General features: G+C 56.4%; 1 protein-coding gene and 1 long non-coding RNA gene across 16 annotated transcripts; one reads left to right on the forward strand and one right to left on the reverse strand.

The window, feature by feature from the left end:
* Positions 1–3,770: 3,770 nt before the first annotated feature.
* On the reverse strand, positions 3,771–60,573 carry CTDP1 (CTD phosphatase subunit 1). Of its 9 annotated transcripts, none has more exons than XM_064577967.1 (13): positions 59,908–60,527; positions 48,236–48,319; positions 47,545–47,638; positions 45,707–45,835; positions 43,213–43,363; positions 40,745–40,835; positions 38,770–38,936; positions 36,929–37,918; positions 35,132–35,273; positions 34,309–34,512; positions 24,519–24,678; positions 13,434–13,579; positions 3,771–5,342 (listed from the first exon to the last, which is right to left on the reverse strand). In XM_064577967.1, exons 1-13 carry the CDS (start codon positions 60,210–60,212, stop codon positions 5,201–5,203), a joined length of 2,805 nt encoding a protein of 934 aa, XP_064434037.1. In that variant the 5' UTR covers positions 60,213–60,527; the 3' UTR covers positions 3,771–5,200. The 9 variants fall into 9 exon arrangements, 8 of the variants coding, with proteins under 8 accessions (XP_064434037.1, XP_064434039.1, XP_064434036.1 ...); XM_064577969.1 differs by lacking the exons at positions 3,771–5,342; positions 59,908–60,527 and adding exons at positions 11,704–12,984; positions 60,555–60,573; XM_064577966.1 differs by lacking the exon at positions 3,771–5,342 and adding an exon at positions 11,704–12,984 and having other exon boundaries at positions 59,908–60,531.
* A 779-nt stretch (positions 60,574–61,352) lies between these two features.
* Positions 61,353–81,951, forward strand: LOC123852483 (uncharacterized). 7 transcript variants are annotated; one of them, XR_008506978.2, is made up of 4 exons: positions 61,353–63,633; positions 65,357–65,459; positions 73,194–73,337; positions 79,007–81,951. It is a non-coding gene; the product is annotated as an uncharacterized LOC123852483 (long non-coding RNA). The 7 variants fall into 7 exon arrangements; XR_006792882.3 differs by lacking the exon at positions 79,007–81,951 and adding an exon at positions 74,614–78,966; XR_006792881.3 differs by lacking the exon at positions 79,007–81,951 and adding an exon at positions 74,614–78,966 and having other exon boundaries at positions 73,265–73,337.
* Positions 81,952–140,993: the final 59,042 nt, after the last annotated feature.

Genomic DNA, 140,993 nt, shown 5'->3' on the forward strand with positions numbered 1-140,993 from the left:
CATTTTGCAGGGGAGAAGCAGCTTGCTCAGAGAGCAGAAAAGAGGACGTCTGAGCCTCCGAGCTTGCAGGTCGGGGGTTGGCTCTTGCTGCAAACACGGGGTAGTGATACCGTCCCAAACCACCGTGCTCTGAGCACGAACAGACCGCTCTTCCTCTGAGAATGAACGCACTTCTAGAAATCTTAATGTGGGGGAGGGGTTTGAAAAATACGGAGTAAGAGAAACTATCTTTTACAAAATTATAAAACGTAAGAACCCGAAGGAAACTTCAGAAGAGCCTGGTGTTCTAACAGGATGCAACAAACAGGACATGGAGGCGGGAGGTTCTGGAGCGCAGGTGCAGGTCGCCAGGCAGATGCCGACAAGGGGACAAGTGCAGTGGGGAGAAGCTGCAGGGCAGCTCCCGCGGCCCCAGGACTGAGGAGTAAGAGGAGCTGGCCCTCTCGAGAACCGGACTGGAGGCCTCAGGATGCTACACATACTAACTCATCCTCTTCAGACGTGCAAGAGAGAAACCAGAACTGACATTGCAAGAACCATGAAGTTGTGGTTAAAAAAGGCAAGAGGGTCTCAGTTTGGAGCCAAATTGGGGCAGATTTTGTGGCTGGGGGCCACGGCTCCACCCACGGGAAAGTGGTCCTCACACGTTTGTGTGGAGGCTCTTCTTTGCAAATGACCACCGAAAACATGCCACTTCATTCTGCTCTTCCCTACAAATGAACCCAAATCCTCCCTGGAAAGATGGCCGGGACGCGCCCATGTGCTTGCTGCCTCCTGGCGAGGAGCTGGCCTCATTCTGTGCATCTGACTGCACTGCATCTGGCTGTCTGTCCAGGGACATTTCAGACACATGCCGAAGGCAGACCTCGGCTTCACCACCGATGAACCCGGACAGCGTTCTCATCGGGACCTCCACCTGTCCCCGCTGTCTCTGTCATTTTGAGGCAAATCCCAGACCTCGCATTCCAGGTTTCTAACAAACAGGGACTCTCAAAAAAGCACATCCTCTAAAACAAGTGACAAATAGTCACCAGCATCCATGTCTACGCCAGGCTAAAAGCTGCCAGGCTGCCCATGCGCCCCCTTCCAGGTCGCTTGATTTCCGACCCAGGCAAGCCCCACACCGGGAGCTGCTGACACACTTCTTGGCTTGTTAACCACTAGGTTCCCCTCCATTTCTTTTTCTTAGAAATTATGTTTTGAAGAAACCACGTTGTCTGTCTTAAGGAACTTCCGAGTCTGGGTTCTGGTGCTGGAAAGACACAGAGGCACTTTGAGTGCGTGTCCCCACGTGGAGACAACCGGTCTGGGCCGGCCTGCGGAGCTGCTGCCGGGAGCCCTGGGAAAGGCAACACTGGGGGGACAGAAGGACCTCGGTGGTTGTCGGGGGGCGGCATAGGAGGGAGGGAGGGACAGCACAGTATTTTTAGGGCAGCGAAACTACTCTGGTGGATTCATGACATCATACATTTGTCTGGACCCACAGAACGTACACCACCTCGTTACTCAATGCAAACCATGACTTTGGTTGACTAGGACTTGTCAGTGTGGGCTCATCAACAGTGACAAATACACGACTCTGCTGGGGGTTATGGATAATGGGGAGGCCGTGCATGTGTGGGGGCTGGAAGGCTATGGGAAATCTCCATACCTTCCCAATTCTGCTAAAAAAAAAAAGTCTATTAAAATAATATGCGTAAGTGGACTAAACAGCATGTCGAAATGTTAATGTGGTTAAATTAGGTGGCAGGATTCTAGCAATTTTTCTTCATCTTTGATTTGTATATGTTAAAGGCCACAATTTGATTAATTTTAAAAAGCAAGGGAAACGATTGTAGCCAAGTGCAGAAAAGGCCATTATGCGATCATGAGCCTCGGGTGGCGTGATGAGTGTGTCTTCTGTTTCCGTTTCGGGACTTGAAAGGTTTTCCACCTGGGTGGTACCTTCGAAAAAGAAAGCCTTACTTAAAAACCAGGCTGCAGCCTTGAACGCGAGCACACACGTGTGCAAACCCAGGCCAGCACGCAGCGGCCAGGCACTGGATGGCTGGGCTTTATGGAGACGTGATTCCCACGCCGCAAAGTGTGCCCTTCACGTGTACAACCGCGTGAGTCCCAGTGCGTCCAGCGTGTACAATCCCCCACAGCCTCCGCTGCTGCCGTGCAGGGACCAGGAGCCCAGGGGTCCCCACCCGGACACGTCCACAGCCGCCTGGCCCTGACTCCATGCCCCCTGCCGGACAGGGCCTGCAGACCGGCTAGGGGCACGGTTGTTCTGAAAACATGAAAAACTCAGGACATGGGATCCACTCATATTCACACAAAGTTTCAACATTCTCTTTCCCAAGGAAGAAACAAAAATTCCATTAAATTTCCAGGTTCAGGTTTTTCAGTGTTTGTAAATAAATGGCCTAAGTTATTACCTACTTGTACAGAGATTTCTTGTGGATTTGAGGAGTTCTCTCTTCAAATTCCCGATCACGTGTTTCCTTACAGCCCTTTTACGGACCGCGGAGCTCTCAGACTTGACGTGCAGAGAAGCAAGTCCGAGTCTCCTGTTAAAGCTTCTTATGGAGATGCACAGAAGACTCAAGACTAGTGTCTCCTGACCAGGCTGCACGGTCAGCGTCACCACCTGCAGCCCCCACTGCCCCTCTGCAGCAGGAGTGAGGGCCCCAAGCCCGACGGCTCTGCCCCGCACACTCCCCAGGGAGGGGCACTGGAGTCTGTTTAAAAGGTAGTTTTTGTGCATTTAGGGCACAGACACATGGTTAACAGTGACAAGAACACCAAAGGCCAGATGACCAGGGGCAGGCCATTGTGCGCACCACAGGCCCCGTTCCTGCCCAGCTGTCCCACAGGGCAGAGCCCCACTGCAGACGGCCATGCCCCACATGGACGCACCTGCTCCCGGGAATGCTGCCGGCCAAGGCAAGTCCCGGCGTCCAGAGGAAACCACCACCTGGCAGAAAATTAAGCAACCTGGGGCTGCTGGAGAATCCTGACCAGCATCATGGCTCCTGGCATGTTCTGTTCCTAGCAGCTGAACTCAAGACACCAGCTTTCTTCGGGACGGCAACTTGTAGACCCACGTGCTTTCCTGCTCAGTTGAGCTTCGTTGGGCCCCTGGTCTTCCCTTGCCAGACCACCTCCTTGTGTTTCCGAGGCCTTGGCCTTTCTTTCCTGCTAACACTGGTCCGGGTCTTTTCTTCAAATTCAACCACTCTCATTTTCCCGATGCTTACTGGGGCACTCGGGACACCGGGGCATCTGAGCACTGAGGAGCGGTCTCCCCGTCTCCCTCTGGGACCCACAGGAAAGGGCCCAACCAGCTGAGATGGACACAGCTTCTGTCCCCACCCTCCTGGGTGTGCAGAGCCCCCACAATGTCGTCCAGATGTGACAGCAACCAGCAGCCCAGGATCAGCCCGCCTTAGTTCAAACGCTTTTCACTGACAGTGAGCAATGCTGCAAGATATGGAATTAGCACTGAGGCCTTTTAGAAACGTGGCCTGAGGCATTTAAGGAGGAAATCTCCAGCTTCTTCCAATTCACAGCTGTGCTGGCTCCATTTCTGTGCTAACAGAGCGACCATCAGGGTCCTCCCCTTCTGAGCCCAGCTCCTGGAGACTTCTGTTATTGCTGCTGTAGAGCAGCAAATCTACGTAGCTACACTTACCTTCTGGAAAAGAACAAGGCAAGGGTGGTGCTTTGATTGTTGGACATCTGCCTTCCCGCCCACCCACCCCCACCTTCTCCCTCCCTGCCTGTCATCGGAAGTACGGATGGGATCTGAGCATCATGCCCCATTGTGTGAAGACCTACTGAGTACAACCAGGAGAGAAACAGCCCAAACTCCTGGAGGAGGATTCAGGTTCTTGATGATGCCTGAGTATCCAGTGAAAACCTAGAACCAGCCATACCTGAAGCTCCATCCATTGCTTCTCAGACAAGTGAGTAACACAGCAAGATAACCCCAGGGGAGCCGTGATTCTGTTACTTGCACTCAAAGAACATGCATAGCACACAGCCTTAACCTAACACATTACCTCTAATTCAGTAAGTAGTCTGGAAAACGGGGAGGAGAAAAGACTTGTGGGGCTACAGATCTACACTGAAAAAGGTATGCTAAACCAATGATGTCTTTAAGTAACACCTCAAACTGTTCTAGAGGCTCACAAACACATCCTGGGTCACCCACAACCCAAAGCCCAGCCGCCACCAACAGGAAGGGGCCGTCTCAGAGGGGCCATCAAGATGAATTTACCCATGGATGGCATGGACCAAGGGTTGCGCCCAGAGATCTCTGGACAAGGGAACTCGGAAACAGAGGCCCCTGGCCTCTCTACCAGCTCTCACCGGAGCTGCACGAACGCAAGGGGCCTGTGGGTCAGACCCGGGACCCCAGCGACAGGGATGATGCACGATCAAGCTGTCTGGGGGACAAGCTGTGTGATGAATCTTGTTCTCCAGCTTGTCAGCCAGGATCAGAGCTGCCTTGTTTTCTGGGGTATCTTGGATCCAATGCTCATCACCTGATAGCCACAAGTAACAGTGATCCTCTGCGTTCTTAATGCTTTGGTACAAGCTTCTGAGAAGCTCTCCACAAGTAATAAAAAGCCCAACCTCCACGGAACGGCCTAGAAGAGGAAGTTAGGTCTGTTTGCCCGGCGATGGGCCCGGAGCGCAGTGTTCTCTGGCCCACAGGCTGCTGGGCAGGCAGGGCACTCGGGGCGGGGGCTGCTCCTGCCACAGCACACCACGGAACGGGCTTACAAAAAGGAGTTTTATTAAATGAAAGAGAAATCTGCTCGGTGGGTCAAATGCGAAATAGATATACAAAAACTTTACATCTGTGTCCTGGAGGAGAGCCCCGCACGCACGCCCGCCCGCTGCCCGGCCCCCATCGGGCTGCCCCGGCTGCCGCCCCGCGTCCTGCACGCCCGCTCCGAACCAGGCTGCGCAGGGCGCAGCGACATCTTTGGCACTCCGCCTCCCGGGACACTGTCCCTTAGAAAAGTAGACTTTCCGTAGTAAAACCTCTAAAAACACCTATTTCTGCAAAATTATGTGTTTCTGTATGTGGAGCTCTGCAAATATACACATCTTTCTGGAAAAAAGGAAACATCCGAGGGCCCGCGTGGCCTGGAGCCCTCCGGGGACAGAGCGCCAAGCACACGTCGGCCCTGCGCCCTGCAGGTCACATGAGGTCGTTGAGCTCCGCCTCGAGCGCTGCGGCCATCTCGTCCGCCTCCGAGCTGCTGCCCTCCTCGTCCTCCCCGCTCGACTCCCCGCTGGACGCACTGCCGGCGTCCTCCTCGGGCAGCTTCCGCTTGTGGCCCCTGCGAGACAGACGCAGACCGTGAGACGCACGCGCCGGGAGCGGGCACGCACGGGCACCAGCACCAGCCTCCACGCGCCCCAGCATGCACACACATATGCACCCCGCAGGAATGCACCGGCACGCATGGCACCAGCATGCACACACCCCCAGCACCAGCCTCCACACGCCCCAGCACGCACATGTGCCTGCACCGTAGGCTGCAAGCACCCAGTGGCACGCACACGCGCAGTGCATCCCTGTCCTTTGCCAAACACCACTGCAAGACGCTGTCCTAGTTTCAGTGCGAGAACCAGTCGGAGCCGATGGTCCAAGACCACAGGGCCAGCTGACCCCGGAGCATGGCACTCGCTCTCTACGCCCCGTGCCGCCAGGCCCCGCATTCAGAAGCGGCCTCGCAGCGACAGTCGGTTGGTTGTACACGAGGGCGTCAAGGGCAGGTGACAGAACACCTATCACCCTAGAGGACACGGGGAGAGGACAAGGGCTGGATGCCATGAGCGCGGAAGGTGTGACTGAGGACCGATGGGGGACCGGAGGGCACGCTCCTGCCTTCTTCCTGGAGCTCCAAGAACCACCAGACGTGAACCAACATGCAGAGCGCCAACAGAGAGCCTGGTCTGTCAGAGGAACCACTATGCCACCTCAAGATGAGGAAGCCAAGGCACATCCCAAGTGATCACACGGGGCCAGGGCACGGTCCACTGCCTCCAAACTCCCCTTTCCCGAGGCGGCATCAACACAAATTACCCTGATCACAGGCTGAAGCGCATGAGAAGTCTTTGTTTGGCAAAGTCACAAACATGAGGTCGGAAGACTATCTGCAAGACTAGGACACATGTGACCTAAGACCTGTAAGACAGAAAAGCTTTGCAAACTGGTAAGACAATAAATAACCTGTGAGAAACACTCCCAAATCAGAAAACAGCAACTGACAGAAGAATAAACTCAAAATGGACGGAAACCCTGAAAAGGACGAAGGAAATACAAGTGAGGCATCCGTGTGACGGCTCAGGCTGGCGACAGTGTGAGGGGCTCAGCTTCCGTGGCCGCGGTGCAGGGCTACATGGCAGGTGCCAGGTGTCCATCTGCAGGACTGGAACCCCTGGTCGGGCCCAAACCAGGCACACGTGCAGCCTGAGGACACACTGTCAGGTAACTCAGCAAAGGCTTAATTTTGGATTTGCAAGATATCCTGAAACAAAAGATTTTTTAAAGAGGATTTTATTGATTTTAGAGTGTGCATGTGCACGTGCAAGCCAGGGGGAGAGAGAGGGACAAGCCAACTCTGCGTGGAGTCTGAACCAGGGCTCGATCCCACGGCCCCGAGATCACGACGTGAGCCGAAATCAAGAGTCAGTTGCCCAAGCACCCCAAAACAAAAGCTATTTTTAAGCACAGTTACTAGGAGGCCACTCAGATGACTGTCCATTTGTTGAGTGGTGAAGAAGCTGTATTTAGAAATGACACACAAACACAACAGTTAATCTGCTTACGTAAAAACGACAAGTGCCCATCTAATTACCGTAAGAGGGTGTTTTTATTGTTCATACTACTGATAACAACCCCAGTAAAAACAGCGTCCCATGGTGCACTGCCCAGGAAAGTGTGTGTGGGCCCCAGGCCCCCAGACCTACAGTGTAGGAACACGGCTTAGCTGCTGCTGAGTGGCAGAGGTTTATCAAAAATGCCAGTGATTTTGAGAAAACCTGAGAAAACACTGGCTGTACCCTGTCCTCTGGGCACCCGGCCTCAGGCCTGTAGCTGAAGCGCACGCAGGGGGAACGTGAAGGCTCGCACTGTGTGCACACACTGTCAAAGCCGTTCTGGGGTGCCCTCTGGTTTGCACAGTGGCCCGGTGTCAGGAAGTGACAAACACCACCAACCTCCCTTGCCTCCTCCTACAAATGGTCTGCTCTTCTTGGAGAGCCCGGCCCCCATCCAGATTCCCTTTCATCCTTGTGAGAGCCAGAGGCAAAAAAGCAAAGACAGACAGTTCCTGTGGTCGGGGACGAAGGCCCCCAAGTCCAGGAAAAAGCCAAACCCACTGCTGTGAGGACGCGGATCAGGAACCTGCGGAAGCGCCTCGGACAACCCCCCAGGCAGAGGCAGGGGGTGTGTGCTGGTGGGGACCTGGGGTAGCAGAGATAGAGGTCAGGGGACAGCAGGGACCCTCGAGGGCAAGACCAGGCCAGGGGAAAGCTACAGACTGCTCGAAGAGTTATCTTTCAAAACAGTCATCTTACAACGATGATTATTTGTGATAAAATCTTTTGTGAAAACTTTTTTTTTTTTTAAAGATTTTATTTGAGAGTGAGACAGCGAGAGAGAGAGAGAGAGAGAGAGAGAAAGAGAAAGAGAGCACACGCGTATAAGCAGAGGGAGGGGCAGGGGAAGAGGGAGAAGCAGGCTCCCCGCAGAGCAGGGAGCCCGATGCAGGGCTTGATCCCAGGACCCTGGGACCATGACCTGAGCCGAAGGCAGACGCTTCTCGGACTAAGTGAGCCCCCAAGGTGTCCCCTGTGAACCTTTCACCTGCACTTGGGAGAACGTCTAGGGCAGAGGCGCCCAGTCCTGTTGCTTGTGTATGGCCCACACCTGGCTAGGGCTCGCTGCACAGATGCCCTTCGTATTCCCAGACAACGGGTGATAATGCTGTTCTGGGTCCTGGCTGCATGGGGCGAGGTGTCTTGTAATCTTCATAAAAAGCCCGTGGGGGAGGGTGTCATTGTTCCCGTCTATAGCTGAGGAGACCACGAACCAGACAGAGGCAAGCTGACAGCCACATCCTTGGGGGGCTGGACCCCACACTGTCCCACGCAGGGTGGTGCTGTGTGCCTCTTAGAAATGACTGACTTGACTGCAACAGGGTCGTCTCGTGTGCGAAAGGGACAGAAGGAGAGACGACATGGCGTGAGCAGCCCCATGTCGGGGTGGTCGTGCCAGGCACTCCCACGGGAGCCAAGTGCATGGCTCAAGATCAGGGAGAAACGGCCGGTGGCCCAGGGGGCAATGCCACGTGCTGAGCCTTTCCGAGACAAAGTATAAAAAGAGAGGGACTAAGAAGGGCAAACCTTTTGGTTAAATAACGTGTGGAAGATAATATTTCTATACACAGCATGACTGGATTGTAGTAATTAAAAATTATCTCGGGGCACCTGGGGGGCTGGGTTGAGTGACTGACTCTTGATTTCGGGGCAGTTTGTGATCTCAGGGTCGTGGGACTGAGCCCCAGGTCGGGCTCTGTGCTCAGCGGGGAGTGTGCTGGAGGTTCTCCCTCTCCCTCTGCGCCTACCGCCCCCTCTAAAAAATTATCTCAAATATTGGGACCAGGCCTGCAGGTCATGGTTAATAAAAGCCTGTCAATGATACCAACCTCATCCCCCTGAGCACAACACACACAGTATTTGTATTTTGTTGTTACAACCAATGCACAGCTGCACAGAAATGCTCACGGACTTAAATCTGGAGGAAATGTAAAGCTTGGAAAACCCTCTAAGAGCGTGGAATCCAGCAAGAACATGACAGCAGCATCAGTATGTGTACGTTTCCTCCTCGATGGTGCAGCTTCTGAACGCACTGCTGTTCCCACGTAGGCGCCTCAAGGGTGCGGCCCACTGCGCACACGACGGTTTCTACGTCTAACCAACGACCGTCCGACAGTCTCCACAAAGCATGTGTTTTCAACTGGCCGCTTAAAGCAGCTTGTTTCTTGGCAGAGACCAAGCAGCTGCACTTGGCGAGGTCACCGTCTCGGCTAACAAACCTGGCTGGTGCACGTGCGTGCGCGTGTGCGGGCCGGCCAGGTCTGGCTTCTGCAGGGACGGCCACGCCCGACGCAGCTCCCTTCTCAGACACGCGCACGGCGTGAAGTAAGCGTGGGCACGGTGGGCGTCTTCTCTTCCATGAGGATTTCGAGCCCACGACCACCACCCTGATGCCGGAGCCGCACTGCCCAGGACCAGGAGGAGGGAGTCCTCCCGAGCTGCTCCTTCTCACGACGGTGTGGGCCGTTGTGGGCGGGCCGGCGTGCCCCACAGGCGTGGGGGGGGACCGAGTGGCCGTCTGTCCGCCTCCTGCCTCTCGGCCCTTGCCATGACTGACGGCGGGCGTCCAGCCTCCAAGTGCCGCTGAGCCGCCGCCTCCCTTCCCGCTGCTCACCCTTAAGAAGCACGAAGGCTGTCTGCCCTTGGACTGCCCAACCCGCTCACACTGGTCATGCTCGAGGGTCGTGCGGTTTCGACCCCGTTCGTCTTCACTGCCTCCTTCTGCACTCAGCGGGCCGACCCACCGAGACGCTGCAGGACGGGCTCCGGGACTTCCTTCCCCAGTGGCTGCCGCGGGCTCCTCACACGGACCCACGTCACGCCGTCAGGATGGATGGCGGACTGACCCGGGTCTCCCCTGGTCAGAAACAGGTACGGACCCGTCCGTCCGCTCAGGGCCTGCCTTTCCTTCCCGCGCTTCTGTCACTCGTGGTGTTATCTACACATGCCACTCGCCGTTAGAACCCGGGATCTTCTCTCTCACACAGGAGCTGACGGAAGGGAAGAAAACGCGCACACTTACAACGCGTCACGCGAACCTTCTCATTTACCGCTTCTTCCGAAGTATCTCGTGCCTACTGCCTGTGTGATCACTGGCAACACCCAGCTGTCCCTACCACAGGCCCCAGAGACAACACGTCATCTTCTACACCTACTCCTGATACCAGTTAAACGAAGAGATAAGACTAAATTCACGCTGCCCGATAATTACACAGCGCTCTTTGCATGACTCTGGTCTCTGGGTCCCTGGCTTTCGGACCGAAGAGCTCCCTTCAGGATTTCTCGTTTCTGACAGGGTTCTGCCTGGTTGAGGCTTTTTCCTCCAACACCTGGGCATGCCGCGGCCTCGGACAAGAAGCTGGCTGCCGGTCCTGCAGGCGCTCTTGGCAGTGCCGTCCAGTTGTCCGCATGTGCTCTGTCTCTGGCTGTCAGCACTTTTACCACAACGTGTCTGGGCACGGATCTCTGCTGACCCTGCTTGGAGTCTGTCGGGCTCGGGACGCGTGAGAAGGCCTTCCATCCATCTGGGGGGATTTCGGCCCTTCCCCTCCATGCCCCCCGCCGGCTCCCACTGTGGGCACGCGCTGCTCTGCTAGTTCTTTCTTCCGAGGCTGAGCTCGACCCTCGGGCCCCTGGAGAACGTTCATTTCCCTGCTGCACTTGGCCACGCCGTCCACCTACTTGCTCTCGCCCCCCCGCGCAGCTCTCTCGGTGCCGGGGGCGCACTCACGGTGGCCGCGCTCACCGGCAGCTTCTCTGGCCCGTGTCTTCCCTGTGAGTGGAAGCAGGCGTTGTGGCTCCTGTCCTGTGGCGGCTGGGTCTGGCCTCTCCCCCAGCCAGAGTGGCTGCCGCATGCCGTGACCGGCCGGGCTGTTCGGGCACGTGAAGAGCCTGCCGAGCACTCTGGCTACGCAGACACTCGTGTGGAAAGCGGGCCCTGCATTCCCACTGTCGCTCACTTCCACGTCTAGTCCCCGTGAACAAGAACAAAATACAACCAGAAACGCACATCTGCCAGTTTCTCTGGTACAGAAAGAAGCGAGGTCTGCAAACCTAAGTCACCCGCCTTGGCTGACAGGGAACCATGTGCCTGACTCTGCTGCAGTCAAGGGTCACAGCCGTGGGGCACACCCAGAAACCCCGAGCTCCCGCCACGGCCACACGTACGAAGTTCAGGAGAAGCAGATGAAGGCAGGTGGGAAGGAGCCCTGTGAGTGTTCCAGGCTCAGAGACGAGTGGAAGCCGGCTCGTAGGAGGTGAGAGAGTGCGTCCCACACAGAAAGCGGAGTCTGAGCAAAGTCTGGGAATGCCGGGTTCTCACGGTCAGAGGTGTGGCTCCCAGAACGGCGGGCGCCTGTTGGGGGCTCAGCCCCCAACCCCCACCGTCACACGTTGGAGGATTTCAAGCTTGTTTGCCATGTTCAGATGCTCTCCACGGGACCAGGAGAAACTTCCAAGCTGGAAGTTGGACTTCTACTCCCTGTGCCGGCTGACCACGGAGACGCAGGAAACCTAGCGCGCTAGGACTAAAACCACGTTGCCCCACGGGCCTCCAGTGCAGAAGGCCGGCACCCAAACCACATCAAAGCAAAGTCTCTTTCCAACAAGCCCTGGTGCCTGTCGTTTGTGGGCACGCGAACCAGCAAAAACGAAAAAACAAAACAGGATGTGCACTCTGGGGCTCGGTGGTGCACGGGGCTCAGTATATGCTGAGCGCCTGCAGCCCCCGCCCCTTGAGGAGAGGACGCTCCCGGTGGGCTCCGGCCAGGCCTGAATCTTCGTGAAAAATGCCTCAATTTCTTTTTTACTCGACAGAAAAAACAAGAGCAGGATCAGAGCATGCTACAAATCAGCAAGAAGACGTCATGAACCATGGGCACCAGCCGGCACCTCCACACTTGGGTTCTCAGAGCGGGTGAGAGGCTGGCTCCTCAGAGACCCCAGTGGGACCCCTGCACAGAGACGAAGACACAGCCCAGCACAGCGATCGTACAAGGCTTATCATCACCCAACGCGGAATTTTAAAACAACCAGTTCCTAAAACAACCGAACAGCGTTTCACACTCCGCTCCGCTGCATGCCTTGATGGGCGGGACAGCGAGAGCACCGTGAGAAGTGGCTCCGTCTTCCCGCAGCGCAGCCCGGCTGCAGGTCCGTTTCCCTTCTCGGAGTAAACTACACGCGGAACCACCAATCTCTGCGCCCTCTCTCCGGTCGCTGCTAGAATTTCTGGCCCAATCCTGTTTTGTAACTGGACTGTTCACGTAAACTCTTTTGAGCTGTTTATTCACCTACAGAATGTCTTAGGGTCGGACCAGATGGGGTGTGAACAGACTCAGTGGGTAAGGAAAAGAGCCCCCACATGGAGGGAGATCCCAGTTACAAGGCGAGCACACGCGTGTGTGGTCCGTACCGGCCCCGATTCACTGGCTGACCTGCAGCGACCCTGAGGTGGCGCCACCAACACCATTTCAGAAGAGGAAACTGAGGCACGGGAGGTTCGAGGGTTTGCCCACTGCTGTGTGGCTGGAAGGAGGCTCTTGGGGCGTGTGTCTGCTCGCTTCTCATCACGGGGGGTCGGCAGGGGCTGGGGTGGTCCTGCTGAAGAACCCCTGGCCTCGCGTGAGCAGCGGGCTCTGACGCACAGCGCGCAAACACTGCACGGCTCAGGGCCGGATGGAGACGGCGGGACAGCGGGAAGCAGGGGAGAGCGGCCCTGCCCACGGCAGACAGCCCGCACCACCGCCAACACTGCGTGCAGAGCTGGAGCAACACTGGAGCAACGCTGTCTGAATTCCGAGGGCCACGGTGCCCTCCCGGACCACTGATTCCCCTCCGCTGTCCAGCCAGCGTGGGCAAAGCCAAGAAGGCAGTTCCTGATGTGCAAAGTCTGTCTGCCTTCCACACACGTTGTCCCAGGAAGCTTCTGGAAGATGCACCCACTCCACCAAATGAGAGAACAAACATGGTGCTGGAGCCGTGGAGCAGTGAGCCAGTCCCGGCAGGCAGCAGGGCCGGACGGGGAGGCTCAGGGACGCTCGGGGACAGCAGCTCTGGCTTTGGGCCACACTGAACTGAGGTGCTGGGGTGGGAAGACTTGGAAAGAGGCAGAAAAGAAGGAAGTTGAGCAAAGAGCACATGAGGTGGTAAGCGAATCCGAGTGAGGCAAGAAGATGCTTCAGAGGAGACTCCTAGCACACCCCTCGGTCCAGCCCAGGACTCGGTCACACCGTCAGCGCTGGCCGGGAGGCTGCCGTGGCCAGAGTGCACACCACCCACCGACGGGCCGCGGAGCAAGGGCCGGGCTCGCGGAAAGGCGGGAGCTGACCACAACGCGCTGGCCACGGTGCCGCCTGCTCTCTGCCGCCCCCTGCTGGCGACCGCCGGTCCTGCAGGTGTTCCTACCAACCACACACAGGAAGCACTTTCCCAAGGGGAGGAAATGAGATCTCCACCAGGCGTAACTGAAACCACAAAGACTGTTCTGTGATTGCATCTCACCTACAGACTCCATGGGGCCTGCCCCCCGCCCCAGCCCACCTCACCTGGGCCCCCGGCTGCCTGCGGTGGTCCTCCCGCTGCACGGCGTGGCCTCCAGCGTGGCCTCCGGCGTGGCCTGGGGCTCCCGGGGTGGGGGCCTCTTCTTCTCGCTGTCGCTGTCGTCACTGCCCTCTCCTAGGATGTCGTCCACCTGGCAGAGGGTGAGAGTCAGTGTGGGAACGCATCCACCTCCCATCCCAAGTCCCTTGGCCCCCGCCCACACCCAGCCACACACACACACACACGCTTTTGGTGGACGGGCTGCACGTCCAGCCCCACGCTGGGCTGAGTCCCTGGGTCTGCAGATGCACAGCACCAAGGGGCACCGAGCAGGTGCACGAGGAGGGCGAGGGAAAGCTGAGAAGGCCCAGGCCGCCCCTCCTGGGATCCCAGGACCCCATGTGTGACCCTGGTGCAGGTCATGGGGACATCCGGGCAGTCATCTCTTGGCGGCATGATTCTAACGGGCGTTTTCTCGCTAGTGCGTGAATGAACTTTACGGTGAAGAATTAGAGGATTCTGTTCAAATGCTCATGATCAATGAGCCACACAGAACGACTGCTTTCCAGGAAGCGCTCTGGAGTCTTGGGGTGGGGGCAGCTGCTGCCGGTGGGGTCCCCAGCTGTGCCCGGGGGCGCTTGCTCTCTCCCACAGGCCCCAGGCCAAACCATTCACGGACATGCCAAGTGAGGGTGATGGGAACTCATAGGCAAGGGCCCTAGAATCGGCCCTCGCTGCTCCCTTAGAGCCCGGGGCAGGTCTGCTTCCAGACGCCAGGCCCCCAGGGACGCCCGACAGGGGAGGCTCCAGTGGCTCTCCCACCAGCATGGCTTGGCCGGGCTGCCCAGGCCAAGGGGGATGAAGGCTGCCTCCTAACACCTGTTCAGTCAGAAGGAGCTGTTCCGTCAGATTTGGGGTGGGCCTGGAGACAGAAGACAGGGTGAGGGTCGGCCTTCCACCTGTCTGACCTCGGTCTCCATGCCTTTCTCTCAAATTCTCCCTGGTCTTCTAACAAAGACACTGGATAATGAAAGAGATCAGGTGGAAAGGAGAAAATAAGGAACAGGAGGTTACCCACTGCACCAGGACAGAACTGTCCCGCCAACTGCTTTGGATTTCTGAGCACCTCCAATGACATTTTTGGAACACTGCTGCTTTCTCAAGAGGTCAACTGAAATTGTAATCTTTCTTTGTTCTGACTTGCTATGTGACGGAAACACTGTATGGCCCCCATCGGCGGGTGGGCTGGGGGCCCCGCAGGGCTGCAGAGCCAGCCCTTCCTGGGGGCGTGGGTGGTCAGGGTGGCCAAGCCCGGAGGGCAGACAGACGTTCACAGAGTAACTCCCAGGCTCAGAAGTTCGGCTTCAAGGCCTCTGTAACTTCCCCAAATGTATGCACGCCTGAGAAGTGCCAACACGTTTCAGGATGTTAACATCAACTTATTAAAAAAGGTGCAAAGTGGAATGCAAAGATGACCACTCTAACAAGTGCATCGCTTGAGTCCCAGGGACCACACTTCAGAGCTGAAGGTGCTTTTTCCCCTCAAAACATATATACAAAAAAGCAAACAATGATGTCAAAAATCCTGTAAGTCAACATAGTTACGTCTTTATGACCTCAAAGTGGATCATTACGTAACAAGGTTATCTGATGTATAAAACAGTAAGAAATGTATTTATTGGTCTCTGTCCCTCTGTCCTGACACGGAGCTCCTGAGCCCCTTGCACTTTCCAGACAGACAGCGGCATCTCTTTTTCTAATGAGGCAACTCTAGGTGGGCTCTGGACGGGGCTGGTCACCGGAGACCGGCCAGAGTGAAGCCTGGAGCCTGCAGCCCCACCCCCACCCTCCAGGCCTCGGGGAGCTTCCACATCCTGGCAGGTGGCCCACCCCAACTCCACGGGGACAGCAGCCCCTACACTCGGGACCCTGTGCACCGCACCCTGTGTGGCTCTTCGCCTGGCTGTTCATCTGCGTCTGTCATGCTCTTCATTACGTAATAAGCCGCTAAAAAGTGCGGGAGCAGCTCTGGCAAAGGATGGAGCCCCAGGAGCGGGCTGTGGGAACCCCGAGTCTCAGCTGGTTGGTCACCCGTGGGGGTGCCAAGCCCGCACCGCCCCCCCCCCCCCCCCGTGTGACTGGCATCTGACGAGGGGGAGCGTGTGGAGGCTGGCGGTGTCAGCGCTGCTCGCTGTGACCCCTACACATCTGGGCGAGAACAGATGCGTGTGTCGACCCATTTCCCAACACGAACTTAAGACAACAGCCACCAGGTGTGAGGGCACCGTTTTCCCAACTGCCAGGCCACGCTCTGCGGGGAAGCCGGGCCGGCTGCAGCCAAGGTGAAAGCTGTCTGTGGGAACCCTGCTCACAGCGGCTTTCAGGCGTTTTGAACTTGGAACTACAGGGATATTATGGCTATTTAAATGTTAGATTTAGAAAATCCATTAGTTCAGAAAGACCAGGTTTTCAGCTTATTCCAGAAAACACAAAAAGGAAGAAAGGCAGTCAGATGTACTTAACTCACAAAAACGGACTTCTTCCCATGGACAACTGGGTGGTGTCCCCTAAGGAAGCTCCCGGCAAGGCTGGCCAGCTGCAGCCCCTCCCTACAACGGGCCAAGTGCATGCCCTCCTGCCCCGCCCCGCCAGCCCCTCAGCGCATTCAGGGACAGGGACGCGCACTCCTCGCCTCCCCAGCATCGGGCACCTCCACGGGGCCCATGAGCTTCTCTGCATGGACCGCGAGGGCTCTGATGGATTAAGGGGAGGTCCTAACCCAGAGCAGCTTCAACCCGAGACCATCAGTCGCTGCCACACTGACCTCAGTGAGAATATGGAAACGGCGACAGCTATGTCAATAAACCAATCATCATGTCACTATAAAATCTTTACACACAGGGTTTGCTCCTAAGCTAAATACATTTAATAGAAAGCACAGAGTTAATTCTAAGAATTTAGCGCATTCACACTTCACCATTATGTTTAATTGATTGTATTTACTCTATGTTGATGAGCAAACCTCCTATTAGAATATTCTATTAAATTTTCCTCTAAAAATACTTCAGGCCTTTAACTCTGCATCACGCCTTTTCAAGAGAAAAAAAAAGAATTAAAAAAATCAGTTATTTTAAACGTAACGACCAAAGTACACAATCACAGCCTCTCGGAGACCGCGAAGTGACCCGTTAAGTGTTGGCACTGTCTCCGAGTAGGAGCCCGGTCGCTTCTCGAGTCGGCGGACAGCTAACCCAAGTGCGTGTTCATTCTGCCAGCTGATTGGAAGATTCAGAAAAACACTGTGCGCAGCCCAACTAAAATCGTGACTACACATTAAAATCTGGCCGTATCTAAATTATGCTTACACTTGCTCTTCCTCATTCTGCTTTACTCATATAAAAGGATCTGTTTCAGAACAAAAGACATCTTTCCAGGGCTTTCTTTTACACAAAGGTAACTGGGCTTTTTAAAAAACAGTAACATGTAACGAACTATTTATTTCATAAATACTATTTAAAAGATGCTAGGGTAAAAACTTTAGAATCTTAAAAATCTAAAAGCAAGTATATGAAGAGAAAAACAAAATTCATTTTATACTGAATTAACGACTGAACTCTCAAAGGGCCAACACGGATTACACTGAATGCACTGGAAAACATTCCCATCCCTCACTCGGAAGACGCAGGACCACGGGGATTACGGACTCCTCACGGCCTGTCTGCAGAGAAATAAGGCAGCCAAGCGGAGAGTCGTGAGAGAGGGAACAGAAACATGTCCCGGGCTGGAAAAGCAAACTTCCCAGTCACTCCCTATAACAGGCGACCTTCTCTCTTGATAAAACTGGAAATGTGTTTAGACACTTTAGAGATTACTTTCTCCAAGGAGGATGCAGAAAAAAGGGGACCGAGGCGGTGCTGCCCAAGTCCACCTGGACCTGTAAACTCGAAACAGACAAGGCTGAGAGAAAACCTGCCGTTCCCTCTGCCACAGCGTCCTGGAAGCCTGCAGGCAGCAAGAAACGCCCGGGCAACACTGGTGGCCGTGGCTTCAGGCCATCGGCGGGCTCGCCACAGTTCCTTCAGCCGTGGCCCCCTGTACAGACTGACCTGGCCGAGCCTGCAGGACAGACACTCCAGGAAACGAGAAATAAATTCGGACATGTGTCCCCATGTCACTCTCCTACTATTAAAATGCTGTTTTCCACAAATTATCTTCAATCTCAAGTGATTTTTCTAAAGGCTAATATATGTTAGTCGTCTCACGATATCCGGAAAGTTCATGACCTTGTTTACGGAGCTGCCTGCTTCCTGATGCAACACAACACCGTGCTAAGACACAAGAATTCTCACGGTGGCTTTTTGGTGAAATAACTTTGGGAAGCCTGCTGACCCATGTAAATCCCTGAATGTCACAAACGTATCTGTTGGTCCACGAGTACCTGCTCCAAACAGAAGCGTATGAACAGAAGGGTCACTTGGCAAAGTTACAGAGGCGTCCCTGCCCAATGTCCGTGCCTGATTCCAGTCCAAGGAAGAAAGTCCACTTGGCGAGACCACGAGGCTGCTCAGGCTGGACACATATAAATGAGATTGCACGGCAAGCCTGACCGCTGAAAGGGCTGAAGACACAAAGGAAAACATTCAGGCTGCCATGAAAACAAGCAATTAAACCTTTGCAAGCGCTTACTGCTCATAAAATGTGCACAGAACGCCTAGGATTAGAGACTTCTGTGACCTAGCCTCAAATAATTCTCTGAACGATCTCCAGCCATCTCTTCTGTGCACGTGCCTGCCAATGAACACCGAGTCCTGCCATGCGCGCTGTCCCTGCGTCCCTGACTGGGAGGCGTCCTCTCTGAGCACACACACAAGGGCTCCCGGCGCTCTGTGGGGCCCTCCTCAAATGCAAGCCTTCTCCACACAGCCTGCTGTGGGGCCAAGAGGAGACACAGGACATGGACAACGTCACTCTGCTTTACAAAATTCTACGACTGGCCAGACTGGTCTGTAGCATCAGAAACCAGTAAATTTATGCCTTTGACCAAGTTCTGGGGGTTTTCAGCCATCATTCCTCCAAGTATCTGTCCCACACCAATGTCCTCCCCATCTTGGGAATTCCGACGACACACATGTGATGGCTCTGACAGTGACCGGACGTCCCGCCGCTCTGACCACCGCCCCCGATCTGTTTTCCGGCTTGTCTTCAGGGTGGTTTCGGCAGCCCTGTTCGTGGGCTCTTTCCTCTTCGCCTCCACTCGATCAGGGGCGTGTCCGGCGAGCGTCAGGGACTTTGCTTAGCACGTGCCTTTCTCAGTTCTGAAATTCCCGTTGCTTGTTCTCCATCGCGTGTGTTCCCCACAAGGCTGCGTGCCTCTGCCCAGGGAGCACGGCGCCGAGCCTCTCTGCAAGGGCTGGTCTCAGAACCCCGATGTCCGGGCTGGCTGGGGTGGGCGTCTGCTGCCGCTCACTCAGACTGGGCCTGGACAGCTCCAACAGGACATCCTCTTAGAGTCTCTGGAGAACACGGGTCTGTGTTAACAGGCGACCAGCCTGGTGAGGGAGGGTAAGACAGAGTTCTGCCTCCTTCTGTGGACTGCGACGTGAATTTTATGCCTTTGTGATGCTGTTCCGTGGCCTCTTTGGATCTCACTGGGAGGTGAGCCTGGGGCTCGGTCAGCTCCTACACAGAATTGGGGTGCTCCTCTCAGCCTCTGAGCTGTTGCACAGTATGGAATGGCCGGGGCTACCCACGGGGCAAACAGGTAGAGGAAGGTGCCTCCATACTCTCTGGGCCACAGACTCCTGTCCCCAGACCCTCTGCATTTGGTGCCTGCCCTAGAGCGGAGCTGGGGGAGAGATGCCCCTGCCTCCAAATCAGGGCAAGAGCTGGGGACACAGGAGGAAAAATGCCACAACACCCACTACCATGCTTGCTCTTCCCTGCTGCACCCATGCTGGCTTTCAGGAACCTCTTTGCTCCTTCTTGCTTTCTGAAATTTCAATTTTTGGTCCCCCCTTAAAGCAAGCTCTAGGCCCAACATGGCGCTCGGACTCCCCACCCTGATCAAGAACTGCATGCTCTACGGTCCGAGTGGGCCTCCTTTCTGTGTTCCATGGACTTCGGCTGCAGGTACAGGGGAGGCTGGGGGAGGCCATGGCGGGGGTTACCCACCTGGGCCAGCACGGGGGCTAGCGGTGGTTTGCTCTTCCTCCATCCGTGATGCTTCCCTGCACTTCTTCAGTGAGTGTGAGCAGCACCGCTCACTGGTTCTCTTCATTACTTACGGCTAACGCTTCACCTACTGACCTGACTCTACGCAAATCTTCTCTGAACACATTAAACCCTTCGCTTTCGGAACAGACTTGCATGTTTCGACTTGACGGGTGGCCTTCACTTTGGAGCCAGGACCCCCGCATCCCCCCACAAAAGTGCTCATCAGCCTCTGAACAAACACACTGAGAATTCCGTTCTGCACTGTTCTTGTGTCTGCCTACAATGGAGACACGCGTGCATAAACCTGATCCACGAGAACACCTCACTACAACAAAACAGACAACCTCTGACAAGTGACACCTTGTGAAAAACCACACACAAGGTCGAAGACTCCATTACTCCCAAGGATCATAATTTGGGCAAAGCATTACGAACATGTTAACAACAGTAACAACCCTGACCCATGAACACAAACTAAAACAGTGCCACAGACACACCTGTGTGCGCCCCCCCCCCCCCCCAAGCTGCGGTCCGTGTAGCTTCTGGAAGAAGCTTGCTTCGTCTCAACACGTTGAAGCCAAAAGAAAAGGTGCCTGTTTTATTCCGAATATAACTGCAAAACGGTATTTGCTGCCAGATGGGGCAGACCTGCCATCCGGGGTGGGAAAAGCAACTCTGTGAAGATTCTCCTGATGCACGAGTCCCGCACCGAGTGCAGCTTCGAAGCAAAAGGGAAAACGTGGGGGTGTGCGGCACCAGGCTGACATCACCCCCAGGCAGCTCCCCAGCATCGTGCGAGTCCTCCGAGAGCCAATCAAATGGATGAAACCCTGCGCGTGGACACTGGTGCGTGTGCATTTTGTGGACACTTCGGTCAGCTCGTGTGGGACCGCAGCTCTCCAGACAACAGCAGGCCCATGACGGAGCCCCACCTCCTCTCAAGAAAGGCATCACCGTACACAAGCAGGAACGAGGCGTGAGCTCACTATGCTTACACATGGTGCTCACTCGTCAGAAGCAAGCCTACAAACTCAACAAAACCAAAGCATCCGTACTACAAAATGAGGCTCGCCATCTCGTGCATGACAGAACCCGCCACTGAGCTCAAACTGCCCACGGTGTCACCACTTGTGTTTGAACCACAGCAAAGGGTGACCGCGGTCACGGAGTCTTGGCAAAAAGCTCTGCTTTGTGTGAATGACAAGACACAAAGTCAACTGGCACCAACAGGACTAAAAACAGAAATAATCACACTAGACGGCATATACAGCAGTCCCTCCCTATGCACGGGGTACGCTGCAGGACCCCAGGGGCTGCCTGAACCCTATACATACGTGTCTAGGATAAAGCTGAATCGACAGGGAAAGGTTACCAGTAACTAGCGGTGAAACACAACGTCACAGCGACACGTTGCTGGTAAGACGTGTGTGAACGTGGTCTCTCTCAGAGCACCGCACCTCCTCTCACCTCGCTGCTCCCGCTCTTCCTCCTCTGGGGGAGACACGAAGGGGGCGAAGGACGTCAGGCCACTACTGACCATCTGACCACGCGCCCAGAGGAGGACCCCCAGCCTCTGGAGCATGGCCTGCTGCAGGTACCCGAGCCTGCAGCAAGTGATCCCCTGGATAAGGGGGGCCACGCTGGCATTAGAACTCTTTGGAAACAGTCCACAGAAGATTCTGTCTCAGACCGTGGTTTGCAAGGATGGTCTGAGATGCCGGCACGATGCCTGGTGCATGACAAGGACGGAGAAGCCAGGGGCAGGCCCTGCAGTACCCAGAGTACCTCGTCACCAGTGAGACGCGCCTCCAGGGACTTGAGCTGAGCTGCGTTTACAGAGAACTCTGGCAGCAGGACAAAGCAGGGACAGAAACGAAGGGGACTGCGGCTGCTGGGGGCTGGGAGAGGCGTCCGGTCCCAGACAAAGGGCCTCTGACAGACACACTGTGGGACACCCTGTGGGACACCCTGGCTGTGGAGCACCTGTCGATGCGGACTGCAGCCCGTCGGAAGAGCCCCCCCTGGCGGATTCAATACAACTACAGGAGGCCTGGAGTGACTGCAGAGGTGAGCACAGGGGGCATCAGGACAGGGCAGAGGTGAGCACAGGGGGCATCAGGACAGGGCAGAGGTGAGCACAGGGGGCATCAGGACAGGGCAGAGGTGAGCACAGGGGGCATCAGGACAGGGCAGAGGTGAGCACTGGGGGGAATCAGGACAGGGCAGAGGTGGGTATGGGGACCTCCTGACATGACAAAGGTGAGTAATCTCACATTTCTCAATCCTATTTCCCAGGACCCTCCAACTACTGAACTGAGTGAGAGAACTGCCTGATACGTATACAGAATTATGCCAGGGGGCCTGTGGCAGATCCCACAATTCCTAGAACCTAACTGTATTAAAAACAAATGTTTTTGGCAGACAGACCACTGAAGGAACTCATACAAAACAGATTTTGTTATTCATTTGGATGTTCTTGATAAATCCAAGAAAAAAATGCAAAAAGCAGGCCACCTAAGTCAGGTCGCCAATCTGTACAAATTTCTACAGAAACCAGGACAACTCTGGAAAAGCAATCCACCCTGAATTATCTCAAAAGAACGAGGGCTGTTAGAAAATAAAACCAGTCCGACAATGTTGCTGGTGGAAACATGACCCTTTCTATCACAACCCACTCCAGTTTTTAGGAAGCTTCCTGGGATTCTCTCCAAAGCTTTCAGAATTTCCTGCAAGCCTCACCCTCCCTTCTACTCTAATGAAAGACCTCGGGGTCACTGCCTCGCAGACTAGGGTGCTCTCTGAAGCACGACTGTCGCACAGCTCCTCATCTCACAGTGTCTGCTCTCTCCTCCTGACCCAGAGCCGTGTGTGAGTGTGGCACGCCACGTGAGACTCAGCGAAGCAGACGCAGGACTGAGTGTCACTTCTCCAAGCTCGCGGAGCAAGGGCCCAAGACCAGTGTCCACTGAGGCAGCACGTCTGCTCTCCAGCAGTGCTCAGCGAGGCCGACGTGCGTCTCCCGCCACTTGGACAACGGTGCTTTAGGACCCTCTCTGGGCGTGGGCGTTTCAGAAGGGGACCGGGTGGCGACAGCATCTTCTGACACCTGGGTGTCCCTCCTGTCAGGGGCACACTCGGTTCAGGACATCCCCATGTGACCTGGCACGAAGCCGCTCTGAGACCACCCGCGGCCGCCGCGCCACCCGCTGACCACACGTAGCAGCCGGGGGCCCGGGACTGTCCCTCCAGTCTCAGCTGCTTGCGGTGGCTCTTGGGGACCTTTTCTGCTCCGGATGGAACTGCAGACAAGAGGGACCCCGTCGTACATGGGCTGGGCTGTGCACATTCGTTTCCCTGCTTCTCGGCTTCCGATTTCTAAACCGTGCAGTCTGTGGCCCACCGTGCTTCCCAAGAACTGGGAATCCAGTTAGAGAAGCAGGCGTAGAGGCTCGGCTCCGGCCGCCACCGGCCAGGGCGCCCAGCGTCAGTGCCCAAACGCAGCTGTGGTCTCCCTGGCAGGGCGCATGGGACTGGACCTCTGTTCTTGCCCCACTTACAGCACAGCCCAGTGCTTGCCGGTCTGAAGTCCAAGACTGCTCTTGCCCTCCACACCTCCTGCTGCCGAGGAGCCAGATGTAAGGCTTGAAGGCTAATTTTTATTTCTCAGAGTGACGGAAGGTGAGCACTTTTATTCTGCGGTAAGATTCCCACCCCTCTGACACGGAGTGAGTGCCACAATCACGTTGCCACCCAGCACTGGAGTGTCGCTGGGCGGCCAGGGGGACGGGGGAGGCAGGTGCCGGCGGACCCTCGGGGGTCAGCAACTCCCTTAGAGATAAACAAGTAGCACTGAGGAAATTTTCTTGGAGAAAACATTTTTATGAAACAAAAAACAGCACATATACCAGCTAATGTTCAAAAAAATGGCAAAGAGAGGAATTCAGCACATCTGCAAACAAAGTGTAACCGTCATCAGGTAAACCAGCATGTGAAGATGATAATCTGAGTTGCTGGTGAGATTCTGTGCTGAGCGTAACATTTTCCTGCTGCGGATGAAAATGAACTAAGAAACGTTTTGCTGGGTACGCATCTTCCCAGTGGTCGCCATGAACACAGAGCGTGGCGTGGTGCCGGAGCAGAGAGTGAGGCCGCCGAGGGGCTGGCCGGGAGTGCCAAGAAGGGGCCACGTGCACTTGGATGCGTGATGTGGTTTTCTGCACGGAAGCTGCACAACCACCTACAAATAAACGGAGACCCCCACAGGCAGGTGGGACCCTCTCTCAAGGGCGCTGGCCTAGGGCAGGGCGTGAGGGCCACAGGGCCTGGGGGCCGGCGGGACTCAGGATGGGCTGACGTGTGAACGTCGGTCATTTCTGAAGACGACCCAGGAGACAGACAACAGACTTACAAAATTATCTTAGTGCTGTTTGGTTCCGAAAGAAAAGCCCTACCATATCCAGTCTCCAGTTCAAAATAGACTCAGGCTCTATTACCCTTATTCCCACAATTAAGCATCTGAAAAAACAAAAACCCCACCGATGTGGCCTAAATCTATTTAGTGGTGTAACGGTAAGATCCTACAATGAATTGCTGGCCGTGACCCAGGCAGGTGGTCAGCAAGGGTCTCCCGCTGGGCCCTGCAGGCCACCAGCAGCCCCACCCGCCCGAGGCCGGGCCCTCGTCAACGACGGGGGCAAGCATTCGCCCGTCGGCCCCACCGGTGGGTCGCAGCCGGGCTTTCCAGCGTTGCCGATGCCCTGACGCGTCACTCAAGGCCGCTGCACATCTCTCGGTGGAAGCGTCCCTGGGAAACCAAGGGTGGTGCGTGAGCGCGGTCCGCGCCCTGCCCCCGGCGCGCTGGCGCCCGCGGGCCTCACCTCTTTGTCCATACTCTCTAAGTCCTCCTTACAGAGCGTGTACAGCGGCATTGTCTCTGACATGCTGGGCTGTCGCTTCCGTCCACTGGGGCCGGGCTGCTCTCCGGGTCGGTTATCTGGCAGCTCTTGAGCAAGCATCTGCCGCGGCGGCTGAACCACTCTGAAATGAATGTCACAGGTCCCACGTGAGGAACGGCACTTTGAAGGACTCCTGGCTCTTGGAGCAGGTACATAAATACATACAAACAGAGAGCATTTCAGTCACGAAAACCCACCATGTCTCTCAACAGCACCTACTTATGCCTTCTCAGAGCTGACACCCTAAATCCGACTGACGCCTCCTCCGGCTGGAAGCCAACACCTACCTTCTTGTGCCAACACAACACCGCTGCATCGGGTTCCCTCGTTTTAGAACAAAGGGCAAAATGTGAAGAGCTACCGAACAATTTCCTAGAAACCAGCGGGAAATGTTATTTATTCTCAAATACAGTCAAGCAAGTCACAAGACTCCTGAAACAACAAAGCCGACAAACCGTTTCTATCCGTTTCTATCCGTATTCTCTGGAACAGAAAGAGTGCGCAGCGCTAGGAAGCAGGTGCACGGGGCTGAAGTCAGCCGTCCACCGAAGGGCAGGGGAGGCAATTCGGGACGACGAGTGCACAGTTCTCTTAGACAGTCAAATATTAACACAAAAAACCAGCGAGTGCTGCGGCAATGCTCTTCCCTGGGGCCCGTCCCAGGCCGGCCGGGTAGTTTCTCCCAGCGCCTTCCGCGCTCACGTCTGTCTCCGCGCCAGACCCAAGCACACGCTCTCGCATGTCATGACCTCCAGAGAGGAGGGGCTCGTGCATGGCTGGCGGGTCCGCCCCGAGTGGCTGCTCTAGGGGCTGCTCACTGGGGCCGGAGCCTGCACGAGGACGCCTCGGGCCCCACGGCCACCGCCAGCCACATGCTCCCTCCCTGAGACGCTGATGCAGTAAAACCTCAGGATTCTGAGGAAAAACGGGGTGCTACGTCCAAACCCCGTAAGTGAAGAGAAGCAGCTGTGTTAGGAAGTGAGACTTCTCCTCGATGAACATAAAGCGCCACCACACCGCGCCGCCCTCTTCTTCCTCAAACGTCAGAGCACACGCCTCACCAGCGTGTCCACGCAGCTCCCCGCCTTGGCACCAGGACACCGCCACCCCCACTGACCGGCGGCCCCAACTCGGGAAGACAGCAAAGTACCTTAAAAACAGGTACATTACAGTCTCCCTTCAGAAAAGTGGTTTCAGCTTTAACCAAAACCTGAAATGTGCAGGGGGTGACCCCCACCCCCCCGAGGGGCCGCCGGTCAGGGTGCGTGGGCCGGCCAAGCCGCATCTGCATGGACGCTGCCCTCGAAAAGGCACGATTCTCCTCACCTCACAGGGCACTGGACTGGCCACCAAACCACGGGCCCCCGAGTCTCCCTTCAGCAACAACACCCCACACCGGAGGCGGCAGAACTTGGTCCTGTGTTTCCACCAAAGGGCAGCTCCCAGCAGGTGGGCACAGAGGCAGAAGGCAAGCACCGTCCTTAGCCAGAGCCACAAAAACACAAACAAGCCGCTCTTCTCCTTACGCTTATCTGTTGGCAAATGGCTATGTTGTTAAAAACGCGATACTATGTTAACACGCGATGGCTTACTGTTACTCTGAAATGCGAGAATGAGTGTCTCCCAGAAGGCTCAGTTCCTATGTCTGACATGGTCAGCTCTGGGGGACAAAACGCCCAGGACAAAGAGCTCCCTGTTCCTGACACCATGCTGCTCGCACAGCTCCCTCCAAACAGGACGACAAGTGCAAGAGAAAATAAAACACGAAGGGATTCACTGCAAGCTGACCTCCAGTCCCAGGCAGGCAGGTGGGCCTCTGCCACCCTCCTGGGAGCTCAACCTGAGACCTGGGCCTCTAGGGGACCACAGAGGATGGACGGAGGAGGAGGACCAGGAGCGGGCGACGTGAAACACCAACAGGCAGACACAGAGCCCCAGGAGCAGGCTGCTCTCTGCAGGGGAAGCTCAGAGAGAGGCTGCCTCGTAGGACCGGAATGCCTGAGAGAGGCACTACTCTACCGCGGGCCACCACCACCAGCTGTGTCCCCGCCAGTAGTCTCCGGGAAGGCTGAGTGGGGAGCCAGGACCCTTCCTCCCACCCAGCCTGTAACAAGCACCCCACCACCATGCCATGCCCGTGGAGACCACGGTAGGCAGGAGCCTGGACAAGCACCCCACCCTGCAGGTAATAAGGCCCCCAGTCCAGGCTGGGAGGTGTCAAGGTCAGATGTTCATCTTCACCTAGTGGTAACAGCAGTGACCCCGGGGGATAGCCGGAGCCCCCACGGCCTGGCGGCAGCAATGACCACCCCCACGCAGCTCCCAAACGAGGCCAGTGCACACCTGGACTTCTCCCCGCCGGGCACAGGTGAGGCGTTGCATCCACCTGGGCGGCTGGTGAATAGCCGGGCAGAGACAGCCAAGCACAAGGTCTGAATAAGGTCCCGATGCTCACAACGTGATGTGAAGCTGTCCAGGCTTCGGTCGAAAACCACTCGTCCTACCAAGAGCCAGGAAGGTCTCAAGCTGAATAAACGTCAACTCTGAGATGGCAGAGGTGACAGAAGTCCTGACACGGATGTTAGAGCATCGTGGGAAAAGATGCCGCCACAAGAACTCCAGGCCCACGAAACGTTAACGTGAGAAAACCCGGCAAAGAAGCAGAAGACACAAAGAGCCGAGCAGAAGCTTGAGAATGAAAACATTGCAGCAGGCACAATTTTTAAAAATGCAGGGGATGGGCTCAACCTCACAAGGAAGGGGCAGAAACCGCAAAATCAGTGAACCTGAGGAGTAATAGAAATTGCTCAGTCTGAACAATAGGGAGAAAAGAGACTGTTCAGAACACGCAAGAGGACAACGAGATCCAGTATTCGCGTCCCCGATCCCAGGAGGAGGAGAAACACGGCAGAGCTGGAAAAGTCCTCAAAGAACAAGGGCTGGAAATGTCCTAAATTTGGCGAAAGACATTAAACTTTCTGACTCAAAAAGCTGAGTGAATCCAAAAAGGATAAACCGCTAAATCCACATTAGGACACATCCTCATCAAACTTACTATTCAAGACGAGGAAAAAAGTCTTGAAAGCAGCGAGAGAAATATAATTCGAATGACAGGCCAAAGAAGAAAAACCATGTTATCATATCACTATCGCTAAAGCACCTGAAAAATTTAAAACCCATTCAGGATAAAAACTCACAGGAACTTGGGAAGAAGGAGGGGGAACTGCCCCAACTTGGTAAAGAGCATCTATAGAAAACCTAGAGCCAACATCATACTTAAAGGTGAAAAACGGAATGCTTTCACCTTAAGATCAAGAAGAGCAAGAACGTCCGCGGATCAAGGGAACAGGTGGGAACCCAGAAATGACCCAAACAGATGGACCCCCCACACCTGACACGGCACCAAAGCAACGGATGGAAGACGCCTCTTCAGCTAACAGTGCGGGAGCAAAACCGACCCCCAGCTGAAAATCTCACACCTTGTGTAAAAACTCAAAATGGATCATGGCCTTCAATATAAAACATAAAAGCTATGAAACTTTGAGACTAAGACATAAGAGAAAACCTTTAGGGTCTAGGACCACACAGAGAGTTCACAGACTTGACACCAAATGCGTAATTCACGAAAAGAAAACTGACACACAGCACCTGATTCATCAAAATGAAACACTTTGGCTTTGCCCAACTCTGTGAAGATGAAAAGCTACAGAGAAGAAAATACCTTCCAGCCACACCGCTCACAAATAATACCTAAAATACACAAACAACGATCAAACTCAGCAGTCACACAACCATCCGGTTGGAAAACAGGTGAAGACACACAGATGCTTCACGGAGGAGGATGCTCAGGAGGCAGCGTGTCCCCCCGGGGCGCACACACACCCGACAGAGCGGCTACCGTCAAGAGCGGTGTCTACCCCAGACGCGGGTGGGGTGCAGGGAGGACCGCACCTGCTGGCGGGAATGCGCAATGGTGGTTCCTCCAGAGGAAAACTGCACACCACTCAGCACACAGTGCAGCAGGTACACCGCCGGGGCAGCGGTCCCGCAGAAATGGACGCAGACACAAGGCTCAGAGCAGCCCTCTGGGGGGGGCCAGGGCTGGATACACCCAGGAGGCTGCTCGGCCGTGGGACGAGAACGTGCGAGCACGTGTGAGCAACAGTGCAGCTGGCCCCGGGCCTAGTGCGAGAGCCTGCGTGCACGGCAGTCCTGGACTGACCGAAGGACGGGGAGCAGCTGGGTCGGCAGTCGCTGGGGGGTTACGGGAGGGGGGGAGGGAGGTGGGCAGCGGGGGGCCCCGGGGGTGGTGGCGGTTCTGTGTCCCCGACACCCTGGTGGTGAGACTGGGCTGCAGGTTTGCAAGATGCTACCGCGGGCAAACCAGGGCGAGGGCACATGGGATCTCTCTCACTTCCTACACCTGCCTGTGGGTCTACAGTGACCTCCAAATAAAACTTAAAAAAAAAAAAAAACCAACCCCAAAATGTTTACAACTAACAGCACATAATAATGATGGGTAAAAAAAGAAATTCAGAATTCTGGACGCTGTGCTTGCAGGGGAGTAAGTTTAGACTGATTGCGAGGTGAGCGCCTGTGGTCCTGGCTGCACCCCCCGCCCCGCGGACCAGGCCTCTCACCTTCCCCTCCAGGCACGTCCTGGGGTCGCTGCCTGCGGAAGCCCTTCGACCCTGCCTCGGGCGAGGTGGGCAGAACCTGGCAACACGTAAGCAACAGCAGGAGAGCCCCAAGGAGCTCCGACCCCAAGTCCCCAGGGGAGCCGGCGCCCCAGCCCAGAACCACAACCATCCAAGGAGGACAGACACAGACCTCCGGGCCTCGGTCACACAAGCACACAGAACGGCGTCAGCGCACCCTGTCACAGTGGGGTCTGCGCGGGGTTCCAGGTTCAGAATGGGGTGGAGCCACCCCTCCCGGCGCTCTCCTTCCTGCAGCCCTCGACACACAGGGACGGGGGACCAGAGCCTTGAAGGGGCAGGCGGCTGGTGCAGGCCTCGCAGCCCGGACACCTTGCATCTCTGAGGGCTGACAGTGCCCACGGAGACGCCCTGCAGGTGCCTGGGTAGCCGTGCATGGACGGGGGACTAAGGACACAGGCGTGTGTGGGTACAACGAGACATCAAAGAAACGGGGAGCTCTAGCTCTACGTAGAAAGGACGCCCTTACTCTATGCCGCAACGATGAATGGCGTGGGGCCTCTCCCTCTACACAAGCGCCTGTGGGAGTGGGACCCAGGCCTGCCTGGTCCTCTTGCCTCCGGCTTCTGGACTGGTGCCAAGACAGGGGCCGCCCCTCGTGCAGAAATGGGTCATTTCCTTCCTCAGTTTTACAACGTATAGTGTCCTACACACGAGTAAGGAGAGAGAGACAATTACTACAGTGAAGGCGACAGTTTCCACCAGCACACGCACGGGACTGACGTGCGTTCGTCAGCACTGCTACCATCCTGCGGCACACCGACACCATTCCGTGAACAACGGGCGGGAAATCACACCTCCAAGCTCGAGAGAGAAAACTTCATCAGAGCCACCTCCAGATACGCTATCCCGCAGTGTGCGTCCTTCCTCCAGGAAGACGAGGCCGAACGGTTCTTCCGTGCTCTCAAGCCAAAGTGCCGCTGTTCACAGAAATTACACGCATTTCAGAACAAATAGGTGGTTATCTGTTGCCTGATTGTTAGTGTTCTATGTAAAACAGCGGCACTCGGCTGTATTCAAGTTCAGCTTGCCATCTGCAAGTGTTTTCAGACAACATTTAATTACTTCTCCCACACCTCGGAGGTTCCTGGCCCACTGCCACTTACTGCGAGCCAGCCTGAATAATCCCCAAACCATCTCTGAACCCCACTTCTAAACATTCCAGACATTTGTTCTGTACGCTTTAGAGAATTAACTCAAAAGGTTCGTGATCTAATTTCCAACAAGATGAAAACAAGATTCTAAAAACCAGGACTCGCTCAAGGAAATATCAGCACAGCACGGACTCTGGGACGGCTTCCGACGACGTAAGAGGACTGTAAGCTGCGAGGCAGGTGCTGGTTTGTGATCCGTGCTTTTAACACACACCCTGTCCTGTCCTCCACACCTACGGATGCGGACCGTAACTCCCTGCACGATGTCACCCGCGGAAAGAATCTGAACCACACAACCGTCCAGGCAGCAATGCAGCGCCTCCTCGAGGAGGGAGTTCTAGATCCTTGTGACAGAAGCCCCCGCCACCACTGTCATAAATCATGATATTGTTCGGCTCTCAGTGCTCATTTGTCTGGGTCAGTCTGGGCGATGGGCCCGGGAGGCTGTCAACTCGAGTCAACGAGGAGAGACACGAACGGAAGGCTGTCTGCCGCAGGACTTCTGGAAGGCGGGAGACACTCTCACCTTTGTGGCTGGGCCTTCGGTCCCGGTAGGTGCAGATCCACTGTAGCCCCCACCCCAACCCACAGTCCGTGTTCCTCCTAAACCACCATCCATCGGCCCAGGGCGCAGGGACAGCACATGACCTTGGCTGAGTCCGGTGCTTGGGATATCTACGTACAGGCCACAGCACTGCCCACGTGAAAGGACAAGAAATCAGGGGAACCCCCCCAGCCCAACTGTATAAACACCTGTGAAGTGAGAACCGTGAAGTGAGGAAAGAAGCCAGTGTGGCACCCCACGTCCCCAAAGACTCCAGCACAGGGTGCAGATGTCCACCTTCCTGCACCTCTTCCCGGCGTCCACGAGTCTCCTGCACAAGCAGAACACCCGGTGTTGGCACCTGCGTTGAGCAAGTGTCCCTGAGCCAAGACTCAGGAGGTGCCCAGCAGCGTTCCCACATGCGCACCAGGGTCTCTGCAAGCCCATCCCCTGGCGTCAGGGTCACAGAGGCTCTGCCCAGGACACCACTGAGGAAGCCGAGCTGCCTGTGCTCATAATACAACCAGCTCCACAAAGCAACTCTCTTGGCAGGAGAGAAGTGCAGGCCCACCGCACGAGCACCCAGCTTCTGCCTGGCTCGGCACCTCGTCTCTGCTCCCTCTGGCCTGTACCGTCTGCAGCTACGCGGGCTTTCTCAAGCTCTGCCACGGCGAAGCAGCTGTCCCCGTGCACCTGCCAGCACCCGAGAAGTCACCTCTCAAGTGGAGGCCCTGCCACCTGACCCGCTGGGACCCTCTTGCCTCCCTCCTCCTCCCTTCTCTCCACGGCTCACATCCCACTAGGAGACCCGGGCCCTGCTCACCCCTCCTGTGCACGCACACCATCCACACGGCACCCACTGCTGCCTCTCGATGTTAATCTCTGTCCACAGCCCGAGTGGTATCAAACGCCTAGTCTCTTTCTCAGACGATTCTGTTAATGTTCGAAGTTTACTAACCCTGTTGTACTTGTGGCAATTAAGACAAACTGCTTTTGTCTTTCTGCTGTGTATAAACACTCGCATTTAAGATGTAAAATTGACCTGTTATGTAAGTATACATGTTAGGTAATGCTGTGTAACGTTTAGGAGCATTTTAATCGTATCCCATTCACACCAGTGTCACTATTAAGGGTTAACGGCACAGAATGTTTACTCTTACACTGTACGTATAAAACGTATACTCTTCTCGTTTTTGCTTTAATTCTTTGTTTTTAAGTAATCTCTACACTCAACGTGGAGCTCAAATTCACGACCAGGGGTCAAGAGTCCTGACGGCCTATCTCGTTTTCTTTTATCTAGCTTGTGTCACAACTTATGGGATCTGAGGATTTGTTTCTCCCTAGCTCGGGGCAATCTGCAGAGATTAAGTCCCCACATTGACCTGCCCCAGCTGCCCCGGCTTGTTCCCATTCTTCTCTGCTGCTTCCAGTGTGCATGGTATCTACGTAGGCCATCTTCCAGTTAACTTTAGACTGCGACTTTCCAGTTCTGGAACATGCTTCTGCTTTCTTTTTTTTTTTTTTAAGATTTTTATTTATTTATTTGAGAGAGAGAATGAGAGAGAGCATGAGAGGGGGGAGGGTCAGAGAGAGAAGCAGACTCCCCGCCGAGCAGGGAACCCGATGCGGGACTCGATCCCGGGACTCCAGGATCATGACCTGAGCCGAAGGCAGTCGCTTAACCGACTGAGCCACCCAGGCGCCCCTGCTTCTGCTTTCTGTATTGGCTACAAGTCTGGCTGACATTCTCCACCTTTCACCTGTTTTGCCTGTCCTACTTCAACGAGCACAGCAACACTGTTACTTGAAAGGCTCTGTCCCCCTCTCTCTGGGACTCTGTCCCAAATCCCAGCTGTGCCGACCCCTTCAACCCCAAGCTCGGTCCCCAGAGCCCGTGTGCTTGGCTTCGCTCCACACAAGCTGAGCCGAGTGCCTCCCAACCACAGCTTTTCTGGTTATTCATCTCTGGCAAGAGCAGGTTAGTCTGATGAAAGGCATGCCATGCGCCACAGCCACACCCCAGGGGCACATTCCCAGGGGGAGGGCTGGTCGAGGGGGTGCGGAACCATGCACACTCCTCGAGCAGGATGAGTGCCCTCCGTCCTGGGCCCTGGCGGTCGGCACTGAGATCACCAGCTGTAAGCAGCTCACCGGCCGACCTGCATTAAGTCGCGCCGTTCCACCCAGCTCTCCCCTCCTGGGAGCATCTATTCACACCTGTCTCCACCTGGAACACAGCTCAGGTGCTGGAGTGAGGCGAGTCTCCCCTCACACTGCCCCGGCCACAGAGAGCCCCGAGAAGCCGGCTGTCCGCCCCCAACAGCTCTGGAGCTGCACGTTCCTCCTGCTGTCACTCGGGCCTCCCGCTGGGGCCAGAGTCCCTCTGACGGCCTCCCGACAGGCACTTTGTCAGAAGCGCCTCTAGAATCTCCACTAACTGTGACCTTGTCGCTACCCCAGACCTCACAGGAGTGGCTCCCCTGACCTGCACCCACACAGACTGGTCCAACACCTCACGCCTCAGAGCAGGGAGATCAGCATGTCCCTCAGGACCCCCAGGACAGTGCCCTGCCATCCTGCACACCCGTGGATTCCCTCCAAATGCAGGAGCCTCAAAACTGGGGTGAGCTCACATCTCAGGGAACATTTCAGCCATAAAAATGAACACTCACAACATACAGGACAAGGGAACGGACACAGAGTGTGTCCTGAATGAAATCAACGTCTACACCTCTTTAGAGCTCAGAAGGGAGAAGGCAGAACTGACCCGGCAAGGACTCTTTCCCTTACGTTCCTGTTGCTACCCCCTCCCTCGGTCTGATCTGGGCAAGGGAGTGGGACGGGACGCCAGGGGAGGCCCAGAGCTGGCTTGTCTTCTGGCCCTCCCACCCCACGCCGCTGCCTTCCACCCTGCAGAAGGGACAGACCAGGGGGCACTGGCACAGAGGGTTTCCTGCTGGGGGGACGTGGGCCGATATCAGGGTGCAGGTCTGGTCTGTAGATGGAACAGCTTGTTGGAGACAGCCTGAGCCAACGTGAGAGCGTGTCTGGCACACGCAAGACATCTCACAGGCTAGACCCCAGCCCTATCTGTTCCAGTGCTGGAGACCAGGACAGGACAGAACATGCAAGAGGCCCAATGCCTCAGTGGGGAAGCCCAGCCCTAGCTCAGGATGCAGCAAACCCCCAACTGCACGTCCCACCAGCACCGCTTTTGGTCAGCTCTCAGTGAGCGTGGTAGTCCAGGGCGCTCAGAGGCACCCTGATGCTGCAAGACAGCTCCCAGGCCCATGTACCTGAAGGAGGAGTGCTCCGTGTGGACCGCCAGGGAGCCAGGGGGCCCGGGGCCCATAGCACCTTTCCGGATGAGCTTGCCCGTGTTGGCGTCATAGATGCGAACTTCTGGCCCAGGCTGGGCCCTGGGGTGGACGGGCGTCGGGTGGAACAAGGCAGTCGGAAGCGCACCCTGCCTGTCAGGAAAGGCTGCTGGGCCATCCTCCCTGCGGGACCAGAACAAGGGCCGTGAGAAAGCGCTGGAACAGGCTCAGGCCCAGATGCAGCTGAAGGCCCGTCCAGGTGAAGACGAGAAGAGTGCGTGCCCTGTGGCCTGCCTGGGGCCTCAGCTGGAGTCTGCGATCACCGTCCCTCTGACGCCTGTTCCAGAACTTTACCCCTAAACACAACGGCCAAAGTCTGACAAAGAACAGGAAGCATTTTTCTCAAGCTGTTCTCAGCAGAACAGACCGTCCCCCACAAACATACAGAACCACCTTGACCCACCAGGTTCCCAACCATCCCTCGCTCTGGTCACTGTCACCCTGGCCACTGAGACTCCAAGAAGCCTCAACATCTTCCAGGACGCTGCCCCCAGGCCAGGAAGGAAGCGCAGGCAAGCCGAGCCTCCCTGCTGGTGTTGGGAGAAAAAGCAACTGACTTTTCGAGATGGCGATGGAGTTTTAGACAGTCTGTGCTCTGCAGGGCTGGGAGGGCCAGTGGGGAGGACCTGGCCCTGGTGGCCGCGGGGACCACGGGGACAGCGGGGACGGAAGCTCGTGTCCTCGGGCCGGCGCCCCGTGCTGAGGGTGGGGAGTGGGAGGCAGGTGCAGGTGTGGTGCTTACCTCTGCACTCTGCCGTAGTCGTCCCTGAGCGGGAAGAGCTGCTCCTCTACCCGGTCCCAGCGCTCCAGGCAGCTCCACAGCCAGTCGGGGTTGACCACATGCAGCTGCCCGCACTCCTGGGCCTGGCGCACCTTCTCTGTGCCTGCAGGGAGACCACCTCAGTCAGCGCAGCCCGGGCTGCAGGCGCGTGGCAGCCTCGAATCACTCACTTGGGCCCTGAACCCTGCCTGGCACACACTATGTGTCTGGAATCTAGGACTTCACTGTCCAACCAGTGCTGCCTGCCCCCGGCCCGCCCCATAGAACGGTGACCTGCCGTGGAGTCTCACTGGACCCACTGGCAGGCCCGCAGGGAGGGCAGGGATCTGAAGGACCCCACCACAACAGCCAGAGGCACCCATCCATTTTCATGGGAAGTCTCCCACTGCCTCTGTGACCTGCAGCCAACTGCCTAACATCTCTTTCCCAGGACCACGGGCTCGGCACTGGCAAAGGCCCCGCCACTGCTGTGGGCTCAGAGCCCCACCCGGCCCCCTCTGCCAAGGTCACCTGTTACTGCAGCCAGTTCAGCCCCCTGAAGGGCAACGGCCACAGCGGCTGGGGTATGAGCAGGCCAAGCAGAGGACGGGGGGACGTGTGGGTGTGTCCCTGACGCGCACATGTCTGCGTCGTCGGAAAGGTTCTTTGGTAGTTGGCAAGGACGCCCGTCCTGCCCACCGCAGGCTTGGACCACACTGTGCTGTGACCACGGGGGCAGAGACCAGGCCAGCCACCGGCACGGTCAGCCATCACGCGTCTCCGAGTGAACAAGCAGTGACTTTGGGATCGGGGAGGGAGGACAAGGGCGCTGGGCACCCAGGCAGGAGTGAGCCAGGTGCCTCCTTCCCTGTGCCCCTGGGCTCAGTGCACGAGTGGGATGCTTGAGGGCTGCAACAAGCCTGCCCCCGCCTCCCAGTGAGGATCCTCCCACATCTCACACCAGGATGTGCCACACACGGGCACAGGGCTCAGCCCTCCCGGGAAAGCTGGCCCCACGAGGAGGCGGTGACCTGGAAACCCTAGCTCAGCAGGTGTGGGCAGGGAAGGAGCAGTGCCCGGAGCGCCAGGCACAGTCTTTGTTCAGAAAACCCTGCACCATCGCTTGTGAGAACCACTTAAAAAAAAAAAATCGTTCGTTTTTATTTTTGTCTTTTTTTAGCAACCATGTGTGTTTCTTCCTGATTTGCCCGTTACCGAGGGGCTGTTTTCTTGGCTGAAATCCCTGGAGTCTGCCTGAGGGGGATGTTCCTACAGTGATTTTCAGCCCCAATCCCTTAGGATGGACGTGGCTCCAGCTGGAACCTTTGTGCTCAGTCTTCTCAGAGGCTTAGCTGCCCGCTCCCCGCTGAACTGTGTGCTGACGGACGACCATGTAACTGGGCTCCATCATCAACTCCCCACCCCCCTTCTCCACCCGAGGGGCGTGCACCCCTCACTCCAGGCGGAGGAGCCTGACGACACGGAGCACGCAGCGGCAGCGGGCCAGGAAACACGAGGTGCTGCCCCCTGGCTTGGCAGCGCCCGCGGACAGCACACACGCACAGAAGCAGACACAGAAACTCCGACACGGACGTATGATCATGAGTGAACGCGCACGAGGCACTGATTCAGGACAAGGCTTCTGAAAGCTCAGCACGGAACAAGCAGCCGTGCGGGGCCAGTGCAGACGGACCCGGCCCTGGGAGCACCCCGGGGGGTCTTCTGTCCGCCCCCTCCCCCAGCAGGACGGCAGGAGGCGGGCCGGCATGGCGCACGTACCTGCCCTCGCTGCGATCAGGTGCGTGGCCCTGTCGGGGTTGTCTGGGTCCAGCACCAGCTGCGTGAGGATCTTGGCTCCAAGGGCTGTGGCGTGGTAGTGCTCCCGCGTCTTCTCGATGGGGAAATTCGTCGGGTGCAGCCCACTAAATATTATGGCAACATCCGCAAGCACTCTGCTCTTGAGCTCTGGGACGATCTTCCGTATGTCGGGGGCTTCCTGGCTGTCCCCGCACAGGTACCGATCGTACTTGGCATAGTAGTCAGAGTGCACTCGGGCAAGGATCTCCTCCAGGTAGACCAGGTGGTCGTCCTCATCCCCGTCTTCCTCCTCCTCCTCCTCCTCCTCCACACTCTGGTCCAGGGACTCGCCCGCCGTGATGCCCGACTGCTCGCTGTTCTGGGACTCGGTCTCGGCCTCCTTCCTATCCGCAGAGCCACCGCCCAGCCCGCAGAGGCCGTCCCGCTCACCCTCCTCCTGCACATCCGGATGCAAGCCTGGGGCAGACTCTCCGCATGGACTCACTCCTGTGGGCCTCTCCCCTCCTGGGGCAGGGGGGCCGCCCCGCTGTGCCACTTTTCCTGCATCTCGTGCTCCCTGAGGCCTTTCCAGGCTCCTCCTCTCCCCACTTTCACCATCAGAGGATGACTGGGCGTCTGACTCGCTATCGCTGGAAAGGTCAAAGTCCAGGTCACCGCCTGCCGGGCCCTGAGCTGACCGCTTTTCCGGCAATGTCCGATCATGCTGCTGAGCACATGCTGGGGGGCCCTTGCCATCAGCCAAGGGGCCACGGGCAGTAGGCCGGCTGCCTCTCTCCTCCTCCTGCCCAGGCAGGGGCCAGTCCCCCCGTGGAGAGGCACCCCCGTTGAGCTCCCTCGTGGGCTTCCCAAGGCCATTACTTTGCTCAACCCCAGAAACCTGCCGTCCTTCCTCAGTCTCCCTGACGGACGGAGCTTGTTCTGGGACGTCGGCACCTTTCGGAGACTGATTTACTATAGGTATGCACAAAAGAAAAGGGGTGACTGTTATTTAACATCCAACGTGAAAGCTCTTGTTAAAGCAACGGTGGTTCCCCCCACCGCCCCCCCGTCTGGCTCTAACCGTGCCCTAGACCTGGGCTCGGCAAAGTCCGGCTGTTAAGGGCAAATTTTTAGGTTTCTGGCCACAGATGGTCACTTTGTCTTGGTTTTTACAATGCGTTAGAAACGAAGAGAACACTCTAGGCTTCCACGTTGCGGGTGGGGCCTCCCAGCCCTGCTCTGGCTGCCCTGAGAAGTGTGTCTCCCTCAGGCCCACTGCCCCAGCCTGGGCCTCCAGCTCTGACTGTAGCACTCCCCGCAGGCCTCACACAGTGTGTTTACACACTAGAGATCACCAGACACACTTCACACCAAAACCTCCAATTTTCTTCAGACAGACTCTGGCTTCGTGCTCGCCCGACAGGTTAAGCCATGTGGCTCCCTGCAGGCTCCAGGCCCAGCGCCAACCACCAACAAGCTGGAGCTGCTATGCCCCCAGCTCGCTCTTTCCAAGGACTGCGATGGCCAAATTCCCGCTGTCCTGCTTGCCTTTTCAGAGAGACCAGGACAACAGGCAGGATTCAGACACAATGAATTAAGCAAATTCTTCAACCTCCATTCAACTGAGAAAATGTTTAAGTTAGTACTATTCAGAAAAAAAAAAAAAAAAAAAAAACCAAAGCAGAAACCAAACGTTACGCGTTTCATTCTTATAAACAAACACGCCCAGGCCTGAGGTACAAAGAAACAGAAACAAAGCAGCCACAAAAGAGCTGGGAAGCACTGCCCACTACTCCTTTGCTGCCCAGAAGGTCCTCACCCACCTTTCCTTCTTGCCTGCAACTCCCGAGACCCAGATGGGGCGTTGATGTCCCCTATGCCCTGGAAGTAGACGTATTTCTTCACGGTGATCAGATTGGGGGCAAACTTCCAGACGTCTTCTCGGTCATCAATAATGCAAACCATTGAGTCTCCACAGGGAAAGAGATTTCTAGAAGTAAAAACACCAAAACTAGCACACTTTACAAAAAATAATCAACTAAAAGTCACAATAATCTTGTACAGGTGGCCAGCAGATCACGGATTAGTCAGAAACAGACGGAAACTACACTCTAGGACTTTTGTTTAGCTCACGTTTAAACTCTCAAAGTTTCCAGACAAAATAATATTAACATAGTTAGGCTTTCTCCACTGTGTCTGATGCTCCTTACGGGCCCGCAGCACAGAGTCCAGCGTTTGGGGGCCGCGTCCCCGTCCTGGGAAGCTGACGAACGACCACACCCCAGTAGGTTTACAAATATGGGTGACGAGCTGTGGGCCAGTCTGCAGGTGCCTGCCTCACAGCGAAGGGCTTTCCAGGTAAAGGCGTGCATCTCAGCCCTCCGAAATAAACAACGGTTTCCTGCAGTGTACCTGTGCGTCTCTTTCAAGCCCAAAAACGTTATTAGAATGTACAGGGTCAGCAAATATGTTAGCAAGGGCTCGCCACCTGACAGAGGGAGGCACACTCTGCTACTCTCACACGGTCTTGTGAAATTCTATTTCTGTCTGCAATTCTGGGATTCAGATAGGCTCGTAGCATTCAAAATTCAAAGCGGATTTCATCTCGGATCTAGAAATAAACTCGGAAAGACAGCCTGCCACTGCTCAGTCCTATAGTTGCTAATGGCTACAACTACCCAGAAAAACACGTTCATGAGTCCAGAATTAATACTATTTCCTGAGTCCGTTTCCCACAGGTAAAGCAGCAGCTAAACTAACTTACATGGTCCATGCTTTCCGGCACGTTTAACTCCAGGTGGGGGAGATAAAAACTGGGAAAAGAGCCCCCACTGCCTGTACCTACACGAGCCATGGGCCGGTCACCTGCGCCCGCTGGGGAGCACGCTGCTCCCCCCCAGCGTTGTCCCTGTGGGTAGCTACGCCTGAATCCATTGCTGCCAACACCCCCCACTTCCCTTTGTCTTCATCAATGTGCTCACTCTGACACTAACCAGCAAACACGAAGCAAGGACTTTCAGATTCTCCTCTTGGTTCCTCTGGCCTCGAACAGGTCCCTGTGTGTGGGGACACCCTAAATCTGAAACATGCAATGCAGCACGAGGATGGCCAACACCAGTGGAAGGCCAGAGGCCACAGCTATCCCCAAGAACCAATGTGCACGAAAACACGTCACAGCTGACAGAGTACTGTGTGGGAGAGTGACTACCTCTCGGTGCAGAAATGGGGAGATTCCTTGTGCAGAGTGGACATGTGCAAGAACCTTTGGACTGGGGGGTGGGGGTGCCCCACTGTAAAAGCACAGAGGGCAGGATGGGCAGGGGACATGGTGATGGGAGGGAACGCAACCAGGAGCAGATGGGACTGGGACTCTGGATCTGGGAATGAACTAAACAGGGTCAAGAGCAGGCCAGCTCCTATGGAAATACAACGGTGCAACACCACCTTCTTTCAAGTTGTTCTGTACTCGCAGGAGCTCTGGGTCCCTCTGCTTGTCACCTCCTGTCCCCCCCGGCCCCAGCACTGCTCCTGTTCCCTCTCCCCAGACTCTTGGCCTCTGGGGAGGGTCTGGCCTGAGTGCCCCGGAGCCCACCAGGGAGCCCACCAGGGAGCCCACCACGGCCTGGACACTCGGGGAGCTGGGGGAGGAAGGAGCCTGGCTAGAAGACAGCAGGGCTTCTGAGTGCTGTGAAGATAAAGCCGGAACTGGGGAGAAAAAACACAGAACTGCTGGTCTGACGTGTTTTCCACTGGACACTGAACAGTGAACCTCCTCGATGAACACAGCCAGGTACGTACCTGAGGTTCCCTGTTTTAGAAAACGGGTCAATACATTCGTCCCGTGATAATATTCGATGAGAAAAAAGCTTCTTCTCTGGGTCTAAAAAACCTTTGAAAAGAAGACAGAACAAGGTCACACGTGTGACTGGCTAATGTCCTCCTCTGTGTATGGCGCAGCCCCTTCTGTTTACGACACCAGGACACTAAGCACCCTACTCTGGCACCAGACGCTCTCATCTCTCTTGGTAGGACGGTGACTCACTTACTGTTCCTTTTAACATGTTTAAGGGCATCTGTCCATTAACCATCTGCTCAATTTAACACGACCTGGAATTTGGCTGAGAACAGAAGACAAGGACCAAACAAAGCTCAGTATTACTCCCCCGGGGAGCGTGGAGTCTGCGGGGGCGATAAACACGGGAACACGTAATTTCCACCCAGCACGCTACGCACAGATGAGGGCTGGGACCAAGAATTCTGGTTCTGCCACCGTTCAGTTTCCCTGTGCCTCCGGCTGTTTGCAAAGTGAAGTGGCGAACGAGGCGCCCGGCAGCCTCGCACACTTACTCTGACAAGTCCACCGTGTGCTCTGGAGATCTTTTTAGGGTGCATCCCATCGGTGCGTAGACGTGACACGGTGGCCCACCTCTGAAGCCCACTGCCGTCAGACAGCACGTTGAGCAGGCCAGCCTCCCGTCCACCTCCCCAGCAGGACCCAGAGACCACACATGTGACTCACACATCCTGTCAGAGGCGTCCCAGTGCTCTGGTGTCTGCACATGGGGCCCGCCACGCCGCAGGGGAGGGCTGCCACTTCCAGCTGTTTACATCTGTGGGATCCCCATGCCATCCGCGTTTACTAACAGCGCTCACTCCGACGGGAAATGTTACAAACACGCATCCTTACTAAATAAAGAACGTGCAAATTCTCTACGGACACTGATGCCACTTGGTGGCTAAACCTGAAGCTTACTCACAGAAGTCTTAGTCTCTACAATGAAATAAATGAAATGCACCCCAAGCTCTTAATCGTTCCAACAAAACAGGTCTCTCCTAATTATACTAAAAATATACATCCTGTGAAAATGGTAACTCAAAATTAAAAGTTGACAGGATGAGGAAGCTATAGAAACTGTGGTTGTTAAAAACCATGGCAGGGCCTCCAACTGTCTTCTGTCAACGAGCAAATCCACCCACCTGACACCAAGCTCAACTCCCCCAGCCCCAGCGCCTTTCCGTGCCAGCGACCTGCCCTCCGAAGGCCCAACCACCTCAAAGCCACGTGGGGCACGCGTCCCACGGGCTTCCTCCCAAATCCTCTTGTGTGCGTGACGCTGTTGCCGATGCTGGAGGCGGCTGCCCAGCCGCGGTGGCTCTCCTGGCCTGTGGCAAGGGGTACTTCCTGTGACGTGTCTGCATGTGCTGGGATGTGGGAATTCTAAGGTACAGAGCACAGCCTGACACAGGGAAGAGGCAGACTGCCCCAAGGGCCCCGGGAATGTCCTCTCAGCCTCCAGGGCGCACCACCCCCCAGGCGCTTCTACCTAACTCAGTGTCATCTTCACTACCCCTCTGTGGACCCTGCTGACGGAGATCCGGGGAGACGCCACAGCTCCAGAGGTGAAGGCCCAAGTCATCCTGTGGCCAGGAGACAAAGCCCAAACGGGGCACCTGAGGACCTGACCGCTCTTTCGGCTTGGGGTGCTGTCAGTCGACTGCCCACACCACCGGTGTGCAGGTCCCATGGAGTGGGAACACCAGGCGGCCACTCAACAAAGGCAAACACAAGATGACGGACTTCAACACACGGCCGCTGTGCTCAGGATGAAAATTACAAAGCTGCCATATGTTGAAGGGGAATTCGGAAGTCATTCCCCCACCAACAAAGGCCAAGACCAACCAGTAAAAACACTTCAACGTAGAGTACTTCACGTGGCCACCCTGGAATGAACGTAAACATGGTGTCGTGGCCAGCGTCCACGGACGGTCAGAGCGGACTGGAGCCCTGCCGTCCCCAGGCAGAGCTGCCCCGGCTGCCACACCTCGCCGCCAGGGAGGCCTGTGCATACACTGCCCAAGCGCAGCACCAACACTAAACCAGCGCGTCACTCACGTGCAATGAGACAGCCACAGCCAGGCTGCCTGCGCTCCAGGGCTCAAGGACAGACGGACACCAGCAACGTGGCTCCGGGGGGTTTCCAAACCACTCAATGGAACAACCTCAAGTATGCTCACACAGGAGGGTTCTCCTCTCCTACCTACCTGCAGTCCTGAGCAACTTCCAAGCTGGCCCGCTGCGTGCCCCTGACCGCAGCGCGAGCAGCCCACGCATCTGGGGAAGCAACGGCTAGCTCTGGGACTGAACCAAGTTTGGGGGAGCTGGATTTTCCCCCTCCATCTTTAAGGGCGTCACTGGAAGTAACACTGTGGACAACGTTCACGCAATGCTCGACGAATACAGGGCGACCGAGGGCTGAGCCACCCACCTGCGATGGTGTGGGCATACAGCCGGCTCCCGAACGTGAAGACGTGCAGCTCGTAGAGCCTGGCAATCTTCTCCAGGAACTCCCTGCAGTGAGGACGCACACGGGTGTGCAGCATCGGCTCGCCCCGGCCCAGCTGGAAGTGAAAGATGCCCTGGAAAAACACACACGCCCGTGAGAAGGCAGGAGCCGCCCGGGACGGCACCTCCAGACTGCGCCCGCCCCCCCCCCCCCCGCCCGTGGTAGCCACCCACGACCAGCACCCACGGTAACTATGCAGGGGACTGTGCCTTCTTAGTTGCTGAAGGACAACTGAGGTAACCACCCTGTTACCACGGGCTTCAGCGATGTCGCCAGATCCTTACGCTAACCATTTTGTCCGCGGTCTTTTTCTGATGAGGGGTAAAGCAAGTGTCCCTGAGTGACAGCGTGCGTGTCTGGTTCCTAAAGCACAAACTCCTGCTGAGTAGCTGAACCACAGCAGGTCACCCAGAACAGGTGTCCAGGGACCCACCGACAGCGTCCCCGGGGCAGGGACAGGAGTAAACCACGTGATTTAGTCTAGCTCCCCGACTGTTCCAACATGCAGGTTTAACTCACAAATACAGCACAAAAGCTGACGTGGTATTCCAAACCCCCTTCAGTAGACACGTAAAATTAGTAATAGCAATCTGCTTACACGTCATTAACAAACAAGTAAGTTTACTTTCCTAAGGAAGCTAAACTTTGATCTTTTTAATCCTGTTTATCATTAATTTCCTCAGTAAAAATATGCTGAACTGAAAAAAAAAGGTAAGTGACCCTGGTCCTTAGTAACTTTTGGCTAGCTCTAAACTAGTCAGCCCTCTCACGACGCAGCTGTTCCGTGGAAACACGTGGAAGTGTGGCATTCTAGAATCTCGGTCCCCCTGCTCCACAAGTGCAGTGGAAATGTCCTTAAAAACACAAGTTTGGCTCTCCAGAGTTCAGAATGCAACACATCTTTCTAGCTGTGGTGAGCGGCTGCCGGAGTGCCTGGCAGGGGCAGAGGTGAGAACGGAACCCACCACGGCCAGCCGGAGCCGAGGCCTGTCCACGCGGACGGAGGAGGCCTTCAGCTTGTACATCACGCAAGCGAGGAACACGCTTGCCACAGCGAGTGCACACTTTTATGGAACAAATTAAAAGAGCCAACTTCAAAGGCACAATAAACCCCCAGCCAGGTGGGGCAACAAACACGGAACACACGCGCGGCAGGCACTTGTCTACACCAAGTCCCCCAGCTCTTGAACACATTCACACACGGGAACACACGCGCAGCAGGCACTTGTCTACACCAAGTCCCCCGGCTCTTGAACACACTCGCAAAGCAGGGTAGTTGTCATAAATGAAATAACCTCGAAGGACTTCCAAACACTTCACGTCACACACACAAACATACACCCACACGGGATCTCTCGATACACAGAGACGGCTGAGGCAGCTCAGCAGCACACGCTGCTTCACGGGAGACGGGACTGAACCCAAGTGAGAAGAACTCCACTGCTCACAACTGTCAGGACAACCCCGCACCGTCCGCAGCGTGCGGTAAGGAGGCAGAACCCCACTGCGTGTGGGACTGATGGAGACGGTCCCCACGGACGCTGCTATCACTGCGTCTGTTTACGAAGCCAAACTTCTTTCAGGCCAAGTTTGTAACAAAACCCTGATGACACGCAGCTGTCACTGAATGCTGTGACCAAACCTCTCCTGTCCCTCCACCCCCAGCTGCCGGCCTGGCCTCAGCACTCCTGTCAGAGGCCTTCCCACGGGGCTCAGCCACCATCAGAAACCACTATCTGCAGATGCTGACGACCTGACGTCTAATATAGAGTCTATGCATCGACTGCCCAACGGCAAAGAATTCTAAAAATGACTGTTTCTGTGTTGGTGGGGCCTCATTCATTAATGACAGTATAAGCTGGTCTCACCCTTCAGAGAGCCAGCTGTAACAGGAATTTGTAAATGCCTTCTGAAGGGGCCAGAAGAAAGTCAGCTTCTCAGGGTCCATACCAAGGAAAAGAGGTGGAATGTGGGAAGAGTTTTAATGTGGACTTAAATAGGGTTCTGTCCTTGACCCTTTACTTTTCTCTGAAAAATTAATTTCCCCGGAGAATCCCACCCTGTATCTGCAGTCTCTCGAGTACAGACCCAGGACCCATCTGTACCCCTACCCCCAATATTTCAGATACTCCTGGAAGTATCCAACACCAGCTCATCGTCCCCACCAAGGCTGTTCCTCCTTTGCTGTCCACCCCGCTGTCTGCCCCCGGGACTCAGGTCTTCCAGGTCCCGAACCCTCAACCCTCCCAACTAACTCGGCCACGTGTGGACCTGGCAATAGTGGGGCCGAGTGAGCCAGGAGGTGGGAGTGTGCTCCGTGCCTCCCAGTGAGGACCAGCCTCGGGGACACAACCCCAGCAGCATGGGCCTTGGGATCCTGTCCCTGCCAGCCTGCCCAGCCCCAAGAAGCGCTCACTTTGTTGGACATCTGCTGGCAGTGTTGTTCCGTCGTGTGGATCAGCGTCTGGTCCAAGTCCACCATGAGCACCAGCTTTCTGTTTCGATGCAGCCGCTGCTGGTCTTCCCGTCCCAGCTTCTCAGCTTGCTAAAGTTAAAGGAAAAAGGAAAACCATGAAATAAGTGTATCTGGATCCAAAACCAAATCCAAATTTGTCAGGAAAAACAGAAGGCATCGGAGAGGTGTTCTTTGCTGGTCTCCGCACCAGCACGAGGGCAGCCCCACCGTGTGCTAATACAGCACCCGGGGGCCACACGGCCTGCACCCCCCCCACCTCCCGAGCCACTTCCGTTTGGTCCTGTGGCTGCTGAGGACACGAGGATTTCTGATCGTAATTCTGTAACTTAACGTGTTAACCAATGAAAGAGGAGGCGAAAGAAAGCAGCTGAGTTCGTCAAGTTTGTTTGAACGCAATGAGCTGCAGAATGAAAGGAAGAGGCAGGAAGCTGAGGTTGGAGGAAAACGGCCAACTGTGAAGCAACAGGCAGGCGGCAGGGGTGTGGCGGCACCGTCTCAGCCCCCCAGGGATGCCACTTCACCTCAGCAGAGACCCAGGTGGGTCTTGGAGACGGTGTGGCACACCGTGGCCTATGGGGCCAGCGTGGGACTCTCCTCTGGGAAGGGGCCCCGGCCAGCAGCCCGTGTTTCGGGGTGCGCATCACTTCTGCCTCCTCACTTCAGCTCCCGTTGCTACAGACAGGCGCCTGTCTTGCTCAAGTCAGCCACGAGAATGCTGCGTCTGCCGCCGAGAGGGGCTACGGACACAGACCAGCGGTAATCCTGTCACCGCAGGAACAATGGGGGACCCTTTCTTCTCTTCTTATCCCCCAACTTCCCAGGTCTGTGTCTCCGTCTCTCTCACTCAGATACTCTTCTGTATTTACATTTGGTTAAAGTCCAGTAATTCAGGAAAATCAGAATCCTGTATCGGCATTTTGTCTTTCCCACAGAAAAATAAAGCGGGTATGTATCATTCAAAAGCACAAATCTGACAGAATTACAACACTGAGAAACATCTCCCCATTTACAAAAACGGGCAGCTCTGAAACTGCCTCACAGGAAGACAAGAGCCCAGCTTCCACATCACTCGTGGGAGGCTCCGTCCTGGTGCCTGCGCCCCCGCCCCCCGCATCCCTAGCCCATGAAAACGAGGTGTCAGGACGCCTCTGACCAACACTGCCCGCAAGACTCTTAAAATGCATGAGAATTGAAGACTGCTCTGAGCACACACACCTGCCGCCCCACGGATGCCGCTCTGCGTGCTTTCCTGCGAGGACTTGTGCAGCACGTCCCCCCCTGCCCCCTCACCCCACCAGCTCTGCCAGTGGCAAGTGCCTCTCAAACCCGACACTTGCCCCTCGTGCACAGCCGGCCGCTCCCACCTGCTCTCAGCCCTACCACTCTTCTTACAGGGCATCGATGCCCTCCCCTCATCCCCACCCCTGCAGCTTCCAGTGGCTTCCCGCCTTCCCGTCTGTCAGCCTCCCGCTCTGCGCCAGGGGACCACGAGCCACAGCCCCCCACAGAGCTCCCGACTCAGGGGCAGTGGGGCCAGCATCTCCCCAGGAGGCAAACCCCTTTGGGAAAGAAAGAAACACGTGCAGCCTTCTGTACCACAGGCAGAAAGCATGTGCCACACAAACCGCCCGTCTCCCCAGGGGCTGTCTCAGAAGCCATCATGCTGACAGGCCCGGTACATTCCCCAGCCGCCCTCTGCACAGTGAGAGAGACCCACAGAGACTCCCTGCTGTTCTCAGGAAATTTCAGACTTGGCCTCTGCCAGACGCAGGCCTTACCTCGGAGCTCACCATCAGCTCTGGGACACTGTGCACCATCGACACCGTGGCCGTGGACAGAGGCACCTGCTGCTGCCCGTTCTTACTCTGCAGCCTGCACACGAGAGAAGGCACACTGAGATGAACATCTGGAACTGACCAAGTACGCACAGAATGCGAGCAGGACTGCGGGGTAAGATTCTCATCTACGCTTCAGGTGATGCTCGACCTCACTCTGCTGGCAGCTGCTGTCTGAAAGCAGACAGGAAAGCTCTCACCAAGAGCTCACGAGGATCTCCCGGAAATGAACTGTGATGGCCACGCTGGAACAAGAAAATACAGGACAGTCCACACTGCTCTGCACATCTAATGAGGGTGACCGCCTGCTGCTGGTGGTAAAGGAGCCCAGGCAGCGAGGTGGGGGGCCGGGGCGGACCTGGGAGCCGTGAGGTGCAGGCCAACCGCGGATGCACAGTTTGCTTGGCTGCAAGGGAAAAGCAAACCCACTACGCCTGGGTGCGCATCAGACACACCCCAGCGCTTTCAGAACTTAACCAGAAAGGACACCTCCCTGGGAGACAGACCTGAGTTGCCAGATAAGGAGGGTGCCTGCCATCTGCTGCCGGAGGTGGATGCCCCTTCGAATCTGTAGGTGACCCCCTCTCAAGCACCCAGAGGTACCACCTTTCACCCGAGAGCTGCCAGTACTTACTGGGTTAGGTCTTGGCCACACTCAGCACACAAGCCTTTCATGACAACCGGGTGGCTACATCCTTCCAGACGCACCAGAACCACCCTAGAAACAGAGATGAAAATGGTCCCAAATTAGGAAGGTAAGAAGTACGATCCCTTGGTTTACCACATGACCATAGGGGATATACAGAGCCCGAGGTCCGGTACCGATTCTGCTAGCGACTTCCACCCAGCTCCCGGCAGGTCACACCCCCCTACAGGGCTCCGCCTCCCCGGGGCCTCTCTCATGCAAACAGGGCTGGAAGAGCCAGGGATGTCCTGTCAGGAGAGGAGACCCGGGAGATTATTAAGACTTGGGATACGTTCTGATAACAATTCATAAACACGGAAGCTTCTGTTCATACGGCAAGGAGCAACCTGGTGGAATCCCTACAAACGATAAACGCTGTCTCCCATATGTCACTCCCGGCCTACAGAGAAGCTACGCTGCGCTGAAATTGTTCAGAACTACTATTGCATTTCTGTTTTACCAACGCAGAAACGGCAACTTCCTGCGTGCGCTAGTACCAAGCTCCCGTCCGAAGGGGGGCAACGGGCACACCCCCCGCAAGGCTGTGTGGCCAGAGCACCACCGCCGAGCCAGAGCTCTGGGGAAATAGCTCGGTACCACGGGAGTCTGCGGATCCCACTGAGCCTCACCTAGACCCGGGAGCCCAGGCACCTTCAGGCCAGCGTCTGCGAAGAGGGGCCCTTCTGGGTGCTTCCTCACAACGGCCACAGACCAGAGAGACACTGTGAGGTCCGAGAGCTGGCCCCACACTTCTCCCTCCTCACCCATACCGCCACAGAGGACCTTCATGGGCTCACAGAGGTACCACACGGGTACCCGGCACCAGGGGCAGCACCCCCTCTTCCACAACCAGGCTTGCTGCCCCGTGTGTCCACAGCCCGGCAGCATGCTCGACCCCAAACCTCGGTGCTGGCATTCTTCAGGGAGGTGCTCTCCCATCTTTAGCACCCTTTAAACCGCTAGCTAGAATCTGCCCACCTCCCCAGTCTTCAACCAAGCTGCCCCTGCAGCGGACCACACCGCTCCTCAGAACCTTCCCCATCTGTATGGCACCTGCTCAAAGAGGTCTTCTTGCTCCAGGTTCCTGTCCGTCTGACGCTGGGGATCTATGTGCCAAGGAGTCCTGTCCCCCCCCCCCCGCCCCCCCCCGGCTCACGTCCGCCTCCTCCGGGCAGCCTGCATTTCTTCCACCTTCCACCACCAGCTTCTGTGCTGCCGGTGTTGGAGCTGCTAGTTGGGTCTGGCTTTGGGACCACAGCCCAGCTGGCTTTCTCCACTTGACTGGCTCTGTAGCACTTCACCCAACCAAGGCCAGTCCCCGCTCAGATGCCCGCGTGAGAGCCCCTTCACCCTCCTTTCTGACTGCACACCACCCCCTCCGAGCGGCTGCCGGGGTCCAGGCCTCTCGGATCACAGCCCTCACGGCAGGCACCTCCGAATCAGCCCTTGCTCGGACACAAGACACACACCCTCCCGGGGAGCTGTCCGCAGAGCAGCCCACCTTGCAAACAACCTGCAATTTGGACTCTACCTGCCGGGGCCCCTTCCTTGCCCATCCTGGTCCCCTGCCTGCAGGAGGGGAAACAACAGGCCCAGGAAGGCGGCCGTCTGAGAGGATAGGAGCAGAGCCGGCAAGAGGACTGACTTGCACTTTCCCAAAAGTCAAAGGTGTCTATCAACTGTTGGCTAATGGGTTTTTGAAGGGTTTGTCAGGCCTTCTGGAACCTGGCAAAAATCTGCTGTTTGCCCCCTGGAATGCTGGGGGTAGGTTTTATGAGAAACAGAGTAAACTGGTTCATTCACCAGTCTTCAGGGTTTACAAACGCTGATGTTGCTTGCATTTTAATGACAGGTTCTGGGGACCCACTACCGCGGAAGAGTGCAGTCTGCACAAGCACCGCAGACGGAGGGGTTCCGGTCTCAGGCGCAGTGTGACCTGGTGGCCAGGCCTGCAGACACTGCCCCTTCCTCTGTGCCCACAGCAGACAGATGCGAAACGTACCCAACAGTCTGCATTTATTCACTTTACTCATTTCTACACTAAAACCCGACTTGTGGATTATTTTTTCAGGAACACCAAAAAATGGACTAGGAAGATTTCACCAGTCTTTCCTAAAATGTTAACCTGAAGATGCAGCTGGTGCCTCTAGCTCAACCAATAAACAGGTCGAAACACTTTGTGCAGTATGTGTTTCCATTCTGTAGTCAGCTCTTTTCATTTTCTTAACAGTGTTTTTCGAAGATAAGGTTTTAAATTTTGATCCAGTTCAATTTATCAGATATTTTGTGTTCTTAAGAAATCTTTGTCGGGCACCTGGGTGGCTCAGTTGTTAAGCGTCTGCCTTCGGCTCAGGTCATGATCCCGGGGTCCTGGGATCGAGCCCCACATCGGGCTCCCTGCTCCACGGGAAGCCTGCTTCTCCCTCTCCCACTCCCCCTGCTTGTGTTCCCTCTCTCGCTGTGTCTCTGTCAAATAAATAAATAAAATCTTTATAAAAAAAAAAAAATCTTTGTCTTACCCACATCACCAAGATTCAAGGGGAACCCCAAGGGGGTGGGGCGACTAATTCTAGAGGATTAACTGTCCTCCAGCAGGTGGAAGCTTCTAAGACAGCTCCCACAAGGTGACAGGAAGCAGGCGTGGGATGGGGGGGGGGAGGAGCAAGGCCACGCCACACAGGTGAGGGACACTAGGCTTCAGATCCCCCCAGCTAAGAGCACGCTGAAAGTGGCGGCTTGGAGATCAACGGGTCTGGAACCTGCAGGTGGTGCTGGGAAGGGAGCCAGGGGTGGGGTGAGCAGACAAACTCTAAATGCACAAGTGCAGGCAGGAGATGCTGGGAGAAGTGTGAACCAAGAGACACAGGAGTGCCGTGGACACTCTCGGACGTTCCCGAACACACCTGCCAGGAACAGATACAGAAAGGACCAGTAAGTCCGCCTGGAGAACAGAGCGAGGGGAGCACAGGTACCTCCAGCCGCCACACAGCTGAACGCACACCTGTCTGGATGTGGACGGGGCCAGGCTTGGGGCACAGGTCTGATGGGCTGTGCATCCCAGGCCAGGGCATCACCATCTCATAGAAAACAGACGGCAGGCCTTTGGGGACCCCCAACAATTAAGGCAGAGGCAGAAAAAAGAATGTCAATTTTAAAAAACAAAACCAAACCACTGCTCACAAAGGCTGAGTAGCCAGCATCACAAGAGATGCTAGGGAACAAACACGTTGAGAAAGAAAAAGCTGTCAGAGGTAAGCGCCCCCAGGAGAGACCAGACAGGGTGAAAATCGCACCCAGATCAAGATGTGCACACCCTGACTGGGGGTGGTTTCCAAGGCACACGTGTGTCAAAACTCCCCAAACTACGCAGTTACAATGCGCATCTACACTGGCTGACTACCAACTAACAAGGCCCACGCACCGGACCTGCTGAGGAAGGCTTGTGGTGACCTTCCAAAGGGCCGTGTGGTAGAGCCCCACAGCGAGGCCCAGAGGAGGACGGGGCCGGCCCCCGGGCTGCAGCTGAGTCCTGCCCCCCCAGCACCATCCAGTCACCAGGGGGCTTCCGGGGTCACCCTTGCAGGGCAACCCCGGCGAAGGCAGGCATGCCATCCAGGGTGACAGCTACAACAGCCTGCCTTGTCATGACCCCTGGGACCTCACCGGGCCACTCCGTGGCCACTGGGACCCACGTGCTTGGCTCGGGACATGCTCCCAAGTGCTGCTGGAAGTCTCCCCAACACAGGGGCTCCCTCTGCTCAGACCAGCCTGCTACTCACCACCTCTGCCTCATCCTTCGGTCTGAACCCAAGCCCAGAGCCGCACCTCCTCCCGGAAGCCCTCCCAGCTCCCCCTGCTCTAGGTGACACGCAGTACACCCTCCACCGGGCTGTACCTCGAAGGTCGAGCAGGCACAGAATCCTTGACAGAGCGGGGAGGCGCCAGCAGGCAACCAGGAGGCAGGTGCACATGAAAGGACACAAAGGTGGGGGCACAAAGGCCAACCACTCCGCACGTCCTTGGCAGTGTGGCCCGAGTATGTACCTTTCTCTAGAAAGCCTTGCACCTACAGGTCACATTAAAGGTCATGCAACCTTCTGCGCTGGGGTCAAAGAGTTTTGCCTGTGGTATTCCACAGAGCAGATCTGGGCTCAGTCGGCTGTGCTGCTCCCCGGGGGAAATGGGGCGGCGTCTGGAGGCACCTCTGGCTGTCAGGATGCGGGGGCAGCGACTGGCATCTGCAGGGTGGGGCCAGGGGTGCTGTTAAGCACCTTGCCATGCACAGGGTGCCCCCTGCGAGCCCAGTGCAGACAATCGACAGATGCGTGTCAGCTTAGAAGCCTGTCCTGGTGGATACCCAGAGCTGTGTGCACCACCTGCAGGAGAGCAGGGACAGCCGGGGAGCAGGCACAGGGAGGCCCCTGCTCTCAAAGGTACTTGGGACAGTCCAATCACCCCAAGGCCTGAAGAGAATATTTAATGCTGACAACGACTACCACAGGAGACAGTACCACACAAAGCTTCTACAAGGACTCCCTCTGTGGTGACACGACATGTGTGTCACGGTCCTATGACACGTGTAAGAGATACACGGATCCCTCACACATCAACTTAATCCCCCATAAACTGCCTTCGTTTCAAAACTCAACGTCTCCTCTCCTTGACATGAGTCACCCATAGTGTTGGGAGCTCAAACTCCACATGTGTGAATATTAACAGAGGATTTGCTAAATTTAAGCACGAGGTCTCCACTTGGAATTCATCCTGGCAGTGCGTGTCCCATTTCGCCTCATGTGGCGGTGGGCTCAGCACCAGTGGGTGAGTCCACGCAGGAAGGGTGTGGGGAGAGCAGGTGGTATGCATTCACCCAATGCAAAACAAAACATCATGCAATTTTCACAGAGTACCCAAGTCTGAAGACACCATGTGCTACAATCTAGCAAAGTGGGCCCCAAACCAAGCAGCATCCCACTAGAAACCCACCGTGTCAAACCCACCGTGTCATACACCCCTCCATGCAGGATGCTAAGACCACACCTGCCAGGTTAGGGGAGGAAGTGTTTAAAACCACAACATCACCTCCACTCACAGGGTAGGAGCCCTAGGTCTTCAGAGAAACGTTTCTGACAAATGTCGGCCAAAGAGAAATAAAAGATGCCGTGTGCTGCCACCAGGCCACCCGGGCCTGTGCGGTTTCTGGAATTTCTGCAGCCCAGGGAGGACGGCAGGCGAGGCCTGAGGCTCAGAGCGGCACGCTGGACCGGACCGGACCACACAGGCCGCGCAGCTCATGACAGTTTGTGGCTACCCCCAAAAGACTCAGAATGAACTGTTTGTCCCACCCAGCCACATGGATACGCACACATGGTCCAAAGTACAGCATCTCAGAAACATCCAGTCTAAATGAAAAGGAGAGTAAAGGGACTGCATTCTTTGTCTGAATTAAGAGATCATTCAGAATGGTTTTGCAGGGTCAGAGCAGAGTACGACATTATCCAGTGGACTACTTCTCCTGCATCTTTGCATGGGCCAAAAGAATTCTCAAAAAAGTGAAGGAATGGCCAAGAGAGATGGGAAGAGTATTTTTTAAAAAGTACAGTAATGTCCTTTTTCAGTACAAGATGATTTCATTTTTGCAGATACTGATGCAAGACAGGGATGAAAGGGTTAGTGTTTCTACCCTCAACCCAACAAACAGCCACCAGTGCCACACCTAAGGGGAGTGGCAGGCTGTGACATCTAGAGAAAATACTTCAGCCAAGGAGACCAGCCCCAGAAGGTCACGTCAGTCACCAATAAATGTTAACTTTCCTGGTTTGTCCTTGAAAAAAAATCCATAGGAAAATCATAAAATGCAATTTCTGAAGAAGTTATTTTCCCCCCAATACACAAACTCTTGAATCTTTTGTATGCATCGGCTTTCGTGTCTGCTCTGACGGGAAGACGGTGGGGGGGGGGTGCGGCGGTATCAGAAAGAGCAGGGGGTGAGGAAGGTGGGTACCCTGAACTCTGTGCTCGTAGAAGCCATCCCCGTTAAATGCTGGGTCTGACCCTTCCCTTCTCCTTGCAGATTAGGAGAGCTCAAGGCCCTCCTCCAAACGCCACACACAGAGCTTAGTGTATGAGTGCACGGGGGAAAACGTATTTTGTGCACCCAGATCCTGGTTCCTAAATGTCATTCTCCATTAAAAGGAAGCAGGACTTCTTGGAGAAATGGGTGATTCCAGAGCTCAGGAGCAGGAGCCTCAATACCATTCGTGTCAGAAAACATGGCCACGCTCTCAGACCGACGGGGCCTCACCACAGGGGTCAGCTCGACGGGCTCCCACTGGCCAAACCTGGGACAACTGGAGCATCAGGGCAAATAACAGTAGTGGACAATAAGAACCCAAGAGTCTACACTGTTAAATTAATTGTTCTTATAGTAGAAAGCCAATCCAGAAATGAAGATGAACAACAGACTTAAGAACGTCACCACTGGACAATCCTGATAAAAACAAAAACACAGGCGATTCAGACAAGAGTCATCGAGATGCCAGAAACGACGGGTGACCATTTGATGCGAGAATTTAAGATATTTACTGAGGAAGAAAGTATCTCTCACAAGGTACTTAGCAATTACACCAGGAAAATTAGTAAGTTTTCACTACAGCCGCCACCTAACAAACCAGAACGGGACAAACTGAGGCCACCTGCTGCCTGATGGGCCTGCTCAGGACACACAGGCACTCTGGCAACTCCTGCCCAAATGTACACCACAGTGTGAACTGACAGCCAGTCTGCAAAACCACCAGCTGATAATGAGAAAAAAAAGGAGGAACCACCCAAGGTTAGAGGCCCAGGAGCTCTGACAGCTGAGCCTAACACACGATCTGGGGTTTCTTTTGCTTCCAAGGACAATACTGGCCCATGAGGGAGATCCAATGAGCAGAAAATAGCCCTGCACGGACATTATTTCTGATTCCGATCATTGTACCACGGTTCGGTAAGAGAATTTTTTTAGGAAATTGAAATATTTAGGGATAAAGTGCATCACATCTGCAACTTACTCCTCAACCTCAGGAAGAAAAATACCACATGTGGAGGGGGAAGAAAGGTAAAGCAGATAGGGCAACATGCTGACCTTTGGAAAATCCGTGTGACACTTATATGAGAAGTCTTGTTACTACTCTTGCAACTTTTCTCTAGGTCTGGAATTATGTCCACAAAGAAGCACAAAGGTACACCAGCTTTGTGACTACTGCAGGGGCAGGTGAGGTGCCAGCAACAGGGCGCAGAGCAGCGGCGGCAGCTGAAGCACCCCCACTGCCTGTCATTCAAGCTGGGCCCATGCGGAAGTGAGAGCCAGGACAGGGCCACTTCAGAGCACGCTGGCCACCTCCGGCCTGGTGACTGAAGGCATGCTTGTCAGAGACAAGACCCAAAGCATCTGAAGAAACTAAAATAAAAACAGACGACCCATTCCCAGTGCCACGGAAAAACTACAAACAGAGCTACTGAGATTCCACAAAGCAATTCTGTACAGAATTCTCTTAAACCTGTATGCACCTCCACTGTGGCCTCCTAGGACTTATTTGACGAAACTCCATTTTCCTAACATGCCTCAAAAGCAAGTGGCACCACCACACCCAGACCCGCCTGCACTGCTGGGTTACACAGGCAGGGAAGGACTCCCAGCCTCGGGGAGGCCAAGCGCCTCCCTAGCCTCAGAATTTCAACATTGTCTCCAGGATGCACCCCAGATTGCTGCTAAGTTCTTCAAAATAGCATGCCGGCAACTTTAAATGCTTCCAGCCTTAAACAGCAATAGCCACCCCGCCCCCATGCTCAGATGAAAAGCACTGCAGGGGACATACGGTATCAGCTAACACGCAAGGCAGACTGAACTCCATCATCCCACCAACTCACAGCCAGCACAAGACACCAATCAGATGGGAGGAAACTAGGAGCACCCACAATTCAAAGCACCACCATAAAACCATGAATGTCTTCTAAAAGTTTCTTCAAAATACAAAGACTAAACAGGTCAACATTTAGCTCAAGTTTGTGAAGTTCTAAGGAATTTTATAAAGTGCTAAGTGAGAAATATTTAAGATCTAGCTACAGTCTTGAGAAATTATATTTATCTTTTAAGATATTACACAAATACTTTGAAATTGATTTGTTCTACTTTGTCTAGATTCTCACTCCCCTAAATAAAAAAAAAAAAAGCACTTTTTCTGAGACAACTGATATATTACTTCCTTTGTTACCACTTTTGGCTTTACTATCAGTATTTATGCCATTCAAAAAACGATGTATGAAGTTAAAGATTTGCCCATTCCTCTGTAACCAGGTATTTGATTTCATATACTTTGAAATTAACTTTTTTTTTTAAGATTTTATTTATTTATTTGAGAGAGAGAAAATGAGAGACAGAGAGCACGAGAGGGAAGAGGGCAGAGGGGGAAGCAGACCCCCCGCTGAGCAGGGAGCCCGATGTGGGACTCGATCCCAGGACTCCGGGATCATGACCTGAGCCGAAGGCAGTCGCTTAACCAACTGAGCCACCCAGGCGCCCCTGAAATTAACTTTAAACATGAAAATGGAAATAAATACGGTGATGCATGCTACCATCTATTGAAACCTACCCATCAGTTTTTAGGCAGACCAAGCTTCAAAGCCCATTTGGTCCAAAGGTCTTTATTTAAAGGATTAGACAAGATACCTAAAAATCAAAAGAACTGCAATAAAATTAAATCATGCATGCATATAGAATTAAGTAGATAAAAAGGCCAATGGTTTTCTGGTTAAGTGAAAACTGGAAAAAAAAACAAAAAAATTCATTTGAAGTGGATTCAATTAAATGAAGTGACAATTTTCCCAATTTTAGACATAAATGTCTTTTAACAGCATAATCTTTTTTTTAAATGTATTTTTTAAGGTTTTATTTATTTGTCAGAGAGAGAGAGAGAGAGAGAGAGAGAGAGAGCATGCACAAGCAGGGGGAGCGTCAGGCAGAGGGAGAAGCAGGCTTCTCATTGAGCAAGGAGCCAGGGATCCTGGGATCACGACCTGAGCCAAAGGCAGATGCTTAACTGACTGAGCCACCCAGGTGTCCCCGGAGTAATCTTTTAAATAGTGCAGATGTCAACAGAGAAGAATAAGATCATTTAACTAAAAGAATGTTCTAGTTCATCAAGGTGGTTCAATATTGGGTTGGAAAAGTAGTTTCCTTACTTCCAAGGCAAGCCCTCTACAGATAAGTATTGTAGTGCACCAGTGAGCTGCGCTTAGAATTTTAAACCCCGCACAACCTAACTTTAGAATCTCAGGCTGTTGAGTTTTCTTTATGAGTTTCTCTGAGATTTTTTTGTTCTAACACCTACGAAGTGTGCATGGGACAGTTGTGCTTGGTCAGTGATGCTGGAACCCTCCTCAGCAGCACTCACCCCAGACCCTGGCTGACGCAGACATTCTTCTGTAGACAGACTACAGGGCACAGCAGGAACTGGACAGATGTCAGTTACAGATACCTACCCCCCCACCCCCTTCAGTCCTAAGCCACCACCAGACGTGTCCCCAGATTATTTCATATATCCTCCTTTGGGACTTCACTGCCTCCCAGTGAATGATAACAGACATAAAAGCAGACAGGTGGGAAGGAAGGACATCATTAGGTAAACTGATCATTAATAGATTAAGTTTCGGACACATCATGCCATGTCAGAATATTTTCAAGTCAAAATACTTTTAATCACGTGGAAATTATAAAGACAAATACGTACCCTCATTCTATCTACTTCCCCACACTGGGACTCTCTGGATGCAACATGGTCTAAGGAGAGAGCAGCACGGCGTAGGACGACGATGAGAAGCCTCAGCAAGGTGAGGTGCTGGGCACGTCAAAACCCCCTGGGACCCCAGTGCCCTCCCTCCCTGCCTCCCTCCCTGTCAGAGGAGGAGGGATACAGTTCCTACCTCTACCTGAGAGCAGGTACAAAACATACAGGTCAGAATGATAGTCTAGCGATTATTTCAACTACAGCCAGAAGCAGTTCCTACAGCTAAGTGTTTGTTGCCTGAGAATAACCGCGGATGTGTCAGAGAAATCCCACCGCTGCCAGTGATGATGAAGACAGCAAGGACAGCTCCAAGCAGGTGAGCCTGGCTGGGCTAGTGCTTTACCCGCATCTCCAGGAGAAATACTATCATCAGACTCTGGAGAGCCTCGTGATGAACCACAGCAGCAAGATCCCCTAAATCTCAAACACCAAAAACACGAAAAGGAAAGAACTTCTCAGCGCCGAGAGCTTGTCATCAGGTTAGTTACCTGGTTGACTGGCGAGATTAACGTACAGGGTTACTCTGCTTTGCTAGTCTGCTGATGTGATCAAAGCACTGCACATGGAGTTTCTAACTGGCTGCAACTAGTCCCTGATCTGCCTGGGCCCTACTGGCCTTTTCTGGATAACTGGAGGAAGAGCAGGAAAGGAAGAACCCTTCCCCTCAGGAATCTTCTACACAGTGACACACCAGCATTGGGCTTCATCTCCCCAACTACGGGCTCACAGGTTTAGGTAGGCTCTGACCTCCAAGTAATGACGGCAGCATGCCACAGCGTGCCAGATGTACAGCCCAGCGAGCGTCTCCCTTCCGGAGGAGACCAGCCAGACAGCTCCAGTGGAGGGTGCAGCCCCAAGGCAGCTCCCATCCCACCCTGCCTGCATTCACTGGGAAGGCGTGGGCCCTCACCCCAAGGCCAAGGACCAGGGTGCCCTCTCCAAACAATGAGCGGGAAGAAGTGGACACAGGAAAAGGCTTGTGGGGCTGGGATGGAGGCCAGGGCTGTTTGGTGGACAGGGGCAGGAAGCAGATGCTCAACAGCTGCAGTTAGTGCAGCCGCAGGGAGAGGAGCAGAGACCAGAGCAAATGGCACGGCCGGCCGGCTGGAGTGCGCAGAAGGGGACTGAGCACCTAAGAGCCTGAGCTGTACTGCGGCCCCCGCAGAGGGACGCCGGGCACCGACCACCGCAGCAGGAAGCAGAACGCTCACCTGCCGGGTTTCTGCTCCTGACACTGAAAACATGAGTCACGCCTACATTACACACCTGTACCCACACATCAACGCAATCTCAGGGCACAACACCGTAAACTGGCACAGGTGTGGATGGACAGCCTCGTCCACCTAAACGGAGAACACAGTCCCTTACGAGGCTGAAACGCGCTACTCCTGCGTTATCCTGAACTACCCGCGCTGAGGCTGCACCCCCTTCCTGAGCTACGCTGCACAACCGCGTTTCTTGAGCTTTACGAGCAGCCCAAGAAGCGCACCCCACCCCCAGCAGTTTACACCACGGCAACGAGCTGGAGCGCGCCTGGTCGTCCCGTCCGCGCAGCCGGGGGGCGGGGGGGCACCTACAGAAGGAGACCGAACGCCCTGATCTCCTAAGGACTGCACTTTGGGCGGCTGTTTAGTAAGTCAAATGCCGTGGTAGTGACTGCGGTCCGGCCTTAGGAAGACCCTCAGACGCGCAAAGTCCTCCCCGGGCTCAGTCCCTTGAGCTGCAGCCCCGGGGACCCTTTCCTGCCCAGTGCCGGCCCAGGACCCCTCCAGACCCCGCCCCCCGGACCCCACTCACCCGGGGGCCACCACCTGTCCTGGCTGCGCGCACAGCTCCCGCACCACGCCGGCGCGCTCCGACCTCAGCCTGCGCTCGGCGCGCACGCAGCCCCCGGAGCCAGCCCGGGCCGGGGCGGGACCGGCGGGCTGCGCGGAGGCGGCGGCCTCACACACGGCTAGCACGGAGCCGATACGCACGGCCGCGCCCGCCGCCACCCTCCACTCGAGCAGGCGCAGCGGCCCGGGGCCCGGGCAGCGCACCTCGGCCACGGCCACCGGCGGGGCGCCCTCGGCGGGAACGCGGCCCGCGGGCGGCGCCTCCATCGCGGCCGGGCGGGGTCGCTGTGGGAAGGCGGGCGGGCGGGGCGCTCAGGGCCCGGTGCCCATCGCGGGTGGGCGGGCGGGCGGGACGGCGACCCCGGCCCAGGCGGCGAAGGCGACGGCGCTGCAACTCGCGCTCCGGCACCGGCTTCCACCCGCCGCCCAGCCCGCGCCAACTTCCGGGACAGCGTCTGACGTCACGTGACGCCGCGTGCGTGCGTGCGCTGCGGGGCCCGCGTGTAAACACACGCCCACGCGGGGCCCAAGAGGCGCTGCGTCGGACGCGGTGCCCGGAGCGGCGTGGGAGCCGGCCCGACGGGAACAGCGTGGCCACGCCCCACGTACCCCGGGAGCGCCTGCGGCGTGGGGCTGCGGGTCCCGGCGTGCCGCGCGCGCCGCTGCCCTGAATCCCCGGCGTGCACTGCGAGGTCCCGGCATGCCGCGCGCCCCCCCCGTCCCACAACTCCCTTGGCGAGCCGGGGCCCAGGGTCGTTAAACTATGAGTCCCGGCATGCAACGCGGGCCTCGGGCTGCAGCCCAGTCACGTGCTGGGGCCGGGTGTGCAGAGACTGCGAGTCCCGGCATGCCGCGCGCTCCCCCGTCCCACAACTCGCTTGGCGAGCCGGGGCCCAGCGTCGTTAAACTATGAGTCCCGGCATGCAACGCGGGCCGCGGGCTGCAGCCCAGTCACGTGCTGGGGCCGGGTGTGCAGAGACTACGAGTCCCGGCATGCAACGCGGGCCTCGGGCTGCAGCCCAGTCACGTGCTGGGGCCGGGTCTGCAGAAACTGCGAGTCCCGGCATGCCGCGCGCCCCCCCCGTCCCACAACTCCCTTGGCGAGCCGGGGCCCAGGGTCGTTAAACTATGAGTCCCGGCATGCAACGCGGGCCGCGGGCTGCAGCCCAGTCACGTGCTGGGGCCGGGTGTGCAGAGACTGCGAGTCCCGGCACGCAACGCGCACGTCGGGGCGCTGTGGTCCCGGCGTGCCGCGCGCGGTCCGGGGTCACGGGGAGGAGGGCGCGCCACCCCTCGCCGCCTGGCTCGTGGGGTTCGGGGCGCCGGCTCCCGGTGGCGCCTGGCCCGTGCCCGCGCGTAGGGAGGCCCCGCGGACCTGCGGGAGGAGAGGAACGGCGGGTCGGTGATGACCTTGCTAGCGATTTGTTAAGCCCCGCGGGTCCGGCCGCGGGGCCCCCTGGTGCCTGGGGCGGGAGGGCCCCGGCGGAGGGGGGGGCAGGCAAGGCAGCGCCGGCCGCCCGGCCGCCCGGCCCCCCGGCCCCCCGGGCCCCCCGGCCCCCGTCGGCACGGGGTAGGCCGGCGGGGCGGAGGCGGCGTGCGGCGCCCCGCGGGCCCGGCAGGCCCCCGGGCCACGCTCGCGCCCGGAGCAGCGTCCTCCCGGCGCCCCGCGCGGGGCGCCCCGCGGGCTGGCTCCTGACCGTTCCCAGACCAAGTGGTCTCTGAGCGCGGGGGCAGGTCGGGAGCGCCGCCGCACCGAGCCGGCCTTACGCGGTGGGACAGCGGGGCAGCGACTGTAAGGCAGGTTGGGCTTCCGGACGCAGGGCGTCGCGCTACACGTTGACCTTGGGTGCCCGCGAGTCACGTGCGGGTCGCGGTGACGCCCGCAGGCGCGGCGGGCGAGTCCGTCCGTGAGCCCAGGCCGCGTCGAGGCAGCCCCGCGCGCCTGCGGCGTGCCGCGCCCCGGCCGCGCGGGGCCTCCGCTGTGTGCGGGGACGGACGCCCGGGCAGGGCCCTGCGGGGCCGCGGCCTCCCACCGCGGGCAGGCGTGGAGGCGCGGCGGATCTCCTCCCTGCGCTGGCTCTCCGCGTTCCCGCGGCCCCGGTCCTGCCAGCCTGTGCCGGTTGGGTGGCCTCTGGGCTCAGCCATGCCCTCGGCTGCTTTCCTGCTTAGGTCGCTGCTTGGCCTGAGCGGCTGCGCCTCGCTCTGCGGAATTCAGAAAAAGCCGCAGCGGACGGAGACTGGGGACCGTCGCGTTGTGTGGGCGTGGGGCCGCACTCCTCAGCCAGAAGGGAGAAGCCCGAGAATGAAAAGCACTAAGGCGTGTGTGCTGCGGGTAACGCAGGGCGTACAGGGGAGAGTGTGGCCGAAACACCCGTGTTGAAGAGAGAAACCTCTCTAATCTGGTCATTGACGCTAAGAAGTCAGAACAGAAGAGCAAACTAAACCTAAAGCAACAGACCAGAAATACTGGCTGGAGCAGGAATAAACAGAAAACAAAAACTGGACAAATCCTACAAAACCAGAAGTTGGTTCTTTGAAAAGATCAGCAAATGACAAACCTTGAGCTGGACTGACCGGGTGGAAAAGAGGGAAACCTCGCTGAACTCAGGGATGAAAGTGAGAAGAGCACTGCCGACTTTACAGAAATAAAAGTGTTTATGAGGGAATAATAGGGACAGCTGAATGCCAGAAGATTAGGTAATTTTTTAAGTGAAACGGATAAATCCCTGGGAAAACAAAAATACAGAAATTGAGGAAGAAATGGAACTACTCCCACTTTGTCCAGGTGTTGCTAAAGGCCTCATGGACTCCAGGCCTTCCAAAGAGGGTGTTCTCTCTCCTTGGTCCCCACCTCTGATCCTCCTAGTAGTCTCCAGAAGCTTCTTTTAAAGCCCCTAAGTACTCCGGCTTGGCCAGGTGTTGAAGGAAGCCACACTCCCTAGCAAGATAGGGAGCATGATAGCTGTTTTTCCTCTCCTTATCCAAGAAGCAGAGACACCTCCCTAAAATGAGTGTCATTTTTCTGGAATTAATACAGTATAGCCTGTGGTGAAAGTATTTTCTGCCAACATGACTTTGATCCTGATCCTTAGAAAAGAGCAACACATTTTCCATATTTTTGCCAAGAGGGGCTGCTGGCTCTTCCCAACCGTAGTCTATAGGAGAAGAAACACGCGTGGTATTCACTTAATTTTGCCTACCTTGCGGTGGTGCCATTTTCATAGATTTCTGATTCCCGAATCCTCTTCTGATGAAAGGAGGCGACCCTTGACCCCCTTACCATCCTCGGAACACCCCAGCTGTCAAGGAAACATGGTTTTTCAGGCTCTGGGCTATTGCAAGTTCTCTAGCCCCAAACTTAGCCAAAACAGTCCTAGAAGCCCCAAGAGGTCAATCTGTGATGTTCCAAAGAGCCTTCTGGACTCCTGCCAGGTACTGTCCCAAAGAGATCCTCAGGACTCACTTCTTGGTCCCCCTCGCTCCCTTCTGCGTAGGTCTGCCAGGCCTGATGCTTTCAGTGGACACACCGTGCCACTGTCGCAGTTGTTCCTAGCAGCGTGCCAGCATTGTGTATAGAAGAAACCTAGAGCTCCAACACCTCAGCCTTTCTTCTGTAGGCGCACAGTCGGAGGGGCTGATCGCCTAAATTAAACAACTGATTTGGGGCAGGGCCGTGTTGGAGCCTCAGGTATGGCTCAGTCCCTGTGTGGTTTCACGGTTCTTCCTGGGTGCTCTGGAGACCTTCTTGCTGGTGGGAGTTTGTCTAGTCTTAGTTACCTCCACTGTCCTGCAGGCCTGGCCGCACTCCTGACATGTGCATGCTTCCCGTGCACGAGGCAGATGTCCCATGGGGAGAGCCAGCCTTTTCAGCCCTCTTAGTTTGCAGAGCTCTCTGGTGTCTCTTAAAACATGGTGTTTGCAAATACCTGTTTTCCCCAAGTTCTTGGGGCAGGAGCAATGGCTGGTTTCTACCTACTTCACTCTTGCTGGAAGAAGACCTTGAATGGGATTTTAACAGAAGAGGAAACAGGCCTTCTAGACACAAGGACCATCATGGTTGGGGTTCTGGGGGATCCCTTGGTGGAGTCCTTTATGGCAAAAATGGGAACAGGGCTAGGATGTTTGAAAAGTTGCAGACACCACCAGTCACAATTCTGACTTAGCTGGTTTTGGAGGGGACCCAAGCATCAGGAGTTTTGCTCGCTGGGTTATTCTAATGTGTAGCTGGGTTTGTAGGCAGTGGTAGTTACTACATATTTTTGGGCAGATGTCTGAGCTCCTCTGATCTGTGTGTAAGGCACTGCTGATAGCTGAGGGCAGAGTGAACCTGGAGCTAGAGACCCCAGTTCCCGGTGATCCCAACAGATGGGAGTAGTTGTGGGGAGAGTTTCTGAGCTACTACCACCAGGTCTTGTCACTTGCTGGGCAGGATAGTGAGAAGGAGGGGTCCGAAGTGGCCCTGGAAGAAGACCGTGAACCAGGAAGGGGGGCGGGGCCACAGGGGGATGGGACACAGGGGGTTCCCTGGGAGTCTGTCAGGTCTGAGCTGCCTGGGCACAGGGGAGAGCCAGCCAGTGGGTGGCAGAGCAGGGCTGGTGTGGCAGTTTCCTGGAGAGACCAGAGCAGCGCAAGTGGCACCAAGTGTGGGAAGCATCTCTCGTGTGGGAAAGGCAGCCACGGTGGTGTGGGCAGAGAATGGAGGCACCGGCAAGGAGCAGGGCCCGTGGTGTTAAGGGCTGTGGTGAGACCAGGGCTGGTGTTGCCAGTAGGGAGGGAGCTGTGCCGGAGGGTCCAGGCGGCGACTGGGAACACAGGCAGGAGCAAGGCTTGCTGAGGAGCCGGGGGGTGTTTCTGCAAAGCAGATGGGAGGGGCAAACACAGATAAGCATCACAGATACTTGTTTACCCAGTGGTAACATTTAATAGCCGTTAGTTGGATCGTGCCCTCTGTTCTTCTCCCCTCTCCGCCCCCCGTTAAAAATTATGTAAATTAAGCAGATACCAAAATCTATGTGTAATCCTAAAATGAACCCATCAGCCAACCTGAAATCTACAGCATTACCAATACTGTGAGGACTACCTGTATGCTCCCCACCTTCCTGTCCTGCCCCCTTAATTCCCTCAGTTTTGCATTTGTCGTGCTCCCTTTATGTGGGGTTTTGCTGCATGCATATGTGTGGGGCCACAGCATACTGTGGAGTTATGCTTGCTTTTGAGGTTGGAAAAAATGCATCACATAAAAAAAATGCATCACATATATATGGGGGTTTTTGGGTCTGTGAATGACTTTTTCATTCATCATTATGTATCCAGAATTCATCCATATTACTTTGTGTGGTTATTGTTTATTGTGACTTCTATTTAATAGCTCATGTGGAGTGTGACAGGATGCATTTACCATTCTCTTGCAGATGGACATTTGGGTTGTTTTGGATTCTTATGAAAAGTGCTGGGTTTCCTGGTGCCCGTGAGCTGGAGCCTGAGGAAGGAGCTGCTGAATCCCAGGATGCAGATGTATGTGGCAACCCCAAACCACGTTCCTACGTGGCTGTCTCAGCTTGTACCCCCACCGCACCCTTGGCAGCCCTGCGCCACACTTTCTTTCTAGTCTGTCAGTCTGGGTGAAGATGTGTGTTAGAGTTGAAGCTGTGGTCTTAACTTGCATCTTTCCAGTAGCCATTCCGGCTGAGTCAAGTTCCCTATTGTTTTCTTGCCTTTCATGCTTTCTCTTCTCTGAAGTGCCTCTTCATGTTGATCACTCTTTTTTCCACTGGGTTGTCTTCTTATTGATTTGTAGTAGTTTCTTATGGCTTCTGAACACCTTTGTTGTTTATATGTTATCCCCATCATCTCTCAATTTTTGCCTTGTCCTTTTTTCATTTTCTTTATAAAATCTTTTGATGAACAGAAGTTCTTAATTTTAAGACTGCATTGCCTAACCTGGGATCATAAAGATAGCTTCTTTTTTACTTCTTTTCTTTTTTTTAAGATTTTATTTATTTATTTGAGAGAGACAGCGAGAGAGGGAACACAAGCAGGGGGGGTGGGAGAGGGAGAAGCAGGCTTCCCGCCGAGCAGGGAGCCCGATGCAGGGCTAGATCCCAGGACTCTGGGATCATGACCTGAGCCGAAGGCAGACGCTTAACGACTGAGCCACCCAGCCACCCTGCTTCTTTTTTACTTCTAAAAATCTATAAAACTTTGCCTTTCACAGCGAAGTCCTTAAGTAATAAGAAATGGGTGTTTCATATGTGGTGTCAGGCAGTGATCAGACTTCTTTCCCGTCGGGGTGGGCAGTTGTCCCAGCCCCAGTTTGGAAAAGCTTATCCTGTTTGCATTGATCTGCGACGCGTCTCTGGTATGCAGTAAGTCCCTGGAAATGCACGAGCCTATTTCGGACTTTCTGTTCTGCTTTATTCTTGAACTGTCTCAATTGCTATAGCTTCACAGTAAGTCCTGACCTCTGGGAAGTTTCTTCACACGTTTTGTGTATATTCTTGGCCTTTGTTTTTTCATAAATTTTAGAATTAGTGTGTCAGTTTTATTGATAAAACTTGTTAGAGTTTTGATCAGAACTGTGTACGGAGTCTATAAATCAATTTGGGGAGAAGTGACATCTTTGTGACTTGAATTGTGCCATCCATAAACACAGTATATCAGTCTGTTTATTTAGGCTCTCTTTAAGGTCTTCAAATAAGATTTTTATGATATTCTCCATGTAGGACTTGCACATTTTTTGTTAGATCTATTCCTAGTTTATTTTTTTTTGCTCATACTCTTGTTGATACATGATACTTAAAAAAACCCCACAAAATCCAACCTTTTCTAGTTGACTGTTGCTGGCATATAAAAATGCAATAGGTTTTTGTGAACTGATGTTAGACCTATTAATCTTTCAAAGTTCTTTTATATTTAATTCATTAATTTTGGCTTATCTTCTTTTTAAGGAAAACTTCAATGACATACATGTCCTACTGAGCATCACTTTTGCCTTCTTTCACGTGTTTTGGTATATAATCTTCTTCTTGTCAGCCACGCAGTTATTCTTTTGTATTCACTGTGGTCTTTTTATTTGGCGAATAAGTTATTTAGAAGTATATTTAAAAATGTCCACATGCATGGGAATTTTTCTCCATATTTTTATGGTTGACTTCTAAATTAATTGCGTTACAGTCAGGTAACATAATCCGAATGATACTACTTTTTTGAAAGTTCACGCAATTGGGATAATTCCAGGGTCGGGTTAGTCTGTGCTTCCAAAGAATGTGTGTCTTTTCCTCACTCGAGTCAGGATTCTGTCTACCCAGCAAATCAGCCCTCTTGAACGGGTCACTCGGATCTTCTAGGTTTACATACCTTTCTGTTTGACCAAAAGCAATGGTTGAGAGGGCGAAGTTGAAATCTCTTCTGTGGTTACGAATTTGCCTCTCTCTCCCTGTAGCTTTATTAACTGTGTGTGTGTGTTTGTGTATGTATGTGTGTGTGCGCCTATGTAATAATGTGTGTGCATGTGTTTGTGTGTATGGGGGAGAGGCTGTTATTAAAGGAATACACATTTAGAATTTTTATATCCTTGACAAATTGAACCTTCTTCGTTGTGTGGAGCCCTCTGTACCCTGAACAATGCTTGTCTCTTAAAATGTATTTTCTTTGAAGTAATATGACTATCATAACTTTTTTTTTAAGATTTTGTTTATTTATTTGTCAGAGAGAGAGAGAGAACGCAAGTAGGGGCAGCGGGAGAGGAAGAAGCAGGCTCCCCACTGTGCAGAGAGCCCGATGCGGGACTCGATCCCAGAACCCTGGGATCATGACCTGAGCCAAAGGCAGACGCTTAACAGACTGAGCCACCCAGGCGTCCCTATCATAACTCTGTTTTAATAAATGTTTGCCTGGTATAGTCTTCATTTTTACTTTTAGTGTTTGTGTACCTTAAGTTTAGATATTTATGCTATAAACAACATGTAGCTAGACTTTGATGATTTATTCTCACACTATCTTTCAGCTGCTGAGTCCAATACATTTATATTTAATCTCATGTTTCTATGGGTATATTTTCTCCTTTCTCATCTCTTTTCACCCATTGGTGATATATAGACATCTGCTTTTCTATTTATTTTTTTACTCTATTTTTATTATTTTGGTTATCACCATTGAAATTTTACTTTGTATTGTATTCCTAACTTAATAAATGTAAAGTTAATATTCCAATTTCTTTGCAAACAATACATAGATCTTAAAATACTACATATACCTCTGCTCTTCTCTAGACTCACATACTGAAATTGTGCAGTATTTTAGTTCTGCATTTTTATATCCCCAAATTAGGTACTCTTGTTATTTTACAATGTTTGTTTTTATTTAATGTATATTTACCAGTTTATCTGGTCAGCATTTTTCTTATATTTCATATCTTTCTTTTTTTTAAAGTAACAAATAATTTGTTAGGGAAGAGAAACATTCCAATGAAAAGACACTGTTGTGTTAAAATAGGGGATATCTAAGATATTCGTGTAACGTACCATCTACACGTGACGTGTGCTTACACTGCGTTGTGTGTGAGTAGATCTCAGCCGGCTTACGGGATTGTGCTCGCCTTCTTGGAAGTTCTGCTGGAAGTAAACCCTCAGCTTCTGTTTATCGGAGAGGGCTTTATTTTGCTCTTATTGTGGAAAACTAGTTTTGGTGGACATACAGCTAGAGGATGACAGTGATCTTTTTCATTAGAAGACGTTTCCCATTGGGTTCTGGTTTCTGTGTTTTGTTGTTGAAAGTCTGTTAGTCTGACTGTGGTGGTTTTGTAGGTGATCATCTTCTCTTTGTCTTTGGTGTTCTGTAATTTCATTGCCGTGTGTCTAGGGGTGATTTCTTTTCCTTTATTCTGTTTAGGATGTATTGTAGATTCATGAATTTCATTTGTTCTTGAAATTCTCAAGCATTATCTCTAAAAACTTCTTCCGTGCTAGTGTGTGTGGAACTCTGAATAGATAGATGTTTGTTAAACCTTCTCGTGCTATAATTCCTCTCTCAATCTTTATTACATTTTCCCTCTTCTCGTTTCTCAGCACCCTGGGGAATTTCTTCAGATGCGCCTCCAGTTTATTAACCTCTCTTCATCTGTGTGTAATCTGCTGTCTAACTCATCTTTTGAGATTTCAAAAATCATAGTTTTCACTTAGGAGAGTTCTATTTGGATGTTTTTCAAATATGCCTGTTCATTTATAGTCTGTTTTTACTTGCTCATTTATTTCGGTAATTCTATCTTTTCTCTTTAATAGTTCACACCTAATTTTTAAGATTCTGAATCTGACCATATAAATACTTGATGTCATTGTGGGTTTACATCTGTTTTGTTTGTTTGTTGTTCATATAAGTGGTTTCCTCTCAATGGTTGGTGCTGTTTGTGAGCTCATATTCGGTGGGTGGTAATCTGTGGAATGTGGTGACCTTGTTCTGGCAAGAGCCAGAGGACCCAGGTGGGGCACTTCCGAATCCTTGCAGGCAGGGTCTGGAGCTGCTTTGTCCCCCCTCTACAACCCCAGGTCATCCTGATTCTGGCAGGGTCCCTGAGGGTGCCCCACTTTGTGTATTTTCCCACCCACGTTCCCTCCCCTGGACCCTGCTCATGAGGGTTTCCCTGGTTTGGGAGTGTTCAGGGCGCTCCTTGCTTCTTGTAAACCCAGTCCTGGCATGAAAATCAAGTCTTAGACTCTAACTGTTCTGTAGTGAGGAGGACCCTTCAGAGTGTCCTGACTGCCCTCCTGCCTAAAGTAGAAATCTTCTCTTCGATTTTTCTTTGTTTTTAACTGGGTCAGAGAGACTGAAGGGGAACGCCCCCCTGCCCCGTTTTTTGGCCTGTTTTCCCGGATCCAGCACTGACTATGGAGGTGTTGTAGGCTCACAGCCCCTTCTCTTTGAGTGAGGGGCAGAGGGAAAGGTGGAGACGGGGAAAGGCGCTGTGACTGGAAGGACAGATGCTATCTGGGAGGACAGGGCTCCACGAGATAAGGGGTCTGCAGTCAGACGCTCCTGCATGATGGATTAACGTTAGAACACAAGGCACACGCCAGTCAGACGTGCTGCATGAGCGTGCAAGCGCTGGGACCATCGTGGCCCCGACAGCTGGGGACCGAGCCCCCCACGCCCGTGGGCTTGGCTGCGCTGTCTAAAACGGCTCTTGGAGAAGAGACGAATCATGAGAACAAAAGCGTTTTCTTTTTTAAGGGAGCTGGTAGTACGCATTGTGTGAACTGTGCACGGGGACAGACAACCAGGAGAAGGGACGTGGCTGTGGCGGTCTCTGGGAGAAGGCAGAGGCTGGGACGAGGCACCCTCTGTGTGTGTTGCTGCTGAGAGCAGGGGGCGTGCTGCGGGCCCGGTCGGGTAGAGGCTAGAGGACGCTGCTTCCCAGCCACCTGTCACAGAGAGGGTCGACGGCAAAACCCACGCTCCTGGCCTGGGGATGTCTTGTAGGGTGCACTTTAGAGCACCAGGGACTTTTCCAGGAGCATTTCCTAGCACTTGGAAGCAACCAGGTAATCATGCGATAGGAAACAGGCTGTGGTTTTTCCGGCTCTTTATTGTTCTACCTCCCAGTGGAGGGAGATGCCGTCAAGTCTGGGGTTCGTTCTGCAGGAATATCTAGTGGATTGTGATTTTAGTGACAGCCCACAGGGTTCAAGGGTCAGTTTGTCTCAGATTCCCACTAGGGATGTTCATTACAACAGGTAGACGTGGCACTGAGATCTGGGATTATTGAGCCTTCTGCCGTGGCTTGGGTTTGTTTAACTTTTTAAATTATTATCTCAAGTCAGGTGTGGAGAACACATATTTTGGAGTGAATCTGATTCTCCGAGCCCCAAGTTTTCATTTGAAACCCTGCTTTATCGGTTCAGAACTGGGTAGTAAGCCTTTCTCCTAGCCCGAGAGCCTGCAGGCCGCAGTCAGCTTTCCTGCACCCTGCTGGTTCCCCCAAACATCCAACATCCCCACTGCCGTGTTAGAGGAAATAATCTTTCTGTATAAATTCCATGTGTAACTTATGTACAAATTACCTTCTAATTTGCTTCTCCCCTCATGACTGCCAAGTTTCCATCTCAGCCACTGGAGAGAGTTTATGAAACCCAGGTCCCCAGATGACCACCTTTGTGTGAGTCAAAACAAAGAATGAGGTGGAGTCGTTGCCTTTGGTTGGTTCCCTGTTTTGAATCCAGCACACGACAGACAGGAGAATGTACTACGGGGTCGAGAGAGTCCTTCCTTAATAGAAAGACATCTCTCTCCAGTGACTCTTTAGAACGTTATTTTGTGTTCCCTTTTACCATGCAGACTCTGAACGTCCTGCAATTTCAAGTTCTACCCCACTGATCTTTGTGTCTGTCCTTAGGCTGACACCAGCTGATCATGGTGTTGGCAGCTGCAGCTCGAAAGCCGAGTGTGTAAATTCTCTAACTTTGTTCTTTTTCAAGATTGTTTTGGCTATTCCAGGTCCTTTTCTTGTCCATAAAAATAATAGGCTCCCTTTGTCGATTTCTACAAAAACATGCCGGGATTTTGGGAGTGATTGCAGGGAGCTGAAGTATAAACGATATTGAATCTTTCCATCTATGAACACGGAATGTCTCTTGATTAAATCTTCTATAATTTCTCTCAGAGATGCTTTGTAGTTCTATGTGAACAAATCTTGCACTTCTTTTGTTACACTTAATGCTAAATAGTTTATTATTTTTGATGCTATTGTAAATGGAATTGTTTTCTTAATTTTCAGGTTGTTGATAGCATGTGAAAATAGGATTGATTTTTTTGCATAATGATCTTGTGTCCTGCAATCTTGATAAGATAATCTTGCTTATTCTGGTAGTTCCTTTTTTGTTTGTGTGTGTTGCTTTTTGTAGAATTCTTAGAATTCTCTATGTACAGGATCAGGTCATCTGTAAATATTTTATTTCTCCTTTTTAGTATTTATGGCTAATTGCTTCTCCTTTCTCTCATCCCCTTTTTTCTTTGAGGGGAGATGGTTATCACACTGACTAGCAGCTCCCGTGTGATGCTGAGTGGAGTGGTGCGAACTGATACTGTTGCTTTGTTCACAGTTTGAGGAGGGAAAGAACTCAAGTCTTTCATCAAACACTGCTATGATGAGGGGTGCCTGGGTGGCTCGGTCCGTTAAGTGTCTGACTCTTGGTTTTAGCTCAGCTTGTGATCTCGGGGTCAGTACAGACTCTGCTTGAGGTTCTCTCTCTCCCTCTCCTGCCAGCCCTCCTGCTCGTGTGCACACGCTTGTTCTCTCTCTCAAATAAATAAACAAATCCTTTAAAAAAAAAAACCTGTTAAGATTACAGCTGTAGGTTTTTGGTTTTTTTTAAACATGTCCTTTATCAGGTTTGAGGACATTCTTTTCCTTAGTTGAGATTATTTTGTTTTTGTTTTTTTAAAGATTTTTTTATTTATTCATTCCAGACACAGAGATACAGAGAGAGAGAGAGAACATGAGTAGGGGGAGAAGCAGGCCCCCCGCCGAGCAGGGAGCCCGATGCGGGGCTCGATCCCAGGACCCTGGGATCATGACCTGAGCCGAAGGCAGACGCTTTACCATCTGAGCCACCCAGGTGCCCCGAGATTGTTTTTTAAAAAAATTTTTTTAAATTTTTTTTTAAAGATTTAATTTATTTATTTGACAGAGAGACCCAGCGAGAGAGGGAACACAAGCAGGGGGAGTGGGAGAGGGAGAAGCAGGCTTCCCGCCGAGCAGGGAGCCCGATGCAGGCTCGATCCCAGGACCCTGGGATCATGACCTGAGCTGAAGATAGACACTTAACCAACTGAGCCACCCAGGCACCCCTAAAAATTTTTGAATACACATTAGATTTTGTCATTAATATTTTCCCACAGCTATTGATTGATCTATTTTCAGGTGTTTGTCCAGTCTGCACTCCTGGGATAAATTCTGATTGGTTATGGTTTATCATCTTTTTAAAGATTTTTTTAAGGATTTATTTATTTATTTACTTATTTATTTTAGAGAGAGAGTGTGAGAGAGAGAGAGAGTGAAGGGGCAGAAGGAGAGGGAGAAGGAGAGAAGCAGACTCCCCACTAAGCAGGGAGCCCGATGAGGGGCTCAATCCCATGACCCTCAGATCATGACCTGAGCCGAAATCAAGAGTTGGGCGCTTAACCGACTGAGCTACCCAGGCATCCCTATAATCCTTTCAAGTGCTTGTAGATTCAGTTTGCTAATGTTTTGTTAAGGCTTTGTGTCAGTGTTCCTGAGACGCTGGTGTGAAGTCCTCCTGTGACGTTTGGTCTGGCTTTGGTGTCAGGTGGCTCCTGCAGGACTCTTCCGAGGCCCCAGTTTTTCCAGAAGGACTTGGATCCTCCACAGAGGCAGAGTCGGTGGGTGTCATCTTGCTCGTTTGTCTTTCTCGGGACTTAGCATTTCCTCATCACTGGCACAGTGTTGTCCGTGACTCTCCTGTGGAGCCCCTCCTTTCCTGTGGTTGGCAGGGACGCCCCCGCTTCCCTCCCTGGGTCTGCTAGTTGGGCCCCCTCTCTCTTGCTTGGTGGGTCTAGCTAAGCATGTGTGATGGTTCACTCCTGGTGGTTCGGGCGGAGGGCTGACGACACGCAGGCGGACTTGCGGGTGTGAGGTGTGTTTAGGGACAACCACATGAAAGGGGGGGACCCAGGACCTGGTGAAGGGCGAGGTTGATTGCAGCCTAGCTTCACCAGCCTGGCCCCTTCGTGGCGCTCTGCAGGATATGTGGCTGTCAGAGCTGGCCCCAGATGCTGCTTGGGTTTTCCCTCCTGCCCTCCTTAGACCTCGGATGTGGGTCTTGGCAGTTCAGGCAGTGAGACTGGAGGGGCTCGTGCTGCTCTGCTTACATCCCAGGGGCAGATGGGGGCCTGGCGCTTCTGTCCAGCCCGTGTGGGCACTTTCTCTCTGATGCTTGTAGACGAGGAAGACGAGCAGGGCCGTGAAGACAAGCTGCGGTGGCGGCAGATTCTCTGGAGACCGCAGGGCCCTATTTCCAGTGCATTGCGGTGGGAGCACCCACCCTCCTTGCAGGACAAAGGGAGACTACTCTTGGTGCTCTCCCTCCCAGAAGACGTGCCATGCACACCTGTAACTGTGTAGGGCTGAGGCTGCATCTCAGCTGGAAAATTAACACTTGAATCCTAAATAATAATAATTACTGTTTCTGGTTATTTTGAATCCACTGACAAAGACCTTTACAAAATAATTGCACTGATCAATCCCCTATGAGTTACAGGGGAAGATTGTTGAGTTGGTGTGTGATGAGAACATTAGTGGGAATTCTGTTTAGTGCGTGTAATTGTAAGGAATATGTCATGTTAAAATGCCTGACGTAGCGTCTTGTAATAACACATGGTTTCCATCAAGCGGCAGATGTTTCTTAACCTCCCCTTAGAATAAAAATCATAATTTAGCCACACCCACCAGCTCCACTGTGGAGCAAGAGCGAAGGCCTCGCTGCACAGCTCAGATCTGTGTAATTGCGGCTTGAAAGCATGTTGTGGGGAGAAATGGCCTTAAAAAGAAACGACTTTTTAGAATGTCAGATAAAAGGATCCTGGGAAACTGTGTTTAATAGGAACCGTAGATGTGGTTTACAAACACACAAACAACACATCTACTTCTGTTTTTAAGACTGCTGGTCCCTGGAATGTGAACGGGGTGTCCCCAGGACAAAGCACAGATGAAGATGATTTACTCTCACCGGAGATAAGAACGGTTCTCTTTCTGTCCTACCGAATACGCTCACAGCAGTTCTTCTCGATGGAGCTTCTTCCATGTGATTCGCGTGGTTGCAGGGCGCAGTGCGGTGGGCTTTGTCTGGTTCCCACAGGTGCCAGAACTTTTCATCCCGAGGAAGGAGCCCAGGGCTGGTCACCGCGCCCGCTTCCCGGCAGACTCCCCACCAGGGGAGGGACAGCCACCACAGGGGGGCGTTCCCCCAGCGGGCTCCCCTAAGTAAATAATAATAACCTAAGTACATTTATTGAGTAATGGCATAAACGCCATGTGGGGTGCTCAAGCATCTGAGGTGTGGGAGCAGTGCTGGACTGCAGGAGGCTTCAGTGAAAGTCCCTTAACCATGGTGAGAATGGGAAATGCCATTTTCTCTCATCTGCTTTGGGAGTCTTCCTCCTGCTGATCAGCAGGGAATAATTCCAGTGCTTTCACTCTTCTCCCAGGCCTCTGAAGCAAGAGGCCTTTGATTTATATTACGCTGTCAGATAGCTGTGCAGCGGGAGAAGGCCCCTCGGTAATTTGGAACTTCCTCATGCTGCTAATGCAATCAGGAAGCTGGCCCTTTATAGAATTAGAGGGTGTGTGCGTGCTTGGAGTTACTAGCCTGCCACCCTGCGTGCAGTGGGAACAGAGAGGGCGGGAGGGATGGGGAGGCTCTTTGGGGGCAGATAGCGATTAGTGGGACTTAGCCAACAATTTTGAAACCTGGAAATCAGGTTTTTGGAAATAAATTTTAGTAGGTGAGTTCTCCAAACAGTGTTCTCCAAACTTTTTTCCGGTCCTGTCCTCTCTTCCTGGTGGCGAGCTCTCGCCTCCCACTGCCTGTCCTTAAGGGGTCCTCAGCTCAGTATCTGATTCCATTTTAGTGCCAGTCCTGTGAACTAAGAGGTCTTATTATACCCATTTTCTAGGTGAGGAAACTGACATTCAGAGCAGGTGTTTAGAGCGGTGGCACTTGGATTCTGGTCTTCTAACTCCAGAATTCTCTTGATACATTGTACTTTCTCAAAATTGTCTGCATCCAGAGACTCAGGGCACCTGCTTGTATGATACATACCCTAACCTTCTGCTCTGGTAACTCCCAGCTTTTTCATGGGGAAGAGGGTTGGAATAAAGAAACCCGAGACATCATAGATTTCCCCATATCATGAAGTGTTGCAGTTTTGGGAAATTCATGTACCAAGTAATTGGCTTTGGGAAGGAGGACAGATTGTGGTGTTGTAGAATCCTATTGCATAAGAGGGGTCTTATTCCTCCTACTGTTCAGCAACTGCTTAAAATGCTGGAGGGGAATATAAAATGCATTAAGAAATATTTGTTGAGGAAGTCGATAAATGGGTAAAGCAGATAATAAACATAGTATCTGGCCTTAAAGAACAAACAAGATCATAAGAGGAGGCATTACAAACACCAAAGTTTCGCGCAGAAGCTGGTGTTGCACTTCCTAATTATTTGCAGTTGCTGTGAGCAGCTTTGAAGACCCTCTGGATGCAGGTTTCTCTGGTTTGCAGTCTCTTCTGTCACCACACGGGGGCACAATTGGACCTTTGAAAATTATGTGCGCAAGATGAAATTTCTCGGTATTTATAGCATCCTCCAAATAAAAATGGCAAAACTTAGTGTACTAAACAGGGAAAGGGAGGGATCAGGCTTTAACGAGAGAGGTGTACTGTCACTGCGCCCAGAGGGGAAGAGGTTTAGGAAGGGCCGGATTACACCTGAGAGGTCTGTTGGCCTGTGCGCCCAGGTGAGGGAGGAGCCTGATCACCTGTGCGCCCAGGTGAGGGGGCAGCCGGGTCCACCTGCATGGACCATCTGTGGGCTGACTCCTGGCTGCTGTCTTGGGCCATGCCCACCACCCAGTGTGATTATTGCCAGTGCCCCTGGTACCTCAAAATGCCCCGGTTTAGAGAGGACTCGTGAGCATCCTGGTTCTAAGGGATGGACGTGAGGGGTGGGAGGCCTGTGGGCGAAAACGCTGGGGGTCTGGTACCCACACATCGACCAGGAGTGGACAGAGGTGGGGGGCTGGGGTGCTGCAGAGCTGGGGGCACAGGAAAAATGAAGGAGACGCCCCGGGACGGAAGGCTCCCTGCGCTCAGCCCTCACAGTCTACCGTTTGTAAATCTCCATGGGAACTTGGAGGTTATAAGCAATTACCGCCGATGAGAAACTGGAACTCAGAGCCACGCAGCATCAGGGAGACTCTAGAACATGGGTGGGTCATGGGGAAGGATTCCTGTGGGAAGTGCCCTCAGCCGACTGTCCCCAGGCTGGGGCCCCCCTGAGGACACCGAGACCAGGATGCAGGCCTGGGTCTGGGGAGGTGGCAGGACTTCCAAAGCGTCCCTCCCCTTTGTCCTCCTCCCCTTCCTTCCTCCCCTCCCTCCCCTCCCTTCCTCCCCATCCCTCCACCTCCTTCCTCCTCCTTCCCCTCCTTTCTCCCCTCCCTTCCTTCCTTCCTCCTCCCTCCCTCCCTCTCCCCCCTCCTCCTCCCCCTCCTTCTCTTCCCCCTCCTTCATTTCCATTCCTCTCCCTCCCCCTCCCTCCTCCTCTTCCCCCTCCCTTTCTTCCTCCTCCCTTCCCCTCGTCTTCCTCTCCTTTCCCTCCCCCCTCACCTCTCCCCCTTCCCTCCCTCATCCTTCCCCTCCTCTTCCCTCCCTCCCTCTCCCTCCTCCTTCCTCCCCTCCCTCCTTCCCCTTCCCTTCTTTCCCTCCTCCCCATCCCTCCTCCTCCCTCTGTTAATATATCTCAATAAGTTAAATTTTATAAGTTTGTATAAAAAGTGGCTTAGAGAAATATGAAAGCATATATTAAAATGCAGTGAAGACTGAGTATATCCCCCCAAAAATTGAAAGCAGAGTCTCAAAAACATACATGTGCACCCATGTTCGTAACAGTGTTATTCACGAAGATGGACACGACCCAGTGTCGATGAATGGATATTTGGATAGGCAAACTGTGGTCCGTCCACATAACGGAATGTTATTCAGCCTTAAAAAGGAGGGATATTCTGGCACCTGCTGCCGCACAGTTGAGCCTGGAGGACACTGCGCCGAGTGACGTGAGCCAGCGCGGTGGGACTCCTCTTGTATGAGGTCCTGGTGCCACCAGATCATGGAGATAGGGCAGGTGGTGGGTGCGGGGGCTGGGGGAGCAAGGGGGTTGGTGTTCAGTGGGTTAGGGTTAGGACAGAGGCTCAGTCTTACCGGGGAGCAGAGGATGGGGACGGGTGTACTGTGTGGTGAATGTGCTGATCTGTTTGTGTCACTGAGCTCTACACTTAAAAATCGTTGTGATGCTAGATTTTATGTTCTTGTGTACTTTACTACAAGTTACAAAGTGCCTTGTTTGGGAGTCCCGGGTGTTTAAAGTGAGGGGAGCCCAGGCTGTGGGATTCACAGGATCGTGTGGGACTCTTCTGAGGCCCCCGTTTCTCCAGAAGGACTGTGATACTCCACAGTCAAGACACACAATATGTGGGTTTTGTTTTGGTTCCTTTTTTTAAATAGAAAGGAGGAATTCCAGAATCACAGTGAGTGAGGCTGACGGCAGCCTGTTTGAAGAATCACCAAGCTGAGCTCGTGCGTTGGGAGCAGCAGAGATGCAGCCCCTTGTGGAGCGGTGCGGCAGGGTGGTCCTGGGTGTGGGGACACTCACAGGGTCCCCTGATTAACATCTGCACGTTCTGCACACGCCCACGGACATGGTTCGTGGGGGCTGCTCACGCTGTGGCCCTGTCCTATCTTTCTTTACTCCACGTGGTGAGGCCGACACATTCCATCCATCTCACGAAAGGAATTTATGGATGTCCCTCTGTTTTTCAAGTCCAATAAAACCTGCCCTAGTGGTTCAACGCCCTTTCCCTCCCACCCAGACTCCACGTGGAAAAGTCTCCGGGCCAGCAGGAGCTGCCACGTGGGGACCTGTCCTCTGGGCTGACTCAGGCTCCTACGGGGCAAAGGGCATCCGACGGCGTCCAGGCAGCGCGCCTGCCCTAGGGGACGCGGCAGGGAGGGGGCCTCAAACCTTTCTACTTCGTGGGACGATCTGGTGGCCACATTGCAGGGTTGAGGCTGGGAACGCCAGGTTGGAACGGCCTGGAGACGCACGCAGAGCAGGGTGAGCGGCCCTCTGTTCAAGACAAACGCTCTTTTCTTGCAACAGACTTGTCAAGAAATGTTACTACCCACGTATTTACACTCAAACGTTTAAGCTTATACACAATTTTAGGTTGGAGTTCCTTATTTACAGAGTTCAAATGTTGGCGACCTTTGCCTTGGTGCAGACGCTGGTCAACGAGAGCAGAGCCCAGATGAACTTTCTCACTTTGAAACAGTCAGTGTGGGGACAACCCCGGTGGAGACACACGTCCAGCCCACGTCCGCTCTGCACGCTCGCTGGTGACTGGCCCCGAGAGGAGTCGGGCCGCCGGCCAGCAACGGGAGCCCCGTGGAAACCTCGCGAGGAAAGCCTGGCCCCTGCTACATTTCAGAGCCTTGGGAGGCTGGCCGGCTCTTCACTCAGACGCCTCTCCAGGCCCTGGGCTGTGTCGTCCCTGCAGCTCTGATGGGGGGTGGGAGCCTGGGGTCCGCTGCTGCCTGGGCCCCCGCCCCTCGCTGGCATCCTCGTGTGAGGATTTTGTCTGGAAGAGTCTAGTCGCAGCGACTAGAGCTGACGTTGCTCCTGCTGGAGGATGCGTGCCACCCAGGCCCACTCGCCACAGGGCCAGGGGGCTGTTCCCTGGACCCCACGGGCTCACAGTGGGGACAGAAGGTTTCAGAAGCCGTGGCCTGCGTCCCACAGCTCCTCCCACCTGGTGGTCTTCAGGACCCCTCCCCTGGCCTTTCCAGACAATAATTCTCACGTGTGGACGCCCCAGGCTCCGGTTCCCCTCCTTGGCCCACAGGGGGGCCGTCCGCAGTGCTGCTCTGACCACGTTCCTGGGGCCCAGGGAGTGGACTGCTGCCATTTCCCAGAAAATTCCACCAGCAACGCTTTCTCCTGTTTGAAAACACAAGTCTGAGTCTGTCCCTTCAGCAGCGGGTCAAGTGGCATCCGGGGCAGCAGGAGGAAAGTGCCCCATGAGCCGGCAGGAAACCAGGCCTGGGCATGACCCCCGCTGGGCCGTGACCCCCTCTCTGCCGCGACCCCTGCTGGGCCGTGACCCCCGCTCCGCCGCGACCCCAGCTCCAGTGTGACCCCTGCTCGGCCACGACCCCCGCTCTGCCGTGACCCCTGCTCCAGTGTGACCCCCGCTCTGCCACGACCCCCGCTCTGCCACGACCCCCGCTCAGCCGTGACCCCTGCTGGGCCATGACCCCCGCTCCGCTGCGACCCCTGCTCCAGTGTGACCCCCACTCGGCCATGACCCCTGCTGTGCCGTGACCCCTGCTCAATCGCGACCCCCGCTCCAGTGTGACCCCCGCTCCAATTTGACCCCTGCTTGGCCGCGACCCCTGCTCTGCCATGACCCCCGCTCCACAGTGACCCCCGCTCCCCAGGCTGAGCTCTCCTGGGTTTTACACCTTTCGCTCTGGTTTCCTCGGGAGTGACGTCTGTGTTGACACCTGTCTGTCCCCTGGGTCCACCTACTGGACCCGCCGCAGTGGGTGATGGCCGACTCCCCGTTTTCCCATCCTCCGAGCCTAAACCTGATAATGCCTGGCGTGCTGCTGGAGCTCAGGGCCCTGCTCCAGAGAGCCCGCAGTGACAGTCTGTGTGTCACGGTGCTCTGGCTGGGGGCAGACAGACGCGCGGACGCTGACAGGTCCACCAGCATCGCCTGAGACCCTTTTGCACTTCATAGACGCTGACCTGCAGCACCCGCGTCGCTGGCCCTCACGTGGAAGTCTGTGCCTCGGTGGGCCTGGTTTCACGTCCGTGACACGGCTGCCCCCGCGGAGGCCACGGCCGGGAGCAGGCCCGCCACCCAGGGCAGGTTGCAGTCAAACCCTCCACAAAACCGCCACGTTTACGTCTGTCCCACGTCTGCATCTGACTTACATTGTGCGATCTTTTTAGTGGCAGAATTCTCATTTAATTTATTTCACTTGAACTTCTGCTTTTTTGTTTCAGATAGTTATATTTTTGATATTTCCTAGAACTTTATAACAATTCTTTAGACTTCGTGCTGTTTTAAAAAAAATTAAAAATAAAAGTATAAACTAACATTGAGTGTAATTTACCATCAAAGTAGAATATTGCTACCAACGTCCCCCCGCCCCCTGCAACGCACTCTCAGACTTTAGAAATAGGAAAATCCACTGTGATTCGGAGGAATGATGGGCACACAGGACTCTGGGTGCCTCGGCGGTTGTGAAAGGGGGAGCGTTCACAGAGGCCACTGAGCACTCGCCCCGTGGCCTGCTGTGCCAGAGAGGGCTCACAGACCCGCGTCCCTACCTGCCTCTCCGGGGCCTCCCCCACGTGGTGGCCTTGGAGGTGAGGCCTAGCTCTGGGGTGGACCTGCCAGGGTTGAGGCTCGGCTGTCCACAGGGCCACCACTTTCTATTTTGCTTTTGAGGTTTACGACTCCTCTGCACCCAAACAGGATGAAAGCTTATAAACCAAGATACACATGAGAAAGGACAGATCAGATTAGAAGTAACTTGAACACCAACAGGAATTGGTGAGAGGCAGCAAAGCCTGGGGCATCCTGACCTCAGCGCTGCGCTCCCTGGCCCCTGCCCGGACACGAAGAGGAACCTTATAATTTGGCCCCTCGGGTTGAGAAGGAGGGACCTCCTGTCTGCGTTTTGAGAGGATACAGCTGCTCACAATGGAAGATTTTGCCAACCCCTCTCCACTGCCAGTTGTCTCTTGTCCTCTTCTTATTCGCAGCCCCCAGCCCTAAGTCACTGTTTGAATCTGGATGGGAACGTACCCTGTGCTTTGTGGAGTGTGGTATGGCAGGGCATGCACCCGCAGCCAGCGTTCTGTGCCCTCGTTCAGGAAGACTTGTGAGGAGTGGTGTTTGCCGCCTGCCGGCGGGATTGAGTGGCTAGAAGGTGCTCACGCGGATCCAGAGGGTGAGCATGGGGGTATTGGCACGGCTGCTGACTTTCTCCGTCACGGCAGGACTAGCCAAGGCATTTCCCCCGAGGAGCAGGCAGCCAGAGCCCTGAAGTGCTTATAACTGGATCCTGCAGGCCCTTCTCTGCACCTCTCGGCTGGAGGCCTGCTGTATGCCAGCACTGTCGGGGCTGCAGTCACACCAGGGGACGCAAAGGGGACCCTGACTCTGGAGACAGGAGAGGGGTGGGGCGCAGAGTTAAGCGGGAGAAGCAGGGAAAAGGTCATCTAGAGAGTGACTTGAGAGGAGGGCACGTGGATGTCCTGAGTGAGAGGGACTGGCCTGCCCACCTGGTGCATTCTGGAGCAACCCGGCCCAATGTTGGGTGGGGAGCGGGGCAGAGGGAGGGGTGAGGAGGAGGGTGTGCAGGGGCTGGGGAGGAGGGGTGCAGGGGCTGGGGAGAAGGGGTGCAGGGTGTGAGTAGGAGCAGGTGCAGGGGCTGGGAGGAGAAGTGCAGGGTTTAAGTAGGAGCAGGTACAGGGGCTGGGGAGGAGGGTGTGCTGGGAAGGAGGAGTCCCGGATGTGAGTAGGAGCAGGTGCAGGGGCTGGGGAGGAGGGGTGCAGGGGATGGGGAAGACGGGAGCAGGGTGTGAGTAGGAGCAGGTGCAGGGGCTGGGGAGGAGGGGTGCAGGGGCTGGGGAGGAGGGGTCCCGGGTGTGGGTAGGGGCAGGTGCAGGGGCTGGGGAGGAGGGGGTGCAGGGCTGGGGAGGAGGGTGTGCAGGGGATGGGGAGGAAGGATGCAGGGGTGTAGCCACATGAGGGGCATGGTTGGGGGGGCACTGGAGGGCTGGGTGCAGGGCCCTGCAGGCTGTGGGGAGGTGATGTTGGCCCGAATGGGGAGGTTCCGGTTGTCCACTCAGAGCCACCTGGAAAGCAGGACAAATGCCCAGAAGGTGGTCCTTCTGGGCCCTCCCGCCTCAGCGCCGGGCCCTGGGATGGCCTGGGCTTGAGGGTCCAGATGCTTAGGGTCCCAGCGCTGTGTCTGTCCCTTCCTGTGTCCTGGCACCTTGGGCCACAGCGCAGGTCTGCTTAGGGGGTTCTGTCGACTGCTGAGCTGAGGGCTGTCAGCCCCTCGGCTGGGCCCACGTGGACCCCGGCCATGTGGGGTCAGAGCCCTGCTGTGCGATCCCAAGTGGGGCCCCTCCCCCACACCCCATGTGTCGTGACCCTGAACACGCCGGCGTGTTTGTCAGAAATCCTGCGTCTGCGACTCATGGGGGAGGTGACGGGAGGCTTGCGCAGACCAACCGCGTGCGGTGCCCTCTGCAGCCTGTCTGAGTCACGGACGGCGTTAGCCTCCCCCAGCGGAGAAGGGCGCAGGTGTGCGACATATGCAGATGGTCCCACGGTGAAGACCAGCACTTACTAAGTGCTTGTGCAGCCCACGACCGACGCGGGTCCACGGGGTGGCACCTCGGTCGTCAGGAGACCCCGTGGGGCGGACACCACCACCCCTCTGCATGCGCGGGGCCCGGACGACCGGATGTGCCCCTCCCCTGGTCCCCAACCACGCACAGACCACAAGCCCCACGGTGTCCATGCAGTCCACGTGCCAGGTCTCGGCTCCGAGCAGCAGCTGCAGGGTCGAATTTCGCTTGAGCTGTGTGTCTGAGGGTCACTGCGCGCTGACATGGACACGCACGCACACGCATGGCCCCACACACGCACACACATGCACACATGCGTGTGTGCACACACAGGTCTACGTGACCGACTATCCTTATTCTCAGTGACTTTCATGGATACAAATCTTCCTGAAAAAAATCGCAAACAAAAATTCAAACACACCGTGCAGCGGGCTGGAAGCCGTGGGCTGCCGGGAACAGAGAGTGAGACTCACCGCCTGCTCCGCGGGAGCCCGCAGCGCCTCATCGGGGGTCACAGGCCTCACCACGAGCTGGGGTTACAAACCACACTGCCTCCCACTCCTGAGACACATTTTGTTTTCTGTCGGCTTACACATGTGCCCTCACACGTACGAGGGAAACTGAGGCACGGGGTCAGGGAGCGTCCTGCGACCTCCCATGTGCAGTGTCTGCTGGGAATGCTAGCTCGGCACCTCGTATGCGCTCTGCTCTGCCCGCGGGGCCACGGCCACCGTCTGGGCGGCACTCGGACCCCAGGTAAGCCGCTCTGCATCCTTGGATGCCCCCCCCCACAGCTTGGCCATCCCAGGGCCTCCCGAGGGGCTGGGGACCCCATGGGCCGTCTCTGAGCCAGGATCCCCGGGGCCGATGAGGACTTTGCACATCCAGCATCGCGTCGTTCTGGGAGACATGTGGAAGGACAGGTTATTGACGACTGGCGAGCTCATTCCCTCACCGCAGGGACGGTAAGCATGGATGGCATTTACCACCGCATGTCCGGCCTGTAGTGGGTGCCCCCGAGACACGCTGAGGGAATCCGTCCTCCGCTGTCTGCCCGACGCGCTGTGGCAGCTCATTCCGTCCCCGACATGCGTTTCCTTGGCTTCCGTCCCACTCTGCGTCTTCCTGGGGCCGGGCTGGCCCTGCCACTTCTCCACCACTGGCCAGTGAGGGATGGAGACTCGGCGGCCCCGCCGTCCCTGCCCTGTTCAGAGGCCCGCGCTGACTGTGACCACACGCCTGGCACTGCCTTCCGTCTTCCCCGGACTTGCTTGAACCTGCGCTGGGGTCGCTCCGGACGACGCACCAGCCTGTGGCCTCTGCTTCCGGCACTGCCTGACCCACTGGGCCTCTCGGGGCCCTCCCGTGGGGCTGCGTGCTGAGAGCCGCGGGGGAGTCACCATGGGAGGCCTCCCTGCCTGGAAACTCACCTTCAGTTCTGGGGCTTTTCCTGGGATTACTGGCTGGAGACCCCTCTGTTCCCCCTCCCATGCCCCCCTTCCCAGACTCCTGTTGGCCAAGCGCCTGCCCTTCGGTGCTTCCGTTCCTGTGTCCCATTTCCGTGCTGAGGAGCTGTACTTTCTGGCGGTTTCCCTGAGCCTTAGAGCGGCCACGGCCCCTTCCTCAGTCCTAGGACTCCTGTGTGGCTGGTCGCCATGACACGGTAGCTTGTGTGCATGTCACAGCTGTGGTGCCTCGTGGAGGGCAGGAAATGGGGTCTCTTGTCCAGGACGCACAGACTCTGGGGGCCTGGCGGCCGTGAGACTGGGTTTTAGTGTCCCCAGGGAAGCACCTGGGAAGGGGGTGGCGCAGGGTGTGGAGACGGGCAGAGGGTTCTAGAGCCAGGCTGGCGCCTGTGGGCTGAGAGCCCTGGGTCAGGCCCGCTCGCAGCTGTCCTTTCTGCCGTGTCGCTGGCCTCCAGTCCACCCATCCTGGGGTCTGTCTCCCCTTCGCTCTGCTGTCTGTGCTGTTTTGGCTCACAGAACGTTTGCAGGGAATCCCGGAGAGAACAGGAGCAGGTGTGTTTTCGCCTGCATCTTCTCCTGGCTCGTCGGTTCTGGCATCATTTTAAATCCTTTACAACACCCCGCACCTGGCACCCGATGGGAACAAAACGGCGGTGTGCCACGGTCTACACAAAATTTCCCTCTGCCCCGAACGCCCCCATCACTGTCCACAGGCTTCGCCTTCCCCCACCGGGGGCCGGTGCCTGGTGCCCGGAGCCGCGTCTGCCCCGCGGGACGCCTGCCCTCCTCGGCCGCCTGCCGCCAAAGGGCCAGGAAACCAGCCTCCTCCATGGTGTCTCGGGAGAAAGTACAGTGAACACGCGCATCCAGCTCCTGGGGTGGAGACCGCGGCACAGACCTCACGGTTAGCTTCCGCCCGCTGACGGGACCTTGGGCTGCCTTCACGCTCTAACGTTTGTCTCAGAAGCTTCTGGTCGCAGACCACGGGGTGTGGCGGGAAGAACGTGGCACCATTGCGCTCCCATCCCCTGCTCTTCAGAAGCAGGCGGCCAGTCCGGATTGAAATCTAGGCTCGGTCAGTGGGAGACAGAGGTCCAGGGAAGTTTCATTCTCAGACGCCCAAGCAAGCCGCCTCCCTGTGGGAGCTGCCACATCCTCGTGGCCTGGCCAGGGGCCCCCACTGGGTGTCGGGGCTCCAGGTCCCGAGATGCCACTGCCCAGGCGGGGACTTAGACTCAGACACCTCTGGGGAGGGTTTCTGCTGGTGGCATTGCAAGTCCCGCTGTCCTTGGTGACCAGCAGGCCTTGTAGCCACGTTTGCCCACCCCCACCCACCAGCTCTGCGGGTCCCCCTCCGGCTCTGTGGGTCCCTCCAGCACGGTCTGCTCTGGTCAGTGGGGCACTTGTGCTTCGGGGTCCCAGGCAGCATGGCCTCACCTGAACCCAGCAGAGCCTCTGCCCCGGACAGTGCATTTCAAGCAGAAGAGAGAGGGTGACATCTTCGTTTAGAAGTCCAGTGGCAAGGCTGACAGCCGTTCATTTGGGCGTTAGAGATGAGTGTCTCCACTGGACGGTCACTGCACTTGTGCCTTGGAAATCGATCGTCTCCTGGTTCCTGGAGTCGCCTCTGCACGTCCAGATGGCTGGCGCTGGACCCGCTGAACCCGTCAAGCTGGCTTCACGTCAGGCAGGCTCCGGGCCGAGTGGACATCCAGCTGCCATCTTTAAACACAGGCTTCTCCCAAATGCGGATTCCAGAAGTGGGTGGAAAGCTCCAGTGACTTCCTGATGGCGGCGGCCCGAGCGCGATGTGGATATACTTAGCACCAGGGTGACAGCTCCCTCCCCGGGAAGACAGCCGTGGGCGCTAATGGGCACCAGCTGCTGTTCCAAACCTCTGTTCTGTTGGTGGGTTCCAGAGACTGTGCTCACACCCTGTGAGTAGCAAAACAGAAGTAAACACTCATCGCTTCTAAAGAACCTTGCGGACCCTCCCCAGGCCTCCGCCTAAGAGCCTTCCTCCCCTGAGCTTGACCTCGGAGGGGTGGGATGAAAGGACTTTAAAGAGGTGAGTTTGTTAATCAGTTGTTCCAGAAAGGGTCAGAGATGGAGCCAATGGAATAAAAAGCATAAAGTGAAGGGAAAACAAAATATCCTAACCAGAGAAAATGGGGGTGGAATGGAGGTCCAAGGGGACACACGGAGCCCAGATTAGTGGCCCCTGGGCGCATGTGTGGGCTGAGATTTCGGGCCTGAAGAGCCCCTGGGAGACAGCCCACCACTGTGCCCAGGAGGAGAGCCCGTCCTCAGCCCCCACGCATCAGTCCGGCCAATGCAGAGCTGGGGAGCACGCGGAGCCCCCCAGAAAGCGCTCTCTCAGGGAGGAGGACCGGGCGCACACGTCTGCCTCTGCCCCGCGGGAGGGCTTGGACAGTGGGCCCCTGACGCTCCTTCCCAGGAGGCCGCGGGGCCTCAGCAGGAATTTGTGCACGTTTGCTCTGTGTTTTGGGATGGGACGCTGCCCCGAGCTGCCTCAGATGCAGCCGGGAACGGGTCTGGCTCAGTGTCGGCCCGGAGGAGACTCCTCCTACGGAGCCTGATGGTTGAATCAGGAGCAAGTGCTCTGCATGGCTGGGGGTCAGTCTTGCGAGGGGAACCCCAGGGCTCCGAACTTGGATCTGCTTGGAACGTATTTCAACAAAGGCTGTCTTCTACATTAACTTTTCGAAATGGTCTCCACCCCATTTAGTGAGGAACCCGTCGTTTTGCCAAGGACCTGTGTGATGTCTGCTCGTCTTCGGGCCCCACTCGGGGCTGACCCGGCCCTGCCACCGGCCTGTCCCAAGTGCGTCCCGCACTGTTTCAACGTTACAGACCTTGAACTGAACTGGCAGCACAAATCCTGCCCACAACTGGAAGGTCTTTGGTTTGTTTTATTTTGCCGTTCTTGTACTTTTCCAAGAAGAAGAGTCCCAATGCCAAGGCACGCGCCCGCTCCCATTGTGCTCACTGTCTTCTGGCCGAGCGGACTGGAAACTGCTCGTCAGCAGGCCCAGCCCCCCAGGCCATGGCAGGAGGGTCTCGCGAGGGGCCTCCGCTGTCCAGACGCCTGGCCGCGCGTCCCCACACCTGCGAGGTTTCCACAAGAATAGGGAAGGGGAAACTTCCGGTTTTTCTCTGAAAGGGGAAGCTTGGACCCATCATGAGTGTTTTCAGTCAGTTTCTTGTTTCTGCTTTCTCCAGAAATAGTTCCCGGCTTGTGAGCCAGGCTGACGTCGCAGACCCGACACTCACACAGGGAAGCCCCTCTTTGCCCCGAAGCGCCCACGTGTTGAATCAAAAGCTCCTTCACGAGTCAATGAATTAAACGTTTACAAAACTGCTTGTTAGTCTCCTGAATCAGAGCTGGGACACATGTCTGCTCTCAAAAGCAGAATGTTGCCGTTATTTTAAATATTCTCTTTGATAGAAGTTTGGGCTTTAGATAGAAAGTTTCCTCAGTGGGGATATGGTCCTGAAAGTGCAACACACAGTGCACCTGCTACGAGCCGTCCTCCGAAGACTGTGCACCAACAAAACTTTATAAGACGTCGTGGCAGAAATCCCCTGTGTAGTGCCATTTCATAGGGTTTTCAAGGCCATATGAAAGTAATGCTAACTTTCGAATTATACCCAGCAGTATCCTTAGGTTGCTGTCAGTTCAAACTCACTTATATTATAATATAATCAGGAGATTTATTGGCTCCTATAGCTGACAGGTCCAGAGGATCAGGCTTCAGGGATGGTTTGATCCAGCAGCTCAATGATGACATCAGTTCTACCTCATCCTGTTCTACCTCATCACAAGGGGGTTTCCGACAGCAACTGATTCGTGAGCGTGAGGGTCCCCCTGTCCCATATCAGATAGAGGCCAGATCTGGAGGGTCGCTCCACCAGACTAACTTCAGGCCACACCTCCAGCTGGGACTAGTCACGATGGCAGGGGAGAGTTCTGAGCTGGATGGCACCCCTGAGGCTGGGGCTGGCTTGGCCTTCCCAAACACCATGTATGTATCACACAGGTGATCAGCCTCTCCTGTGAACACAGGATCTGGGCAGATTCCCTCGCTTTTTGGTGTATGACCTGGTGGTGCTTCCTTCACACATGATTCTGATGCTCTCAGCCTTGGGCAGGGGTCTTGCCCTCAGAGCCAATAAAATCTGACAAACACACAGGGCAGGGGCATAGGAAACCCCTTTCTTTTCTGTATATAGGTAATTATAGAACATTCTAGAGAAGTCTAGAAACCAAGGGCTTCCCATCCCCAGTGCTTGGTTTATTAGCACTTGGATTTAGGTGGATTTTGACTCCTGCCAAGTGGATCTCTCTCCATAGCCCCATCTGCAGGGCATCACTGAGAGGTCCCAAGAAGTGTGCAACTGCATCCACCCACATGAATAGTGGGTTATATTTGGACTTCTTTTAATAATAAAGGGAGGATTTCCTACAGTTCCCTTACTTGAAGAAGGATTTGAGAGGACAGCAGCACCGTCTTCCACTGCTGGCCCTGACACTCCCCTCCCCCTCCTCCCTTGTCCTTCCCTCCATCTTGGACTAGTGTCCAGGTGGACAGGGGTGGGGGACGGGCAGAGTTGGGGTGTCAGGGGCTCCCGGAGCAGGACCTCCTATTGAGTCACTTGGGGGCATTGACCTGAGAGACCCATCAGAAGTGCAGGTCCCTTGAGGAGTGGTATGGGTCCTGGCTGGGACCGTGGTGCCCAGTGGAGGGTGGTCCTGCCCCAGGGGTGCCAAGCAGAGTGAGGTCAGAGCAGCTAGGTGGGCAAGGAAGACGTGCAGGGAGGTGGGTGTGGTGAAACCAGCGTCAGCTTATGTGGGGGCCCTGCCCAACGGCGGGGTGCAGAGGGAGGGGAGCGGAGGGGTCAGGGGAGTAGGGCATCCGTGGGGAACATCTCTGCTGGAGGCAGGAGGTCCCCTGGCCCCACGTCCACATCGGGCCCAGCTCAGAACCCACCTGCTGTCTGCAGGCTCTGCCAGCACCTCACTCTCTGCAGGGAACTGGACTTCTGTCCCCTTCTGCTCGCGGTCCTGGAGGCCCCCTCCCTGCAGCCCCCAGCCCATCAACACCACCTTGCCCCCCTTTGGCGCTGGGGCTGGGAACATTCTGACTCTGATGCACATGTTTGCTTGGACACATCCTCTCTGTGGTTACCCGTGGTTCTCCAGGGAGCGCGTGACGATGACATGCCTGGGGGAGCCTGGCCGAGGGCTCAGCGGGGGGAGCCCGCCTGGTTCCACTGAGGGTCCTGCCCTGCCGCTCATGCGCCCTAGGCCGCAGGGCCACGACCCACACTGCCAGTGCCTTCAGCTTCTCTTTCTGTGGTTAAGAAATCCTGTGTTGTATCTCTGCTGCCCCTCGAGACGGTGAGGCTCCTGGTTTTTTCCAGGGTCTCCCAGAGGCCCTGGCAAGGGCGCCCCATCCCCGCCTGGGCCCTCACTCTGCAGGGTGGGCATATCCATCAGCTCCGCATAGCCATCAGCTCCTGCCCACAGATGTGCAAGCCCATGTTGTGTCTGTGGAGCCCCAGTAGGTGGATTACTCCTTTAACAAAACTTAGAAACATTTTCGGTATTAAGGCAAGAATGTTTGCAGGGTCACTCTGTGATACTCCACCAAGCTGGGTCCTTTGTGTGTGTTTGCACACATGTGTGCACATGTTTCTGGACACACGGAGTTTTAAAGGCACCGCTGGATGCACCCCCACTTGAGAGTCAGTGTTAGGTCCTACCAGGGGCCTTTGACACCCTGGCTCGCCCAACCCCTCCTGACCCCGGGGTACCTCCTCTCAAACTGGTGCTGAGCGGCGGTCAGCAGGTGCCCTCCTGGCCCAGCTTGTTCTCCATCACAAACCCTGACCCGCCAGCTGGCTCCCCTTCCGCTCACCCATGCCCCCAAGTGCTGGGTCCAGATAAAAATGATGAGGAGCAAGACGTGGGCTGTGAGCCTAGCTTTGCTGAGAGGGGCAGCCCCAGGCCCTCTCCCTCTGGCACACCTGTGTGGTGGGGCCTGGGTAGAACTGAATCTGGGTCCAATGAGTAGAAAGGCTTTGGACAGAAGCACTGAAATGTCTAGGTTCACCTCATGCATTCTTACCAAGGCTTTTCCCTTTCTTTCTCACGGTAGTACTGGGGGGTCACCATCAAAACCGAATAACCAGGCATTGCGAGAAATGATCCAACATTAACTTTGTAAAATGTAATGATGGGTCTATATATTGGAAAGTTATCTTAGGTTTGGTCTATATGTAATTTTTATTTTAAAAACATCTGTGACAAGATACAAACAAACTATTTTGAGTGCTTTGAAGAAAATCTCTGTTATGTGACTTAGGTGCCGGGCGTCTCAGACACTAGAGATTTAGTCTAGGGGATTTGAAACGTAATTTTCTACCAGTAACCCGCCTTGCCCAGTTTAGACAAATGTATCAATATGCAATAGTTACTTGAAAGCCTCAGCTGAGAAATATTTCCACATTCCTCTGCTCTTGGTGGAGGCAGCAATTTGCCCTGGATTGTCAGACAGGGCCACAGATTTAACAAGAGCCCCGCCCGTGCACACACATATGCCTGTGCACACTCATATACCCACACACGCACACCACACTCAGGGGAGGCGGCCTCTGCCGTTGGGAGCATGGGGACGGCTGTGAGGGGCCGACAAGCTTGGGGCTCAGCAGCCCCCTCCCTGGCCTCCTCGGCGCCCAGCTGCGGTGGGTACTGGAGGCCGGCCAGGTGGGGCCTCACCGCGGGACGTCCGGGAGGAGGGCCCTGCCAGAGCCTGGGGTACGGTCCCTGCAGTGGACCGAGGGGAGGAGGGCATGGGGTCCCTGCCGGTCAGGGCACTCCAGACCTGGGGCTGCAGGATGAGGCTCTCTCCAGCTGTGGGAACGTTTGTGTCACTTTCCTGGGGTCTCACCCCACAGGGCGCTGCAACACATCCTGTAGAAAAGCAGCAGGCAGAGACGGTGGATTCGGGATCCGACCAAACCTCTGGCTGCACCCGTCCCCCAACACAGTCCTGCACAACGAGCAGAACCTTCAGAGTGCTCCCAGGAGACGGAGATGCCGGCCCAGCATGGCCCCCAGGGTCATCTTCCCAGTTCCTCCTGCCTCCCACACTGACCGTTTCCAGATGCTGCAGATGCAGGACGAACGCCTCTGAGTGGGGGGCCTTCTCTGACCCCAGCTCCCCTGGCTGGCCGAGGGATGGAATGCGAAGTGGGAGCATTGGTGGTGTTTTTTCTTAGTGTGTGGACATAGCTGGTTTGCCCAGGGAGGACCGAAAACAGGGCACGTCTGTGCAGCTGAGCTGAGTGATTAGCTGTGGCCACAGACGAGGAACAGACAAGGACGTGGGGGACGAGGCACCTGGCCGCAGGGGCTGTGGGCAAGCCCCCCACCTGCTCCAAACCCCAGCTTCTTCATTTGCAAAATAAAGGGTCGGGACAGAGGTTCTGGCATCGAATGGTGTTTCCATACTTTCTTCACAAAATCTACTCTTCGTTCATTTGTTTTTTGTTTTGTAATAGCTTGAAAACATCAGTGGTTTTTAGCACATTCGCAGGGCTGTGCGACCATCAGACAAGTAGGACATTTTTATCGCCTGTCCCTCCACCATCACTCACCAGCGCCCAGCAAGCACAGAATTCCTTTCCGTGCACAATTTGCCAGATCTGGATTTTAGTGTGAACAGGATAGTAGTGCAGGGTCCCTGGTAGCTGGCTTTTCTCACTCAGCCGCGGCTGGCGTTTCCAACTGAGAATCCGTTCTTCCAGCACTGACAACATCTTTTGTTATTTCTCAGACAACATTTTAAAAATCATCCTTAAATATTCTTAAATTCCTTAAGTAACCAAAATGTGAAGGTCTTCGCAGTGGAGCGGAATGCCTAAGTCAGAGTTCGTTATTGCTCTGAACATGCCACACAGTGGCCGAGAGCCCAGCACATCTCCGTGAAGCCGGGGAGGGCAGCCGAGACCCTACAGCCAGGGGGAGGGCCACCATCAAGCTGGCTGAAAAGGGGAATCTGAGAGTCCACCCGGGCCCATCCGGCGGAGCAAACACTGGGTGGAACACTCCAGGCTGCTCCCCAGAACGGGCCGTGGGCGACCCGGGGAGGGGCGGGAGGGTGCAGGGGACCGAAGCCCACGCATGCCCTTCCCCCTAGCTGGCCGCTCCCGGAAGGGCACTGGTCTGCAGACTGGTCAGCAGGTGGGGCGCCCCTCTCCTCCACGGACCAGGCAGCTGCTGGACCCACAGAGCCTGCTCCTCCCTCTGCCCGGCCGCCCCCTGGACCTCACCTGGCTGCTCCAGCCGGCTTCTGCCCCCAGTGGCCCCTGGGCTTCTGCACCCTCTCCTCGCGGGTCCCGTCTGTGCACACTCCAGGGAGGCCGTCCTCAGTGTGCCGTGGGTGGCCTCCGGGCCGCTGGTCTCCCGTGAAAGAAACTCTGATCAGGGCCGTCTGCCTCCCGTGGCCTTACTCTCCGCCCCTTCTCCCGCCCTGCATCTCTGATCGTGACGGCAGTGGGGAGGACGGTCATGGTGGGGATGATGTCATGATGCCGACAATGACGTCATGCGACCGAAGGCCATGATGCCATGACGTCATCACGACAACGATGATGAGGTCATGACGATGATGTTGTGCTGCTGGGCACGAAGATGATGGCTGGCGCCTGCTGTGTACCAAGTGTCACTGTAAGCATTTGGCATATATTGACCCAGGGAATGCTCTTAACCCCCTTTCACAGACGTGGAGACTAATCGCAGAGCATCCTTCTGCTCTGCGCGGCTCTGGGCGTCCCCCTCCCTCGGGCCGGGGGCACCGCACCAGCTCTGAGCCTCTGCCGTTCAAGCCCCAGCAGGAGGGGCAGGTCCTCCCTGCTGCTTTTCCAGCATTCACCCTCGACCCCACCACCGTCCCTTCTTTGGGCACCAGGCAAGCTGACCCGAGTCCTAAAGCGCAGGTCCTGGCCGTGTCTGTGCTGAGCGGGCGGGCGCAGGCCCCACCTGCGGGGACGGCTGGGCCGAGAGCCCTTCGCTGCATTTGTGTGTGGTTTGTCAGAAGGACCCCTGGAGACGGAGACCACCTTCACTTCCTCTTCCTTTACTAACAAAGCGTATGGGGGCTCCGTGTCCACTGGCCGTTTGCGCAGCAAGCAGCAGCTCAAAGCTGTTTCCACGCTCCCTTGTGCAGACGTGGCTTTGCGGTGGTTCCACGGAGGACACGGAGCCCAATGCAAGCAACGGTGCCTCTGCTCAGAGGAGCCCCATGTGCAGCTGGGCCCAGCTGCGACTCCACGAGCCTCTGGCCTCCCATGGTGCCCTCCCTCCTGGTCATGCCTCCTCCTCGCCCAGACCCAGGTCAGACTGGCTTTCTGGCTCTCCCCGTTTCCGGCTTGCCAAATGTGAGATCCTGCTGTAAGTTCCCCGAAGCAGCTTTCAGTAAATTATGGTGGAAGGGTATTTCTTTAACCCAAAACCCAAGCTTGAATCAAGATAGAAACAAGAACAGGCTGCTCTAGGCCCCCCGAGTGTGCAGGTGCGTGTTCAGCCTGAGCGTGGCCTGTGCTGGTCGCTGGGTGCGAATTCAGTCATTTCAGGCTGAGAAAACCATCTGCAGAGCACAGACAAGCTGGAGCCCCATGAGCCTTCATTTGGGACTCGTTGTATCTACTTTAGTGCTTTCAGAGCATAGTGTGTCGTTTCTTGGCTTGGAAATACCAGAATAGGAAATCATGAAATTAAACATATTTGCCATTTCAGTGAAAATTGCAGTTATCAACTTCTGCTTAAAATAAATAATAGCGCTCCTTAATTTATATGGTCGAGATGTCCTTGAAAAGCAGATTAGAAGAGAATTTTGTAGAGTAAGTCTTGTTAACTACAATCTGATTACACTAGAGAATCTCTCGGAAGAAGGGGTGAATGTTTTAGTAAAAAAATCCTTTCATAATGAAATTCTCTAATTTTTTTGTACTATTCACTTAGATTTTGAGATATGAGACTTCCTTAAATAAGTCTCACCAAGCAATGAGAACCAAGTTCAACGAACAACGTCACCACCTGGGCCTTTATCTCCTGAAAGCTATAGTCAGATCAGGACCCACCACTAGGCGAATGTCAGAGGCAAATAGTGGGGTATCTCATGATTTCTATTATTCTTGCCTATTATTTTAGTAAAAATTGCAGGTTGATTTAGGACTCTTCATTTGCATTATATTCTACCACTAGATGAAATTGCATCTACAAAAAGACAACCTAAAATTATTTTCCAGGGTTGTGGGAAAATATTCTGACATATCACCAGATGACTCGTATTTCAGATGAGTCTTGTCAGCTGCAATGTCATCAAAAAATCTTGCTGGCGGCTGGAGCGGAGAACACCGGTCTTTGTCCTGCTGAGTGCATTGATCCAAGTAAGATTTTCCACATTATGCAGACCCAGTACCGACCGCCTTCGACGCCACCATGATGTCTCCTTTATGCAGGCCATGGGGGCACAGAGCGGATCACGTATTTGCCCTCTTTGTCCCCCGACCTCGGTGACATGGAGCCCTTCTAACCACTATCCCAAACCAGGCCACCCTTTTAAAGAGCACACCTGACCCCTGTGTGCGGTGGCAGAATGGCAGGGCAGGACCTGAGTGCTGAATTCCACCAGGGACTCTGGAGGTCAGCTGGTGACCTTTGCTTCCAGACAGTCTGCACCTACAGTACTGATGCCTTGGTCCCTGAGGTCCCCATCGTAATGTCCCTGCTGAGACTTTGCTCCAAAAGGAGGGGGAAGAGCATGGTGAGCAAGACTTGTTTTTGTTGGCATAAGGAGTCAACAGTAAATTATTTATTTTGATCCATTTGGGAAATGATTCCTCTCTCAATCAGACCTATCAAACTTCCATGGCCATTTCTCCACCATCAAAGTTTAATGCAAATGTATCAGTGTAACTTTCAAATTGGTCTCTAAAACTATCATTTTAGCCTTGGCCTTATTACTTTGCAAATGGACCCCACTTAGTCCAATCGGTTCATTCATTCTCGCATGCATGCTTTTAACAAATATCAACATAGTGCTGTCAGAGTGGTGTGCGCGGGGTGCTTTTCTTGGACCACCACGGAAACATGCTAATCCAGCCACAGGGCTCTGCAAAGGTAATGGAGTGTTGGGAGAGGTGGCCCTCAGCGCTCGAACAGGGTCCCTCTTGATGGAGAACAACTGGCATGTTTTCTCAGGAGATTGACATAGTCAGATCTGTAGGTTTTATGGTTTATTTACTTATCTGTTTTTACTTTTTTTTTTTTATTAAATAAACTCTACGCCCAACGTGGGGCTCAAACTCACAACCCTGAGATCAAGAGTTTTGTCTACCAACTGAGCCAACTGGACACCTCTGTGGGATTTATTTTTTAATAATTATTTTACATTTTAATCAAAATAATATGAGAATGAAATAGAACCATAGTTTATTAAGAAAGGCAGTAGTCCCCAGCCCACCCCCCAAGCCCCCTAGAGGAACGACTTTTCAATTCTAGTGATTTCATCCAGCGTTTCTGTATTTCTAGGCAATATGAGCACCTGCTCTGCCGTCCCTGCTCAAGTTTTTCCATCGCACTGTTGTCACCCTACTGGGTTAGATGAGGGCTTTATTGTCCAATCCGCCTGCTCTCCATATCCCCCATGTAGCCACGCTGCACTTTTGTTGTTGATATCAGTATTTGGTGTTTACAGTATTCTGTAAGTTTTGCTTACTGCTCAGTCAAGTGGTCTATAGGATGGCCATAAAATCTGGAATTATAGATTTTTTTAAAACATGAACTGTATTACAACATCAATAAACCATTACATTCATTAATTTCTGTATTCATCTATGTTTTCAGATGGCGGTCACCCCGTATTATAACCACATCCTCTTGTATAGCTTTTTAATTTTCTGGAGTTAGTTGTTTCTTTTTTTTCTTGATTTTCCTAAGTTCCCATCACTAAGTCTTCCCGAACTCCCCAGCAACTCTGCAAAATCTCACTGAAGATGCTTTCTCTGTGGTTGCAGGGACCAGGTAATCCACCTGCTCCAGGCTGTCAGCATGGTACCCCTGCAGCCTTCCCTGAGAATTCACCCCCCTCTCCTGATTCACATGCCTCCCTTTTCCTTGGATCATTTGAGCTGAGCACAGTCACAGAGCCCTCAGGGAGCCACTCTCGGTGGAACTGTGCAGGCAGCTGTGCCACCCCCACTCCAGTGCCATTGGCTCCTCAACAAAGGGTTTTAGGGTCTTTGTATCCCTAGTGACCTAAAACTTCACAGTAACGTGCTTCTGACTGTGGAGGCCAATTCTGCCTTGTCCAGGAGAGGGGGCCAGGGGAGGCGATGGACACTCCTGGACCAGTGTGGCCCACCCAGTGGTTTGGTGCTGCCCCCGGGCTGAGCAGAGGGCAGGGCCACTGGCTGAAGAGGGAGCATGACGACAGAGGAGCAAGGAAGACCCCATCTTGGGGGAATCAAAGCCCATTCTGGGGATCTCTGACTTGGACATCGTTGCTGCTCTGCTGCTCTGTCTAGAAGCATTTCTGCTGCGGAGGCTGCAAGGCACAGTGGGGCCCAGGGACTGTGCTTACTCTGGCCCCCATCCCTTCCCCGGGTCCAGACCCAGTGGGCTTTCATCACCAGGGAGCCAGGAGAGCACAGAACTCAGATTGTCACCCGTCCCCTGAAGCCACCTCCAAGGCTGCCATCAACATGAGTCCACTGCAGGGTTTTTCATAGAGCTGAGTGCACTGCAGATGTGAGGCCCCGGGTGGAGGCGAAGCTGTGTAGGATTTCCCACACCACTGGGCCACTTCAGGGTCAGTCAGGGGCCCGTCAGGGGTGGTGCTTGCTGGGCACTGATCACCGGGTCCCTGCCTGGCTCAGCCCCAGCATCCCTCAGGTCTCCATGCAGCCTGGCTCCTCACCCTCCACCCTCAGTGCCCTGGTCATTGGTCCGCCTACCATCCTCAAGGTGGCCCACAGCCTGGAGGCCACGGAGGAAGCCTGGATAGTGCAGGCAGCCCCACACCCACCCGGACTGAGGAGGGTCCTGGTTCCCCACGGCCAGCCCCCTCACCTCCTTGTCTTGGTCTGTGTCTTCTCTAGCTGGTGGCCTCCTGGTGCCCACTGGGAATCCACCACGGAGGCTGTGTGAGCGCCCAGGAAGCTGCCAAGGGCCCGCGCAGAGACTGACAGGCAGCTCCCTGCTTCCCTCCCCCCTTCCCCTTTCAACTGAGCAATAAATAATTTGGGACATATTTATACTAAAATATTAGTTGTTGTTCTGAACTTCAAACCTAACTTGGCATCTGGTATTTTATCTGGCAGACTGACAGGGGCAGGGTAGGAAATCCCCAGCTGGGTCGCCAGGGGCCCATGAGTCCCGGTGACTCCGAGGTCATGCCCCCCTCCCCCTTTGCCAGAAGTCTTTCACCCCAAGACCTAAGAATGATGTCCGGGCGCTCCCTGCAGAACATCCACCAGGGGCTCTGCTTGCTCTTTCTCAGGAGTCCCTGGGGTCAGCTGGGCAGGCTTTGGAGGAGGACACGGGCTGCTGAGCAAGCCGCAGTTAACACACTGCGTTTGTGTCCCGCGATGGCGGCCTCTGTCCTCCCCCTCCCCCCATGTCCCTCCCCAACGGGGACACTTTCTCATCCCCAAGGAAGGTGTGGCAGGTGAGACTAAGACCTTGGGAGGGACGTGGGGGCTTCACGCCTGAGACCCACAGTGGCAGGTGGACCTCGCTGGTCCGAGGCTGCTGCCTCGTCGGGCTGTTCACTCTCAGGCCCCAGCATCAAGGCTGCTGCAGTCATGGTGGTGGGCCCCGCGGAGACCAGGAGCCGGCAGACGAGGAATGAGCGCAGGGGCACCTGGTCCCCAGGGCACGGACCCAACAGGCGCCAACCCTCAGTCTCATCTCGCTCGGCTGTCTGTGTGGGTCGCCTCGGAAGGAAACAGGTGAGGTTGTAACTACTCACCTGCTCTTGGAAGGGAGAAGCCAGAGAGGCTTGTAGCGGGAGCTCCCCCCTCCACGTCTGGACCCCCCACTGCAGTGGCACCCGGGACGGCCCTTCCCCTGGGGGCCTCGCCTGGACCCCGCGCCCAGGACAGGGGACTGTAGCTGGGTTTCGGTGACACTTTCCAGGGCTGTCACTGTCCTCACTTCTCTGCCCCGGATCCCAGGCTCAGCTTGGGTCCAATTCACACTCGGGGGGGGGGGGGGGGCTCGCCTGACAAGGTGAGGGGGCTGGCACCAGGTGTGGACGAGGAGGAGGCAGGCTGTGGGGACTCAGATGCGGGACCACCTCCCACCCCCGCCCTCACCTGTTGACTTGAGCATCGCCCCGCAGGGGCCTAAGAGAAGGTTCTTCCTTGCCTGGTCAGTGGTGTTTGTAGCCCCAGGGTCCTGATCCTGGATCACTGCCTCTTGTCTTTCCTTGAAAAATGCTCTTTGGGGCGCCTGGGTGGCTCAGTCAATGAAGCGTCTGCCTTCGGCTCAGGTCATGGTCCCAGGGTCCTGAGATTGAGTTCTGCATGGGCTCCCTGCTCAGCGGGGAGCCGGCTTCTCCCTCTACCCCTGCCCCTCCCCCCTGCTCATGCATGCACGCTCTCTCTCAATTAAATAAATAAAAACATCTTAAAAAAATAAACCTACCAAAACTTTGGTAAGTTAAATAAATAAATAAATATAAAAATGCTCTTTGACCCAAATGTCCATAGCAATGCCTTTCAACACAGAAAATTTTGGAAATACGGAGAAAGTATCCTAAGTCTAAATTCTTAAAAAGAAGTAACTTCTGAGTGACTATTATGTCAGTTGTAAGCCTTTAACCCAGGAAAATGAAGCACCCAATGTCATCACGATCGCAGAAAAAATCATCAAAGCAAATCTGGCACGATCCTCAAGAAGGAGCCCGCTCCCCGCCCACATGGGACAAGGCAACCATGTGTCTTTGTGGTCGATTTAGTGCCACACTCTTCACATTTGTGTGTGTTTTTGTTGGTGATTCCACCGATTAAAATGGCCCCAAGCAAAGTGCTGGAGAGCCGTCCGGGGCCCGTGAGCGCAAGAAGGCGTGATGTGCCTCGCGGAGAAAACACGTGTGTGTGACGAGCTTCCTTCAGGCCTGGCTTATGGTGCTCGGGCCGCGAGCTCAGCGTTAGCGAGTCCACTACACGTGGTAAAGGAGGCGTCTTTAAACAGAGACCCGCGTGCGGCAGGTGGATGAAAGCGAGGCCGGCAGGAACTGAGCACGGCGGCTCCCCAGCCACCAGCCGCGGGCCGTGGTGGCCAATCAGTGTGCAGACTTTGTGGGACGTAAGTGCCATGAACTCTGAGAACCGGTCCTTGAGGAACAGCGGCCTGGGGCAGCAGCTTCCTACTGCGTCTGATACGTGCAGTCCGCGTGGTCTCATACGGTGAGAGAGATAGAAAATATGTGCGTTCTACACGAAGACACAGCACACGTATGTGTGCAACATGCATCTGCACTTGTACACGTATTTAATGTGGCAGGGGAGGCGAGCTGGCTTGGTCCGGGGAGGGTGCCCCCCGGGAAGCAGGCTGCCTTGTGTGCGGACGATCTGACTCCAGGTACTCAGAGCTCAGTCTCCGCCAGGACCACGGGCCTGGCTCATCTGCTCAACGACCTTGCCCACCGTACAGAGAGGGAAGGGACCCGTGCTGTCTCCATGGAGATGTCCAAGTGCAGGGTAGACACATTGCAGAGCAGAGGTGAGCAGCAGAGAGCACTCACGGTGTCCACTCTGCAGTGCGGTGAGCACACGGGGTCCCTGCTGCTGAGGGCACCAAGCCCACTGGCCCCTGGAACGCAAGCTGGAGCCCCCAACGATGCAGGCTGGAGCCCCCAGGGATGCAGGCTGGAGCCCCCCAGGGCCGGCCTGGTGGCCAGTGGCCGCACGTCTCAGTGGAGACATGGTCTGCAAGAACAAAGATCTGGGGGGTCTGTTGGTGCTTCTCGGAGCCGGGTCAGGCTGCCCTGCCCAGAGCTCATGATCCTAGAGCAGCGGAGACTTCGGAATGGTGCCCTTGTTAATGTGGGTCAGGCTGTGGAGGACAGGCAGACCAGCCTTCATGCAAGCTGGAGGCCAGGAAGGAGTCCGTGACCTCCTTCATCCGGAGTCCATAACCTCCTCTAGGCCAGCCAGAGGGACGAGATGTACCGTCAGGCAATTCTAGCGTAGAGAGTCACGCGAGTGCAGATGGTGCCCCTGGATTCAGAGAAAAGATTGCCGCGGGGCCACCAGATACAAAGTCATACAAGAATCTGCCTGTGGAGGAACGTTCTTGGTGTCAGATGCAGCTGTAGGAGCGACCCCAGAGCTCCTGGAGACTCAGACAGGAGCGTCTGGATCTGATGAGAACAGGTGTTGGGGACAGATGACGTTTAAGAGGTGAATTCTTATGAGTGATGCTCAAGGATGGACTGGAGAGAGGAGGATATGAATCAGGATGATTTTGCTCCACATGATTAGCAACTGGCTTCTTGTGTAAAATGCAGGGTCACTGTGGGGTCAGATGGGGCCCCAGTTTTCGTCTCCTCCCTGGGCTTCTTACTCTACAAACCTAGGAGCACAGGAATCCCACCCCCGCATTGAGGGGGGTTCAGAGTCCATCATTCCCGGGGAATCTCTCCTTCTCCTGTGGCCCCCCTGAATCTGGGAGGCCTAGGTAGTGCCCAGAGAGTCCCACCTTGCACGTTGTGGGTGTCCTCATTGTCCCTTACCCCGTGATTCCCGAAGGGCAGGGGGCTTTGCTGTCCCCCTGCCCGGTCTCGGCACTGGGTCTTGTCCATTTCTGGACACCCGATGCTTGTAGTCCAGCCTCCCTGGTACCACACATGACCTCACTTCGTGAAGTAAGTCCTGCCCACCCCAGGGTGCTCTCCCTATTGCCCACCTCTCCTGGCTCTCCTCTGCCCCGGGACCTGAGCATCATGTCCACGGGGGCCAGTCGCCGACCATGCCAAGACCAGAGGGCGCCTTTTAGAGCCTGTGCATGTGATCGGACTGGAGCCCCCAGGTCAGGGTCACCCCCCACTCCAGGCTGGGCCCTTGTTGAAAGGTCCCAGAAGACGCACACCCTGTCCCCAGGGGCTGGGACCGTGGGCCGTGAGGCTCTACCGCTGCTCACCTCCTGTAGGGTCTGTGCTCTGCCTTCACTCCCAGGCCTGTCCCGCCACTGCCTGGCCTGCTCTGAGCCCAGCTCTCCGGGCCGATGGGGTGCAGCCGGCCTGTAGCACCCAGAGAGCCGCCGGGGAGTCCGTGCCGCACTGGGGAGTCCCACGGCCAGGCACCTCCTCTGGTGGGGACTCAACCGTGTGGGAAACAGGGCGCCATCCCAGCCCCCCGGCCTTCCCTGTCACTCTGCGGATGAGAGCGGACCGACGTCCTATTTTCCAGCCATTGCCGTTTCTCCGAGCTGGTGTGTGTGTCACGCAGCCCAGGCTACTCTTCGTTCCTCTTGACACGGTTTGTCCTGTCCTTGAAAACCGTCCTCGAGGTAATTGAAGCCTCTTCACACTCAGCAGGTAGGTCATCAAACCTCAGTTCTGCGTTGTTTGTGTCTGTTTCTCTCGTGGGGCATCCCGTGGATTCCCACAGGCGCCAAGGCCACCCTGGGGCTGCTGGGGTGGGATCTGAGTGCGCCGTTCAAGGACGCACGTGAGCGTGTGCGGGCACAGCAGGTCGGCGTGGCCGGTCCCAGCCGGTGCTCCAGGCCGGGCCGTGAGGGCGTGCTTGGTCCGGGCGCTCCGTGCGTGAGGTCCCCCCGCACCCACCGCGCTGTGCTGGGGGCAGGGGCCAGGTTCTGTTGGTCACTGTCTTGAATCAAAGCTGATTTCCTACATGAAGGGATTCTGTTCTGTCCTGCAGTGGCTCAGAGCCTGGCATCCCAGCCGTAGATGCTTCAGCTGCGATGGACACACCCAGTACCTTCATTCCTCTGGCCTAAAGTTCCGCCAGCCTGCAGACCGGGCTGAGTGCTCACCATGCCCACGTCACAGCCTTTCAGGGGTTCCTGACAGCCCAGGTCCATGACGATCACGCTGGTCGAGATGCACTCTTTAATCAGGGAAGCGGGTTATCGTGCCTTTGCAGCCCCCTGGGACAGCACTGCAGAACAGATGCCCAGCGCAGAGTTGCTGAACCAGATTATGTTTTGTTAAATGAAAACGGCCTGGAGTCAGGGAGACGGCGGCCTGAGTGCGGGAGGAGCCGAACGACCTTAGGAGACAGGTGATAGCCCCGGAGCCAGCCGCAGAATCTACCCAGAAGCTGAAGGGGGCTCCAGACCCAGGGAGGCGCAGACGGGGGCGTGGCCTTCAGTGCAGAACTCATAGTGGCAACTCCTCCAGGCAGGCCTCAGGGATGCTTTCCACCACCGAGAGATCCCCCCATTGCACTTTCTAGAAGGCACTTTACAGCCATTACTTGGGGAAGTAGACTCAACATTCGCTCTACTAATAAAAGGTCCTCTTAGAAAATTGCCAACTCGTGCTAAGCTACAACGTCTGGCAGTTATTCATTTTTTTGATCTTAGAACACCTTCAAAAATTACTGAAGACCCCCAAGAGCTTTTGCTCATGTGGTGTGCACCTACTGACACACACCATATTGGCAATTAAAGCTGAGAAATGCAAAAAATATTAATCGATTGATTCATCTAAAATTAACAATAATAAACCCCTTAAGTATTAGCAGAAGTAACATTTTCATGAAACAACAAAAAATTTTAGTGAGAAGAATGGCATCATTTTATTTTTGCAAATGTCTTTCCTGTCTGCTTAGTGGTTAGAGTCTCGTCTCTATTCCAGATATCTAGTTGGAAAAGAGGAGCATTCTGTTGGTCTTTCCAGATAATTGTGTGTATTCTTTGATAGTACACGAAACATGGTAAGGGCTAGTTTCTTATAGGCCAGCTGCCACGTGGGCCGGCAAACCGCCCCGCGCCTTGGAGGACGCTGGCCTGGCGCGGCTTCGGAACCCCATGCGCCGGTCCTTTGGAGAAGGTCAGCTGGTGGTTGTGCAGATCTTCCAATCCTTATACAATATCAAAAAGTCACATTCGTCAGTATCATCACCAACCTCCTCAGGAAAGTGGAAAATGAAGAGCCCGGTGGCTGGAACGAGTTCTCCAAAATTCTAATTTTTGCTTGAAAGTCGAAATTTTGTTGTCGGCAACGAATACTGTCCATCGTTTGCCTTAAAGCTGCGCACCTTGTTCGTTTTTGAGAAAATGTTGGCCCGAAGCCCACGTCTGAGTGACCATCACTGGCTTTGGTCGTGTCTCAAGTAAGAAGGTGCTGGTTTAGTCTCGAGCGCACTTCCTCCTTCCCGGTGGTGGCGTCCACTCGACACACGTGCTCCCCGGGGCTCACACAGGATGTTAACAAGGTTGAGATAGAATAAAGTTAGTGCTTTCTTGCTTTACTAAGGGTCCTTTTACGTGACCCGGCGTTACGTGGTTTTACGGCAAGTGGGTGATGGTGGACCAGCGTGCTTCCGGGGCTGAAGGTAGCTCAGCATCACCGCGACTAGTCTGGGCCCGTGGACTGGCCGGCAGGAGCTGGTGAGGCAGAGGAAGGTCCGTGCGCTAGGGCTGGAGCTGTAGAGTCTGGTCCTGGCCTTTCAGCCGCCACCATGGCTACGTGGGGGGTCCCTGAGCTCCACCGGGCCCATCCTTGGTCACGAACCCGCGGACGGCACACCAGACCTCCAGTCCCCCTCGGGCATGCCTGCTTCCCACCAAGCAGGAGTCCCACAGCTTGCGGGATTTGCACGTTTCCATTTGCTTTCGGATTTTGAATTTCCGTGAACCCAGTTCTCCTTACTCTTTGTGCTCGTACATCTCAGAGTCAGGGTCCGGCTGCTGGGCCTGGAAGGAGCCAAGTGTCCATCTGCCCAGGGCGTGCGCGTCCATGCAGGGTCTCTATTCTCTGTGGTTGGCGAGTTCCACTGTGTGGGTGAAGTTCAGTCAGAAACACTGTTGACAGACACTCGGTATGGACATTTATGCTTCCTTGTCAAACGGTTACTCCATTGACCTGCTGAATGTGATTAGCAGCAGGGGCTTGGTCCCAGACTGGCCCCGCGGGGCAGAGCAGGTGGATGGAAGCTTGAGAGACCCAGGAAGAGCCGTCTTCACTCTGAAGACTGCTTTGTTGTCCCAGCCCCACGTTCCCTATTTCCCAAAATACCAAACTAACACAGAAAGACAGACGGGATTGCTCACTCCCCTCCCCTGCCCTTTCTTTCTTTCTTTTTTTTTTTTTTTAAGATTTTATTTATTTATTTGAGACAGAGAGAATGAGAGAGACAGAGAGCACATGAGAGGGGGGAGGGTCAGAGGGAGAAGCAGACTCCCTGCCGAGCAGGGAGCCCGATGCGGGACTCGATCCCGGGACTCCAGGATCATGACCTGAGCCGAAGGCAGTCGCCCAACCAACTGAGCCACCCAGGTGCCCCTCCCCTGCCCTTTCTAGCTTTGCACACAACACGAGGCGGTGGGTGCCCTGCTGCCCAGGGACACACATGGCTCCTGCTTTCACACTTTGGGATCAGGTTAGAGAACTACAAGGACGCACACGGTGGGGGGACGTCAGGAAAGACCCCCACAATCAATAAAACCACCCACGCAGCTGACGGTAGCAAGGGGGGTCATCGTGCATCTGTCTTCGCCCTCAGGCAGCTGCATCACCTGCGTGTGCAGACGGCTGCAGGGCGCCTGAGTCAGTCCCAGCTGCAAGGTCAGCGGTGAAGTCCTGTTAGGAGCAGTGGCCGTGGTGAGCAGTCCTGCATCCGCGTGCGTCCGCGTGCATCCGCGTGCGTCCACGTGCGCAGGGCGGGCCTCACTGACACACTCCTGCTCCATGTGCGTCCACGGGCCAGGGGCTCCAGCTGCAGAGTCGCAGGGACCCAGGGCCTCGGTGAAGGGCACACCTGCCCAGGGCTCAGAGTGGAAGTCAGGCGCCGCTCTGTACTGGGCAAGCCAGCCTCTGGTCTACCCCGAGGCCAGCTTCCACTGGGGGACACCAGCTTTCTCGGTTTGCTCCGGTGGAAGAAAGAAGTAACGGAGAGCGTCCACTTTGCAGAGCCCTTGCTGTGTGGGGAGAGAAGACTGGTGTCTCCTGGCCTGTGACGGTCTTGCCTTGTCCAGCGGCTGGGCTTGGGTCCCCAGCGTGGGCCCGTGATCCCTCCCCAGGCTGCATGCCGGCCCGACACCTGCAGAGGCCTCAGCCCTGGGGCCGCGCCAGGGCTTGGGCACTGAGCAGTTTATACTTTCCCCCATTTTGCACATCCATCCACCTTCAGAGGTCACCTGCATCTCGCGGAAGCCGCCAGGGAGGCTCAGGACCGGCTTCCTCTTGGTGTAACGGCCAGAGGGCCGCTGCCTCCCGAGCGGACAGTCCGACAAGAAGTTCACCTGATGCTTTGGTTAGTCCGCCGGTCCAACAGAGGCTAGGAGGGGCGGTTTGGCCTGGGGACCGTGGGTGGATAGCCCACGGGCGGGGCTGCTGCGTGACCATCCGTGTGGCCGTTAGGATCCCTGGACCCACGGGCCATTCCCGCTGTCGGGCCCTCGTGGTCTTGTGCTCGGTCACCGGTGGAGCTGAAAGTGACAGCCTCCTCCTGAGCCGCTGGAGGAGACCCGCCTTGTCGCAGGGCTCTGGGCCTTCGCGAAGCCCGTGACTGGGGATCCCCCTCCAGGGGGGCGCCTTCCTCCGCTTGTGGGGAGGCCCTTTGCATGACAAACGGGAGGCCCACTGGGCTGGGTCTCACAGGCTGGGTCTACTGTGGTTATGATCATTAGCGACAAACCTGCCATAGAAAACAAACCCACATGACAGATGTATGGGCGTTGGCAGTGACTCATCCCGCGTGCGTCGTCTTCACGCCACGCACGTCCTATTGCCCTCCCCATCCCGACTTGCCGTTTCAGCATAAGCACAGGGGGTTCCTGGCCCCTCCTGCCTGCACCATCACCTTGCCTGAGTGCGGCGAGTCAGGACACTGGGCGCGGCGCAGGTGATGAAGGGGCCCAGACGAGGGGAGTTACAATCCAGATGGTTTGGGAAACACGACAGATGCTGCAAAGGGATCCCAGTGGAGGGTGAGGAGCCCTCCGCTCTCTGGATTTTGTTTCCGTGATGGTTTTCTAAGCTTCTCCCCAAGAGCAAATGCCCCCTTTACGCACAGCTGGCCGGCCCTTTCGCTTGTGGCAGAGGCCACCCTCTGGCTGACAGGCATGAGGAAGACAGAGGCATGTCAGGGCCAGAGCCGCAGGTTGGAGAATGCGGAGGCCACCCAAGCCGCGGCCCGGCGGGACAAGGAGGGAACCGCGGGCCTGGACGACCCTGTGTCCCTGATGCCCCTGATCCCCTGCTGGCCCGACACCCCAGCCCAGGGCAGTGAGGGGCTGCAGCCCTGTGATCCCCACGGGGACTCAGGGAGTGCAGGGGTCGGTCCAGCCTCACAGAGACGGACACCCGGGGGTGAAGTGAGCCTGCCCCTGGGCCCTGGACTTGGCCTGCTCCTGGGAAGTGGAGATGGCGCTAGGGGGGCCAGCCCTGGGGGTGAACATCACCCCAGTGATGCTGCAGGGTATGGAGATGGGAGAGACCAACCATCAGCTGGGCCCGGCCCCTGACGGTCCCCAGAAGGAGCGGGGCTTTCTCTGCCAGCACACCCTGTCCCCTGCACAAGAAACAGGACCCATTTCTACTTCGGGGTGCAGAGCCCTCACCCCACAGGTGAGGAAAGACCAGGGAGACCACCTGCTGGAGGTGATACTGGAGAGTAGAAGCCATTCTGCCATCTTGGCGTCTCCTCTCATCCTGGTGGGGGGCTCCCCGCTGCCTAGGTCCATGTGTGGGGGGTCCCGCTGTCCCAGGTCCGTGTGGGGGGGTCCCGCTGTCCAGGTCAGTGTGGGGGGTCCCGGTGTCCCAGGTCAGTGTAGGGGGGTCCCGCTGCCCAGGTCTGTGTAGGGGGGTCCCACTGTCCAGGTCAGTGTGGAGGGTCCTGTTATCCCAGGTCATTGTGGGGGGGTCCCGCTGTCCCAGGTCAATGTGGGGGGGTCCCGCTGTCCCAGGTCCGTGTGGGGGGGGCCCCGCTGTCCCAGGTCAGTGTGGGGGGTTCCTGCTGTCCCAAGTCCGTGTGGGGGGGTCCCGCTATCCCAGGTCAGTGTGGGGGGTTCCTGCTGTCCCAAGTCCGTGTGGGGGGGTCCCGCTATCCCAGGTCAGTGTGGGGGGGTCCCGCTGTCCCAGGTCCGTGGGGGGGGGGCCCCGCTGTCCCAGGTCAGTGTGGGGGGTTCCTGCTGTCCCAAGTCCGTGTGGGGGGGGTCCCGCTATCCCAGGTCAGTGTGGGGGGGTCCCGCTGCCCAGGTGAGTGGCGGGGGGGATCCCGCTGTCCAGGTCAGTGTGGGGAGACCCGCTGTCCCAGCTTAGGCACACCTGTGTTTTCCTCAGCTCCTTCTTTTTCTGGAACAACAGGTGGTGAAAACCAGGAGAATTTCCCAAACTGTACAGAAAGAACCACATGAAGCTGTTCTTCAGCGCGCCCGCCCCGTCCTCCTGTGCTGACTTCTGGGCTCGTCTCCTCAAGTCCCCTTTCCTGGCTCACCTCCTGGGTCAAGTGCCCTGTGTCAGTACCGGTGGCTGCTGGTGAGCTTCGGGATGGGGAGGCGTTCCCACCTGTGCTGGGCTGTGAGCACCCGGTGGGGGCTGGCGATCGGAGCCTGCTGTCCAGATGGGACGTGGGATTTCTTGCCCTGCTAGGTCCTCATTCCTGCTCCACCCTACTTGATGGCCACACCGACTCGAAGCCCGGTCCCCCTGTTCCCAGCCGGGCCTTCCCGACACCCTCAGGCAGGACTGCAGGCTTAGGAAAACACCGTCTTACGCTTCCCTGGATGACGGGTCCTCAGGTGAGTTCAGGGATTGCTCTCAATGCCCGTTAACAAGTGATGAAGCCCCCAGCTTTGACTCTACAGGTAGTTCATGTTTGGAACGGGGCTGGGGAGGCTCCCCACTCTGCAGACAACCATGGAGGCTCCCGAGCCATGTGGGAGCTAGCCCTGCATCCCGTGGAGCCAGGCCCGGGCCTGCGGTGTGGGAGAGGCAAGACAGGATGCTGTGGATGAGGCCCCTGCCTTAACTCTTCAAGGTGGAAATCCCCCCGGCAGCCTGGGACCACCTGCCGCCTGCCTTGGAGGGCCTGGCCCCCGGCCCCAGCCCCGGTGCAGGCGGGACGAGCACCCCGGGCGCCTGGGGCCTGAGTCACACGGACTTCATGTGTACAGGGCAATTCCCATTCTCTGAGAATTCCAGTCTTCAGGAAGGTCCTGGACGCACAGCACAGACCCCAGGCAGATTCTGCACCTGAATCACTGTCACGAACGCTGGGGGCAGACGCGAGGACAAAAAGCAGGTAGTTCTGGAGTCCCAGAGGTGTTGCTGCCGCCGCACGCCCCTCTCCAGCCTGCGTGCCCCGCTCCACTGCGGACAGAGTTCTGTGCAGCGGGTGACATCCAGACGTGCCCAGGGCAGGGGGACTGGAACATCCTCTCTGCTTAATAGATGTTGATTCCCTTTGCAGCAAATAAAACAACCTGCAAACGTGTTCTTAGAGCTCACTGTAAGTTAATTAATACAACTCTTACGGCCTTGTCCTTCTTAGATACAAAGCTAATTTGGAAAGACATATGTTTCTTTTAAAGTTGCGTGGTTTAAAGGACTCGGGGGCTGAGCTTGATGAAGAGAGAGCGGCCCGTAGCGTGCGATCCTCGCCGGCAGAGGGAATATTAGATTATGGTTCTCGCTCCCTCCCACACCACTGCTGGACGCCAAGCCCACGTGAACTTCTCACACTCCCTGCGGGCCTGAGGTTGCGAAAAAACGTCCGCCAGGCACCCCTCGGTGGATGTCCCCCTTGGGGATGAGCCCTGTGGGGACACGCGCACCATGTGGTGACCCCAGAGAAGGGACCTCAGGCGCAAAGCCCCGGGGGTCTGGGGGCCCCTCTTCGTGCCATGGTGGAAGCTGGATCTGCCCCACAGGAGCATCCCGGGCTCCTCGAGCCTCTGCTTGTCTGCAGTGGGGCCGACCCTGCAGGCTGCTCCTGACAGGAAAGCCTTCCTTGTTGCGCCTGGGGTGCTCTTGTGGGACAGAGGGTGCTGGAAGAGTGGGCATCTCTGTGGCCAGCCCCAGGCAGACGCTGGTCCCCATGGGGCTGCTGGGGACAGCTGGGGTCCAGGACAGGACAGAGCAGAGGGCCCTACCTCCCAGAGCCGTGCCCTTGGCCTCACTGTCCTGCTTGCCTGTCCTGCAGGGCCACAGATGGGCACGTGGCTGACCCGCATCTGCTGGAGCCCCGGGGCCTGTCTGGGGTCTGCCTCTCCGCCTCGGGGGGCTCCCTGGGTTCTGAGAAAGGCACAGCTCAGGTGTCAGACGGCTGCGTGGGGACGCTCCACACACATGTGCCGAGTGCCATCTGTCTCACGCAGAGCTCGGGGCAGCTGAGTGCTCAGGAAGCCCATTTCACAGATGGGGACACTGAGGGCAGAGCAGTGGCAGCTGTGGCCAAGGGCAGGCTGCGTACCCCATGCTGGGCCCCGTGTAAGGGTGTTCGGGAGCCACCAGCCCATGAGCGAAGTGCGCCATCTGTGACCCGGAGCCCCTGTCCTTGGCTGCCACCCACCACACTGCGAGGATCACCTTGGCTGGTCGTGGGTGCCCTTGGCCCCTCACGGGCCTTGACTCAGAGTGTGGGGAGCTGGAGGTTGCTGGCGGGGTCTGACGTGGCGGGTGTGAGCTTCGTCCTCGACCGTCAGCGAGCGCCTGCTCCGGGGTCTATATTCTCAGGTGCTTCTGCGCGGATTGGATTTAGGGGGGATGCTGGGGTGGGGAGGAAGTTGGGTGTGGTGTGATGGGTGCCCAGGAGGGTGGGCTCAGGGGGTGGAACAGCCCCAGGGTTGACGGGGAGCAGGTGGAGAGAGTGCTGCTGGGGAGGGAAGGGGCTGCAGTCGGCACAAGGCCGGCAGGGGCCGGGGGGGCGGGGAGCTCTATTTCCTGTAAGAAAAATGCTGGACTGTCACTAACAGAGTCTCAAAACGACTTTCTACGAAGCCGAGGGGTCGTGTGAGAAGTGAGTCGGGGAGAGAACAGTCCGTAGAGGTCTGGGAATAGTTCAGGGGCCTGTCCGCCCCCCAGGAGGGAGTGTGCACCCCCCTCCCGGGCAGCTCCGCGTGGGGAGCCCTCAGGACCCCTCAGGACCCCAGCCCCTCACCCACAGCCCCGGGAGGTCCAAACGGGTCGTGCTGACCTGCCCGGATGGGGCCCCGGGACGGAAGGAGGACATCAGGGCGCGCTGAGGAAATCTGAACAAGTGGTGGATTTGGTTGACAACGGCTTGTGGATCCTGTTCATCACGTGTTCCTGTCGCACCGTGTTGATGGGATTGCACCCGCCTCAGCGTGAGGCGTCAGGGGCCGCCGTGCGGGGGGGGGGGGGGGGGGGGACCGTGGGAACTCTCTGTACTATTTTTGTGACCTTTATGTAAAATGAAAAATGTATTAAACAATTTTAGAACTACATTTAAATCACAGAGAGAATAAAATCTCTTCCTTCAGTTAGAGTAGAAAAGAGAACTGTTCCCACCTTGTGTCCTGTGACCTCTGGGGTCTTTCTGCAGGGGGCTCCAGGTCCCAGGAGCGGCCCTGAGCACCAACCCTAACGGTGCTGGTGACATGGGGTTGTGGGGGGGGTCTGCCTTTCAAGGAGGGGTGCTTGATCCCTACCTCAGGCCCCGACCCGGGGGCGGTGCGGGCGATTCCCATGTGCCGGGGTGGATGAAGTGCCGGATTGGCGAGAGGGTCCCCTGCTGACCCCACTCGGAGCAAATGGCATGGACTGACCAGCAACCCCCTCGGGGATGCGCTGGGGTCTCACCCCGGCTCTCGGTCTGCCTGACGGCCGTCCCAGGCACCCACCAGTGGGGTCCGAGAGGGGCATCCTGCAGGGAGGCCCCAGGGGTCAGCTCCATCCCGCGCGCACAAGGCTGGTGTTCCAGGAGGGAGGCGGCCTGGAGCAGGGCTGTGGGGGGTGGGCTGGCCCTGAGCTGGGGGAAGGGGCTGTGAGGCTCCAAGGTACACAGAGCATCTGTGTTTCCTCAGAGCATCCCCGACGGCCAGGACCTTGCAGGACGCGGTGCCCATGCCCTCGGGGTCCAGCCGTGCGGGTGGGTAAGGAGGGTGCCCTGAGGACCGAAGGACCCCTCCCCAGACGTCTGGAGATTGTTAGACCCCCAGACCCTGGGAGGGGAGTAGTGGCGCCATCCTGCAGGTTAGGGGGGCGCTGGGGGCCTCACCGGGCCTCTTGCTGTCTCCCCTGCAGCCCGAAAGCCCCCCGCCGCGCAGCCAGGACGAGCTCTAGGAGGGAAGCCAGCACCTTTGGCTACGGCGATGGTGGTGGGTCCAGATCCGAGCAGGGGCTGTTTTGGTCTTTATTCATCTCAGATAAGCGATAAAATTCTTTCAGTGCGGAATGTTAGCGGCTGGATTATAGGTACTTACCACCAGGTCCTCGGCGCTGCATGCTCTACAACGCACAGCTTTCCAAGCTTTGCACGGCGCCGGGTCGGGTCTCTCTGGACACAGAGGAGACACGCTTCTGCGTGCCACTCAGCGCTGGCCACCGGGTGTCCCGGGTGAGGTCTGCTCAGGGGCCGTGGGGCACGCACTGAGCAGGGACAGACCCTGCCTGGTCTCCGGGACGTGCTTGCAGCAGGCATGCCCTGCAGCCTGTGGTCAGCCCAGCGCTCCAAGAGGCCACGACGGGGACGTCTCAGGGTTTGCTGCTCAGGGTGTGGGGCCCAGAGCAGCCTTTCTGCAGACAGTGCCCACACGAACCCCATAGCTGATCAGGTGCTGAGGCCCCTGGGGCCCCAGCGAGACCAGCCCACAGGGATAGGCTGAGCCAGACACGTGGTGTGCTGGCTGAGCAGTGGCCCCCGACTCATGTCCAGCAGGAACCTCAGGTCTTTGCAGGTGTGATGAGCTCAGAGGATGTCGTCCCGGATTAGAGCGGGCCTGGAGGGTGGGACTGGCATCCTCATGGGAGGAGGGATGCTGCAGGCCCCACACAGAGAGGCCACAAGATGATGGAGACAGAGATGGGGACAACGGTCAAAGCCGGGGGCTGCCGGCACCACCAGAGGCTGGAAGAGACAGGAAGGAACGCCTTGATCTCCGGCTGCTGTCTTCCAGAGAGAATGAATTTCCACTGTTTGGACCTGCCTAGTTTGTGGGGCTTGGTTGGGGCAGCCAGGGACCCTCACACGCCAGGAAGCAGGCTGCAGGGAGGAGGTGGTCAGGCCCTCGCCAGGCATCCCTCCACTGGAGGGATGGTTCCCCTTCATGCCCTCGGCTCCCTTGGGCTCCAGGGAGGGCGGGACAGCACCTCCGAGGCTAGGGCACCTGGGGGTCTGATGAGCAGGTGGAACTGTCTGGGGTGCCCACCAGGGCTTCCTGGGACATGGGGTTCTGAGTGCTAGCACTAGCCGAGTCCTGGGGACCCTGGGTGGTGGGTCACCCTCCTGGGTGTTCCAGGGAGGGACAGTCTGGGAACAAGGACCAGCCCACCTTGCCCTGCTGTCTGTGGGTGAGACTCTGCTTAAAGAAGGGTGTCAGGGTGGGGTCCCCCAGCCCACAGACCCAACCCTGGGTGCCCCAGGAAGCGGCCATGCAGCAGGTGCTGCTGCTGGTGGATGTGGGCCCAGGCCCTACCCGCCAGTGTAGACGGATGCCCAGGGTGGCACCTGGTTTGTTCTTGCTGCAGGAAGGTGGGTGAATCTCAGAAGCAGAGGCACCTGCCAGAGATCCTCTGTCACCAAGCGGGGGTGTGGCTCTGGGCCGGGGCGAAGCTGAAGTGGTTGAGGCGTCGGGGAGACAGGACTCCTGCAGGCTTCCTTGGGGGGTGCTGGCCTGGTGGGACTGTGGTCAGGATGCTGAGGGCAGGCAGGAGGCAGAGTGTCCCTCCCTGAGCGCCCCGTGCCGCCCGGAGCCGGGCTCTCCTGGAGGCCTGGCAGGATGAGGTTCCGAGCAGTGGGCTCAGAGACGAGAGAAACCGGGCTGTCCAATCGCTGGTCCGGGCCCCACAGCAGGCTACATCTTGGACCACCATCAGCCGGCGTCACGGCCTCAAAACCGAGGAATCTGTTCAACTCGGCTTTCGGTATTTAGTACGTCCACGTGAACGGACATTTTACCGTGTTGTCGGCATGTTTGTAAAGAAATGTCTCTGCACGAGCATCTCAGTGGTCCCACCGGCATGGCCCTCCATATTTTCCTTTATGCACTGAGAACCCAGCTCTGAGAAGGGCTCTTGGACTGAGGCACCGGGGCCCAGCAGCTCCGGGCAGGGGGAGGGCGAGGACGTGTGTGGGGCAGGGAGCCGCGGGGCCGGCCAGGGCGGGCTCTCCCTCCAGGCGTCCAGTTACCGCCCATCTGTTTCCGGAGGGGCAAAAATGGCAAAGAGCAAGTCTGGTAACTCAGGGAGGTGGTCACCGGCCTGGGTCCCCGCATTTCCCAGCAGACAGGGCATGCCTGACCCTCGTCCGTGGAAGGAGCAGGGGGCTGTCAGCTTTGGGCAGGTCCGTCTGCAGGAGGCCCCTTCTTCCCTCAGACCCAGGGACCCTCCTCCACCTCCTGGGGTGCCTGTCCATCTGTCTGGACGCTGCTTCTCTCCTGCCCGGTTCCAGCAGCTGCCCAGCTCCTGAGAGGGGGCCTCCCCATGGGGGAGGAGCCTCCAGAGGGGCTTCGAGCCTCTGGCCCTGCCACCACCCCTCAGCTGTGGATTGCACTGCAGGTCACTTTCTTAGGGTTTCTATTTTCTTTCTTTCTTTTTTTTTTTTTTAAAGATTTTATTTATTTATTTGAGAGAGAGAGAATGAGAGAGAGCACATGAGAGGGAGGAGGGTCAGAGGGAGAAGCAGACTCCCTGCTGAGCAGGGAGCCCGATGCGGGACTCGATCCCAGGACTCCAGGATCATGACCTGAGCCGAAGGCAGTCACTTAACCAACTGAGCCATCCAGGTGCCCTTAGGGTTTCTATTTTCTGTTGGAGAAGACACATTAGACTCCGGGCACTGCACTGAATTTGAATTATTGTTTTATCTGCATTTGAAAAACATCAACTCATTTAATGTTTTTGTCTTGAACAAAGGCATGGGGAGTTGTTCCTTGATGTGCTCTTCCTGGGGACCCCCTTCCCATTCTCTGAGGTGGCCCTGGGCTGCCCCCGTGGGCTTCCAGCAGGGTCAGGGCAAGCCCAGGGCTAAGGCTCCCCAAGGGAAGGGGCCCTGGACATACAGACTCTCCCCAGACAAACAGACTGTCCCCAGACACACAGACCTTCCCCAGACAGACAGACCATCCCTGGACAGGCAGACCTGCCCTGGACACACAGACCCCGCCCCAGACACGAAGACCTTCCCCGGGCACGCAGACCCTCCCCGGACACGCAGAACTTTTTTGGACATACAGACTGTCCCCGGACACGCAAACCTGCCCTGGACACACAGACCCTGCCCAGACATGCAGACCCTCCCAGGACACGCAGACCCTCCCCAGGCATGCAAACCCTTCCCGGGCACACAGACCATCCCCGGACATGCAGACCCTCCCCGGACAGACAGACCCTCCCCGGACAGACAGACCATCCTCAGACACACAGACCTTCCCTGGACACGCAGACCCACCCCGGACACGCAGACCCTCCTGGGCAGGCATGGGGGGTGGGCTCTGAAGGACCATTCTTGAGTAGACCCCCACTGCTCCTGGGAGTTAATTATGTGTCTAATCACACAAAGACATTCAATTCACACCATCAATCATACTCTGACATGCTACCTGCTGGCATCTTATTTTGTTTACTTAAAGGAATTTCATAGACCCGACTTTGAGGTGAGGAATGCTTACATGTTGCTGGGTGTTTAGGGCAAGATTAATAGATTATTTGTAACTCCTCTAATGAAAACATTACGCACGCACAGCAATTGGCTCTGTCCTGCTCATTTCCCCGCTGCTAATTGCTATGGGATATAGGTCCTGTTACGAAATGAAGTGCCATCCATAACCTCAACCACATTTATTAAAATATAATTGCTTTAAGGAAATTTTATGGAATAAAGCACAGTTCAAACAAAACATTGCCTGCATGAGGGGTGATTTTCCCGGCCAATTACAGAAATGACTATGAATCTCTAGCTTTAAATCTGATGGGTTTCTCCTGGCAAATGTGTTGGCGGGAACGTTCCAGGCCAGGCCCTGGGCTCCCCGTAGCTGTTTGGACCTTCTAGCTTCACCTCAGTGACTCTCCAGTGGTTGAAAACACACAGACACAAACCCTACCAGGCCTCTGGCCTCCCCGGAGGCGGTGAGGGTGGGCGTCAGGGTGGGGAGGGCAGGGTGCCCCTGCAGGCTGAGGCTGCACCCCGCCTCCCGGCCGAGCTCCTGCCCCAGCCCCACCCTGGCCATCACTGCTCTCTTGAGTTTGCCTGGCGCCCGGGGCATGGTGAGCCTGCCTCCTCTCGCCACTGGAGCTTTTTAAGCAAATTAACGAGAAACGGATGGACAGCAGGATGCTATTAAACCAGGAAAAACGCCTCTTTTCTTCTCGGCTGCAAGCAAGGCACACGGCTCCTGTGGGACTCAGTTTCCCTGTCTGTAGGGGCGGTATGGTACTTGCCATCTGCGGTGCGCCCTCCCCATCGCTGCGTCGCCCAAACCACAGACCCGCGCCCCCTCTGTCGATCGTGGGCAGGTCCCTGGTCTCCCGCAGGTGAAGGGCCATCGTGGGTTCTGGGGAGAGGAAGCGAGCAGAGGGCGCGACACGCTTTCCTTCGCCCCCCCACACCCCAAAGTGAGAAGTTAGACTGTGCCGTCCACCGGCAGCTCCTCGGAGCCCCGCTGAGGCCAGGGGCCCAGCAGCGCAAGAACAGGCACCAGCTTTGTTTTCAGAGGTGAAGCTGGCGGCCCTGCCCGTGGCCCTGCGGGCTGCGACCCCCTTTGGGGTAGATGCTGGGCCTGGGCGTGTGGGATGCAGTTTGGCAAGCTCGCTGAGCGGGGCTGGGGCGAGGCCGTGCGCTCGGGGCTCCTGCCACTGGGGCCACCTGCCAAGGCCGCTCAGATCCCCGTGCTGCGCCCGGCCTCCTTGGGAACCATGTGCTGTGCGGCCTCCGAGGTGAAGTCACGGCGTTAGAGGGCATGGCAGCCGGAGTGTGCCTCCAGCCTGCAGCCCTCAGGCCTCACATGGGACCTTCGCAGCCCTGCCCTGCGCCAGCCCCTCTGGAGCTCCACCCCTGCCCGGGTCCTCAGGGGATCGTGGCCTCAGGGTGTGAGCAGGCAAGCTCAGCTCCCAGGCAGCTGCCTCCAGGAGGGGAGGGGAGAAGGGGAGGGAAGGGGAGGGGAGAGGAGGGGAGAGCAGGTTTGGGAACCTGCTGGGCAGGGCTTCTGCATGAGGCGGGTTGTTCATCCCCACTGTCCAGCCAGCGGCCATGGGAACCTTGGTGTGTATCGTGGCCCCAACATGGGGACACACAGACCACCTGCCCCGAGGGGGGATGCTGGACACGGGGCTTCTGCCCCAGGCTCCGGGGTGGGGGCATTCCCGCCCTGTTCTGTCCGTTTTGCTTTTGGACCAGACGTGACCGGGCCCAAGTCCTGCTGGGACGTGGAGGTTCTGTGTGGTCTTGGAAGACAGTGGTTTCCTGACGGTTTTACTTTCGGTTTACCTGCAGATGGCGGGTGGCGGGGAGCTGGGTGTCAGCGCAGGACCCCACCTCCAGAGCTCAGTCTGTGCTCTCCGTGCACACCCCTGCTGCCCACCCTCACCCGTCTCCCGGCCGGCCCGTGGATGCAGGGTGGGAGAGGTCGGCCTGACCCATGGACCAGGGCAGAGGACGGGGTGGGACCGTCCCCGCTCTCCTGGGGGCAGCCCTGCGCCACGGCTTCCCCGTCTGTGGCAATTCTAGGAACACCTGGTTACTCCCCTGGGGCGGCTCCAGGCTGCTCGCATCCCAGGGGTCTCACCGGGAGGCAGGGAGGTGGCCACCGGTGAGAGGCGGTGTTGGGGCAGGCCCGGACGGCCCTCCAGGTGGTGGTGACCTGGGGCGGCCTGGGTTCTGACGCTGCTTCGTGGTGGCCTCTTCCCCTCCAGTGAGGCAGTGGGTTCCGCAGGGTCCGGCTGGCGAGCTGTCCGGTCTTGCTGTCAGGAGCCCACACCAGCTGAGTGGGGGGAGGCACGAGCGTGCCCTGGGGGGCTGGATATACAAGTCATACATTTCCTGGAAGAGGTTTGGGACCCTTAACTTCAGGAATATGCTTCCTGAGAAGCTTCCACATCTAAACGGGAGGAGGGAGCGGGTTTAGGAGCGTGCACTCGGCTCCCGTGAGGGCAAGTGGTGGGGGTGTGGGTCGAGGCTCTGGAGGTGACCCCCACGTGTGAGGAACCCACGAGGAATCCAGGCGCCCCTCCCGAGCCTGTGGTGCGGTGTGAGAGTGGGCAGAGGCAGCGTGTCCTGGAGGCCACAGCTGGGGCCGGAGGGGCCCCGCCAGGCAGTTCTGAGCCTGCCCTTCCACCTCCAGAAGGTGCGTGGGGGCCCATGGGGGACGGCCTGCTGGACTGGGCAGGGTGAGTCTGGAACAGGCTCCCCACCTGACGAGGAGGGGGCGGCGGTTTTGGCAAGTGTGGGGTCCAGCCTGGGGGTCTGCACCCCTCACCAGCCCCCATGTGGGGCTGGGCCGCGTGCCAGGGTCCCAAGTGTGTCTCTGTCTTTCTCGGGCGAGTTAGAGCCCCCAGCCCCCCCTCGCCTCGGCCTCTTCCTGAGCAAGACTTCACCTTCATGGAAGGAAACTGAGGCTTGAGGTCACTGCTAACTAGTGGCTGTGGTTCTGTGAGGGCTCCGCCACCCCACGGGCCCCCTCTCCTGACAGACCCACCGCGGCTCAGTTGTTTGTGCCCCTCCCCCACAGATCCGACTGGGGTGCGTCCCTGTACGAAACATGAGGCCTGCGTTCAGGGGGCTGGCCTCTTCCAGAGACCCCCTTTGGGGTAGATGCTAGGCCTGGGCGTGTGGGACCCCCTGCCCTTCGGATGCCAGGGGAGGGGGCAGCAGACGGGCCCCTGGGGGACAGCTGAGGGTCTCGGGGCCCCCTGGGGAGGGTGCATGTCACCATAAGAGGCCCGTCGGCAGCCCCTCAGGGGTCCCATCTGCCTGGATGGAGCGGCCACTGGGGCCTTGCTGCAGTTCTGAGCCTCCATAAATCCTAGCCCCTCCCACCAGGTGCTGGGGGCTGCTGGGGGCCTCCACGGAGCTGATGCAGGCCCCTCCCAGAGGCCTGCTTTGTTCCAGGCCCTTCCAAGGGCACCTGACGGGGAGGGGGCACTGGCCAGGAACCTGGCTGCCAGCCAAGTTGGGCCAGCCCCTGCCAGAGCCGGTGGGGGCAACACAGCCACCTGTGAGCGGATGAGCAGACACAGGCTCCCGGGCTGCCTGGAGGATGAGGCGCAGGGAGGGAGAAGGGTGAGCCCGCAGATGAGCACTCGTCGGGTGGGAGCGGCCACCACCCTTGTGGGAGTCTTGATGAAATCAAATGTTTGGGACGAAGACCTGCCTGGCTCCAGCGGAGGCCAGTGATGTTGGGGGGACAGGAACCGTGGCAGGGGGTGCATCTCAGGAGCTCTGCATGCCCTGAGCCCCTCACCCCTCGGATGCCCATCATCCACATCAGGAGGGTCCAGAGGAAGGACCCCATCCATAGGCGGGGCTGGAAACTTGTGGGAACAGGTCCGTTTTCTCCTCTTTCTGGCTCAGCAAACAAGGTTGCAGTAACCAGAGCTTTGGGAAGCCAGTGAGGGCACGGGATCAACCTGCAGGAGGGTCATCAGGGCCTGGGGTGGGTGTGCATCATGTATCACCATGGCGCTGGTGGCCACAGGTGCTGCTAAGGGGGGACTGGGCATGCCAGGATCCCCGCAGAGAAAGGACCATTCCTGAGCCAGGAATGGGGGCCCTGACCCCCTGACCTCCTGCGGCGCCTGCCCTGGGTCTTTCCCCTGCCCTCCTACTGCTGCCCAGTTTGTTTTCCCGCTGGGCTCCTCGCAGGGCCGGGAATGCGTCCCACCGATGTGGACCCGCTGCTCCCGCCAAGCAAGGCTACGGGCCCTGGAAACGGTGCGGGCTGCAGCCAGAGGTGTAGGTGGCGGGGGCCCGGGGGAACAGGAGGGGCCGGCAGGGGCTCCAGGGAGGGAGTAACGGGGCATCTAAACAGGCAGGCCACCCAGCACCACTGCGGCCCCGCCCCAGCTGCGTGGGGACTGCTTGGGGTTGCCTCCCAGGGCTGTGCGCCGGTTCAACCCGCTCCCCGTGCTGGTACCCAACCTGCCGTGCTGCCTTTCCTTCCCTCCTTGGCCCACGCCCTCGCTCCCCTACCAGTCCTCCCCAACTGCGTGGATCCAAACCTTGGCCCTGGGGTTCCCTGGTGGGGCCCAGACTCAGCTTCGTTCCTCCCGCGGCGCCGAGCCCTGCACCGCGAGCTCAGGCCCAGCAGCCGCGGGAAGTTCCGTCCTGCCAGGGGCACACTGCCGTGGGGGTCTCGCTGGGAGGGCCCTCTGCAGTTGTTCAGAAACCGCCTTAGCTCGAGTTCCAGGCCCCCAGGGCCCAGGCGTCAGTCAGAGGGGTGAAGGAGAACATGCTGGCTGCAACGTTGTCTGCCGGCCCAGGTCAACAGCGAGGCCGACGGTCGCCGTGCCCTGAGGCCGCGTGCCCCCTTGGCTTCTGAACGAATAAGGCCTCTCATGTGCTTACATCCCGGAGAGGTCTTGGGAGCGACCCTGAAGGAGGCGGCAGCCCCATCGCTCGGGGCCGCAGTGTGATGGGGCCAGGGCGCCTCCAAGAACGGACCTCCTGCGAGCCACGGCCGCCTTCACAAGTCCTCGTCCATAAGGCAGAGGAAGGACGCTGCACCCTCTGCCTGGAAGGGCCTGGAGGCGGCGAGCTTCGCCCCATCCACATCTTCTAGTGCTTCCACATGCTATTTGTGCGGGCCCGCCTTCCCGAGCGCCCGCGGCACGTGTGTGCCAGGAGGGCCTGCTGACACACCACTTGCCCTCGGGGGGCAGCAGAGGTCTGCTCCGGGCTGTCAGGGTGGCAGGTGCTGCCGCATTCGGCAGGGGTCCCGAGCAGCTCCAAGGGAAGGGAGTGTGGCGCTGGAAGCAATCACGAACATGTCAGAAATGCCTCCAGGATCTTCTGTGGGTACATGGTTTTCCCCTTTGTCACCTGGCCTGGTTCTTGAGATCAGCCTGTCACCTTGGAACCACTGGCCTGTGGCCTGGATAAGTGCCCTGGGTGTCCTGTGCCCTCTGGGGCGTGGAGCACCCCGGCCTCCACCCGCTCAACGCCCACAGCCCCCCAGTGTGGGCAACCAAAACCATCTGCAGAGGGACATGGGGTTCCCCAGGGGTCAGAGCTGCTGGGAGGAGACCTCGGCTGGGCAGAGAGGCTGCCTAGGCTCCGCACTTTCTGCTCTCTTCCCTAATTCTCCCCACCCCCGTGTCTCCTTCAGTTCATGACGGGACAGGCACCGGGAAATGTGCCCTCCTCAGCCCGTGGGAGGTCTGCTTCAAGCCCATGAGAAGCGACTGGGATGGGGCTGGCGCGCAGCCAGCCTGCCTGAGGCCCCGTCTTGGCGTGTTTGCCTGGGAGCCTGGACAGACCGCTCTGAGGCCTGGCCTCCTCCCCAGCGCGCGTCCCTTCCGGGAGCCGGGCGTGGCCGGAAGAGGCCTGAAGAGGCGAGGGCCCTCCTGAGGGGTCTCCCTGCGGCTCTGAGCGCAGCGAGTGGGCATGTTGGTGTTGGTGTGTCCACCCGATTAGGAAAGAGAACAATGTTTTTTATAATATTGCTAAAATATCAGCGTTTGCAAGGTTGGTGCAGAGACACACCGAGGGTAGAATCCAAAATAGAACGTCTAGACAAACTCCTACTGTCTGACCTTTTCTGCATTTCATGATCCACCCGATCTGGCCAAGCAAACGGGTGAGTAAGCGGCGGTTCACTCGGCGCCCTGTCACCAGGGCCTGACGACGCCCAGGTCACTGCTGTAAATTTCAGTCTGGCCGCTGTGGCCACGCACGGCTGCCTTCACCGCTGGGACTCCTGTGTGGTTTCCGAGCTGCGATGTGTGTCTGGATCGTCGAGAACGGATTTCAAATGTGTTAAGTCCAAAAGCCACAGGGCTGCTGAAAAACAGAAAGCACTTCCAGGCAGCAGGACCCCAGAGTTTACATAAAACATGGAGAGGAAGACGGGACAGGACTGGGTCTCCCGGCCGGGCTGGGAGGAGCCTCAGTGGCTGGAGTGCAGCAGGGGCCCCAGGCGTGCTGTCCTCGGGGTCCCTGCCAAGCCAAGTCTGAGCCTCTGGGAAGGAGCCTCACGTAGACGGCTCACTTGCGAGGGAAAGCATCCTTTGTTCTCAGCGAACTCAAAGTGAAACATTTGACTTTATAGAGCCGGGGACTGATTTCTCCCCCTGAACCTGAGGCTTTGAATGTCAGAAACTTTTGGGCAGGGCAGGTGCCCCGTGGCTCTGCTGGGGGAGGGTGGACCACCGTCCCTCGTAAGTTGCCAGGGCCAGCCGCTGACACTCCTGTGGAAGCTAGGGAAGGCCTGGGCCATCCTGTAACGGGGGATGCGGGCTCAGCCCCCTGTCCTGGCTGTCTCCGTGAGGGCCCTCAGGCTGTGCGCTCAGGGGCTGCATCCTGTTCTGGGGACCCTGGCACCATCCAAAGACACTTGTGGGTGTCATGACTGGGTAGGCCGGGCTGGCATCAAGCAGGTGGGGGCCAGGTGCTGCTAAGCAGGAGTTATACGCCCCAGATGTCCTGAGTGCTGAGATTGCTGGGGTTGCTGCCACTGTTCCCGACCTCACTCCGTGAGGCACCCAGGCCCCGGCTCTGGCGGCTCCACTCTGAGCTGAGCTGCGGAGACGGTGGGACACTGGGGTGCGTGTGTGTGTGCGTGTGTGCATGCGAGGGTCTAACCTGCGGGCAGGGCACAACCAGGCCCCTCTGTGCCTACAGCAGTGCAGACCCGCCGTCGGTGGAGGCCTCACCGGATTCCTGACCCGGGCCGGACCTGCACCCAGTGCCTATCTGGGCTCCGTTTCCTTATCTGCAAGATGAGAAGAGCCAGAGCCCACCCAGGGCCCGGGGTCAGCTTTTTTTTTTTTTTTTTAATGTTTTATTTATTTATTCATGAAAGTCAGAGAGAGAGACAGAGGCAGAGGCAGAGGGAGAAGCAGGCTCCCCGCCTAGCAGGGAGCCCGATGCGGGACTCGATCCCAGGACCCTGGGATCATGACCTGAGCCGAAGGCAGACGCTTAACCATCTGAGCCACCCAGGCGCCCCCCGGGGTCAGCTTTAAAGGGGCAATGACGGCCCTCAGAGCCGTGCCTCAGGCGGGGCCAGCCCTCCAGACATGCTTGGACTACTGCGGCCCCTGGCCAGTGAAGCCTCCACCTGGGCTGATATTGCCGGGCCCGAATGAGCCCCCAGAGCTCTCCCCCCGGGACCTGTGCTCAGTGCTGCGGGAGTCCCTCCTGACAGGTCAGCTCCGGTCAGTAGCCGACCACGCCCTGCAGAACCAAGAGCCACTGCACCCCCGTCAGTGATATTTGTCCCTGAATCTCAGCTTCGTGACGTGCCTTCCACGCCTGCCTGATGCCCAGGGCAGTGTGCCAACTCTGTTCTCAGCAGATGCATTTAACTGTCACCTCGATGCCTGCGACTTCAGTTCCACTGCAGCCTTAAAACTTGCCCCATGCGGTTTTCCGATTTCAGAACTTTCTACAAAGCTACGGTCATCAAACCACGTGGCACCAGCACCAAGGCAGACTCACAGAGCAGAGGAGGAGAGCAGAGAGTGCGGACGTCAGTCCGTAGCTGGACACTCGGACGACTTCCAGCAAGGCTGCCAAGGCGGTGTGCCGGGAGGAACTAAAGCCTGACACTGCCGGCCGACTGGATTCCAGCAGGGGTGCCGCCATCCTCACTGGGGAGGACCAGCCCCTTCAACAGACAGGTGGGGAGAGCAGGACGTCCACGTGCAGCAGAATGAAGGGGGACCCCTACCTCACACCACACACAAAAACTAGCTCAAGATGGATCGCAGACCTAAATGTAAGACAACAAAACCCTTGGAAGAAAACATCGGACAAAAGCTTCATGACACTGAATCTGGCAGTGATTTCTTGGATATGACACCAAAGGCAGAGGCAGCAAGAGAAAAAACAGACAAATCGAACCTCATGAAATTTTTTACTTGGGTGCATCAAAAGACCCTATCCAGAGTAAAAAGACAACCCACAGAATGGGAGAAAATATCTGCGAATCATAGATCTGACAAGGGATTAACATCCAAAATATAAAGAGAACTCCTGAAACTCATCACCACCACCAAAAAAAATTCAAAAATGGGAAAAAGACTGGAATAGACATTTCTCCAAAGATATATGAATGGACCAAAAAGACATGAAAAGATGCTCAAGATCACTAATCATTGGGGAACAGCAAATCAAAACCACAATGAGGTCCCACTTTACACCACACACTCATGAGGATGGCAATGCTCAGAAGAGGAGAAAACAGAGGACGTGGAGAAACGGGACCCCTGTGCGCTGTTGGTGGGAATGTAAAATGGCGCAGCTGCTGTGGGAAACGGTATGGCAGGTCCCCAAAAAATTGAAAACGGAATTACGACTTGATCCAGAAATTCCACTTGTGGGTATGGACCCCCCCGAAAATGGAAAGGAGGGTCTCGAAGAGATATTTGTACCTCCATGTTCGTAGCCAAATTATCGCCGATAGCTACCACATGGAAGCAACCCAATGTCCATGGATGGATGGATGGATGGATGGATGGATGGATGGATGGATAGGCAGAATGTGGCCTATCCACCTAATGGCATATTACTGAGTCTACTGCACCTGCTACAACACAAATGATCCTTGAGGACCTGGTGCCGAGTAAAACAAGCCAGTCAACGTGATGTATGTAGTGTCCCTGAACTCCTCACCTAAAAGTGCTTAGGATGATAAATTTTATAGTTCATGTATTTTAACACAGTTTTTTTTAATGGCAAAAAAAATGACGTATGCAAAAAAAGCAGTTAGTCATGTGTGCTTTGTCTTCACACCTGCAGTATTGGGAAGACACTGATGTACTTGTTGCAAGTTTAACATTTTGTAATCCTGGGTGCGATATATAACTGTTGTGTGTTATTGATGATATCAATTATTTGAAAGAAACTGACATTATCCAAAATATACAACTTCTGGAAAATTTGAGTAAGGATCTTGGACTGCAAAGGGCTCATCTTTTGTGAGGTCCCTGGTCCCTGTGCTGATCCTCAGGCCCCCTGGACCAGGAGGCCGGGGTGAGCATTGGGGCAGGTCTGGGGAGGCAAGGCTGCGGCCACTGGGTAGAAGTGGACCTGCCTGGGGGACACCCACAGGAGTCTCCTTGGGAGTGGAGCAGCCGGCTCCGAGTGAGGGCCCCCGGCTCCGAGTGAGGCCCCTGGCTTTGAGCGAGGGCCCCTGGCTCTGAGTGAGGGCCCCTGGCTCCGAGTGAGGGCCCCCGGCTTTGAGCGAGGGAACCCGGCTCTGAGTGAGGGCCCCCGGCTCCGGGGCACAGCACGCCCTGGGATGTGACAGGCACTCCCAGTGTGGACATGCACTGGGTTTGAACCCTGGTTCTGCAGTCGACAACATGCCATGAGGGTGAACTCTCTAGGTCTGTGTCCTCCCCTGAAAGGGGAATGGTGACCTTACCAAGTGGTCTCCCTGAGGTTCTTTGTACCCAGCAGGCGTCCCTGATCCAGGAGCTGGAAATGCATCTTCGTAAGGGGCTTGGCTCCCCCTTAAGTACAGATTCTCCACCTAGACTCCCTGCTTCCCACCTGCTCTCTGTCTGTGGTTCCGCAGGGTCGCAGTCACAGACTTGGGGGCTAGCACACAGGTGCTCAGCAGAGTGCTGGCAGGGAGCCGGGGATGTGGGCTGGTGCTGCCCCTTCCCAGGTTCCCAGGCCAGCCGTCCTGGGTTGGAATGCCTATGGCTGGAGAAGGGCCTTCCTGGGGGCCCGTTGGGCATGGTGCGTTGGTCACGCCCGGGGCTACATGGTTCCTCCCTCCTTGGTCCCCAGGCCCCCTCTCCCAGGTGGTCATGTGCCCCATCAGTTATGAGGACAGGCGTAAGATCACTCGGCCCCACGTCTGGCGGTTTGAAGCAGACGTCACAGTTAATGATGCTGCTTAGAAACGGGGCTTTGGCCAAATGTGGTGTGTGAGAGGCTCTCCATCAGAAGCCCCGACTCTCGGAGGCCCGGGCAACGGCCCCCACAGCGGCAGACCCTCTAGGACAGTAACAGGAGACGGAACGGCCAGCCCGGGGGGTACCCGTGGGCCACAGGCCACGTGCACCCCACTGGAACCTCCCACCTGCAGGATGGGACATCTCCAATCGCCTACCTGGGGGGACGGCCCAGACCGGCTTCTGGACACCGCAGGGCAGTGGGCCCTGCGTCCCCTTCGTGTCCCCCAGGCACACCCCTTCCACGCGCCCTGGGTTCTGGACGCCTTCAGCGCTGGACTCTGACTGTGGCAGCAACGCCTTTGTCCCCACAGAGCGCACGGCAGCCCCTGAGCTCCAGACTTGAAGTCCTGTCGCCCCCCCGCCAGGCCCACCAGCAGCGGCGCCAGCGTGACCTCCCCCCTTGAGGCCAGTGACCTCATACCCTCTGTCCCCACGCGGTGCCTGGTGACGCAGCGTCCCACCTCAGACCCCACGCGCTGGCGTCCTCCTGGAAGATGAGCGAGAGAGGAGTTCCCGGCCAGAAGCCTCACGTCCTGCCTGGTTCTCAGGGACCTCTGACTCTGGACCTCTGTCTTCGGAGGTCCATTTAGTCCTAACACTCAATGTTCATGGCAGCCCGCCCCTCAGGGAAGCTACGTTCTCCCTCCTCCTGTGGCCGAGCCCTCGTGGCCTTCTCCGGCTGCGTCCTGTGCATGCCCCACCCAGCTCCTGCCTCCCCGGACCCTGGTGGCCCCACTCACCCCTGCTTCAGCTCCATGCCTCCTTGGGACTCGAACACTCGCCATGCCCGTGGGCCCACAACAAGTCCACCACACGCCCCAGTCGGGTCTGAGCTCCCGCTGAGGCCCTGCAGCCCCCAAACCGGAGGATGCATTCGGTTGACTCCACACGGGCACCGCAGGTCTCAAGCTTCCTGCAGCATCCCCGTGCCCTGGGGGAATGGCGACTCCTCACTGACCATTCCTCCCTCCCAGGCTGCCCCCGCCCTGCTGGATCCAATTTTCCAGTGCCTTCCATGTCCATCCTCCGTTGTGCAGACCTCTCCACTTGAGCTGAACCATGTCATCCTATAGCTTTAGCTAAAATATCCCTTCTCAAGGACATCTGTTTTCTGACCCTCCTGTATGTTCCTGACCAATCCAGAGTGTCTCAGTGGCAAGGTTTGTCCATGGATCATGTCTCACCCATTCCTGGGGACACGTCCAGGGGACTGTGAGCTCTGAGGACGTGTCTTGGGGGCTGTGAGCTCTGAGGACACGTCCTGGGGGCCTGAGCTCTGGGGACATTTCCTGGGGGCTGTGAGCTCTGAGGACACATCCTGGGGGCCTGAGCTCTGGGGACATTTCCTGGGGGCCTGAGCTCTGGAGACATTTCCTGGGGGCTGTGAGCTCTGAGGACTTTTCCTGGGGGCTGTGAGTTCTGAGGACACGTCCTGGGGGCCTGAGTTCTGGGGACATTTCCTGGGGGCTATGAGCTCTGAGGACACGTCCTGGTCCTGAGCTCTGGGCACATTTCCTGGGGGCCTGAGCTCTGGGGACATGTCCTGGGGGCCTGAGCTCTGGGGACATTTCCTGGGGGCCTGAGCTCTGGGGACTTTTCCTGGGGGCTGTGGGCTCTGAGGACATGTCCTGGGGGCCTGAGCTCTGGGGACACATGTCTTCTCCGGCCAGAGTGTCATTGCCCAGCAGGACCCTGTGGGGACAGTGCAGGGGTGACTGTCTTCTGGCAGGAGTGAGCCACCCACAGAGGGGACCCCCAGTGATGCTGTTGGCTTCCTCCCTTCCCTCTGAAATCACCCCTGGCCAAAGCTGATGCACCCAAGCTCCTGGGGGTGGCACTGTCTCAGGCCCTTGTGGCTGTGGTTCTGTGAGACCACATGCCCAGGACACAGTCCTGTCCCAACTGATGTGCCCAGACCAGACAGAGCCCGAGAACACACAGCAAACCCACAGAAATGTCCAGAAGGTTTGCTCTCGGGCTCACTGGAGACATCACTCAGTGCTGAAGGACAGGGGACAGGATGGGCCGGGCCTGCTCCCTGCTGGGTGTAGTGCTCCCCACGTTCCTTCCATTATGGCTGGAGCTGGGGGTGGCCGAGCCTCGCACTGGGGGGGGCGGGCGGTCCTGCTGGTTGCTCTGAGGCCCCTGGGCCATGCGCCGCCATCCTGACTGCTCCGTGGGTTCTATGCACAAAGGGGGCGTTCCTCACCTGCCGCGTCTGTTGGTGACGGGACCTGGATGGGTCCCCTGCAGCTCCCAGGACAGTGAGCACCCTCTGGGGGGCCTGGGGACCAGAATTGAACTGTCCAAATGGTGAGGAGGTGGACTCCCACCCCAGACAAGGCGGGAGCCCGGGCTGGGTCCTGCAGGTCTTCATGTGGCCCCCACTCCAAGGAAGATCCGGTGTGCGTGTGGGGTGATGAGCAGGGCCCAGTCCTGCCCAGCATGGCCCTCTGAACCTGCTTCCTCATCTGTGGGTGTGGGGCCTCCCCCACCCTTGTGGGGCGGTGGGAACAGCACCTCAGGCACGCGGGTCCCAGCAGGAACAGCCCTGCCGCTGAGGCCTCGGGTCCTGGGGAGCCCGGGGCACCAAGCCCCTCGTGCCCCCCCGGGGGCTCCGATTAGCGGGCCGGGTCATGTGGATGGGACCTCCCTGTGTCTCAGACCTCACGCTCTGGGGGGAAATGTTGCAAGGCTGATTTCCAGGGAAAGCATAATGGGCAGGGAGGATGAGCATCGCGGGTTGAATATGTTGAGAAAGATACGTTCAAGTCTTAACCCCCAGTCCCCCTGAATGGGACCTTGTTTGGAAATAGGGTTTCTGTAGATGATCAAGTTAAGACAAGGTCGTTAGGGTGGCCCTGAACCCATAGGACTGTGTCCTTTTAAGAAGAGGGAACTTTGAGGGATGGACACATGGGGAGGCCAGCTGAAGGCTGAGGCCGTGGCAGAAGGGACGCGGCCATGCGCGTCCTTAGCGCCTCCGGGGAAGTGTGGCCCTGGGTCACCCAGATCTCAGACTTCTGGCCTCCCGAGCGGTGACAGAATGAATTTCAGTTGGGTTGAGCCACACAGTTGGCGAAAGTGTGTCATTGCTGGCCCAGGACACGAACACAATAGTTCAAGGGGAAAACGAGGCTCCTGTGGGCTCCAGGACAACTCTGAGCCCCACGTGGGCAGCAACCCTGTGGTTCCTGTGGCCGTCGTCCCCAGAAGGAAAGGCTCAACAATGGCCTCATCATCGATGTTCCTTTTCAAGGCAAAGTTTTTATTTTGCTTTTTCTCTGGACTCTGTTGCTCCAGGCTCCTTGAGAGATGATCAGAGATGCGCCGTAAATAGCAGATCGGACACTTGGCGGAGATTTCAGGAGCATTAACTACTCAGGGACCACGTGGGGCGGGGAAGCTGAGGCAGGAGGTTAATGACAATTCATTCCGTTACTGCTTGCTGCACTCAGTTACGTCTTTTAATAAAGGACATTTACTGCAGAGAAGGATGGAAGCTAACGTCCTGGACCCACGGGGAGTCAGGGCGAAAACAGGTCAGCGCTCTCAGCTCCCAGGGCAACGAGGGCGTCCCCAAGTGCACGCTCAGCTCCAAGGGCACAGGGTGGGAGGGGCGGGGCAGAGCCTGCTGCGAGCAGAAGGTGTGCATGCATGCACGTGGGTGCACACGTGTACTCCGCGTGCTGGTGTCAGCCCTGTCCGTGTCTGCAGCGGCTGCACGGTCCCCTTCGGAGGAATCCCGGGAATCAGCCTTAGACCCTACGGGAGACTGCTTCCCCCTCCTCCCTCCGTCCTTCTTCCCTCCCTTCTTTCTTCCTCCCATCCTTCCATCCTTCCTCCCTCCCTTCTTTCCTTCCTCCCATCCTTCCATCCTTCCATCCTCCCTCCCATCCTTCCATCCTCCCTCCCTCCCTTTTTTCCTTTCTCCCACCCTCCTTCCCTCCTCCCATCCTTCCATCCTTCCTCCCATCCTTCCACACTTCCTCCTGCCCTTCTTTCCTTCCTTCCATCCTTCCTTCCCTCCTCCCATCCTTCCAACCTTCCTCCCTTCCTTCCATCCGTCCCCCCTCCCTTCTTTCCTTCCTCCCATCCTTCCACCCTTCCTCCCATATTTCCATCCTTCCTCCCATCCTTCCATCCTTCCTCCCTTCCTTCCATCCTTCCCCCCTTCTTTCCTTCCTCCCATCCTTCCATCCTTCCATCCTTCCTCCCATCCTTCCATCCTTCCTCCCATCCTTCTATCCTTCCTCCCTTCTTTCCTTCCTCCCATCCTTCCATCCTTCCTCCCATCCTTCCATCCTTCCTCCCATCCTTCTATCCTTCCTCCCTTCCTTCCATCCTTCCTCCCTCCCTTCTTTCCTTCCTCCCATCCTTCCATCCTTCCTCCCTTCCTTTCTCCCTCTTTTTAGATTTACTTAGGGAGAGTGAGAGAGAGTGCGAGCAGGGGGCAGGGAGAGGGAGAGAGGGAATCCCAAGCCAACTCCCCACTGAGCAGAGAGCTCAACACGGGGCTCGATCCCACAACCCTGAGATCATGAGCTGAGCAGAAACCAAGAGCCAGACACTAAACCAACTGGGCTGCCCGGGTGCCCCGGGAGAACACTTTATGACTCTGTAACAGCCCACGTATTGTGGGTGCTGTTTTCATGGGAGTGCTTGGAGTTTGAAAGATGTGTTTCCAAAAATGAACAGAAGTTCTCCAGCTACAAGCTACTTGGTTCCAAACCTCCTCGCTACTCAGGGCTCGGGCCTCCATCAGGGATGGGGTTTGTCTTGCCCGCGGCAGGCAGGGTGTCTCCCGAGGCAGAGGCAGGAAGAGGGGAGGCACAGGCCCTTGGCCCCCTGCCTGGCCTCCTCAGTGCAGCCCCATCCAAGAACTCAGACCCAAACTTCAGCTGTGCCTTTGTGAAGTCTGGGACAGAACAAGCCTGTGGACTTGTTCATACAAATGTGTGAATGACTGATGGCCTTTTAATAGTGCACATGCATTTGCATGTTTAGAATAGGATCCTATTAACCCAAATAGATCTCTAATTGGCTACATTCCCTGGGGTTTTAAGTGGAAGCTTCAGGGAGCAGATGCTGGGGGTGGGGGGCAGAGTCAGCCTCCATCAGTGCCAGGGTTCCCCAGCCGCCCCCCACCTCTGAAAGAAGGGCGCACTGCACACAAATGGAAGGTGGCGGGACGCACAGCAGGGACGGAGTATAGAGCCTGGCATGGCTGGGAGGCTCCGGGCCTGGTCTTCCCGATCCTCCTTCCAGACGCCACTCCTGGGACTCCCTGGTAGGAGTTCCTCCACTGGAAAGAGGGTGTGTCCCACGGGTCTGGGGGTTTTGTCCGGTCCTCTCTGCTGCCTCAGGTCCTGTAACACTGCGGACCCCAGCCTGGGCTGCCTGGTTCCTCTGGCAACAGGGGCAGGGGCAGGGACAGGGGTCTGTCCGGCGTGGGCTCTGTCCCACTTCCCGTCAGCTGCCTCGAACCCCTGGGTGGCACTGGGGTCGGGCCGCCCTCTGGGGCTGGGGCCTGGTGTCTGTGGTCTCTTCGCCCCTGGGTTTGAAGCTGGAGGAGGAACCTCAGCTATTTCTCTGAGGGCCACCGAGGCAGGACCACGTGAGGGGCAGGCTGCCTGATCCGCAAGCACGCCCTGCGTCACAGCTGGTGCCAGCTCTGGGAGCCCCCCAACCCTCGGGGGTGTGCCCTAGTGAGCTCTTACCGCCAGAGCCCACAGCCGGAGAGGGACAGCTGGGTGTCAGGTGAGACGGTGAGGAGGGGGCTCCCAAGAGCGCTGGGTCAGTGTGTCACGGGGCAGCCGGGGCTTTTGGGGTCTGCTCAGGGGCTGCAGGACAGAGGAGGGCTGGGGAGCTGCAGAAGCCTGCAGGAAGGGGCCTCCTCCTTCTCCCCATTGTCACCCAGCAGCGACCTGTGGTCTGATAGCCTGACCCTAACTGGGGGCCACCTCCCTGTGCCCCTCATGCCTCTGGGGCCGCCGGGTCCTTGCTGTGGAGACCTGGTGCAGTCGGGCCTGCTTGCTTGGTCGTGGTGAGACAGACATACTGTAATCATGCGATCCAGAAGGACCAAGGGGCCACCAGGCTTCTTACAGGACCATCGTTCCCAGCCCTCTCCTGCCCACCCGCCTCCTGCCCCCAGGTAGCACGGCCCCGGCTCACGGGAAACCGTCCCCGTGGCAGAGCCCAGTGGGAATGTGAGGGCACGCGGGGCTCTGCCCACTCAGGCCACTAAGGAACCAGTGTGGGACTTGTGGATTTGCCCGAGATGCCGCATGGGGAGCGCCGGGCCCGTTTGCTGGTTTGTGTCAGGGACTGAGGGAGGCGTCCCTGAGCTGCGCCAGCAGGTGGGCGCGGCACTCGCAAGGTTGCTGGGCTTGGCCACGCGGGTCTCTGGCCAACAGGATGAGCGGGGCGCCAGGAGCGGAGGCCTCAGTCCTGGAGTGACTGGCTCCCATGGCTTATCTCTGCGCCCTTGTGACCGCAGCCCCCCTCAGACCCCGCCGGCCCCACGGGCGGCGCAGGAGGCCTGGGAGCGGGAAGCCTCTGGTGGTGGGCGTGGGCTGATGGTTCGCAGCCAGCTCCAACGGAACGGAAGCTGGAGACCCATCTTCATCGTGACCGCCGGGCCTTTCCCCTCGCCAGTTCTGACCGTCATCCTCCACACTTCCTGTGCTTCTTGCCGATCTATGTGATGGCCTCGTCCAGGTGCACCCCAGACCCAGGGCAAAGCGCGGGCTTCCAGAGTGCACGGATGCAGCTGGCGTGCAATTGCTGCCTCACCAACGCTCCCGTGACCGCCTGCAGCCACCGCACGTGCGTACATGTGTGGGCGCCGTGGGTCCGTGTGGAGGGCTCGGAAGGGTGCTGGGCGTTCAGTTCCGAATCTGGGCAGAAAATCATTTCTTGGTGATGCACTGCCTCAAAATCTCTACTATCACGGGACAGGCACAGATGGAAGGGGACCACGTGGCCCGGGGATGTGTGGACCAGCTTGCTAAGCGCCAAGCTGTCCCCGGCGGTCCTGCAGGTATGCTGGATCCATCAGACTTCGGGACGTGGAACCTGAGGGGCAGGCAGAGGCTTGTTCCAAAGGCCCGTGGGCAGGGGGTGCCCTGTATGCCCCCTGGGAAGCACGTTCTCCTCGGCAGCCCACTCTGGGGAGCTCCTGACGGTCGCTTGCCCTGCACATTCTGGGCCTGGCCGGAGCCGGCGTCTCTCTGTCCTCGGCCCTCTGGCTGTGTCCTGGGTGGTCATTTTGGGTGGGTGGATGTGCAGGAGTGCCTCAGGGCTGGGGGGCCCCTCCTGCCTGGTGCTGGCCAGGCTCCTCCATGACCAGCCCCCTTCCCAGCCACATGGGCCTCAGGGGCCAGCTGGAGGCTGGAGGGCCTGACGCGCACCTCCCCCGCCAGGGCTCAGTCCTGGGGCCGCGGCTGCCAGAAGCGCCCGCCGGCTGGAGGTGTCGCTGGTGCCCGCGCCCTCCCCAGCCGGCCTCCAGCTCACCAGAATACCTGGGGCCTGTAGTAATCTCCTTCCTCGCCTCCTGTCCGTGGGCCAAGGCCCAGGGAGGTGGCTTTGTTTGGGCGGCGGCCTCGCTGGGCTGGGAGGGCAGCTCTGGACTAAGGCAGAATTGCAGGTTTGGCTTTTTCACCGTCTTCGGATTTCAGTTTATGTGACTGAATGGCTTACAGCTGCGTCCAAGGGCTACACCCAGCTCCTTTATTTGGGGAGGTGCCAGCACAGCTGGAGAGGATTAAAACCCACCGATTCCGGCACCCTCACCCAACGCACAGCCTGACACGGCTCGGCAGAAAGAGTCTTCTCATGGCAAGGCGGGAAGGAAACCACAGCCGAACGTAAAAAGCCTCCCGTGTTGGGCCCGGGATCCACGCAAATCTAACCCACAAACAACGAGCCTTGTGCTCCGCAGCCTCGAGACAACCAGACAACCTCACGGCCCCGGCTGCAGGCTCCCCGGTCCGTGCGTCTCACTCCCGTGCCCCAGGGACCCGCTTCTCCAGCCCCCCTGTGTGCACAGGAGGTCCCTGGGGCCGCAGCAGAGGGTGCAGGTGGCGTGCAGGCTCGGGGCTCCCCGCACGGTTACCCCAGTGCAAGATGCACGGAATGAAGTGAAATCAGAGTTAAAGTTGTGTTTAAATGTGACAAAGGGACTTGAGACAAGCTGTCATTTACTAGGATTTATTCTCCTGGGTCCGAAAAGGACTTTCCTCTTTTTTTTTTTAATCTTTTTTGCAGCTTTTTGCATCATCATTATGTCGCGGTCAGCCCTGGAGGATGCACAAACAAGTATTTTTCCAAACTGAAATTGTGAAATAGAAGCAGCAGTAAAAAGAGATCCCGGATTTATGACCATGTTCCACCCCCCACCCAGTATTTCTCTTCCTTTCAGTTCACTGGGGGCACGGGGAAAAGCTGTCGGCTGCGTGGTGGGGGGACCCCTGGTGCCGAGCCTCCTCCTCCCCTGTCCCAGCGGAGCCCTGCCCTGGCCGGGGCCCCTGCCTCCTCGCTGTGGGTGGGCGCCCAGAAGGGGTTCAGGCCCCTGGAGTCCCACCCTCGCCGTGTGAACAGCTGTTTTGGCAACTCTCAGTACAGATCAATTTGGGAGTGAACTCGGAAATACCAAGTGTGCGCACGGAGGTGAGGGGTCGCTCGCCTCCTTCCAGGCCTGCCCGGGGCCCTTCCGAAGGCCGGCCAGCCCCATGCCTCCTCCCACCTGGGCCCTTTGGGCTCTTCCCACCGGCTTCTCCTTCCCTGCCTCTGGGCCTGTGTCGGCACCCAGCTCCAGGACGTTGTGCAGCCGGGGCGCCCGCCCAGTGCCCACTGCCCACACGCGGCCCGCGGCGGCGCTCCCGGCCTGTGCAGACGTGTTGCTCTTGGCAGCTGAGCTCTGTGCAGGGCAGCCTCACGCCGGCACCTGGAACGGGGCCCGGGAGTTGGAGGCCCCTCTGAGTCATGCTTTCCAGAACCTCGCACCCTGGCCTCCGGGCCCGTGGCTGCGTCAGGGCTGGGAGTCCGTCAGGGGCCCGGCCCCCACAGCCCACGCAGCATTTGGCCACTGCAAGAAAAATGCTCTTGCCCCATCAGTGGGGCTCTGCTTTTGGGGCTGGAGGCAGAAATAGGGGTGATCCATTCTCCAAAGTGGCAATGTGCTCCATCCCAAACTACTTGTTGAATGTAACAGACACCAAGGACTTCGTTTTACAACGTTTCTGCACAGCGGTCTGGAGGGTAGAGCCCTCCCTGGTGAAAAATCCAAGGAGGGCTCTGTTGCCAAAGGCGCTGTTCCTCCAAGTTAAACACAGTATCACATTTGCTTTCCTGCGATTTTAAATGGAAGCAATTAGCTCTGCAGTTCAGTTTAACCATTTGCCAGATCCCATTTTTACAATCGTGACCATTTAGGGGTTAAAACGTCCAGTCTCCTTTCCACTCCACGCACATCACAGGGCTCAGGGCTGATGGGGCCGAGCAGAGTGGGTTTGGAGTAAGCAGGTGCAGGCCAGGCTCCTTCTAGAACGTGGGCAGAGCTGGGAGCGGGTGGAGCCCCCAGGACACCCCGTTTTCCTGGCGTCAGCCCATCTCCAAGGAGCTCCAGCTTCAAGGTCAGCAGGAAGCGGGGCACCCGGTGAGCCGCCTGCCGTCCCTCCGCGGCCCCTCCAGCGGGAGGCTGGGGCCTGTGCTCGGGGGTGCACGCATGTCCCCATGCTCTTTGTCGCCCTTCCTCTTGCACACAGGCAGGCTCCTTGAAGCAAAGCTTTTTTTGTCTATCGCTTCATTGTCTTCTTTAGTTTTTTATCACAGTGCTACACTGTTTTAGGAACGTGGGCATATTTTATAGTGACAACCAACATCACCCAACAGCACAGCGTTCTTGACTGGTCCCGTCCACACCCTGTTTCTTGCTCACTAAAGGACCCACTGCGGTCCTCAACTTCCTTTTGATTTCACCTCCAAGTCTTAAAAAATGCGTGGCACTGCTGTTTTAAGAATTTTAAGGTTTAGGTATTATCTGCTGGCTCCCTACTACAGAAGGTGAGGATTTGGGATTCTCGTTGCCCTCCCCTGCGCTGCTCCCCACGCCCCCCCTTTGGCCTCCTCCACGCCGGGCATGTCCACGTGGTGCCATGGGGTCCCCGGGCCGGCCGGCCCCAGCATCTGTGTCCCCTTCTCGACAGGAGAAGAGAAACCCCGACTTTGTTAAGACTCACTTTTCAACTGCACAAGTGAATGGGATCTGCAGCACCAGGTCCCTCATCCCCAGAGGCACTGGTTTGTCCCTCACAGAGGACAACCCTGTCCACGCGGCCTCAACGCCTCACCACCCCCAGCCGGGCAGCAGTGCACCCACAGCTCCCCGCCCCCAGCTTCTGCAGCGTGGGTCCTCCACTCGGGTGCTCCCCAGAACTAGGCTCTGGCTGACGGGGCTGTGTGCTCGGTGCGCGTGATGTGCGTGACTTCCTGGCAGGACGCGCGGGAGGGCCCGGCTCGGGCTGGGAGAGAGCGTCCACGCAGCCACGGGCCGAGGGCCGAGCGCCAGACATGCAGGACTTCTGCTCACGGGGCTGCAGGAGAGGCTCAGCCGCGTCCCAACGAATACGTCGTGAGGACATAGCCTTTCCTGTGCTAACTGTGTTTTCTCCTCGGACTAATAACTGCCTTGGTTTTCCCAGTGCTCAGCTTACGGGGCTGCCGTGGGCCCCCCACCCCCGTCCCGCTGATGCTCGCCGATGCTCTGCCCGTCTCGGGTTCTCCTGGCGACGTGCATCGGGGTGGCTGTGCTCATGTCGGATCTGGCCTCAGACTCTCCCCTGGGCCATGCTCTCCAGCTGGTGCCACACATCCTGTGGGAGCCTCCGTTCAGGTCTGAAAGTATCTTTTTCCTTTCAGGCTTGATTGAGAAAGTGTTTGGTTTGGAACTTGAAGTGGGGAATTGTTGTCCTAAACCCAGGAAGGCTTTGCTCACAGTGTCCTGGGTTCCTTGTTGCTACTTTGGATGCCAGCGCCATTCCGATGCCCAAACTCGGGGCCCAGAGGCTCCGCTCTGGGCACTGGCAACCTCGGTCTCTGGGGGAGAGCGCGTTGTTCCGCGGGTGGTATGCTGCCACTTTCTGTTTTCTGCTTCTCCTCCTGCATCTTCAGCAGCTCATCTGCTTCCCAGGACATTTGAATGTTGCCTTCAGCTCTTCCCCTGAGTTTTTATTTGTGCCGTCTGTTTTAAATTTCCAGTTTAGTTTAATTTTAATTTTTTGATGTTTTAATTTCCAAGAGCTCAGCCCTCTGAACAATTCCTTTCACCTAGCTTGTCTTTTTTTCTATGATTATAATGCCTTTTTCTATCTTTCCAAAGATACAAGGGTCCCCCCGCCCCCTGGATTGTGTCTGGGGAAATTTCCTCTCATGTGCCAGGCCGTGCAGCGCTGGGAATGTCTAGAAGTTTGCTCGCTGGGGGGAAAGCCTGACTTACAATGTTGTCCAATTTCCATGGTGTAAATTCTCTCCTCATGGGCAATTTCAGCTTACCCACAGCTAGCTCCCGAAATTCCTAAACACTGAGCAAATGCGTCCCAGGAGCCAACAAGAGCTGGGGGTACAGCCCAGAGCTGGCGCATGCCCTCCACAGGTGTCAGGCCTGGTCCTCCTGGCAGGGCACGGGGCGCAGGGCGCGCGTCCAGGAGGTGGAGTCCAAGTGTCTCCCTGTCTCTTTCCAGCTCCGCAGCCGCGCTCTGCAGCCATCTCGGGACAGTTGTCCTCTTGCTTTCTCATTGGCCTGGGGGCCAGGTGCCACACACGCTTGGGTCCGCTTCCTCTCCCGCTAAGTCGGCTCCCTCTTACCCACCGGCTCCCAAAATATTGTAGCCGTTCTGGTGAGCCGCGGCTTCCTCCGTCTCCTTTGTGCTTGGGGGTTCTGCCATGTCCCTCTTGCTGCCATTTCAGGGGAGTTCGGGAGGAAGGAAAGAGGGATACGCATGCCCTGCTATGACCCCTTAAAGGACCGGCCCCCTGAGCTATCCTGTCCCCGCGGCAGTGGCAGGACCCCGCTAACCACACCTGTCTCTTCTGGGCTTCATCCTCGAAATCCCAAAGCCTTCTCCAGAGATGGCCATCTCTGACCCTCTGAGCTCAGGGACAACGGCCTCACTTGGTGGGGGCCCCCTTTTTCCTCCTGCAGAGGAGACTTTCTCTTTCAGTTTAGATAAATGGAGAGTTGACTCTCGCTCTGGGAACACAACCGCTCGTTTCATGTGACGGTCAGGAGGCCTAGGCCCCTGGCCCCGGGGTGGGGAGGGCGACAGACCCCCCCCCAGCCCAGAGCCCATGTGAAGAGATGCCCCCGGCAGCTCTGCAGGGCTGTGGGTCAGAGATGTGGCTGGCATGACTGGCCCTCTTCTCCCTCAGATGCGTGTATGCACCACACCGCGCAGCTGCGGGGAGGAGTGGAAGGCAGCGGGTCTGGACAGAGAGAAAAGTGCAGAGAGCCCCGCGCTGTGGTCAGATCCCCAGGGAGCGGGGGGCTGATTCACCGACGAGAATCCGGAGAATGTTCTAGTTGAGTCATGTCAAGGGAGGACTCAGAATTCCAAGTTCATTTGCATTCAAACCATTCCTAATTGTAATTTTGGGAGAGATCAGAGCAGCCGAGAGCTGGGCCGATGGCCGGATGGTGTTTCTGAAATGCAGACCACATCTCCCCAGTATCAAGCTACACCGCCAGATGAGTCATGCAGGGGTGAGTAACTCCTGCCTCGTTTCCAGGACTCCTTCCCAGCGCCAAGAACACATTCCAGCGGGATGCTGTTACGTGCGGCTCAGCCCCCCGCGCCCGGAGGATGGACGGCTGCAGGTCCTTGCGGGGCCCCACGCGCTGCTCTCCCTGGACCAGGGCGGTGGGGGTCAGCATCTTCGGCCTGATGTCTGCCCAGGCCTCTGGGAAGTTGGCTCCACAGAGGAGAGCGAGCCTCCCGTCTTGCCCCGCCCTGCCGAGCGGGAAGGAGACCAATATTCAGGTTGACAGAAAATGAGAGCCTTCCTTGTCTGGTTCTCATTAGTCTTAATTATGTGACTGTGACAGCTTTAATTGCTACTCACCATAATAAGTAATAAAAATGTAAAATGTTTAAATGAACTGTGGCTCCTGAAAGCTATTATGAGAGCTTGATGACGAGCAGGCTTTCTGGCCTCACTGTTGCTGAGAGCTGAGTCTAAGGGGGCCTGTGGTTGAGCCCTCGGAGTGGCACGCGGCGTCCTGGACGCTGTCCAGGGCTCCCTCCGGCGTCCCTGGTGTCTGGCTTTCGGGTCTGGTCGAGCCCAGTGCACGTGGTCTGGTGGCCACTTGTCCCAGCTCTGCTCCAGCTTCCCCAGGACCGCTCGAAGGAGCCATGGCATTAACGCCTTTTGTCGGGAGGCTGCGGCTGGGCAACCTCCCTGCCTGCAAACCGCCTCTCCCTGCTCACTTCATCTGTAATACAACAACGGTGTGGATATCCTTCCTCAAACGAGTGTGTGTTTACACAGAGCACATTAATGTTAGTCACCCTCAACAGGATTTAGACGTCTGTCTCGGTCCCCGACGGTTAGAGCTAGCCGCTGCCGGGCAGAAACACAGAGAGCCTCTCATCCCGTTTCCCGCCGCCGCTTGGTCAAAGCTTAACTGAAGACTTCACACAAGGTTTATGGCAGATCCCAGGAAAAGTCTGGTGTGACTGTGAACGGGCTGCCGCCACCATGCTCGCAGAGTGGAACCGGGAGTGGGCCTGGCCGCCAGCCCGTGGCTCCTGGGGGCGTTTGTAGAGCTCCGTGTGGGTGGGTCAGCTTCGATGGGGGTTTAGATCTTGCAGGAACCTCGGATTGCTAATTACCGAAGACGCACTCATTGTGTGCGTGCGTGCGCGCATGTGTTCTGAGATGGTTGCAATCTGATTTCCCAGATTTAGGACACGTCTCAGTTCCATGCTGGAAAAAGATTATTGGCATAACAAGCAGCTTTAAGTTCCAAGTCTCACTGAGTCTCAGCGTCATGTACCATTTCCAATACTTACCAGGAATCCTCTGGTTAATCTGTTAGCAGCGGAGGCACAGCGATGGCTACCGCCAAACTTCTGAGCAATGTTTATGCACCGTGGGTGACAGCAACCCACGCCTGCACAGAAGGAAGCTCTCAGGTGGGGCTGCCTCCCGAGACCTGGCTCTGGATGCTGAGTGAAGTGTGAGGCCACGTGATGGGAAGAATGGAGAAACAGGGCAGGGACGGCGCCAGCCCGTGGCAAACAAGTCTGGCCACCTGGAGAGGATGAGCAATCGAATAATGGGAGCAGTCAGCGCTCACTGAGCCGGGGGGGCCCCGCGGGCTGGCCGGCATCAGGCGAGGGCATCTCCCCAGCAGCCCCGGCCGTGGTGCCATCACCATGTGGGCACAGATGCGGTTCCGAGGCTCAGGGGGGTCGAGCAGCGCGGGCAACACTGTGTAGGAGCCGAGCCTGTGTCAGGCCTGGTGCAGATCCACGCGGGCCTGGACCATGACTCCTTGAATTCAGTACAACCAAGCTTCAGCCAAGTGCACCAAGCGTGCGTGCGCCGCTCAGAGAGCACGTCCACGCCTGCCATGACACCCCCAAGATGGAGACACGGGACCTCTTGGCCCCCCCACACCAGCATCATGCCCTTCCCAGAGGCAGCTGGTTTCCACACTTGGGCCCAGAACCCGTATTCTGCACTCCCCTTCGTGAGCTGGCCCAGCCGCGCCCACATGGGTGTCTGCACCCACCAACTTGGCTTTTTTTTTTTTTTTTTTTAAAGATTTTACTTA

The sequence above is a fragment of the Mirounga angustirostris genome, unplaced genomic scaffold (assembly GCF_029215605.1).
Source record: "Mirounga angustirostris isolate CCGP_5_RB_7025 unplaced genomic scaffold, mMirAng1.0.hap1 SCAF_14, whole genome shotgun sequence".
Lineage (NCBI taxonomy): Eukaryota > Metazoa > Chordata > Mammalia > Carnivora > Phocidae > Mirounga > Mirounga angustirostris.

Excerpts from the sequence above, each read along its gene's own strand:
- CTDP1 (XM_064577966.1), bottom strand. The coding sequence starts at position 60,212 with ATGGAGGCGCCGCCCGCGGGCCGCGTTCCCGCCGAGGGCGCCCCGCCG. Across the intron at positions 40,836-43,212 it reads GTATGCCCACACCATCGCAG|GTTTTTTAGACCCAGAGAAG; the intron begins GTGGGTGGCTCA and ends TTCTTTTCAAAG. Across the intron at positions 37,919-38,769 it reads GTTGCAGGCAAGAAGGAAAG|TAAATCAGTCTCCGAAAGGT; the intron begins GTGGGTGAGGAC and ends GCATACCTATAG.